This window comes from Ahaetulla prasina, chromosome 1, assembly GCF_028640845.1.
Source record: "Ahaetulla prasina isolate Xishuangbanna chromosome 1, ASM2864084v1, whole genome shotgun sequence".
Lineage (NCBI taxonomy): Eukaryota > Metazoa > Chordata > Lepidosauria > Squamata > Colubridae > Ahaetulla > Ahaetulla prasina.
Window position 1 is genome coordinate 85,329,148 of NC_080539.1, and position 144,179 is coordinate 85,473,326.

General features: G+C 41.2%; 1 protein-coding gene across 1 annotated transcript; it reads right to left on the reverse strand.

Moving 5' to 3' along the window:
• Window positions 1–5,225: 5,225 nt before the first annotated feature.
• On the reverse strand, window positions 5,226–99,027 carry PGBD5 (piggyBac transposable element derived 5). The gene is made up of 7 exons (XM_058166858.1): window positions 98,317–99,027; window positions 41,700–42,127; window positions 33,324–33,458; window positions 19,305–19,485; window positions 15,787–15,984; window positions 13,517–13,622; window positions 5,226–6,605 (listed from the first exon to the last, which is right to left on the reverse strand). Exons 1-7 carry the CDS (start codon window positions 99,008–99,010, stop codon window positions 6,410–6,412), a joined length of 1,938 nt encoding a protein of 645 aa, XP_058022841.1. The 5' UTR covers window positions 99,011–99,027; the 3' UTR covers window positions 5,226–6,409.
• Between the last annotated feature and the right edge of the window lie 45,152 nt (window positions 99,028–144,179).

Below are 144,179 nucleotides of genomic sequence, written 5' to 3' on the forward strand. Positions count from 1 at the left end.
TGTTTAGGAATGTTATTTTCTACTCTGCATTCCTCTTCCACTATAATTTTGTGACATGAAATTTTTCAAGGGAAGAGAATAAAAAAAAAAATCTCAGATCTTGTCATGTCCTGAAACAAGTCGGTATTCTGAACATCCACACTTATTCAGCTTCCTAAGTTTCACATTGTCACTCAGAAAAGAGCTATTTTCACTTCATCCAATTAATTAATATGCTGCCTGAGCTCTGTACCTCAACACTCCAGAAGAATCGGGATGCCAATCTAGTGGGTACAGAATGATACCAAAATCCAGTCTTGTAAGAAGAGTTTAAAGACCAGTGTTTTCACACTTTTAAAAAAATGTTACATGACCTGGTTTAATATCTCTGTTCTATTTCTTAAACCATGGCATAATAATTTACACAATTTTTACAAAAATTGTCACTGAGTGAAATGTTGGTTATGTGCCAGGATCCCACTGAGTGACAATAAATGTGTAGTGTCCCATGAAAGGCACTATGAGAGTGCTATGCCTGATGTTTTTTGAGTGGGTTTATGTGCCCCTTGGATAGCTCTTAGGGACGGCTCACTCTTACGTATCTGGAGATTCTCAGTCATCCAGGAAAAAGCACTCAGGTGCTTTTTCAAAAGGCAACTAGATTTTGTTTCTTCCTTGAGCAAAATGTTTATCTTCTCATCCAAGAAGCTTCTTCAGATCTGGCTGAGTGGGTGGGGAAGAGGGGGTGTCAAAGAAATATAAGCCTTCCCCCCCCATCACCACCATTCAGTCAGAACTGAAGAAGCTTCTTGGATGAGAAGTGAAACATCTTCCTCAAGGAAAAAACAAAGTCCAAATTGCCCTTTGAAAAAGCATCTTTTAAACGCTTACTGTCACAGTAATTTCCACCACTACACATGTTGTCAGGCCTGGAAGCCTTTTTTTTTTTTTGCCTCTCCAGGCCTGCCACATTTACTACTGTGGGAAACTGGAAGGAATTGTATGGAGCACAGGTGATATATAGTTTTAATAATATTCCTTTCTCAGGAAGTCAAGGTCATCTTGCCCTGCACCTGGAGGGTTGGAACTGGGAGCCATTTCCAGTCAGCACAGTGTTTAGATTGGACCATGTGATGGACATATGGGTATAGGGCAGGGTCTCAAGCTTTCCTTTGGGTGGGGAAAACCTGGAAGCTTTCAGATTCAGGTTTTCCCAGATGTGCCAATATGACATATCTAATAAAATGGAACTTTGAAGAAATTCAAGCCTCCGAGCGTTCTTTCGTTGGGGGTGTTACTTGGATCCCTGACACATGTCTTGATCTGGATGGTCTTTACAAAGATGAAGGCATAACTCAATACCCCCAGTTCAGTGTTGAATATATGACTATATCCTTAACCTGAATATTTTTATACTCTGCTGTTAGCATCAGGGTGCTATATCCTAATTTAAGCACTGACAGGAGAACTCAAGGGCAGTCTACAAATTTGTAAGAGCAATCTGTAAGCAATCTACAATTGCTGTTAAGAATCAGTGAGAGATTGGGAGGAAATTGGTATGCTTAGGGATCCTTGTATAGAAATACTAAATTTCAAAAAAAGCATAAGGAAGACTACAAGTTCACATTTTAAAAAATGAAATATTGCCAGTATTATTTTATATACCCAGCTGGACATGGTAGACAAGCCCTCCCGCTGAATATTGCTAGTCCCAGCAAAAAAATTTTAAGGAAATTGGTAAAAAAAAGTAATGAAGTCTAGCGATGACATAAGTGTTCAGAATGTTGAAACACATCTAGATCAGCCTTTCTCAAGAAGAATACTTGTCCATGCCCTTCAACTATGTTAAAGTTGAGGAAAGCTGACCTATGTTAAATCAAGCAAATCAATCAACCAATTCTATCTACGGCAAGAATTTTTCACCACAATAAATAAGTCACTAAGACTAGCTAATTCTATAAGAAACGAGTTAAATGGAATGGAATTGCTTGTTAAGGAGTGGTCCTTGTACTTAATTAAAGCATATTTGAGGTGAGTAGGAAGATTTTAATGGTCAACCAATGTGGCTGAAATCCTGCTTACCCTTCTTTGGGGAAAAAACCCCTCCTTAAACTAAGCTTTGGATAAAGAGGCATTATGCAACAAATGAAAATTTGAATAAAAAGGCATCATACTACATTGCAAGCGCTATTTGGAAGCAAAATCATGTGGTTCCCCCTTACACTGCAGAGTTGGTTCTATCCACCATACTGAAGTTGGCAGAAAACTCTACCAGGGTGAATGGCTGACTCCTATCCTGGCTCTATTTCCAGTCACCCTAAAATCCTTCCAAAGAAATGGATAACAAAGCCTAACAGAATTTACATACTGATAGCTATTTTTGGATAGTTCCAGGGGGAAAAAAGGGAGTGAGTGGAATAACACTCAGTAGATAGTCTGTAGGTGAAATGACAGCATGGCAGAAATAACAAGGTTGACAGAGTGTGTTTGTGCCATAGTTAAGTGTAAAGCTTGGTTTAGACTTGTCCACAATTGTGTGTAGATGTCAACACATATCTATTCTGTGAAGGGATTGATGGGTAAGTGTAGGTTGCAGATGGTTGCAGACGGGCCAATACGTACACTTCCCAAATCTCCACTAAATGTTGTACGGAGATGTTCATTCTGCATGTTGATTGGTTTATCCATCTATGTTTTCTGTGCTTTGAGGTTTGAGTGTCCCCTAGCCAGAATGTAATATTTACAGACATGTAAAAACTGTCTTTGAATGACAGACAGATGCATATTTTCCCTGATGTACAGTAATACAACAGTCTAAACCTGGCTTAAAGTGGGGAAAGATCGTTAAGATGTTTAAAATAATAAAATGTTCTTTGAAAGTAAAAAAGTCTTCAAAGCTGATATAAACGTAGTAAATAACTAATTTAAGTGCAACTAATTAATTAAGATGTGACTACCATATATCTCAATAGACATTTTCTAATTAATTGTTGAATACTGCCTTGCTTATTGGCAGTTGCCATTGGATAATGGCTATCAAAAGAGGGCAGTCTTAGGATCCAAGATATATTCAGTGCCTCAGTAACCAGGATAAATGGTTTTTGCCCTAGTTACTGAATTTGGGGGCTAATAGCCATGCTAGATAAGAGATGTAGGAACTGAAATCTATCATAGATGGAGAACATAAGATACTTCATTGGAAGCTGACCTAAAATTCATGATTCATTTTTATTAAGGAACAGGTAGGTCAGGAGTGGGTGAGTGGATCGATGGATTGCATACTACAGTAGATTCAAAGCTCTTCCCTATGTTTGCAGTCTTGAAACTCCTGTATAAGTTTGGCAATAAAGCAGCACAGTGGTAGCAGAGGATGATATAAACTAAAATGTTAATATTACAATATTAATTCATTAAAAATACAGGAAAATTGCCAAAAACCTAAAAGGCCCTTATATTCTGCCTTCCTAGTATAGTCTGCCTTCCTGGCTCATCTTGAGCCTCCAGAGCCTATTATATTTTCCTTTTTTTTTTTAAGTGCACCCACCAAGTATCACCTGGTGCAGTATCTGGTGCAAATAAACAAAGATTCATTGAGTTCTCTAGCCCTATTTTTTTCTAATTGAATGCAAGAGGTAGCAGGACAAAATTCCAAATGGTAAATTTGCTGTAAGCTTCACATCTGACTGTACAATCTCAGCTGCCTTAGTCTTTTTTCACGGACTGCAACTTCTGACCCAAAAATGAGCTGTCATAGAACTGTGAAAGGCTACTCTATCTCAGAGTTTTGATAGAATTGACTTGAATTTTAAGCCGGATTGCATACAAGGACAGGGAAGTCACAAAGACAGCTTTGTCTTTCGAATATTCAGTTTTGTAGGCTCCTTGTTAAAGTTCTTCATTCTTGATTAATTTTTGCTTTAAAATATTATGTCACTTCCTTTTTCATAAGCATCATGACTAGCAATTCAATAGTGCAGGAGATGACAGTGGGCACATCACAAGGTGATGTGCACATTTCTGATTCCCCATTATTAAAGAAGAAACGTAGGTACAAACCAATGCCTTACCTTTCCTCAACTTCCAACACCAAAGCAGTAGAACTCTAGCCTGGGGGATCAATTTTTCAAATTTTTATTGGAGGATTGTAAATTCTGATAGCTAAATCGCTAAGTCTGAATGGTTGTGGATACATCAGGGTTGTCTGTCATCATTAAGAGTTGTTTCCTGATGGACAGGCAATACCTATCAAGAAGCAGGTTTGTGACATGGGATCCTTCTGGACTCACAGCTTCTGCTAGAATAGAAGGTGGATGCTGTGTCCAGATGGCCTATGCCCAGCTTCAGCTAATATATCATTTGCAATTTGGCTAGAGGCACGAAGAGCTAGCTATAGTGGCTAGGCTACTGTAACAACCTCTATTGGGGACTGCCCTTAACAATACTCAGAAAATGCAATTGATTCAAACTGCACCAACTCACACACTTACCAGCTCCTGTCATTGTGAGCACCTAACACTGGTTTTGTGGCCCCTGAGCCCACCAAGACCTACAGAGGACATAAAGGTGTTTACACTGATATCATTTCTGTGGTGACCTTCCCAAATCTCTCCTTCCCGATACGTCAGGCTTTTAACTATTCAACAATTATGAAAGTAGTACTTAATTACCAAGATACTTAAACACATCTTCACATGTGTGATAACTTGCTTTCAAAGGGAATGTTCATCTCTGAATATTTAAATTGTATCACACAAAGCAATGCTACAGTCAGTGTCTGTAATTTCATTCTGTGCCATTGTTTTTCTGCCCACCATGCGACTAGTAGCAATGTGATTCTCAGCACTTTTTGTGCTAAAGTGGAGGCATGACCTGACCTTTTTTTTTTAAAGCTTTGGAACTGGTTCATAACAAAGTTTAACATGCAAATGTTTCTGATTGTCTAGTATTGCAATGATTTCCCTCCACCCCAGAAAAGTGTCTAGTTCGTCATAAAGAACAAGGCAGCAACATGGCCAAAACAATGGAATCATAATGAAGTAAATGCCTCAGGAAAAAGCTAGCTGACAAGACTGATGTTAACAGAGCAAAATAAGAAAAAAAAACCACATTGTCACACTTCATGATCAGAATTCATTCAGCAGTATTGAGATGTATATTTTAGGATCTGGGGTCTCCAACCTTGGCAACTTTGCGACTTGTGGACTTCAACTCCCAGAATTCCTCAACCAACGCATGCTGGCTGAGGTATTCTGGGAGCTGAAGTCCACAAGTCGTAATGTTGCCATGGTTGGAGACCACTGGTTTAGGTCAGTCTTCAAATAAAAGGGTACCTAGATATTTTGCAGCATCTAGAAATGTTAAATTGCTTTGGGTAAGAGTTTTTTTAAAGGACAAATGGAAATAACACACTTGGAAATATATTGTGCCTCACTCAGCAATTTCACAAATAACTCATCAACCCTCAACAAATTGTGTATGTCATTTGGTTTTAGAGTTACCAGTATATATCATTAGGTTTGGGATCTCCAATTTTACCTATAACTATTTTTGGATTTGGGGTGTATGTTTATACAGCACTATGAAAAAAAAAAAAGCACAGATCCAGCTACAGTTAAGGAGAAACCAGTTCCTCGGAGAACCTTTTATACCTTTTCTCACCTTGTATAGAAAAATTCAATGCCTGAAGAATAATACAGGATGATTGCAATTAAATCTCTTATGCTTTTGTTATGGCATAACTGAAATTAATCTTGGAGTTTAGCTGACTTCAGATAGCACAATGAACTTAGTTCGGTAAACTTTTCAGTTTTTCACTGTTCCTTTATATTAAAAAAAGCATTTTCTGTCAAAATTATACCCCCTTTTACAATCTAAAAGCATTGCAACAAAATAAAATCTTCAGTCTACTGTCTTCATCTGCCCTTGCCTAATCACTGGCTTGCAAAATAGATTTTTTATATTTTTTTAATATATATATATATTTCTCTTCTAGCAACCTCTTTTCAGCCACACAGCAGTGCATAACTTTACACATTGTGCACTGACTTTTTTTAAAAAAAAAAAAACCCACACCCAATAACATGCCCAACTGGAACTGCTGAGCCTTTCTAGTTTGAAAAGGGATAGGGAAAAGGATTTGTGTAACAACTAACACCCTGTTTGAAAAATCAGATTGAGCAATAGCTAACACAAATTCATTTCTGATACACCAGTGCCTGTGTTGCACTCGCATGTGCAGCTTTCATACAAGTGCTCTCTTGAGGGCCCTTTGAACCAAAGGCCATTGGGAAGACACCAACATACTTGTGGGCTTCCCTAGTGATTTTGTCACATGGAATAGTAAGTTATTCATCTCAGAATCCCAGAGTTTGTTCCCTTTTCTTCCCTCCATCTCCCCCCACTCCTAGCCTAAGCTGTGTAGAAGGATCCATCAATGGCCTGATGAGGGATCCTCCAATCCAAGCAGCTCCTTTACAAGTCTCTCACCAAACTGTACTCGGCTGTACTTTTTCACAGGATAGGCGTCAGACATTTTGTACAGGATGTAAGCGTTGTTTATGGCAATGCTGATGGAAAACCAGAAGACTTGTTGCCAGGTCTTGTTTGGTTTATGAGAAATGAAATACCTAGAAAGCACCAAAGAGAGAGAGAGAGAGAGAGAAAAAAATGGTGAGGTCATGAAATGAATTTTTAAAATGTGTCATAAGTCAAGGAGGAAGGGATATGTTCAAAAAGTGGTAGGATCCAAATGCAGGGTAAATTTCCATTATCTTTCAAGGTAATTATGAATGCAATAAAATGATACCCAGTGGTGAAATCCAATTTTTTTTACTACCGGTTCTGTGAGCATGGCTTGGTGCAAATGGTGTGGCATGGCCGGGGAAGGATACTCAGAATCTCCATTCCCTCTCCACTCCTGGGGGGAGGATATTGCAAAATCTCCACTCCCACCCCACTCTGGGGCCAGCCAGAGGTGGTATTTGCCAGTTCTCCGAACTGCTCAAAATTTCCACTACCAGTTCTCCAGAACCTGTCATTACCTCCTCGATTTCACCCCTGATGATACCCCACCTGTCACCTTTCAGAATCCGTTAGTACTTCAACATCCAAAGTTCTTTCAGCTGTGTATCTGTTTTGTGAATTCACGTGGTCCCAATGCTTTGTAAGCCAGTAGGCAATCTAAATTGGAGTTGGCGGGGATCCCGAAAGTTGGTTACTGATTTCATTAGGCATTCTCATATTGTAATATTGAGATCTTCCTACGTTGAATGCTTCAGGCCTTTCAAACTTTGAGGAATAAGGGAAATAAGATAGCAGCCCTGAACAGCAGCCCAGCCCATCTTTTGCATTTAAATGATGAACTCAAGTTGTACATTATATTTACTACTTCAACCTTAAAATCAGTGATTGGTTTATTCCTAGTGGATTTCTGCAATGTATTTCATAAAATTTCATAGTGTTATTTGCAGGAATCACTGTGTCCCAGATTCATATTAAGTTTTCCATTGCTCTCCAAAGCATAAGTTAAGTGCCTTTGTGCATCAATGCATTAGAGGTAGGTGCAAAATCACAACAAACCAAATGAGTAGGACCCAAGCATGACCTCCAGAAGTCCTAAAATAAACCAATGAACCAAGCCCTTTTTTGGGGTAGCCTTTGAATAGACCACAATAGATACTTTTGAAAGGTCTGATTTCCTGTTTTTAAAGTAGGCAACACTTCACAAAACAGTGCTGCTCTTTTCTTGGATGTTGATTAGTGCACAACAATTCACCATCCAATTTGGCAACTTTACTGCTCACACAAGCCAGATTAGTGTGATGCTAAAACTACCCCTGTGATTTTTGCAAAAGCAACTCACGCAAATATTACCTTAGAAACTGAATACGGCTTCAGCTTCTAAGAATTCCACCTAATAAATTTCAATGAACTCTTGTACAAGAGGCTGAATAAGCGATGCCTCAGCTTGGTTTTGCCAAGTTCTTTCCTTTTTCTGTAGAGGTTCAGCAAGCTGCCAGAACAGCTAGTCCCATCCCACTGCTCCACTTTCCAGTCTATGGTACACTCTGCTCACAACTTTTTGGGGGTATTCAGGATAGGAATGGCTATAAACCTCTCCTCCACCAGAAATTCAGTTCTACAATCTAGATAACCACAGAAATCTTCATAGACGCGGTTATTTTATTGCTTGCAAAAAGTCACATACACTCAGAAGATTTGTCTGATGCCAACACAGAAACTAAGACATATACATATATCTCAGTCGTTTAAATCTTAAATCTTTTCCTGCTGCCCTTTTTGGGTAGCAGATTCTTGGTCATTCCTTTATAAAACCTTCCAAATGGTAAGCAGCTGCTCAAATTTAACACAGCTATTCTGTCTAGTCTAAGTAGTCCAAATCCCTGCTTTGCCAGCTTTGCGGTTTTAGAGCACTACAAGTACCTTATATCATTGTAGTGTAATTGTCTGTATCTGTTTTTTGTAAACATTTTTCTCTCGATCATTACACAGGACCAAAAAAGAAGAGAAAAAGAGAATGTCTTTAACTTTTGTTTTTCCTTGGCACAAGATAGTGGTAGAGTCTCGTTTCATTTATTCCATGTTTTATTTCATTAAAATAATGGATTAAATTGTTAAAAGCGTACCTTGAACATAAATGGCCTGGATCATAGTAGTGTGATTGTTATCTCAGAATTTATCATTCCAGAAGAGTACAACAATTGACAAGCCATGCCCATTAAAAGAGTCAACCACATGTAACATAACACAATATATTTATAATCGCACATGCTATTACTTATATTTTAATATGCCACTCAGAAAAGGATACGGTTTTCTGACTCTGTAATATAAGTGGCTCCTATCAATCTATCATAATTTCTAAAAACTCCTGTAAACTATAGATAATTTAGGGGGAAAAAACTCCAATAAGAGTGTTTAGTGACCTTGGGTGAGACAATCTATTCTTTCTGCAGTTAAACTAAATACCAATATTCTTCCTTCTCCTTTCTTTCACAAAAATACATCTGTATATTGAAAATGTAGCTTCTGAATTATTTCAGTTTTCCTTTAGCTTAAAAACTTTTTATGTGGACCAATTTGGAAATAGAGTCCCATTAAGCCATTATGATTACAACATCATCAGATCAGATGGATGATCTCTTGTTCTCCATAGAGAAATTAGAGATTAATTTAATGATGTTTACTATATACAGTTTTTCATATTTGTTGAGCCAATGTTCCCACAACTGAACTTTCACCAATGGATATTCTTCATTGGAACTCAAACTTTCAGAATATAGCTGGTAAATTATCGGTCACTCTGATTGGGACTTGATAATCCAGGCTAGGGGAAACTGCCATATTATATCAAAAGTGTGGGGAAAATTATTTATGTTTGTTTCTTCTTCAAATTTCTGAATTGCTCATCTACTTTGGAAAGAAGTTTTTTTCTATGTTCCCCAGCCCACAACATTATTTATATATTGTCTAATAAGCTAAAATTAGCTTATTACAGTAGTTTGCTACAAATTTCTCCACTTTTACTGCATAAGAATTGAGACTACTAATGGTCTGTTTAAAAGTAGTTTGCTACAAATTTCCGGCCCGGTTACAGCACGGAGACGGCTTTGGTCGCGTTGGTGGATGATCTCTGGAGGGCCAGGGATAGGGGTTGTTCCTCTGCCCTGGTCCTATTAGACCTCTCAGCGGCCTTCGATACCATCGACCATGGTATCCTGCTGCGCCGGTTGGAGGGATTGGGAGTGGGAGGCACCGTTTATCGGTGGTTCTCCTCCTATCTCTCCGACCGGTCGCAGTCGGTGTTGACAGGGGGGCAGAGGTCGGCCCCGAGGCCCCTCACTTGTGGGGTGCCGCAGGGATCGATCCTCTCGCCCCTTCTGTTCAACATCTACATGAAGCCGCTGGGTGAGATCATCAGTGGGTTCGGTGTGAGGTACCAGCTGTACGCGGATGACACCCAGCTGTACTTTTCCACACCGACCACCCCAACGGTTATCAAGTGCTGTCCCGGTGCCTGGAGGCCGACGGGTCTGGATGGGGAGAAACAGGCTCAAGCTCAATCCTCCAAGACAGAGTGGCTGTGGATGCGGCATCCCGGTACAGTCAGCTAAATCGCGGCTGACCATCGGTGGCGAGTCATTGGCCCCGATGGAGAGGGTGCGCAACAAGCGTCCTCCTGGATGAGCGGCTGTCTCTAGAAGATCATTTGACGGCCGCTCCAGGAGAGCGTTTACCAGGTTCGCCTGGTGCGCCAGTTGCGCCTTTCTGGACCGGGAGGCCCTTTGCACGGTCACCACGCCTTGTGACGCCTCGCCTGGATTACTGCAACGCCTCTACATGGGGCTTCCTTGAAGGGCATCCGGAGGCTGCAGTTAGTTCAGAATGCGGCTGCGCGGGTGATAGAGGAGCCCTCGTGGCTCCCGCATAACACCCATCCTGCGCAGGCTGCACTGGCTACCTGTGGCCTTCGGGTGCGCTTCAAGGTTTTGGTGACCACCTTTAAAGCGCTCCATGGCATAGGGCGGGTTATCTGGGACCGCCTACTGCGACCAGATACCTCTCACCGACCCGTGCGCTCTCACAGAGGGACTCCTCAGGGTGCCGTCAGCTAGGCAGTGTCGGTTGGCGGCGCCCAGGAAGGGCCTTCTCTGTGGGGCTCCCACCCTCTGGAGCGAACTCCCCAGGACTCCGTCAACTTCCTGACCTTGAACCTTCCGTCGCGAGCTCAAGACACATTTATTCATCTGTGCAGGACTGGCTTAGATTTTTAAATTTAGAGGGGTTTTAAATTGATTTTAATATTTATATTTGATATTTATATCTCTATTTTTAATTATTCGGGCGCTAGAATAAGTTTTTTAAGGATTATTTTAATTTGTATATTGATATTGATGTTTTATATGCCTGTAAACCGCCCTGAGTCCCTTGGGAGATAGGGCGGTATATAAATTCGAATAATAAATAAATAAATAAATAAAAAACTGTCCTTGAGACAGGAGTTGAAGGGCAGCTGAAAAATCTATTAATAAATGAAATTTCTCTGCAACAAGCTTGAATTTTCTGGATTTGCCTGCTTCCGTTTTACAGTGCCAAAGTCCATTTCGAGAGTCAATGATCTTTGAAAAGCTGGCAATACCACTAATTTCTCAAGCCTGCCAGGAAGCAAGCTTGAAAACTGTGACCAGATTCTGCCTTTCCCTTCCTGAAATGTTTGGGAAATGTCCCATGTTTTTAGTCAGGCAGAGAATTCTTGTTTGCTCAACTCTGAGGCTTTATGCAGTGGTGGGCTGCTCTTGGCTCAGACCAGTTCGGGCGAACTAGTAGTTCCAACGATCAGCTGGCCCTGCTTCCCTATCCTGACCTATATTTCCTTTTTTCTGGCTCAGCTGATTCACCCGGCACAGCTGATTTATGCACCTCTGCTACTTACCAGGGCTGCCTTAGAAGGTAAGTAGCTGAGCTTCAAGTTGCTGTATTTTGAATGCTGCGCGCAAGAACGTTAGGTGCATATGCTCAAAGCCCAGAGGCGCACACAAAGCACGCGCTCACAGAACCAGTTGTTAAACTGGTTGCAACCCACCACTGGCTTTATGTGATTCATGTGTCACTGGTGTTTTGCAGTCCCTAGCTCTTTTTAAGGAAAAATGATCTGGTCATATCACAAGTGGTCAGGTCAAGGAAACTTTGCATAAGCCATTGAATTTTCTCTCCGCCCCCTCCTCCAAAGATATGCCAAACAGATATCCTTTTATTTGTCCCCTTGTGAATTCCATATCTTCATTGGATATACCGTCTTTAGATACAAAGCTGAGCTGAAGCTATTTCATCTGGTTGAAATAATTTTGGAATAGGCTGAAAAGAAGACATTTTGGAAATTGTAGAGCTAATACAAGCTACAATGAACCTTAAGCCAGAATGTACCCACTCAAAATCTGCTGCTTAAAGCAGCCATCTCCTTCTGTCTAATAATTGGCTGATTCTGGGAACAGGTATGTCATCTAAAAGTCTGCATGGTTTGTCTTCAAACCCAAACAGATTTAATACCAAATATCAAAATGTAAGTTTCCGCTTGTTGAAGAACAGACAGGATAGGGAGATAAAGAAACAAAGCTAAAATTTTCTCATATGCTGCAGTCTTGCTAGAAATCTCTCTGCCTTTCCAAAGCCACTACTACCCCCAGTTCATCAGAACTGAGTCCTCTTTTCTTGTTTTCAAGTAAAAAAAGAAAGGTTAAATAAACACCTCTGATTATTGAATCTCTGTGAAAATGTATTTGGGAACATAAAAGCAACTTTTTTAAAAAAGAAAAAGTAAAGAAGATTAGAGAAACCATACTGGTATAATTACGTACCTAACACAATCCATTTGTGTATGTGTGTGAATATGTTCTTTTGAGTCACCATTAATTTCTGGCAACTGCCTGAACAAATCCCTGCAGTTTTCTTGAAAAGATTTCATAAGTGGTTTGCCCTTACTTACTTCCTAGGGCTGCGAGAAAGTGACTGGCCCAAGATCCATCCAGCTGGCTTTGTGCTAGAGTTGCACTACAACTTATAGTCTTCCAGTTTCTACCCAGATGCCTTTGTCACTACACCAAAGTGGTTCTCTTTTCATGTGGAAGAACACTAAAATGTGCAATTCCCTACTTGCAGTATTGCACTGTCTAGATGCTATTTTTTCTATATTGTAATATATTTGTAAATGTAAGGATATAATTTTTATATAATTGTAACTATTGGACACAAATCTATAGCAGACTACAGAATCAAATCAATTCAATCTTTCTTGCAGTTATTAGCTAGCATAAATCCACAGAATCGTACAACTGGAAGAGGTCTGCTTGTTTACTGAGTCTAAATTCACCCCCACCCCTGTCTAAATTCAATTCAGGAATCTAAAATAAAGCATCCATGACAGAGGACCTAGAAGTATATGAATGCACAGAACAAAGAGGTAGGTATCACTTTATTTAGTAAGTGATTCCACTATCAAGTTATTCTTACTGTTGGAAAGAGTCGGAATCTCCTTTCCTGTGCTATTATCGGCCCTCTGAAATGAAAGGAAGCATATTGTAGCCTTTTTATATATGCAACTGTTTTTCAAATATTTCAGGAATTCTACCATATTCCCCTCTCTTCTTAAGGCTAATAATATTCAGTTTCCCCAAATCTTTTCTTACAACTTAAGTTTCCATTCTTGTAATGGTCTTCAGTGCTTATTTAAACTAGCTGCATTTCCTTTGAATCTTTTGAAGTACTGCAGAACTGAAGATTTGACTAGTGCAGTTGGGAAATAAGCAACTGTACATATATTATGTCCAAATACTCAAACGTTGTGAGTTTAAAAAGTTTAAAAAGAAACCTTCTGCCAAAAATGGTCAGAGATCGTTTTCAGAAAAGTTGGTAGATAATTTCTTATATCACCCTGTTGCTGTACATAATTGGGCCCTGAATTTTGTTTAAATAATTAAGAAATGTTTTGCACTTCCAACCACATAAGTTGTTGTGTACTTACTTGCTATATTTGTCATCATATTTGCAAATATAACTAAGATGAGCAGCAAAGGCTTCCACTGCCAGAGGACACGGTATCTCTCCACTCTTCCTCTTAATGATAACTCCTGTTGTAACCAAAATGCATAAAATACCATCATATCAGACTGTTGATTGAAAATACTACTGGATTTGTTGAATCAATGGGCAACAGTTCATCCCATTTTAAACGTATTATCTGATTTTAAACGTATTGAGAAAAAAGTCCTACTTCGCTCAGTATTCAAAGAACATATGGGAAGTAGGATACTGTACAGCAGGGGTATCCAATCTTGGACTTCAAGTTCCAGACAGCAAGGAGAGGATTCTGGGAGTTGAAGTCCACCAGTCTTAAAGTTGCCAAGGTTGGACATTCCTGCTACACAGCATTAATTTCCAAATGTTTAGAAAATCTCTAGAAAGTGGAGTCAAGAGGCAAAAATTACAAGAGACAGATTTGAAGAGTTCTGTAAATAGGCTAGCTTTACTAGCCTTCTTCCTTTCTTATGTTGAGATGTTTATGGAAGCAACTGAGGAAAATACATGCAGACACCTGTCTAATTCTGTTATCTAGAAACAATTTTTATTTCCTGGCTGTAAAGCACAGTATCCCTTTTAATACCCTTTGTCAGAATATTTCCAGTTGTTTGCAGAGAGGACAGTTGTTTGTTATGGGTTCTTGGTCTCCAAGGAAGTTGCTAAATGCTTGTAAGGTGGGCCATATTATAATGGCAGATTCTAAAAAGGGGCTACTCTTCATGCTGGCTGAGTTGAGCAATTTGTTGACTTTTAAATAATCATGTAGCAGATAGAGAGGAGTCTGATTTCCTTAAAGCTAAGAATTGTTGAACTCCATTGTTTTCAGTAGAAAGTTGGTAAAAGCCAGTTCAGAAACTCAGTTTAGTTCAACAGAACTGCCCTTAATTTAATATATTCTGAATTACTTTCTAACCCTTTAAAATCAACTGGACATGGCACCATGCTTAATTTTGAATGCATCTTCTCATTTAACATAACCAATTCTTATATATATATATATATATATTTGTTTTCTGAGGTTTTCACGGGTGTTTGTATATAGGTCTTTGGTTGTTCGGGTTTTCTCCCGTGTAAAATTGGAAGTGTCTTGGCGACGTTTTGACGAAGTCTCATTCGTCATCTTCAGGCTTCAGCTTCGTGCTTCTGGGAGCAATGTGTGATCGCAGCTGTTTCTTCCTTTTAACTGCTAGTGGGGGTTTGAACTGATTGGGTGGGAGCTTGGCTGTGCTCTGATTGGCTGGGGTTTTTTCTGTGCTCTGATTGGCTGGGGGTGTGTCCTGTGTTGGTGGGGGCTTGGTTGTGCTCAGTCTAGTCTGTGCTGCAGGGGGATTTGAGCTGGTGAGCTGCATAGCTGTTGTTTGGCTTTGTGGTCGTGCTACATCTTCATAGTGGGTGTCAGTCTGCTGCATGAATGGATTGGAGGGGTTTGAAATGGCTAATGTTGCAGCTGCGGTCTGGCTTCTGGTCCTTGGTCGTGCTTTATGATCAGTGTGGGTTTGGGTCTGCTTTCTGGGTGGATGTGCGGTGGTGACATCCTGTGTGGACCTTGTGAGTGTGGGTCTGGTGTCATTCCTCGTGTTAGGGACTCGTTTGTCAATAAGGGCGGGTTTCCAAATGGCTGGTAGGCGGGAGGTGTCATCAGGAGATTATTATATTAATTATATGGCTGCGTAATGACAAAGACTTAGTTTGACAAAGACTTAGTTTGTCTGCATAGGAAGAATAAAGTTCAGAATTTGGAAGAATCCCAGAAGCACGAAGCTGAAGCCTGAAGATGACGAATGAGACTTCGTCGAAACGTCGCCAAGACACTTCCAATTTTACACGGGAGAAAACCCGAACAACCAAAGACCTACATACAAACACCCATGAAAACCTCAGAAAACAAATATATATATATATATATATAAATAAATAAATAAAAACTGGAAATAACAATGTGTAAGTCCATATGAATAACAGAAAGAGAGAAATATTAACCCTTCCTCTACTAGTCTCTTAAGTAAACAGCAGAATTCCCCCCTCTCAATTTCTCAACCTATTGCTCAAAGATGATGTGGTTTAAATTTATAAAATATGTGCGCGGCATTGAAAAATGCAGTTAACTTTATTCTGTTCTAGATTCTAATCTCGATTGTCCAATTTTCTTACAGTTCACACCTTGCATAATCCCCTTCTCATAGAAAGAAGTCATCTTTAGAACAAACCACTCACCTTGTTGAATTGGAGAATAAGCATTGGTCAAAAATCTAAAGTAGCCTTTGTTGTACCAGCAGATCAAAGACATGTTTCCTTTCATTTTTATCCTGTAATGTCCTCGAGACTGGGGGGTCTCTGGGTTGTTTAGCATTGAAGAAGGCAGCCCTGTACAGTCACTTTTCCTTGTACTTAGCAATCCACAGCAATAAATGTCTATAGTTGGAAGATGATAAAACATTTGCTTTAGAATACTATCAACTTGTGGTTCTAGCATAAAAACACGAACCAAGTCGTATTTTTGTTTACCAAAATTGACCCCAAACAAATACTGCACCTCAGTCATACACTAGTTGTTGTCCTATTATCCTCCACACTTTCAAGCATTAAAATCTAAAAGACTTGATATGTAGTTTATTCATTTCAGAAGGGAATATGACATGCCCAGGATAAAATGACACAACTAATTTCCTCATTTATTTACTTATTATCCCTAGGAATTATACACAATCTTATCAATCTTCAAACTAAAAAGTGCAATTACAATAAAAACCAGAAATCTGTAGAGATTCTCAGTCATCCATGTCTGAGGTGTTTTTTTTTCCCCCCAGGAGGCAACTGGAGTTTCTTGTTTTTTCTTTGAAGACGTTTCACTTCTCATCCAAGAAGCTTCTTCAGCTCTGACAGAATAGTGGGGAATGGAAGGATTTATATTCCTTGCAGATAGCTGAAAACATTTGCATCCTTTTAGATCAGAGATGGCTAACCTTTTTGCCATTGCGTGCCAGGAAGGGGGGGTGGGGTCGCACGTGTGCCCACACCCATAATTTTATGTGCCTCGATCCCTCGCATGCGTGTGTGACCCTCCCTCCCACTCCCCCCCGGTCCTGGAACTCAATGGCTTGGTAGGCTCATTTTTGTCTCTCACCTGGCTCCAGACTCCTAGAGAGGCTCTGGAGGTTGGAGACAGCAAAAAATGTCACTTCCTGTCCAACTGGAAGTTGGGAAATGGGCCATTTCTGGCCTCTGGAGAACCTGATGGGGTGGAAAAGTCCGTTTTTGCCCTCCCCAGACTCATAGAGAAGCTTTGGAGCCGGTGAGAGAAAAAAATGGGCCTTCCCCACCACCACCCAGGCCTGTTTCCCTATTCTGGTGGGCCCAGAAGGCCCAAAAATCAGCTGGCCAGCGCGTGCATGCATGCCGGAGCTGAGCTCGCGTGCCCACTGATATGGCTACGCGTGCCACCTGTGGCACGTGTGCCATAGGTTCGCCATTACGGTTTTAGAGAGTTGTTGAAGCACTTGGAGGTCTGCAAGGAATATAAATCCTTCCATTCCCCACTATCTGTCAGAGATGAAGAAGCTTCTTGGATGAGAAGTGAAATGTCTTCAAAGGAAAAACAAGAAAATCTAGTTGCCTCCAGAACAACAAAAAAAGCACCAAGGTAATTAAAACAACACCTTTCCTTTAATTCTGACTAGTTGTAAAAAAGAATATTCATCTAATGTGGTTCATTGACTGTCTCCATTCACAGAATCAAACCCTTTATCTCACACTTAGTCTAAGAAAGAAAAAAATATGGCAGCCACCAACGTGATACCCTCTACACATTAACTGATTTCTTCTTCAACAGCCTTTGAGTAGCTATTTTCATGCCACTTGTCACTTTGAGTGACCTTGCTGCTGAAGCAAACAGCAAATGGCTTTTTTTTTCAAAACAAACAATAAAGACTTAGACTCTCTCTCTCTCTCTCCCTCCCTCCCTCCCTCCCTCCCTGTGTGTGTGTGAGAGAGAGGGGGGGAGGGGGGGAGGGAGGGAGAGAGAGAGAGAGAGAGAGACTGACTGTGTGTGAAGATTTATTGATGCCAACTTCTAATGATGTTTCCCAGAGAAGCTAAGGCAGTTGCTTTGGAAAAAATGGTGACAGAAGTAAACAAATGAGGCTGCAATTCTCTCCAGAGTTACAAGGTGTGTTGGGGGGAGCCCTGTTGATGCCAGTGGAATTGACTTTTGGATAGAAAGCATAAAATTGGTCTGAAAATGTGTTGAGGTCTGGTGTGTAGGTGCTATGAGAGAGAGAGAGAGAGAGTGGGGAGGGAGGGAGGGAGAGAGGGAGAGAGAGAGGCTCATAATCCAAACATTAGCTACAAATCCCAAAGTTTAAACTTTTTAAAAAATAATTTTATTAAAATTATAATTGCAATAGTAAAACTAATAAAAACTAAAAAAGAAAAGTAGAAAGAGTAAAAATTGAAAAGGAAATAAAAAATTAAGTTTTATATATGTGTGTGTGTGTGTGTGTGTGTGTGTGTGTGTGTGTGTAGGTCGGTCAGTCGGTCTTTGGTTATTCGGGTTTTCTCCCGCGTAAAATTGGAAGTGTCTTGTCGACATTTCAACAAAGTCCCATTCGTCATCTTCAGGCTGGTGTTTACAGCTTCGTGCTTCTAGGAGCAATATGTGAAGCAAAGCTGTAAACACCAGCCTGAAGATGACGAATGGGACTTCGTCGAAAAGTCGCCAAGACACTTCCAATTTTACGCAAGAAAACCCGAATAACCAAAGACCTACATGCAAACACATGTATGTATGTATGTATATATATATGTATAACAATCTTAATCATTAGTGAATTCAAGTAATATCATAAAACTTGATGTTGATTATTTTTTGCCCCTTCTCACAAGATTCATCCAAGCTTTGTATATCAAACTTTTTTTTTTAAATCCAGATCAGTCTTTTGGTTTACTATTTATAATTCTCTTTTGATTTTAAAAGCATCAACCATTTTTTTTTGTATGTCCAATAAACTTCATTTTCCATGTCGTTCTTGTAGCCAGTCAAAAGAGAAAAGCCAACCATTTGCTTTAAAATGAAATTTAAACATAAAGTTAGAACATAACCTGAAAGAAGGAAAAATAATATGAATATGAATGGAAATTATACAGCATGAAGGCTAGCAGAAGGCCAAACATAGGAACACCCATAAACTATCTTTCATTGATTTCATTGGTCCAGAAATGCTATATCATCCATGATTCTGCTATTCTCCCGTGCCCCAAAACTCAACAGTGAGACATGAATGATCTCCAATTTCTCATAATAACAAAGGAAATCTTCAAAAACCAATGTTTCATTGGGGCAGCCCTATCACTTGGTTGCCCGCTTGCCCGCTTGCTGCTTCTTTTAAAAAATGCTTTTGAAAGGTAAAAAAAGAGGCTCTGACGATCACATTGAGCCGCATGATCATCAGAGCCTTTTTTTATTATTTTTAAAAGCATTTTTTGTACAACCTATTCAGCTGAATAGTTTGTAAAAAAATGCTTTTAAAAGTAAAAAAAAGATCACGTGCCACAGCTGATCTCCCCCCCCCCATGCACTGTCCTACTTACCCCATGCCTCTTTTTGGTATGCACTGTGCGCGCGCACCTCACATTTGGTGTGTGGTGTGCACTACATATGCGCGCATGCAGCGCACGTGCGCAACAAACGAACCAGTAGTAAACCGGTTCAGATTTCACCACTTCTGGCAACTAACCTTGTTTTTCAAATTCTTCAAAGAGGTTGAGGCTGGTAATGCTGGGGCCAGTGAAGATGATACAATTTTTCCCTGTGACATTCTGACAAAGACTCTTGGCCACTAAGCTGTGAAGCTGAGCTTTGTTTTTCAAAGCATCCAGACCTTCGGTCGCACTGCTTTCTTTCAGATGGGCATAGATCTAATCATCAAACAAGAAATAGGGTGGGTAGGTGGACAGAGAACAGCAAGGGGGGAAAAAAGTTAATGTACAAAAAGATTTACGAGATGTTATTGACCAACCCTTTCCCTCCTGGCACCCTCCAGATACCTTGGACTTGAAGTTTTGTAATCTCCAATCTTGTTTATTTCCCAGTTGGCTATGCCTGCTGGTAGTGGGGTAAGATGAGATTTTAACTGCATAGTCCTTTCCCAATATTTTGTTAGTTTTCTTCTCTCACAAAAGAAACAACAATTCCCAATTTCATTAGAGGAAGGGTCACAATTTCACCCCTCAAGATCCCTGACAAGAAGCAAGACTTTCCAATTATTTTAGTCTAGAATCTACCAGTAGAGTCAAGAGCTTGATCTCGTCTCAAACCTGGAGCAGTTGTCAACAAATGATCAAATATACCACTCAAGCAATGAAACGAACTATATAGCCATAATCATTCAGAATGGCTCACTTGTACTGTAGTCTAACTGCAGGTTGCCATGCTGTCTGAATTAAGGATGTTTAGCCTAAAAACAGCCAGCTCAACTTCACACTGTGGTTATACCAATTTAAATTGTGATTTATTAATTTGACTTGTTTTGAGCAAAACAGCTCTAAAATTAATCACTGTCCAGGTGACTTTAGAGGTTGATTAAATGAAACCCTGATAACTTTTCTGAAGCAGAGGGAAACCTGAGAATTAGAGAGAAGTCTAATACTTATTTCCCTCGTAACATAGTTTACCATTATGCCCATGTAGCAGTAGCAATAACAATAGCAATAGCACTTAGACCACTTTATAGTGCTGTACAGTCTTCTCTAAGCGGTTTACAAAGTCAACATATGGCCCCAACTGTTATGTTCGGGAAGTAACGAGGCTGGAGACCAGGGTAGTGACAACAGCTCTTTAATATATGGTGAACCCAGCAACAGGCTGGGCGAAAACCCTCTCCTTTTATACAGTTCTGTTGGAGGCTTTGACCAATCAGCAACGTGCTGATTTCCCGCTCAAATATTTAAAGGTACAACATTAATACATAACACTCCTCCCCTCCCAGAAAACACTTTGCCTCTATTTACATAAATATTTACATGTTATTTTTCGACGTAGTCACGCAAATAACCTGGGCGTCTCCTAGTCCTTTCTGACCTGCGCGGTTCAGTTCTGGGTGGTGTTTTGAGCTGGTCGGAGGGGCTGTTTTCTCCTCCCAGCACTTTCTCTGGGCCAACGGGCTCCGGATTATTGGCCGACTCTTTTTCTTGGCCATCGGGCCTTGGATTAATTTTTTCAATTTCCCTGCTGCTTCCCTCGGGAACCTGATGGCGTCGCTGGAACTCTGGGACCTCAGCTAAGTCTTGCGCCTCCCCCGGGTCATTGTTGGCTGTGGAATCAAATTGGTATTGATCATGATATGTTTCATTTGGTTCAGTTTGGTCGGTTATTCGTTTCCTTAACTGATCTATGTGGCGCCTCCACACTCTGTTGTCGGGTAGCTCTACCACGTATGATTTTGGGCCAGTTACTTTAATTATTTGTCCTGTGAGCCAACTAGGGCCGTCCCCATAGTTTCGAGCCCACACCGGGTCGCCTATGCTCATTTCCTGGTCTTTTCTAGTTTCCCTTGTAACCCTCTGGTGTGTAATGGGATTCAAACGTCCAGTGGGCACCGGAGTTTCCGTCCCATTAGCAATTCTGCTGGGCTTTTCCGGTGGCCGTGCTTGGGGTTCTGTGCTGTATGGCTAGGAAAAGTCTATTTTTGTTTGCCAGTCACCTGGCTTGAGCCTGGACAATGCCTCCTTAGCGCTCCGGACGGAACGCTCTGCAAGGCCATTCGACGCAGGGTGAAAGGCGCGGAGAGGGCATGTCGGATGCCTTCCTCTGCCAGGTATTCTTCAAACTGGGTTGCCGTGAATTGAGGCCCATTGTCGGACACCAGAGTGTCCGGCAACCCGTGAGTTGCGAATAGGTGGCGCAGGGTTGCGACTACTGCTTCGGCCGTAGTGGACTTCATGAGTATGACCTCCAACCCTTTAGAAAGCATCCACAACTATTAGGAATGTTTGGCCGTGAAAGGGCCAGCAAAATCAATGTGGATTCTTGACCAGGGCCCTTGGGGCTTTTCCCATTCTCTGACTGGGGCCGTTGGGGGTAGAGGTCTGGATTCTTGGCAAGCCTGACATTTCCCTACCCTCTCAGCAATCTCTGCGTCCATGAGTGGCCACCATACATAGCTTCTGGCTAACCCCTTCATCCTTACGATCCCTGGGTGACCCTCGTGGAGGAGGTCCAATACCTTTCCCCTTAACTTTTCAGGAATTATTACACGATCACCCCATAACAGACACCCCCCTTGAGCTGAGAGCTCATCTGCTTTTGACAAATTCTTTGAACCTTTCGCCCGCGCAGCGGGCCACCCTCTCTGTACCCAACCGAGTACAGTCCTTAACACAATGTCCCGGTATGATGCCCGAGCCACTTCCTTAGATGTGACTGGGCCAGAGTCCAAAGAGTCAATAAGTAGGATGGGTGTCCCTGGAGTGGGGTCTTCGGTCGCCCCAGGTAGTGGGCATCGGCTTAACGCGTCTGCATGCCCCACTTCTTTTCCTGGTCGATGTTGCAGCTTGTACGAATAAGCGGCTAAGAATATAGTCCATCGGGTCAAGCGTGGCGAAAGTGCCACAGGCGTTGGGCGGTCGCCAGCCAGTATCCCTAGTAGCGGTCTGTGGTCAGTCACGATTTCAAAATTCCGCCCAAAGACATACTCGTGGAATTTTTTAACCCCTGACACAATGGCTAGTGCTGCTTTGTCTAACTGGCTGTAGTTCCTCTCTGGGAGGACATCGTTCTAGAGTAGAACGCTATAGGGGCTTCTGTGCCGTTTGAAGTCTATGGCTGAGTACAGCCCCACCCCATAAGGGAGATCCGCAAACCAACACTAGGGTAATGAGTCGTGATATTGGATGAGCAGGCTATCACTTGAGAGCAGGTTCTTTACTGCTTCAAAAGCCCTATTTTCTGACTTTCCCCAAGACCAAACAGTATTTTTCCTAAGAGCCTATGCAGCGGTTCCAAGAACGGTTGCTTTGTTCTTTAAAAGACCGCGTAAAATTAACCAATCCTAGGAATGCCTGCAGCTCTGCTTTGTTTTTGGGCGCTGGAGCCTTTCTAATTGCCTTAACCTTGCTCTCAGTAGGGTGAATTCCTTTCTTGTCTATCCGTAGCCCAAGAAATCGACGGATTCGACCCGATCTGGCATTTGTTTGTCTTGACTTTTAACCGCTGTCCGGAAAATGCTCAAGACCTTTCTTAACCGCCTCCCCAATTCCTCCATGTTTTCCCTGAAATTAGGACATCATCAAGTAGGAACTACCCTGGGAGCCCTGCAGTAGTCGTTCCATCAGGTTTTGGAACAGCCCTGGTGCCACACTGACCCCAAATTGCAATCGGGTGCACTTGAAGGCCCCCAGCGCCACAATCGCTTGGGCTTCGGCTGTGCGGGCGTCTACTGGCAGTTGTTGGTAGGCTTGGGCCAAGTCTAACTTTGCAAAGACTTGCCCTTGCCCCAAAGAGTGCAATAAGTGTTGCACCACGGAACCGGGTAAGCGCTTTTCTGTAAGGCTTTGTTAAGCGCCGCCTTGTAGTCAGCGCAAATTCTAATTGACCCGTCCGGTTTTATGGGGTGACGATTGGCGTCTCCCACTTTGCGTGATCGACTGGCACCAAGACCCTGATTAATGAGCTTATCCAGCTCCTTATCAATTTTTGGTTTTAGGGCAAAGGACTCTCCTCGCCTTAAGCCTAATGGGGGCTACCTGGGGTCTAAGTTGAAGGAAATAGGGTCCCTTGTACTTGCCCAGGCAGTCCTTGAAGACATCTTGAACTCGTTAAAGAGAATGTCTTTCAGGTTACAGTCACTTCGGTAGATGCCAGTCACTCCCATGCCCAGGGCACGAAACCAGTCTAGTCCCAACAGACTGGGCAGAGTTCCTTCGACGATCGTGATGGGCAGGGTCTTTTTATGTGGACCATACTCGACTCGGACGGAGGTGGTCCCTCGAACAGGGATGCGATTCCCCTGGTAGTCGTGCACTCGTAGCCGTTGTGCTTGCAGGTGGCGCTCATGACGGACGGCAGCGACTTCGCCAGAGTGTCCCAGGACATGATGGTGATCGCTGATCCCGTGTCTACTTCAAGCCTGCACCGTACTCCCTCTATCTTGGGCTTGGTGAAGATCTTCTTCTCCACTTTGGTCGAGGCGCGGCCTATAATGACAGTCGTTCGGTTAGACTTCGCGCCTTTCTTGTTTGAGCCAATCGCGGGCCGCCTTTCCGGTTCCGCGTTTTGATTGGCCGATTTGAATTTTCGGCGGGAAGGTTGGGCCGCTCTGCAGACCTGAGCTAAGTGCCCTTTCTTCCCACACCGCCGGCATGTTGCGTCTTTAAACCTGCAGCGTTGGCGCTGGTGCTGCCCTCCGCAGCTTCCGCACTCGTCACGGTCCTCCATGTCGCGTTTCTCGGTCCGGCAGACCCCTTCCTCATCCTCGCCCTCACCGTCGGATTCGGACTGAATCTCCTCCTGGTGTACTGGCGTTGGCTTTGCGCTCGCCTTGGATTGAAGAGGCTTTTGCAGGGTCTCTGCTGCTTTAGTAGACATTTCGTGTGCTCTGGCTTCGTCCAGAGCGTTGGCTAGTGTCAGGTTGCTCTTGGCCAGCAGCCGTCGCCGTGGCGGATGTCCTTGACCTCGGATGAGTTGCTCGAGTAGCACCTCGCCCAGGTCTCGGTATCCGCAGTCCTTGGACGCCTTCTTAAAGCGGCCATGTAGTCACCGATGGACTCGCCTCCATCTGTCTCGTTCTCAATTCAAACCGCTGCACGTATTTGGACGGCGTCGGCGCGAAATGGTTCTTCAGCAAAGTCTGCAGAGTCGGCCACGATACCGATTGTATCGGCGTTGGCTCTGCCAGGGCTTCCGCAATCTCGATGACCTCCGGCCCACAATGGCTTAAGAAGTAAGCCCGTTTGCGGTTATCAGGGATCCCCTGTAGTTCGTTGGCTTCTAGAAAGCTTTCGAAACGGGTCATATATGTTCCCCATTTCTCCTTGACCGGGTTGTACGGTGCGGGTGGCGTGTTTGCCATTTCCGCGTTTCTGCCCTGCGTTTGCTGGGTTCGGAACTATCGTGCTTCAGCTCGGTTCTGGTTCTCCTTAGCCTCGAGATCCCACCTTCGTCGCCAATGTTATGTTCGGGAAGTAACGAGGCTGGAGACCAGGGTAGTGACAACAGCTCTTTAATATATGGTGAACCCAGCAACAGGCTGGGCGAAAACCCTCTCCTTTTATACAGTTCTGTTGGAGGCTTTGACCAATCAGCAACGTGCTGATTTCCCGCTCAAATATTTAAAGGTACAACATTAATACATAACACCAACAATCTGGGTCCTCATTTTACCAACCTTGGAAGATTGGAAGGATGGAAGGATGAGTCAACCTTGAGCCCCATCAGGATTGAACTCCTAGCTGTGGGCAGAGTTAGATTGCAATACTGCATTCTAACCACCGCACCAGCACAGCTCTTTATAGCTTTTAAAAATGTATAAAAAAGTAAAATTGCAAATGTTATATAAAAATATGCCAGTCTGGAAAGAAGCATAGCTGATACAAATGTTTAGCTTTTATTTATTGTATTTCTATTGTTTTTTTTTCTCTTCAGACAGACATAACTGTTGAATCTGGGTTTATATAATATATAATATTATATATATTTATTATATAATAGGGATTGTTCAGTTCTTCAGTGCTGCTTGATTAAAAAAAAAGACAGATGGCTAATTCTCCTACAAGTCTGCCCTTGAAAAGGAAATTCACCCCAGGCTTACATTTTTCACTCTCAATGCAGAGCTAGTAAATCAATTAAGGCTTAAGAGCCAAATAGAGCTCTTATTAAGCCAAAAGAGCCAAATTCAAAATTAAGGCAGGCAACATCATCCATTAACCTACACTGAAAGATTTCTACTTAAAATGTCCACAAGTTTACAAATAGAAGAAAGAAAGAAAGAAAGAAAGAAAGAAAGAAAGAAAGAAAGAAAGAAAGAAAGAAAGAAAGGACTAGACACATCCATAAAATACTGTATTTGTTGATCATACATATCCACAGGATCAAATGTAAAAATGCAAGCCAAGAAACATGTATAAGTATCAATGACAGTCTGAAAGAAAAGTCTAAATTGCTCGTAGGTCTCACTGCCGTGCATTTAAGCAGCAGAGCATGAAACTAAAAAGATTCAGAGAAGATACATTGTCAAATATTTGAGCGTATCTCAGGCTAAAAAGCATAGTGATGTAGGGGTGAAGGCATCAAATTAGAAACCAGGAAGACTGGATTCTAGACCTACAGGAGGCACAAAGACAGCTGGGTGACCTTGGGCCAGTCATTCTCTTTTCAGCCCTAGGAAGAAGACAAGGGCAAACTACTTCTAAAAAATTTTGCCAAGAAAACTGCAGGGGCTTGTTCAGGCAATTGCCAAGAGCTCAAATTGACCCAAAGGTACCAAAACAACAATCAAACCATAAAAGCAAAAGCAAGAAAATTTGTTTATGCTTGTTCAAACACAGACAGGATAGTAACAAAATCATTTAAAACTGAAGAGGACAAAACTATATAGTCCACTCCCTTCAGCAGGTTATAATAGTATATTATAATAGACCTGTCCACTGTTTTTCTCTATTTCTTTCCCTCCATTTAGACAAGGAAGGGGCAAAACCAACAGGACAGCAAAACAAATGGAGAGAACTGAACACTTATTTAGACAGGCTCAACAGGGAGAGGTCAGGAGAAATGAAAGGTTGCATGACTTTATTACATCCCATGGAAATAGCCCAAGGCATCCTTTAGTCTTTTGTTTTCTTTTGTTCATTTTAAAAAGACCCCTGTGCACATATATGAGAACATCATATTCTCCTTCTTTTTACTGGAGAGCAAATTTAACTATAGGAAGGAAAAGAGCAACTTTCCAGAGGAAGCAATCCAGGGGTGGGGGCGGTATTCACTTATTTTCCCTACCGGTTCACAAATGTGAACTCACTTCGCTTGCACATGCCACTTCCACACACGCACACGGCCTTCTGTGCATGCGCTTTGTTCACATGGGTGCCTTCCACGCATGCTCCTGGCCTTGAAAACATTCCTAAATAGGAAGGCATAGAGCTGGGGTTTCCGCTACTGGTTTGGCCAAACCAATCTGAACCCACTGAATACCACCTCTGAAGCAATCATTGTCAATCTTGAAGCTGACTTGCCCAAAGACATTTTGAGGCTTCAGTGTTGCTACACAGGAGTTGAGAGATATGGAGGGGGGAACAGAGATAGCTGGGGTTTTGTAGCCAAAACAAAATACTTTCTCCTGGGAACCAAGGACATTCCCACAAGTGGTCAGAGAGAGGAGGAGTGAAATTACCAGGCAACTGGACAACACCTTGATTGGACCATGTGACTGATTGTTTGGGGAAGGGGAAAAACTTTTACTTTTAATTAGGTGAAAACCGCGGGAACATTCAGAGTCAGTTTTCACCAGCCTATGTCAATGTGATATATCCAATAAAACTATTCTATCAGGAATTTACCTGCTTCAGAGTTCTGTTTGCTAAGAGTGCATTACTTGGAACCCTGACAATCGTATGTTTGTAAGAAACATGAGAAGAAAGGCAAACCAAATAGAATCCTCCTGGTTCATTTTAACTCTTTGGGAAAACAAAATCAGGAATAAAAAAGGGAGTGAAGGATTTCTTGAGTGTTAAAAAACAGACTTTGACCCAGCCTTAATTTACAGCTAACAACAGAACACCGAAACAGTGGACTCAGCTAGAAAATGTCCATTTGGGAATTCTAAGTTTGATGTCTGCCAGAAAATTTGTCCTCTTTCTTACAGAGTTAACTAAATTCATATATTTGATCAAAATTAGGCCAGTTCACTTTCAAAAGCAGATCAAATGACTTTTACCTATTATCCTTCACTGTTACTCTTATTTGATGTTGAAGGCAGGGATGGGCAATGTTTTATGGCTTGAAAAGTGCCCTAGACTTTGATTTATACACTGAAGCACAACATGCCAAAAAGGAGGATAAGATGGACACAACAGGACCAAAATGAGATTTTATTTTATTTGTCATTTGCCATTTATTTAGTTAGTTAGTTAGTTAATTAGTTAGCTACCTAGCTAGTTATTTACTTAATTAGTGCCAGATTATTCATGAACTGGCAGAGACATGGTAACAAGGTCAGCCAATGAATAGGCATAGCAACTAAATCAGCCAATGGGAGCTGAAACAGTTTGGAGGCTGGGCATGGCTCAGCTCTATGCTGTGCTGAGAACTGAAACTGAAACCAGTGTGTGAACTTGTCTGCTGATCTGAGCTGCAATAAAACTTTTCTCTACTGTTGGTATTGTGTGTGTGTGTGTGTATATATATATGTATATATATGTTTTCTGAGGTTTTCGCGGGTGTTTGTATGTAGGTCTTTGGTTATTCGGGTTTTCTCCCACGTAAAATTGGAGGTGTCTTGGCGATGTTTCGACGAAGTCTCATTCGTCATCTTCAGGCTTCAGCTTCGTGCTTCTGGGAGCAATGTGTGATTGCAGCTGTTTCTTCCTTTTTAACTGCTAGTGGGGGTTTGAACTGATTGGGTGGGAGCTTGGCTGTGCTCTGATTGGATGGTGTTTTTTTGTGCTCTGATTGGATGGGGGTGTGTCCTGTTTGGGTGGGGGCTTGGTTGTGCTCAAATTAGTCTGAGTTGCAGGGGGATCTGAGCTGGTGAGCTGCACTGCTGCTGTTTGGCTTCGTGTTCGTGGTCGTGCTACATCTTCGTAGTGGGTGTCAGTCTGCTGCATGTATGCATGTATGGATTGGAGCTTCAAGGATATACAAGGGGGTTCTAAATTCCAAATTCTGAACTTTATTCTTCCTATGCAGACAAACTAAGTCTTTGTCATTACGCAGCCATATAATTAGATTCTCTTCAGACCCAAAACAGGCAACTGAAAGCTACCAGATCACAGGGATATGAATGTCTAACATGAGGGCAAGAAATGTCAGTTTCATGAAGAGATCAGTCTGAAGGTTCTGTCCTTTGATCAATGGGGATGGGGCTGCTATTAAAAAAAAGGCAAGTATTCCTCTGGCGGTGATGATATCTTAGGGCAGGGGTCTGCAAACAGCCACAGCTGGCTGAGGAACTCTGGGAGTTGAAGTCCACAAGTCTTAAAAGAGCCAAGTTTGCAGACCCCTGGCCTAGGGACAGAGGGACTCACTTCATGTGATACACAAAATCCTAATTAATAAATCATAGTTGCTATGTTCAAGTAACATATCATGTTCAAAGGAATACATCATATTATGGTTTAATGCAATGGCTTCATAGCCCAGCAGTGGTGGGTTGCTCCTGGTTCAGTCTGGTTCTTGCAAACTGGTAGTAATGGTGGCACGAGGCTCCGCCCACCTGCCCCGACATCATCACTGACGATCTGCACATGCGCAGAAGCCTGCGCGCTCCTGTTGCTAACCGGTAGTAAAGGTAAGTAGAACCCACTCCTATAGCCCAGGGGCGGGTTTCAAAACCCGTCGCTATCGGTTCACTTGTGGGCACACGCACACAATACTTCTGCACATGCGTAGAAGCATCCGGGCAGGTGGGCAAAGCATCTGGGTGGGTGGGAGGAGCCTCCCGCCACCGCTACCGGTTCACCCGATCCGGGGCAAACCGGTAGCAACCTACCACTGTGATAGCCCCAATAACTTAACTACAAATTATCCACCCCAAGTATATTTCTTTTAACACAAGGTTTTTACAAATTCCTTTTGGAGACTATGCATACATAAGGATAGCAGCAGAGATAATACATTTTCTTCTCATTTAATTCAATTATATCTCTGGTTAAGACTAATCATTCTCCCCACAGCTAAAGCTTCTTTTACAATACTGAGCAAATTATTGTTTTCTTCCTGCACAGAACAGCAGGCAGTCTCCAAATCAGTGGTTGACTTCAACTTGGCCTTTGTATAAATGCACCCAGGAGGTCGTCAACATAAAGCCAAATATGCATTTAAGTATATAGTCACTGGGGGGAAAAAAATCCCACATCTGTCATTGCAACCATGGACCTAAGGGGTTCATGCTTTGAAGTATTCATTTCAAAACTTCATAACAATCCTTTCCTACGTGACTCTTTTCTTATGTTAAGAAAGTGCTCCCAAGACGCTGATAAACAAAAGCTCTTGAGATTATTGTGAATGTTATTTGGAAGCCAACACCACTGTCAATTGCCTTCCTTTGTTCATGCTGTTGAGGTTGATGCCATGATGTGCTGAATACTATCCACATTCATTGACCTAACAGTTGGATGATATATATTCATGAGGATGGACAGAACATAAATTACCGTTCCAGCCTGGTATATTTGAAATGGCTACATTTTTTGCCAGGTTTGTTTTATCATTGATAGCCTTTGTCCTGTGCCTGTCACCATACATAGCAAAACAGCACATTGCTTAAATTTTAAAAAAAAAGTGCTTTCATAATAACTCAGTGTGGTGAAAGGAAAACACAGGCTTCCTTGTAAGTATGACATATGCTTCCTTGTAAGTATGACAATGGGTGCCTGCAAACTCAGTGCTCCCTAAGCATAAAGGCTGCTCCAAAGGAAAGGCAGATGTGAGGGGTGGAGAAGAAGCTTGAAGGAGGTGGCAGATGCCAGAGGAGGACAAAGAGAATCCTACAGAGAAAGTGCTCTGCTAGATAAGCCTGACCAGGCCTGTATAAATAATTTTCCCCACCCTTCCCTGTTGCCTGGCTAGGACTGAGCTCATTGCCCAGGCAGGAAAGAGGGCTGGTTCCTCATGTTACAAAGTCTTAACTTAGAGGGAAGAAGGAGACCAGAGACCACTCAAGTAAGGAGAGGCTGATACGCTGAGGCCAGAAGGCTTATTGAGACTATGTGAATACAGGAGAACAAGCCTCAAGCCTGGACAACAAGCCTAGCAGGACCCCAGGGTGATATGGAGCCCATCAAGCTGGGGTGCTATTCAGCAGGTTCTGACAGATTCTGGAGAACCAGTAGCGGAAATTTTGAGTAGTTCGGAGAATTGGCAAATACCACCTCTGGCTTGCCCCAGAGTGGGGTGGGAATGGGGATTTTGCAATATCCTTTTCCCAGGAGTGGGGAGGGAATGGGGATTTTGCAGTATCCTTCCCCTGCCATGCCCACCAAGCCACGCCCACAGAACCGGTAGTAAAAAAAATTGAATTCCACCACTGCCATCAAGTCATTGGTTTGATTGCTGTTGACAGTGGATTGAGAATTTATTGGATTTTTGTATTGGGTTCTTATATCTATAAACTGCCTGAAGTCACCATAAGTAACTTGGACAGCCATATAAATTTTCTTAATAAATAAAATAAATAAACAGCTACAACCAGAGCTATTTATTCCCTTGTTTAGATATTTTATTTTGAGGGTTACTTCGATTTCTTCATATGGATTACTGAGATTCGAAAAGGTCTATTTTTATTGTTGACCCCTGTCCCTGAATGCTCAAGGGACTGGATGATATAAACTTCACTGGAGAGTCCAGAGTTTGCTTTCCTGTTACTCACTAGTCAGCTCCCCATCTCTCTTCATGCTCAACCCACATAAGCATTTGCTACAAGACACAATGAACTCACATGCTTTAAGATTTCATCATACAAATAACTCAACTTATGGAATTTGCATCAGTAGCAACATAACAGATCACATTATTAATTTGAACAATGTGTGCCATAACATTGCGATACATGTAATTTCATTTGCCTCTTTTGCCCATGTAGGCATGAGAACTGCTTTATTATGCCTTTTTTTTTCAAAACTGGAGAAATTGGACTCAGTCCTGCTATCACTTCCTCTTAGCCTAAGCTATCTAAAGTAACCTTAAACATTGGGCCCCATCCAATAAAATGCAGTTCTATGGTGAGAAAAGTAAGGTCCAAAAATTAGACAGGAAACCCCAGATGCAGAGGTAGGGAATTGGCAGTATCTGGCTCAACAGTAGTAACTGTGAGAGGGATAGAGGTGCCCTAGTAGACAGTCCTTTAAACATAAGCCAACCATGTGCTGCAACCGCCAAAAAAGCCAATGCAGTCCTAGGCTGCATCAACATCAAGATCACAAGAAGTGATAGTACCACTTTTTACTGCACTAGTGAGACCTGACTTTGAATACTGCTTCCAGTTCCAGTCTTGCCTTGAGCAGAGTTTTGCCTAGAAGACCCCCAAGCTCCTTTCCTTTCCTGTCCTATGATTCTATGACTTTTATGAATAATCAAATTCTTTTGAGAATAAAATGAAAGGAATAACCTTTGGGAACCAATTTATTGTAGCTCCTAGAAAGAAGGAAACATATAAATGCAATAAACAAGTCCATTCAAAATAGCAGTCTAGAAAGCTATGGTTCATTATAAGTCAAGTCCAAACTTTCCTACAGTATGAATTTGCTACCTTTTAGCTCTCCATGTCAAATAAACATATTGATTGGTTGGTTGGTTGATTGATTATTTGATTGGTTGGTTGGTTGATTGATTGATAGACATGCCATCAACTTGTTTTCAGTTTCATGCAACCAAGTAGATAAATTTCTCTATCACAATCTATCCCAAACTGTTCTTTCAGGTCTTCCAACAGTGCACTCATCATTACTGGTAACTGAGTCCAAATATATAGGTAGCAATGGATAAAACTGATAAGTAGGATGCGCTTCCTGGAGAAATAGCAGGAGTTGTTGGCCTACCTCTTGAGTTTAGGAGAATTTTATTTACATGTATTTATATTTTTTAAAAATTATATCCTGCTCTTTGAATGCACAAGAACCCCTTAATGAGATTAAGAGAAATATTTCCATGCCTCCTGACCCAGTTAATTGAATAGAAATGTTACAACTTCCCATGGATAACGTAACGTTCACTTGGGAGAAAACTCAACAGAAAGATTGGATATCAAAGAAAATTGCCAGGATTTCAATGGAAGCAAATTGCCACACTCCATCAAATTGACATAGCCATAGCATGAACTAACACTGCTGGATGGAATTTAATAGCATCCATCATTTTGTACTTGGAAATTAGCTCCCAAAACATACATTTTGAAAGGTAGGTTGCAACCAGGGGTGAAATCCAGCAGGTTCTGACAGGTTCTGGAGAATTGGTACTGGAAATTTTGAGTAGTTCTGAGAACCAGCAAATACCACCTCTGGCTGGCCCCAGAGTGGGAGTGGGAATGGAGATTTTGCAATATCTTTCACCTGCCATGCCCACCAAGCCATGCCCACAGAAGCGGTAGTAAAAAAAAAATATGGATTTCACCAGTGGTTGCAACAGTGGCTTATGCATCCCCATGACAATGAAATCTCTTAGAACAGGGGTGTCAAACTCAGGTCATCATGGTGGTGTCACATGATGTATCGGGACTTTCCCCCCCACCTTCACTAAACCGGGTATGGGCATGGCCAGAACGTGATACATCTGGCCCCCGGGGTTGGGAGTTTGACAGCCCTGTTTTAGAACTATTCTTCCTTCAATACTTGCTATATACAGTCACCTGTTGCTAGGGAAGTTTTATTAAAAAAACCTCCTATTCAATATCTTGGGGGAAACTTCAACTGGGTATGAATCATATGTCTATCAACTTGGATCTATATTTTTTTTTCTATGTAGGATAAAAGTCTCCTGAAAGTGACAGCAGACCGCACAGCTTCTTTAAATGGTGGCTTAGAATTTAGCAATCCATTCTTCTGGCACTTACCTGGCATATAAAACCGGTTGATGAGCACTGTCGTACCCAGAGACTGAATTTCCGTTTTTTTCTCTTACGTAATTCTCGCTCTGTGCAGGTGGCAATGAAAACTGGATCTTCATCAATCAGAGGCTCATGGAGTACCTAAAGTCATAATATGCCAATGTTATTTGGACTTAGGTCAGGAAATCATTTTTAGAAATCCTCTAAAGCATGCCAAAATTGAATCAATCTCTTATACAAGTGGTCTATCCAATTTAATGGATTAGAACTGGGGGTCTCCAACCTTGCCAACTTTAAGCCTTGGCAACTTTAAGCCTGGCAACTTTAAGCCTGGCGGACTTCAACTCCCAGAATTCCCCAGCCAGCCTTGCTGGGAGTTGAATTCTGGGAGTTGAAATCCGCCAGGTTTAAAGTTGCCAAGGTTGGAGACCCCTGGATTAGAAAGTAGCCCAAATATATTGATTTTTTTTTAAAAAAATCCTCCCCTATTTTTCACCCGTCAAATATGTACTGTAACAATGGGCCTCAATTGTCATACTAAATATTCCATGAAACAAAGAAGCTAGTGAACAATGTCTAGAAAAAACATGAACCAGGTATTATAAATTATCTCAATCACAAGTCTTGTTGAAGTGTATCTCGGATTGCTGAATACATATTCTAATTAGGTAGATTAGAATGTTCCGTAGTGGTATCTCTCCATGTCATCTTAAGAACAAAAAAATTCACCATCATAAATTGCAATGTTTTCTTTGGCACTGACAAATTGTAGAATGCTTATAATAAGCTTGATTCCTCCAGAAGACTCATCTTGGTAATTGTAATTCCCATCAGAATGTTAAACTTTGCCCAAGTGCATGTTGGTTTTTGCCAATTGTGTTCTACTTCTCCTGATGATGCCAACAGCATCAAAACTATCAAATGTAGGAAACAAAAGGTTATCCAGTCAAACAACAGACTCTTTTGATAGAAGATAATATATGTAGCTCAGGATGAACTGTGGAGTCCTTAATGCTTGGTTGTTTGCAGATATTTCATTACCCAACTAGGTAACATTATCAGTGCAACAGACATGTGGGTTTTTTCTCCAGTAACTTGGCCTGCCAGTGTTGATGGCGGTGTGGGTTTTTTCCCTTGGTAGTTCCTCAATTAGGGTATGGTTTTCTGCTTATTTGCCTAGTGTTAATCTTTGCTTATCTGAGTGTTGGTCTTTTTTGTTTCCTTCTTAGCTTTTTTATGCATATGGAATGGTAAAAAGAATTGGGGATGGAGGAGGCAGGTACTATATATTAAAGAAGAGTTCTGAGGTAATGTTATTGTGGTTCTCTTTACATTAGGTAATTAGGTATAATGTAGTCTTTGTCAGAATTTTAGCACATCCTTTTAATTCCATTATGCAAATCCACACTGCCATTTGTCCTGTGTTGTTGTTTTGTTTTTGATTTTTTTGAAGAGTATTCTGAGATGACCATGGAGGGTCTCATGGAAGCAGGTACCACAAATTACAATCTGATTTTTAAATGGAAAAGGGCACAGTGACTTTTTGAATTTTTCCATTGTCAATAGCTGACTTTTATAAAGCTTTGGAGTGATCTGAATCTAGGCAATTTTCTTTTCAGATGAGTGTTTCTGTATTAGGACTGATGTTGGCCATGGGAAAAAAATAATTATGGTGGAAGGATCTAGAGATGTGTAAATTGAGCAACCTGTATGCCATTGAACACTTAAAAAGTGACGGTATTCCTTATTTTAAATAAAACGTGACTGAGTCTGTAGATGACCTGTATATCCCCCCCCAAAAGCTATGGATCATCATCAAACCATTTATTTGATTAAGAATATTTTAACCAACAAACCCAGCTATCCCAGTAAGTAAGTTAAAAGAGATCATGGCAGCTATTTTAGTCAGGATAGATTTATGTATTTATTTTAAAGTTTTATATGGCTGCCCATCATAAGCAACCATAAAACCAATAAATAAAACAGTCATAAAACAATAAAAAATAATGAAATAAAGAAACAAAATTTACATTTAAAATAATGTTGGACACTTCCAACTCGACACAAGTCATTATTAGACTATATGCTCCCAAGCAGAAGAAAATGCAGAATACTAAAATAATACTTGATAATTAAGTAGCAGCAGATCCCACTTAAAAATAATAAATAAAAGCTTATAATATAGTTGCCCTATATTATATACAACTGTATGCCTTAACCCAGTGATGAAATCCTCCACAGTTTGCCATTGGTTTGCTGCCCGTGCATGTGCGGTGTGTGGCAAATGCATGCACTGTGCATTGCGTGCGCACATGCACAGTGCCCACCAAACGCATATTTCACACGGAAAAAGGACACTTAAGTAAGTAGAACAGCGGGGGGAACAGCTGTGCTGCACGATTTAGGCAGGATTTCCTGCTTTCTAGCGAATATAAATTACATGGCACAGCTGATCATCAGAAATACTGATTCAGACGAACCAGTAGCCTTTTTATTTTTATTTATTTTTATTTATTTTTCAAATTTATATATCGCCCTATCTCCCTAAGGACTCAGGGCGGTTCATAGGCAGTTAAAATACATATAAATACAGATTAAAAACGACAATTAAAAAACTTATTCTATTGCCAAATTTAAAAATAATATAAATAATAAAAACCCCTTAAAACCCATAACTTTAAAATCTAATCCAGTCCCGCGCAGATGAATAAGTGTGTTTTAAGCTCGCGACGAAAGGTTCGGAGGTCCGGAAGTTGACGAAGTCCTGGAGGGAGTTCGTTCCAGAGGGTGGGAGCCCCCACCCTCTAGTTTTCCCCACTAGTTTGCCCGAATCGGTAGCTTTTATCATTACCAGTTCGCCCAAACCGGTGCGAACCGGTAGGATTTCACCACTGCCTTAACCCAGCTATCTATGAATGCTAGTGGACATTCATTAGGATTTAAAGTGAAAGAAAGATATGGGATAGGAAAGGTTCATTTCTACCTAAACTATAAGAGAGAGAAAGAGATAGATAGAAATTACTAGGAAGTTCCTTTTTGAGGAAGACAGAGACATATTTAGTTAACAACAGGTAGGTGAGAAAAGCAGTAGGGCATGTGAAGACTCCTTCCCCATCTACCAGGGTAGGGTCCATAGGTAGAAAGAGATGATGCCACAGGCAATGAATAATATATCCATTCTGTGTGCTACTTTTCCATATCCTAAATTGGAAACTTGGAACTCCCTCTCCCATGATACAAGCCTTCCCCACCCCTTGCAAAAAAGCTGTAGGCTATCATATAAATTAAATAAATAAATATTGAATGTTTAATTCCCGCATTGCAAAATGCTACACGTAACACAGTATTTATTCCAGCAACTGCCTTTTGTCATAAGGAAAAGCACTAAATGCCATCCTGTTTATTTTGGCTCTCTTCAGTGTTTTATACACTACTGTAAAACAATAGTCACACTTGGTACATCAGGAAATAAAATTCAATAACCAAAACACTGTCAACAGAACAAGGTGCCAAACCTAAAGGGTTCTGAATAATTCATACAAAATCAGTATTAAACCACAGCAAGAAGGCTGCTTGTCTGTATCCTTCCATTAGTCTGAAAGAGAAGCTAGCCAAGAGGCAACACCAGGTGAAAAGCTGTAGCTGTTTTCCAGGTACGGTCAATTACAGATTTGTGGAAAGTATCAGATGTTCTAAAACAGGGGTCTCCAACCTTGCTAGCTGAGGAACTCTGGGAGTTGAAGTCCACAAGTCTTAAAGGGACCAAAGTTGGAGACCCCTGTCATATACAATGCATTGGCATGTGTTATTTGAAGTCTCAGCAGAAGTCTTAGTTGCCATCATCTAGAACACGAGTGGGGAACCATGCTCGCTCAGGAATTCTGGGAGTTGAAGTCCACAGGTCATAAAGTTCCCCATTCCTGATCTAGAAGAATCCAAATGCTGAATTGATACCAGTGAAAAACGTTGACTTAATTCAGCATGTGTGTTGCATGGTATCTTACTACAATGATCTAGGTTCTGTCTTAATTATATTGATTGATTTTTATCAGTCTCAGACTCAAAGCAGAAGTTATTGAGACTTTCAGATCTGAGTTGGAGAAATTGAGATATTTGCAATAAAGGGTCATAGCAAAGTAATGTAATGTAATGTTGGCAAAGTAATGTAAAGGGTTACAATGTCTAGCGATCATCCAGATTTTTGCAGCCCAAATCTGGTAACCCTATGTGTGTTATGTTTATGCAAGTATCCAGGCAAAGTGCATAGAAGGAAGAGCTGCTGTTACCCTAATTTCTATTGGGACTACCATCATCCTGTAGTAGCTCTTTGAAGTAGCTCTTTGATACTAATAAGACTTTGCTCCTGATGGAACTTGTACTCTTTATATTGGGAGTGGGAGAGGACCTCTCAGTCCTGCATTTTAAAGAAAACTTGTATAGAATTATCAGGTGTATTGATTACATCATATTGGAAATGACATAGAGTCAGGAATGAGGCTGTTCATGGTCATCAAATTAGCACAATATTATTTAATATAGCTTTTTTTCTAATAATTTTTGTTACTTGGGAAAAGTGCTACTTGTCACAGCCCAGGCCTTAGACTTTGAATCTGATTCTTAAGAAGCTGTTCCAGTTGACCCAATGGAACATCAACCTCAGGAGAAATAAAGTCAAGAATCACATGACTGATCAAAAATAGACATTATCTGAGCAGCTGGATTAGTCAGGTGAGGATGATGTAAGACCACCCTGCTCCCATACCCAGTGAATAGAATGGAGAGCAGATCAGAGGTGTTTATTGAGGCTTCTTGCAAAGAAAGGGAGTAAATCTTATGATTAATGACAAATGGCTGCCAACTGATTCAGGAGGCAGTTCTGAACCCTGTTCCTTTGCTGGAAGCAACTTCTGATCTCTGGCTCTTGCATGACATTTGTGGGGTTTCTGCTTGGGAGATTCTGACTTCTGGACTGGCTGACAACCCTGACTCCACTCTTGGAATCTTTGGCTGATTTTGGAACTATTCTTCTGTGTGCTCCTGTTAAAACAAAACTTCAGATAAAGGTCTGACAGAGACTCTGTTTTGCTTTGCATACTTTAACTGTCATCTCTTTGACATTTAGTAAACCATGAACTACCATAGTAATTATGTGTGAGTCAGTATTTGAAACCAGAAGCAGGACTCTACTAGGTTTCTAATTTGTTGCCTCCATTGACAAGCACATCTCTCCCCCATATTCTCTTCAATGATACAAATGACTTCTTAAATGAAAACCATCTTTTTCTTATGCTGCTCCTGAATGCAAGAGGGAGTGTATGACTTTTCTTGTCTCAACGAAGTAGCTACCAAGTCTTACCACTAACTTTCAGAGCAATCATTTGAGAACAGTAGTTGCACTCTACTCTAGTTCAATTCCATCATCTCAGAGTCAGTGGCTGTACAGGATGGAGATGATGAGAACTGAAGTCCATAAATCGGGAGAAAGCATGTTGCAGAGTCTAATTCAAAGCGTATTTTTAATTTAATACGTTGGTTGTACTAGAAAAAAAGGGTATGAAGAAGGGATATCACCTGATTAGGGATTTCATAACTTCAAATTAGTTTAACAATTAATTATAAAAAGAAATAATATAGTTAGAAGACCGATGCTGAATTAGGTATTCTTGTGATTTATGGTCATCAAAATTGAAATCTGTAGCTCCCGCCAACTAATTACTTTGGTGTAGGGTTATCCTGTTTATTCTGGCTTCATCTTAATTACATTACAGGGATTAGTCAACCATCTTATAAAAATTAAACATAAGAATTTTAAACCTTAATAGGGAGGCACATTAGTAATCAAATTATGTATCTGCCTAAACTCAGGGTGGATTTGCATATGCTTCACGATGATGTGTCATTCGCAAGGCCTCCAATATGCCAGATTTTTTTCCATTTGAAGCATGAAAATGGAAGCACGAAGCCGCATTCATATCTCAAATCCATTTTATGTATATTAGAGAAGCCTTTCAAATAACATTAGCAGACAAATATCAGGCTCAAATACTAGCTTCTTCATATGTTGTCATCCAAATGACAACTGAAATCCAGTCAAGCAGGAAGACAACGGAGAAACAGGTTGAGAAGCTTAAAGTGGCCTAATTACTTTTTTTCTTAATATATCGCCTGATACTTCTTTCCTAATAACCATCAGGCAGGATAGGCGGCTTTCTTAGTTCTTTTCTATCATATAAGCACATTTGTACAAATGTACTTATACAAGCACATTTCTCGTGGGCTTCTCAAAGCCCAAAAAGCTGGCAACAGGGAATATATAGAAAAATCCAGTGATCAGAATTGTATATGTGTGCGTGTACAGGCATAAAGAATGACTCAAGAAATATTTTATTTCATTTGAGACATATGGCATGCTCAAATATGGATCCCCCCAATTTAAAGGAAACAATAAGAACTATAGGAATCAAAACCATGATGCTGAAGAAGGATACCCATCATGTGACCTCGTTTGCTCTATAAGGGAAGCCATGGAGATGTTGCATTTCATTTTTGAAGTAGGTAGAAGTGAGCAGGTCTTTAATAAAGTAATTTCTTCAGTCGAAATGAACATTTGAGTAGGCAGAGAGTCAGAGAGTCGTTAGGAAGAACCAACATCTTCATTATAGATGTAAATCTTCATTTACAGGTTGCTTTTCATTTTGGGGAGAAACCTCCTGCAGTCTGTATGGCAAGAATTGGTTCTTCCAATGACTTTCTGACTCCAACGAAGGACTCTCGGCCTACCCAAATTTTCATTTTGACTGAAGAAGTTACTTGGATGAGTAACAAAACGTCTCAGTTTTAATAAAAATAAATATTTTAATAAATATTTTAATAAAAATAAAAAAATAATTAACAATTGAACATGTCCAGAAATATTTTATAAGAAGAGTTCTCCATTCCTCAGAAAACAACAAAATAGCTTATGCCACCAGACTTGAAATCCTAGGCTTAGAAAACTTAGAACTCTGCTGCCTTTGACAAGACCTAAATTTAACTCATAGAATCATCTATTGTAATGTCCTTCCTGTTAAAGACTATTTCAGCTTTAATTGCAATAATACAAGAGCAACCAATAGATTTAAACTTAATGTTAACCGCTTTAATCTAGATTGCAGAAAATATGACTTCTGCAACAGAATCATCAGTGCTTGGAACACTTTACCTGACTCTGTGGTCTCTTCCCATAATCCCAAAAGCTTTAACCAAAAATTTTCTAATATTGACCTCACCCCATTCCTAAGAGGACCATAAGGGGCGTGCATAAGAGCACAAACGTGCCTACCATTCCTGTCCTATTGTTTTTCTTTTTCTTCTTCTTATATATATATATATGCTTATACCTCCTAATATTTACTTATATATATGTTTATATACTATATAATCTTTTGTATGATACCTATATATATTGTTGTGACAAAATAAATAAATAAAAAAAAAACTTTGGTCCAGTTGTCATGATTTAACTTTTTCAGATGTTCTGTCTCACTTCTATATCTGTACCCCTGCCTCTAACAGTTATAAAGCTGAGGAGCTAAAGAAGTATGTGAAGACCGAAGTGTGAAAACACCTTATGCCCAGCCTGGATTTCATAAATGCAGAAGGAAAATTAAGCAGTTTCATCATGTCAACTGAACCAGTGAGTGATATATCTCTAAGGCAGGGGTCTCCAACGTTGGTCCCTTTAAGACTTCTGGACTTCAACTCCCAGAGTTCCTCAGCCAGCTCTGGGAGTTGAAGTCCAGAAGTCTTAAAGGGACCAACGCTGGAAACCCTGCTCTAAGGGATGCTCTGTTGTCAAATTCATTTCTCATCTCTGTTTAAGAAGACTCAGAGAACAAAAGGAGCCACTTTGGGATTTTCCAGGCCACTGGCTGCGTTTTAGCAGATGCCTGGAACCCAAGAAGCCATTTTTTCAATGTAACCACATCACTCACCCTACACTGTAGGTTCCTGGAAAGACTCAGGAGGTGTTTCTGTGTTGCTGAGACATCTCTCCACAATGGAAACATCTCCTTGTCACCCACACCATTCCACTGCTGAACATGGATCAAGGGAAAATGGATCCCCCATAAGACCACCATCAAAACCCACCTTCACTATTTGTACACCACTGAGAAGTAGAACCATAAAAGTGCCTTAAAGCCTGAGTTTGATTGCCCTGAAAATTTGTAGATGTACCCATGAGAAACCAACATGCAAATGCTTTCCCACGTGCTCTGTTTTAATTGTGCATTCCATGCTCTTCCTTTACAGATTAGGTTTTCTTGCTGATTCATTGTATGTTTTAGAATTTTAGTGCAAGAAAGGAGTAAGATTTCTCACAACCCAGAAATCAGACCTCACCTGTGTCTGGGAAGGCTTGAAAGCAGAGTCAAAGCTATGTTGCAGAGAGTCCAGAAAGGGCTGGATTTTATAGAGGCCATGTGTAGTCTGACTCGAACGAAAGGCCACAATATGGAAGTATTTAAGAATCTTCTCAAATCTTGCCTGAGTCATGATTAATGCGATGCTCTTGTTGCTATAGAAACCACTACTCCAGATACTGAGGACCGACTCACAATGGTGAGTGCTTGTAGATATCATATATGCAAGGAAGGCCTTGATTTCTATCAGGGTGACATCCATCCAAGCCTCATCGCTGCCAAACCGTTCCTGGTATTTCTTGGCATACATGTTGGTTTGAATCACCATGTTCTTTAGCACATTATCAGGAACAAAGAGTTGGAAGAAGTCCATGGCACTGGAAGCGGGTGGCATTTTGCGAGTTGGTCCTAAAAGGAAAAAAAAACACGTAGAAATGAAGCTCATTTTTCCAAACATTTCAGAATATTCGCAATGAAGCAGAACCCTGAAACAGTGTAATTAGGCTACTTAGTCCATCTCACTCAATGAAGCACTGTTTTCTATAGTTTGTTTCTTAATTGGTACTCAGAGTTATATTATACTCATTGTTAAGAGGATAAGGCAGTTCGTGTTTACTGTCAAGATTCAAAACATCAGCCTAATTATTACTGCACTTCTACTGTAGGAAGGAAATGCTACTGATATCCAAAACTAATTTAATCAGAAGTGTACATGTAGTTATTTTTTTTTGTCAAATTATTAACTCTTTTAAGAGAAAGTCTCCTTTCCCATTAGACAAACATTGAACCAATTTCATTAAAAATGCACTTAGCTGTGATCTAACAGGTATTTATATGGAATATAAATAAGAATGATTAAGAGAACATCTTTATTAAATTGGAAATGGCTTATTGATATGCGTAAGATAATATTTCACAAAATAACCTATCATTTCTATGATGTCTATGACAACTACTAATGTACTTGTACTTAATGTAATATTTTTTTTGTCAAATTATTAACTCTTTTAAGAGAAAATCTCCTTTCCCATTAGACAAACATTGAATCAATTTCATTAAAAATGCACTTAGCTGTGATCTAACAGGTATTTATATGGAATATAAATAAGAATGATTAAGAGAACATCTTTATTAAATTGGAAATGGCTTATTGACATGCGTAAGATAATATTTCACAAAATAACCTATCATTTCTATGATGTCTATGACAACTACTAATGTACTTGTACTTAATGTAATTTTTTTTTTTTTTTGAGTAAAAGTAACCAGAATCTCTTAACCAATGGTATATTTTTGAACTGATTCAAAGAAGGAAAGAAATCAAGGGTATGGTTTTTTTTTAATTCCAGAGTTTCTGGTGAAAGAACTTTCCTGCTCTTTGACTTTCTTCTATATTTAGCTGAAATGCTGCTTGCCTGTTAAAGATCCCAAATGAGAAAAATGCCCTTAAGTCTCATTTCCAAGCAATGAATTATTTAAATTTCAATTTATAACTTGAAAATTATTATCTAATGTCATCTCTTCATTGTTTCTAACAAGGTTCACACTAAAATATCGGCTGACTTTCATACTTTTATTACCCAATATGGCTGCCTTGTTTTTTAAAAAGGTAGGTTTGCATTATTGGAAAGATATACATAAGATATTAATAAAGGTATCTTACTGAACTCCTTTCATAGACTTCCTTTATACTTTGAGAGAAAGGATCATAAAAGATAAGTAGATAAGCATCTCTAATCAGTTTTGCACAGTAAATCTTGAAGTAAGAGAAACTTGATGAAAAAGGTGGAAAAAGCAGAGTCAAGAGATCAGCTCCATGGAATCAAACAATATGAGAGTGAAAATGTTCACTCTGTTCTCTTAATAATTCTACATTTTTCTAGGCAACTAGAAAGGGTCTAGCCAGTGTCGGCTGGCGGCCCCCAGAAGCAGGGCCTTCTCTGTTGGAGCTCCGACGCTCTGGAACGAACTTCCCCCTGGCTTACGCCAAGTGCATGATCTTCGGACCTTTCGCCGTGAACTAAAAACATATTTATTTATTCAAGTGGGAATGGCATAATAGTTTTACCTTTCGCCGTGAACTAAAAACATATTTATTTATTCAAGCGGGAATGGCATAATAGTTTTACTAATAGTTTTACTATTTTAAATTGGGTTTTTATTGTTTTAGGGTTTTAAATTTTTAAATTTTAATTACGGCCTTTTTTGTAATTTGCTTTGTTTTAAATTCTGGTTTTAATTGTATATATATTGAGTTTTATCCTTGGCTGTACACCGCCCTGAGTCCTTCGGGAGAAGGGCGGTATAAAAATCTAATAAATAAATAAAATAAATAAATAAACTATAATCTGGTCATAAGGCAGTTTATTAAATTGGCTTATTTAGGCATCAGTGATTTTTACACATTTCACTTTAAGCAAAGCAATACTGAGTCTGAGCAAGTCTGAGTTCCAAAGACTTCTGGACCCATTATTTTTCTTCCTAATATCAGTGGCTTTGTATTCGGTCATTTCCACATTATTTTTCTGAAGTCCATAAGAAGCTTTGAAGAAACTTCAAATGAAGCAATTCCTTAAGATGTCTCACGAAGCAACACGGTCCTTTTTCTTTCAAAGGAGAAACGATCTCTTCTTAAAACTTTCTATCTATTGATTAGATTGGACACTATTTGCCTGAAATGGTCTAGGGCAGGGGTGTCAAACTCAAGGCCCGCGAACTGGATCCGTCCCATGGGGTGCTTAAATCTGGCTGGAAATAGCAGAGGAGTGGCCTGTGGTGCCTCCGGCCGCCAAAACGGGGCATTGGAGGGGGGTGCATGCAGCCCCCACCCCCGCCGCAACCCATTTTTATTCTCAATGTCCTCCTGCAGAACTCTGGCAGCCAAATTGTGGCACAGGGATGTGCTTGGCCCCCCTGCACCTCATTTTCTGCCTGGGGGGGCTCCCTATAGCACTATGGCGCCCAAAATCGCATGTGGGGAGGGAAGGGTGCTGCAGGAGGCATCCGTCCCATCTCCCCACACCCTGGCCAGTCCACAGATGAGAACTACAATGCTGATCCAGCCCTCGAAGAAATCCAGTTTGACACTCCTGGTAAAGGATTTCCTCCCTGAGTAGAGAGTTGGACTAGAAGACCTGCAAGGTCCCTTCCGACTGTTCTATTTTTTGTATGTACTTGAAAGATTTCCAGGCTTAGGGCCTGGGTACTTACGGGACCGCCTGCTGTTACCTCATGCCTCCCACTGACCCGTACGCTCACACAGAGAGGGACTTCTCAGGGTGCCGTCCGCCAAGCAATGTCGGCTGGCAGCCCCCAGGGGAAGATCCTTCTCTGTGGGGGCTCCTACCCTCTGGAATGAACTTCCCCCGGGTTTATGCCAAATACCTGACCTTCGGACCTTCCGCCGCGAATTGAAAACACATTTATTTATTCGCGCGGGGCTGGCTTAAATTTTATTGGTTTTAAATTTTTATTATTAATTTTTAATGGGTTTTAGTTTTATATGTTCCAAAGTTTTTAAGCCAATTATGTAATAAGTTTTTTAATTTGTATTTTAATTGTATATTGCACTGTTTGTTTTACTTTGGCTGTACACCGCCCTGAGTCCTTCGGGAGAAGGGCAGTATAAAAATCGAATAAATAATAATAATAATAATAATTATAATTTGTATCACTTACAATTGAGCTTACTTATTATGAAATAAATTCAGTTTCTTTACTTCGGAATGGGAGTATGTGGGTGGGAGAATTGGCCCTGCAGATGTTGCTGAACCACAGACTTTAACATTTGTTATCACTACCACTAATCAATGAATGATGTTCCTGGGATCTGTAGCTCAACAACATCTGGAGGGCCACAAGTTACACAAGTTCTGTGTATTGAAAAAGAGCTAATATTTATTAAATCATGGAAACACAATTTGGTAATGGAAAGCATAAAATTATTTTCCCCCATTTTTGTTTAAATGTATTTTTAATAGCTCAACGAAATGCCATTCTTTTCTGAGAAATGATTATGATGGTAATTCTTATTTGCATCACAGCTATGTTTTCTGCGTGCAAGCATTTTCAATTTATTTGCAAAGGATGTTTCTCTTGTGCAATAAAATGTGAATATGAATGATCCATTCAACCATGGATGCCACAAAATCAATGGAAGAAAACGCCCAAGGAAGACTTCCTCTTCCCTGTCCCAAAGCTCATGGAAAGGTAACCTTGGAGCAAAAATATATCTCCAAAATGTTGCCTTTGATGTCCACCAGGTTCCTTGCCCCATCTGACTTTTTTTTAAAAAAATATTTTAGTATCATCATCATCATCCATCGATTTGTAAATGCAATTAAATTGATATTAATCTGCAAAGCAAATTCCCAGCTTCTCTGCTTAGACTGGTCTCTTGCAGTGCCTTTGACTCCCAGAAAGATCCCATATTTCTGCATTGGTGGCAGAGAGAGGGAAGCAAGTTAACTCTTAGTAAATGAATGTTTTATAACTAACCAAGATCACTGTTATAACCACTTTATGAATAGGCAAGTACTGTATACCATGGTAGAAATTTTTTGAAGGTACCCACTAGATGCTCTCAGAATTTGAAATGTGATTTCAAACCCAGAAGGGTTGCCTACTTGGGCCTTAGCTCAATGTACATGGAGCATCACTTAGGAAGAAGCAGTGAGGACTGTTCCTCCTGGAAATCCAACCAATACAGAATAGAGTGGAACTTTAACAAAGCTTTGATTGATGCAAATTATATTTGTCTTCTTACCAGCACTGTCAAACTGCTGACTCATAGCCAGCTTGTGATCAACTCCAATTCTAAAATCCTTTTCACGTTTATTATCAAGCCAGGCATCAGGTCTGGATGAAGCTTTTGAATTGGGGGATTTGGTTTGAAATTCAAATCCACGGGGTTGTAGCATCTTTCATTTTCTCTGTTTTGCCACAGCACCACTGTTACTGGCCTATTCGTCAGTACTGTGGCAAAACAGAGAAAATGAAAGATGCTACAACAGTCTTCCCCAATGGTTTGTCTCTGCCTATCTGAAAGGACAGGCACAGCTGACGCTGGATCATGATTATTTGTGGAAGAACATCATCATCAACAACAACAACAAAGTTGGCAGGGACCTTGGAGGTCTTCTAGTCCAACCCCTTACTCAGGCAGGAAAACCTACACCACTTCAGACAAATGATTATCCCATATCTTCTTAAAAATTTCCAGTGTTGGAGCATTCACAACTTCTGGAGTTATTAATTAATTAAGTTATTAATTGTTTAACTGTCAGGAAATTTTGCCTTAGTTCTAAGTTGCTTCTCTCCTTGATTAGTTTCCACCCATTGCTTCTTGTCCTGCCCTCAGGTGCTTTGGAGAATAGCTTGACCTCTTCTTTGTGGCAACCCCTGAAATATTGGAACACTGCTATCATGTCACCCCTAGTCCCTCTTTTCATTAAACTAGACATACGCAATTCCTGCAAAATAAGAGGACAGCTATTGCAGATTTCCATATATGTACAGCCTAAACCATAAATAATCAAATCAACCTTTTTCCCAGGCCAATATCAAGATCAGAGTCCAACTCTGAGCAAATTCAAGTGAGAATATTTATCACAGTGGCCTGTGTCCTTTTCAGCAGAGCCTGGGTCTCCTTGAGCAGAGCATACCGGGGGAGGGGGGGCAGTGAATGCAATAAGGGTGAAGAATTAACATAGTTTTGTCATCCAAATCTTAATAGGGATTCTCAATATGGATTCTCACCAATGTTTGCTGTTCATCTTCCTCTAATGCTCTAGCACAGGGATGTCAAATTCGCGGCCTGTGGGCTGGATGCGTCACACGCTGGCACCCCCACTCCCGGTTTAGTGAAGGGGGAAAAAGTTGCAATATGTCATGTGACAACATGTCGACAAGAGTTTGACCCCTCTGCTCTAGCATCTCTTTATGTGTTTCATCTCTCAGAGCTGCTCCTATCAAGGAACATCCAAAGATTGGTAAGAGGAGAAGCCATAAAGGGGCAATACAATCTAAAGCAGGGGTGTCAAACTCATGTCGACATGTTGTCATCACGTGGTATATCGCAACTTTCCCCCCCCCTTCACTAAAATAGGGATGGGGATGGCCGGCGCATGATGCATCTTGCCTGCGGTTCACGAGTTTGACATCCCTGATCTAAAGCCTCAAACTCCTCTCAAACCTACAGAGTCCAAAAAGTGCTTGAGGAAAGCTGATCTAACAGGTGGAGTGACCCAGCCAGCCAAAAAGTAATTAGATAATGACCTGGCTACAGCAATAGATTGGACAATGTCTTCTAAAATCAGATCATGTTTGCTCTGAAACAAAACAGATATAAAATGCAGCTCCTAGTATGTAAATGTTCACCAATAATGACCTGGGACAGTTCCATAGTTGCCATGGAAGCCACAAACTCTTGAGTCACCGTTCCTCACTAAGCTGAAGTGCCCACTACCCATCTCTGAATTGGCAGAAAAACTCTACCAGCATGGGATTTGCTGTTTCCATTGTTGATCTCGATTACTTGACATCCCTCTACAATGATTCAATAAAGTTCCAGACACACAAGAGGAAATGTTAGCACTTTGCTCAGATAAAGATACTGTATATTGCAGTCAGTGGGGCTCCTTTGACACCAAAAATTGTCATCCAGCTAAAATACCAGAACCCACTGCAACACACCTGAGCATTTTGGAATTGAGCATTTTGGAATCCGCTGCCTTCAGCATGACCTGAGTATAACTCATAAAATCATCTGCTACAATGTCCTTCCTGTCGAAGACTACTTCAGCTTCAACCACAATACAAGAGTACACAATAGAACTTAAATAAACTTAAAGTCAACCACTCCAATCTTGATTGTAGAAAATATGACTTCAGTGACTTAATGCCTGGAATGCACTACCTGACTCCGTGGTCTCTTCCCAAAATCCCCAAAGCTTTAACCAAAGACTATCTACTATTGACCTCACCCCATTCCTAAGAGGTCTGTAAGGGCATGCATAAGAGCATCAGCGTGCCTACCGTTCCTGTCCTAATGTTCCCTTTGGTCGTATCCAATTCATATGGTTATTTCATGCTTATACTAATATATATTGTTGTGTCTGACAAATAAATAAATAAATAAATAAAATAAATACTCCATAAAGAATACTTAAGATAGCATTGTCAGATCAAACACAGTGGTTCTATGAAATATCTCTAAAATTAGAGAGCCACATATGCTTCTCCCTGATGCGGCTCCAATTTTTGAATTTCTTTTGGCCAAACTTGGGAAAAAAATCATGCAAGAAAAAATCATGCAAGAAAAAAATCATGCAAGAAAAAAAATCATGTGTTCAAACCATCAAACAAGGAAACTAGACATGAAAAGAAAACCATACTTCTTATAAAAGAAAACCTTGAATGCACGTACACACACACACACCACTCACTATGAAATCAGTATCAGAATTCAGGAAGGGACATGACAAGAATTTAATAATGCTGCATTCTGGATCTGATAAACAAGAGTCAGATAAACAAGACTACTGCTGTAGTTTTGCTAGTTCCAGTCTGCAGAGTGGTGGTGGGGGGAAGCGATTGGCACATTCAGTTTGCCAACTGAACTGCACTGAATGCAATGCATTATAGGCAGTTTAGAAAGCTACACGCTCACATAGCAAAACAATCAATCCAATGCTGAACTGCCTTGTTTTGCAAATGTCTTCCAAACAATAGATTATTTCACAGATTCCTTGCTACTTACTCAGTTAATCTATGTTTATGAAAAAAAAATCTGCAGCCTTTTAATTTTTTCGTATAGTGAAATATAGAAAATCACAATACCGTTGAGGGTGAGGGGAATAGTATTATATGGTTAAAAGGGGGGAGGGGGCTGAATATATTATGAGGATTGAAAGGAGGAGGAGAAGAAGAAGAGGAGGAGGAGGAGGAGGAAGAGGGGCCCTTGGAGACTTAGAAGGCCGAACTCAAGGAAGGCCACAGAAATGTTGGCCGTCCTAGGTCATTTTCCATCTATTGACCCTCAACATTCCGGCCACCTAACCTTTAGGCCCGGCAGAGGAGATACCATCTTTGAACTTGACTAGGATTGGACTTTGCCATTCTCTTATCTTGATATCTTGACCGGTCAGGATGGGGTCGCTAACCATACTGTTGTTATGCGGACATTTTCAACTGCGGACCTTCTTGCCCTGCGAGATTCCCCTCTCTCGCAGGTTTGGCCCTCCACACTATCGAGGGCCCATCCTGAGGACGGGTTTTGGAACCCCGAGAGTTGGCATGCTAAATCTAGGAGGCTTAGGGGATTTTTAACAAATTGTTTTAATCGTTTTTTTGAGGGGAGGATGGGAATTTTAAGGGGAGGATGGGATTGACGGGTCTGGTTTGGGAGGGGGATGGGTGGGGGGGAACCCGTCGGGTAGGGAGCCAAGTCCAACAAGTATTTGCGGCGGTAATCTAACAGGTCCGAAGGTGGCGGGGAGGGTTTCATTCCAGTTTATCAGGGTTGTGTTATCAATACGGTAAGTGGAAGAGGCAGATATGGCAGAAGGGGAAGGCACATCAGGTTTTGGGGGTACGCCCTCGCTATTTAAGAGCGATCACGTGCTCTGGCCCCCCAGAATTTGCCCATTCCCTGAGTGGCCAGAGTTCTTGGGACTTGGGCCTTCGGCTGATGTTATGTAATGCAAGGTCCATGGTTAACAAAGCCCCCCTGATTTCAGATCTAATTCAGGAGGGAACCACGGACGTTATGGGCATTACGGAAACCTGGTTGGGCACCGAAGGGGGGGTTCCCCTAGTAGAGATGTGCCCACCTGGTTTCCGAGCATTCCATCAGCTGAGGGCCCAAGGTAGGGGTGGCGGGATAGCGGTTATTATTAAGGAGAGTCTGGAAGCGAGGGAGACCACTGCGCCTCAGATAGCTGGGTGTGAATCCCTCTATGTGAAGTGGGGTCGTAGGACTCAGGTGGGCTTGTTGATCACGTACCTGGCTCCTTGCTGCATGACTACAGCCCTGCCCGAGCTGTTGGAGTTGCTGGCTGGGTTGGCAGTTGAAACCCCTAGACTGTTGGTCATGGGGGATTTCAATCTGCCATCAACTGGCGCGGCATCCTTGACTGCTCGAGAATTCATGGATTCCTTGACGGCCATGGACCTGACTCAATTAATTGATGGCCCTACCCACATCGGGGGTGGCACCCTAGACTTGATTTTTATCTCTGGCCAGTGGTTGAATGATCTGATTTTAAATGATTTAGCTGTCGAACCTTTATCATGGTCAGATCATTTTCTCCTTCGTCTGGACTTTCAGACCGCTACCCACCACCGCAGGGAGATGGAACCAATACGTTGGTTCCGTCCCAGGCACCTGATGGACCCAGAGAGGTTCCTGATGGAGCTTGGGCCGTTTCCCGAGAATCTGTCCCGCGGCACGACTGAACAGTCCACGGCTGGGGCTTTGGACCGTGTCGTGCCTTTGCGGCCTCTGACCCGGCGTCAGTCTCAACCAGCTCCTTGGTTTTCCAAGGAGCTGAGGGAGATGAAACGCCGGAGAAGACGCCTAAAGAGTGCCTGGAGATCCAGCCGTTCTGAGTCTGACCGGACACTAGTTAGGTCCTACAGTAGGACCTACCTAGTGGCATTGAGGGATGCGAAGCGTTCCTAAGTTTCCTCCCTCATTGCGTCAGCAGATAACCGTCCGGCCGCCCTGTTTCGGGTGACCCGCTCCCTCCTTCAACAGGAGGGGCGGGAGGACCCATTACAAGGGCATGCCGAGGAGGTTAACAGTTATCTATACGATAAAATCATTCAGCTTCAGGACGGATTGGATCAAAATTGGGTAGATCCAGGCGAGAGTTTCGAGACCCGTCTTGTTGAGACCGTTTGGGATAGTTTTGACCCTGTGACTCCCGAGGACATGGACAGGTTGCTGGGAAGGCTGAATGCCACCACATGTTTACTGGACCCGTGCCCCTCCTGGTTGGTGCTGGCCATGCAGGAGGTGACACGAGGCTAGCTCCGGGGGATTACAAATGCTTCTTTGCAGGAGGGGGTCTTTCCCGCTGCCTTGAAAGAGGCGGTGGTGAGACCTCTCCTCAAGAAGCCTTCCCTGGACCCAGCTGTTTTAGGAAATTATCGTCCAGTCTCCAATCTTCGCTTTACGGCGAAGGTTTAGAGAGTGCGGTGGCATGTCAGCTACCCCAGTACCTGGATGAAACTGTCTATCTAGACCCGTTCCAGTCCGGCTTTCGGCCCGGATACAGTACGGAGACGGCTTTGGTCGCGTTGGTGGATGATCTCTGGAGGGCCAAGGATAAGGGTTATTCCTCTGCCCTGGTCCTATTAGACCTCTCAGCGGCTTTCGATACCATCGACCATGGTATCCTGCTGCGCCAGTTGGAGGGTTTGGGAGTGGGAGGCACCGTTTATCGGTGGTTCTCCTCCTACCTCTCTGACCGGACGCAGACGGTGTTGACAGGGGGGCAGAGATCGACTCCGAGGTGCCTCATGTGTGGGGTGCCGCAGGGATCGATTCTCTCGCCTCTCCTGTTCAACATCTATATGAAGCCGCTGGGTGAGATCATCAGTGGTTTTGGGGTGAGATACCAACTGTACGCTGATGACACGCAGCTGTACTTTTCCACCCCAGGCCACCCCAACGAAGCTATCGAAGTACTGTCCCGGTGTTTGGAAGCCGTACGGGTCTGGATGGGGAGGAACAGGCTCAAGCTCAATCCCTCCAAGACGGAGTGGCTGTGGATGCCGGCACCCCGGTACAGTCAGCTGCAGTTGCGGCTGTCTGTTGGGGGCGAGTCATTGGCCCCAATAGAAAGGGTGCGCAACTTGGGCGTGCTCCTGGATGGACGGTTGTCTTTTGAAGACCATTTGACAACCGTCTCCAGGAGAGCTTTTTATCAGGTTCGCCTGATCCGCCAGTTGCGTCCCTTCCTGGACCGGATACCCTATGCACAGTCACTCATGCTCTCGTTAGTTCTCGCTTGGATTACTGCAATGCTCTCTACATGGGGCTCCCCTTGAAGAGCACCCGGAGACTCCAGTTAGTCCAGAATGCGGCTGCGCGGGTTATTGAGGGAGCAGTTCGAAGCTCCCATGTAACACCTATCCTGCGCAGACTGCACTGGCTGCCTGTTGTCTTCCGGGTGCGCTTCAAGGTGTTGGTTACTATCTTTAAAGTGCTCCATGGCTTAGGACCGGGATACCTACGGGACCGTCTACTGCCATCGTCTATCTCCCAACGACCGGTGCGTTCTCACAGAGAGGGACTCCTTAGGGTGCCGTCAGCCAAGCAATGTCAACTGGCGGCCCCCAGGGAGAGGGCCTTCTCTGTGGGAGCTCCTACCCTGTGGAATGAACTTCCCCCTGGACTTTGACAATTACCTGACCTCAGGACCTTTCGCCGCGAACTTAAAACTTATTTATTCCGTCTTGCTGGACTGGCTTGAATTTTTTAAAATTTTAAATTGATTTTATGGGTTTTTTAATTTCTGTTAATTTTATAGGGAGATATTTTATTTAAATGTGGCCAATTGAATGAGTTTTTTAAGGGTTGTTCTTAGTATTGTATGTGTAGTATTTTGTATTTTATTTTGGCTGTGCACTGCCCTGAGTCCTTCGGGAGAAGGGCGGTATACAAATTAAAATATTCATTCATTATTCCTATTCAACTTGATTAGAAGAAAAAAATATCCAAATCACCTTCATTATAAAATTGGTCACATGTAAAATTAATTAGCTTTTTTATTAAATCTAGACCATATTGCTTCAGTATCTCACCGAAGAACACAAAGACTTTTCAAAAAATAGATAATAGTCTCATATTTTGAATCCATTTCTTAATATCAGGACAATAAGTTTATTTCCATTTACATAAATGTATCATCTGCCATGCTAATAAAAGCATTGATCAGTAGATTATAGAAGTACCCAGGAGTCCTATTTTTTTAAATATATTAATAAAACTTACCCTTGTTTTTCAGTGATAATCCTAGAAATAACAATGAAAATCTGGCAAAATAACCAAAAAGAAAGACAGACAGACACATTTTTCGCCTCATGTGGATGAAGCTAATTGGGGGAAAAAGAAAATGAAATGATTCAACACTATTTTGGACTCCCAATTTAACATGGGCAAAACTATTGAAGGAAAGCAGTGAAGGCCCTTTCCAAACTTGTCCGAAAATGTAATTTTTGATATGATGGAAGAGAGAAAGAATTACAGAGATGGGTCAGTATTAACCACGGGTGGGATTCAAAAATTTTAGCAACCAGTTTGCTGCCCGGTTGCTGGGTGGGCGTGGTCATGGTGGGCGTGGCCTACTCAGTCTCTTGCACCATGGCTGTGGGGGTGTTTTCACCCTCCCCAAGCTCTGGAGGCTTTCCTCGAGCTTCAGGGAGGGCAAAACAGCCTCACCCAGGATCTGGAGGCCCTCCGGAGGCCAGCCACTCCTTGCAACTACCGGTTCGGTGAATCAGATGTAAAATTAGCATCCAGTTCACCTGAACCGGTCCAAACCGGTTGAATCCCACCCCTGGTATGAACACAATAACAGTACCTGGCTGGCCTCATTCAGATAAGTAGATTTGAGGCTGGTTCATACTTTCCTAGATCACAAGGGCTGCAGGTTAGCCTGGGAAGAAGAAATACCCAAGAAGCTGATGGCAAACTGCTTCCATTTTACTGCCACAGAAAACAGTCTTCAAAAAAGCTTCAAAAAAGAACATCTATGAATATTACTCCTAAAGGTATTTTTTAAATCTCTTCTTTCTCTTGTTTCACAGAGTATTAATGGGTTAAATACAAAAGCTTAAGAAGACAAAAGCCCATCTTTAGGATTTCTGGGATCTACAGTCTAATGAGTTGGTCAAAGTGATTATCTTTCTTACTTATAGAAATTTCAGCAATTGAAAAAGTATATGGTTAAATGGGAGGTTGGGGGGGTAACAGTAGAAAGTATGCATAATATGTTAAGGATACACTTGGCTATATTCTAACCTTCCTTTAGTAACTGTAGTTTTTGCCCCATAAAAACTGATGGGTGGTAGTAGGAAAACTCGTGGTTAATGGGCATTTGATAGTCCATTAGGCTGTTCTGTTTGGTAACCACTTCATTCACTAATAATTAAAAACATCATTTCACATCGAATTTTAAGCTAAGTAAGTACAGAATATTTCTAAAACAAACAGGCAGATAATGTGATTATAATCGTAGAAGATAAACTGAGAAATCCTCAAGATCCTTAAAGCTAAATATAGTACAGTAGAATTAAGAAAATAATTGTCTAATTGAAGTTGTCCTACGAGCAATGTACCATTGAAGAAAAAAGTTCTAAAATGTACTTGAAACCCCATCAATTTCAGCTTCTAACTGTTTTTTTTCAAAATGGGCAAAATCTCAACAGAGCAACAGAGATATCTGAATAGGAGAGTCTAAAAGCTGTGATTCACCTACAATCTAGCAGGGAATTCCTAGTCCTAGAGTTTAATGAAAGATAGGAAAGGGTAATAATACATTTTTCAGGCAATATGTTCCAGGCAATATTTTTGTGTATGCAGTCATGATTCAACTAAGAATCATTAAGCGTTGTAAACTTAATCTTGCGTAGCTTCTTCTCCAAGATTACACTACTAACCAGAGCATACAAAACATTTGCTAGACCAATTCTCGAATACAGCTCGCCTGTCTGGAACCCACACCTCATTTCGGACATTAATACAATTGAGCATATCCAGAAATATTTTACAAGAAGAGTTCTCCACTCCTCTGATCACAACAAAATACCTTCTGCCACCAGACTTGAAATCCTGGGTTTAGAAAATTTAGAACTCCTCCGCCTTCGGCATGACCTGAGTATAACTCATAAAATCATCTGCTACAATGTCCTTCCTGTTGAAGACTACTTCAGCTTCAATCGCAACAATAAACAAGCACACAATAGATTTAAATTTAAAGTGAACTGCTCCAATCTTGATTGTAGAAAATATGACTTCAGTAACAGAGTTGTTAATGCCTGGAATGCACTACCTGACTCCATGGTCTCTTCCCAAAATCTCCAAAACTTTAACCAAAGACTACCTACTGTTGACCTCACCCCATTCCTAAGAGATCTGTAAGGGGCATGCATAAGAGCACCAGCATGCCTACCGTTCCTGTCCTAATGTTCCCTTTGATTGTATCCAATTCGTATGGTTATTTCATGCTTATACTTATATATACTGTTGTGTTTGACAAATAAATAAATAAATAACTATTCGCACAATCGTTTTGTAAAAGGACACTGAACAAATGTGGTAGTTGAAACCAAGGGATACAACGTAATGATCATGTTACCATCTTAACCACCTTTTAAAAAACAGAAATATGGAAAAGGGGACACAAGAAACTGGAGTTATAGTTCTACCAACATATACAGGCTTTGATTTATATTTTTCCACATCACAGATCAAATCTTTACCCTCTGACCAGTGAATTTTAGGGGAAGAAATACCCCACACTTATTTGCAGAGTTGATTGCAAGTATAACTGGCTTCTAATGGGAGCTGTGTGTGAACCCGTTACTGACACTCAAACAGATGCTCACCTCCCACATTTTGTACTAGTGCCTTATGGTTAGCATGATGTACATGCTGTGAAGCTGGAAGCCGTGTAGTAGAGCTCCAAACAATAATAAACGGAACTATTTTAGTCAGAAAGTTCAACTGCAGTTTAACAGAAGGACAGGCAACTTGGTACCTGCCAGATTTTTTGGTTAGAACTTGCATTACCTTGCTCTGCAACTCTGTTGGTTAGGAGGGATGGGAGCTGCAGTCTAAAATGACAATCGCCAACCTTTCCAGCTTGGAGGTGGGGGAAGAGGAAATGGTTCTGTGTAACCAACTTGCACAAATGGAGCTGCACGCGTACGCTTGACTGCCACTTCCGTGTCCTAGTTCTGACTGGACCACAGCCCTGTAGTGGACCCACGGGTTGGGGCCCCCTGGTCTAAAACATCCAGAAATTATTAAGTGCATCTGGTTTAGCATTAGGAGAATGGGAAATCTCAGATTCCTAGGCTTGCTCCTCCTCTTTTACATTAGGGACTGGCAACTTATACCTCAGTTCTGGCAACTGGCAACTTATACCTTAGTTACCTGTGTTCCTTAAATTCCCTTCTGGAGCCCTAAAATTTGTGGTGCGCTTTCCTATCTTTCTACTGGTAAACATGCAGAAATTATAGGTTCTAAAAGAGGCTTATAACATGGAAAAAATGTATGAAAATACTACAGAAATCCCCTTTAAAAAACAGAAAATTGCGTCATTCAAATGTCAAATGCAACCTTTCCAACTTTGAGAAAGTTTGCCCACCTGTCTTATGTTATTGCAACGAAAGGTTAATAGGCTTTTTCTTCCATTTGAGGTAAGCTGTTGCTTTTCATGCTACCTGATTCTAACAGATAATGAATCTGAATGGTATAATACAACCATATTTACAATTGTGCAATTGCATTTTATAATCTGTGATTTATAAAAATAAGAGAACTTTAAATCACTATTGAACAAGCAGAATTATAATATAAAGCATAGTAAAATGAATCAGCAGTTATTAAATTCTACACCTCTCTGGAGAAACTGAGGGAGTAAGTGGGTTTGGGCTATTTCATTATGGTATAGCACCTAGAAGCTTTGTTATTAGATATGCAGAGATTGGAAATAATTTATTAGAAACTAAAAAAAGAGAAGTGAACAAAAGAAATATCATTACATTGGGTCTTCTCCCAATTTCCTGATCTCAATCTATGAAAGTATCACTTCCATCACTCAAGAGAAAGTACTTTTGGAAAGGCTGAATGAGAACATTTGAATTAATGGATTTATATTCTTGTTGCTTTTGAGTATTTTATTTTAAAAAAAACAAAAAAAAACGAACCCTGTCTCCCCTTGGTTATTGATATTCATGAAGTCACAAGAGTCATAGAGCAATAGCAATACCACTTAAGGCTTATATACCACTTAATAGTACTTTACAGACCTCTCTAAGTGCTTTACAGAGTCAGCCTATTGCCCCCAACAATTTGAAACCTCATTTCACTAACTTTGGAAGGATGGAAGGACGAGTCAATTTTGAGATCGAACTGCTGACAGTCAGAGAATTAGCCTGCAGTACTGCATTCTAACCACTGTGCCACCCCAGCTCTTTTATATGTTATTATTTTATTTATTTATTTTATTTAATTTATATACTGCTTTTCTCCCAAAGGACTCAGGGTGGTTTACAATCAAGATAAAAACACAACTCAACTCAGAAAAGTTAAAAAACATATAAAAACTACTTAAATTAAAAACTAAAGGAATAAAGACTATAATAAAACCCCAACAAAAACTTCATTAAGCCAGCCCTGCACGATTAAATAGAAAGATCTTTAGCTTATAGCTCAATATCATATCTAGAATGCTGAACTAGAAGTTGACCATTAGGGTGATTGTTATAATGCTGCTCACAAGATAGCTCTTCCTCCCGCTCTCTCTCCCCCCACTCCTCTCCCCCCCCTTTCCTCTCTCCCCTCTCTCCCTTTCTCTGTGTGTGGGTAGGTGGGTGGGTGGGTGGATGAGTGTGTTAATGTCCACTTGACAGGGACATTCTTCAGAAAAATGGCCCTTTGCTTCATCAGCTGTATGTGTTCAAAGACAACATCGCTCAAGATGCTTTGTTTATCGATTGATCTTTAACTTAGTGCAAAAAAAAAATCAAAAGAAAATATTTTTTAAAGGATTGGGTAGAAAGGGGGAAAGCTAGATACTTACAAGTCAGTGTCCCTTTCTAAGAAAATGGAAGGGATTAGCCTAACCTAATCTCTTTATTAAATGTTTATTAAATCTTCCTCAGTAATCCCTCAAGATTAAGTTTGCTTAATCAGAGCCAGACAAAAATATTATACAAAGGAGTCTTTTATCTCCATTCATTATTCTCAGAAAATGTTGAGTGAAGGCAAATGTTTGCCGTTTACTTGATGGTAAAAAAAAACCTCCTAGTACATGATCTTGTTTCTGGAGAAAGTAACCAGTTTTTCTCAAATTATTATTTGAGCAATATTAGCCAGATTTTTATCCTGCTCCTCTTCTAATGACCTAAAGGAAAAGAAGGACCATCTTCCCATAAAACCTTACCTTCATGCTCCATTTCCTTAAACAGGGAAGTATCTAAGGTTTCTCTGAAATGGAAGTTCTTTCCGTACCATAGATCTCTTATCTGAACATAGGTACAGATTGCATTATGTTGAAAACCAGTTATGCTTAAATATAGTTATCAAAGTACTTAAATATAACAAATCTGTAATATAATAATATTTATGCAGATTTTAAGGTAATTAATATTTAGCTAATGCCATCTTCTGTGACACTCATCAAGCAAAAATATCTGGTGAGAACTTCATGCTGTCAGGAAGGGCATTTGGCCAGGAAATGCTCAGCCCCATCCAGTCGCCTTGACTCTACTCTGAATTAAGGGTGAAATTTGAAATTTGGTGTGGAGAAAATTCCTGAGAATTCCATGAGCGGCCAAGAAAACAACCAAGCTGATCATCAACAAAATCAATCCAGAGTATTTACTTGAGGTATAAATAATCAGGCTCAAATCATGATGTTTTGGACACATTATGTGAATACCTAGCTCTCTGGAGAAGACTGTAATGTTGGGAATGGTGGAAGTAAACAGAAGAAGGGGACAATCAGTAACAAGGAGGATGGACTCAATTGCAGTGGTGACAACTGAAGGACCAGGTTAGGGACAGATCATTATGGAGAAAATCTATCTATCTGGTTGCTAAGAATCAACACCAACTACATAATCAGTCAATCAAACTTAAAGGTAAAGATAGAGATTTCCCCTGTCCAGTTGTATCCAACTCATCTCCATTACTTAACCAAGGACACTTCAGCCAGTGTTGTCTGAAGACATTTCTATGGTGATGTGGCCAGCATAACTACCATATTTTTCACTCCATAAGACACTCCTGACCATAAGATGCATCTAGGTTTAGAGGAGGAAAACAAGGGGAAAAAATCTGCCGCTGCCTCCCAGCATCCATCCAGTATTCATCTGGCTAGCATCCTTGCAGGAAACAGCCTGCCTATTCTGTATCTGCTGCCTCCTCCGGGGAACGCTGGAGCCTTCGCCTCTGTGCAGCTGATTGGCAGTTGGATTGGCCTCCTGGAATACTGCCAATTAGCTGTTCCAGGTGGCAAGAATCCCTGCTGCCATTTGCCACTGCTGCCTGTTGCCCATATTTGCTCCATAAGACACACAGAAATTTCCACTCACTTTTGGGAGGGGAAAAAAGTGTGTCTTATGAAGCAAAAAATATGGTATATGCTGAGGCACAATGCATAGAACACTGTTAACTTTCCACCGAAGTGGTACCTATTTATTTATTAATTAGATTTCTAGACCGCCCTTCTCCCGAAGGACTCAGGGCGGTTTATTTATCTACTTGTATTTGCATGCTTTCAAACTGCTAGGCAGGCAGGAGCTGGGGCAAGTAGCAGAAGCTCACCCTGTCATGTGGCACTTGGGTCTTGAACCCAGGCTGACAAACTCAGCATCTTTAACTGCTGAGCCATTGCACCTCCTTGCAATCAATTTTAGATAGTGAAATTTATTGCATTTAACAAATGTTGGGATCTAGAAATAGGGACTAAATTACTTTGATGTCTATATACAATATTTAGCGAAAAGCTAAATTTCAGTTACAGGTTAGTGAAAATTCCCATCCAAGTTTCTGAACCCTAAACCTAACCCTTTATTACAGTCATTTACTATGTATGGTTATTTTCAAAAAGACCATAGTTGGAATTACTCAGTTTCAAATTTAAGCCATTGGCATATCCACTGAGCTAATTTGATTTCTAGAGATGCTTCTCACAGAAGGTAATTTTCAAAGTTCAGTGCTGGCTCTCTGCCTATTTTCTAAAGTACAACAAATTCGTTCAGTTGGCATGCTGTCCACGCTGCCTTTGAGTTACCAGCACTGATTTGACCCAAACAAAACATTTTGCAATTACAGCATTTGTATGAATGGCACCTGGGAAGCATCACTTGTATTCAAGTTTACAGTACACAGAGTTAGATATGATGGTAGGCAAAACATGTTTCTACCAATTATCAGATAAGGACTACAAGTCTTATTTGTACTGGCCATAATAGCCAATTATAAAATGGGTGGACATGATGACTTTTGTTTTGCTCCTTGGTTTTAGATTGAATTAGTGATGTATGCAGAAAACAATCACAAAAATTGTAGAGAAATTCATTTTCAGTTCCCAAGTCTGGCCCACAGTCCTGTGATTTCCTCATGACTGTCCACTTAAATTATAACTAAGTCCAATCTGACTTAGTATTTTCATAATTAGCTGTAATCAGGTAGCTTGTAAGAGGCCAGCAGCATTGAGGAAGTTTGTTTAGAAATGGTATAAGACTTCTTTGGTGATAGAACACCATCTCTGCAAACTGCTCTCTGGTGCCTGCATTGTTCAGGAGGCATCCAAGAAAACATGTGTCACAAAATAATTGCACGGAAATCAATACTGTATTAGTGGATAATCATGGGAGTAAAATAGTTTATGAGGTAAGTCATTCTTGTGTAAAAACAGGTAAGTGGTTTTTGGTGGTGGCGCAGTGGTTAGAATGCAGTATTGTAGGCTAACTTACTGCTCACCCAATAGAGTTCGATTCTGAGCGGCTCAAGGTTGACTCAGCCTTCCATCCTTCCAAGGCCAGTAAAATGGGGACCCAGATTGTTGGGGACAATAGGCTGACTCTGTAAACCGCTTAGAGAGGGCTGTAAAGCACTGTCAAGCAGTATATAAGTGTAAGTGCTATTATATTCAGGGGTAAAATGCTACCAGATCAGACCAGATCATGCGATCCGGTAGTGATTGCGGCCAGTAGTTCGGCGATCCAGTAGCGATCATTACTTTCTGGTGTTTTTTACCTTCTTGCGTGGACTCCCGAGCCGGTAAGGAAGGTAAGAAGATTTCACCCCTGATTATATTGTTCTGAAATGACAGCATCAAAGATCAGTATTTTGAACTCTTGCCAAGATACCTGCTTATGAAGGGGGCCTGCTTATGACCCTTAGTTCTTTTCAACCTTGAGGCTGCTCTTCTTCCGATTGTCACAAATGACCTCCTCTGTCTTTCCTTGCTCAGAGGAAAAACAGGGGGACACATTAGTGACAAACAGGAAGAACTACTGTCTGCAGTCTTGGTAGGTTAATGAATGAATGCACAGAAAAATTAGGCCCACCTAAAGGCATCTTAGGGACATGGTGGCTCAGTGGCTAAGATGCTGAGCTTTTTGATCAAGAAGTTGGCAGTTCAGCGGTTCGTATTCCTAGTGCCATGTAATGGGATGAGCTCCCATTATTTCTCCCAGCTTCTGCCAACCTAGCAGTTCGAAAGTACATAAAAAGTGCAAGTAGAAAAATAGGGACCACCTTGGTAGGAAGATAACAGGGTTCCGTGCACCTTTGGTGTTTAGTCATGCTGGCCACATGACCACAGACACATCTTTGGACAGCGCTGGCTCTTCGGCTTTGAAACAGAGATGAGCACCACTTCCTAAAGTCGGGAATGACTAGCACATATGTGCGAGGGGAACCTTTACCCTTACTTTTAAAGGCATCTTGCCTGAGCAATCTCTCCACATCCAGCTGCAGAGCCACATTATATGCTTGGAAGCTGCAAATAAATTCAATTCAATGAACAGTGAAATACCTTTTAAAGCTGCAAGCTATATCTTCCTTCTACAGTACATTCCTTAGCTTAGCAATATGAATCATGTAAATGAAAAACAAAGAAGTTAACATACAAGATATGGTCTTCTGGGATTATAATTAGTTTCTAATTAATTGCATACCAGTTAAGATCCCATTGTTCCAGATGTAGAGAAACACGTCTGTACAGAAACTTTATTACACTATTGGGATCCTCTGAAGTTATTGATTTTAGGTTGGTCTTCTAATAAATCCTAAGAAGGCTTAATACTCATGATGTCTTTACTTGAGAAAATTAGTGGGGTTCCTATCATCTTAAGTACTTTCTACATTCTGTATTTTCTCAAAGTGATAGTCATGCTTATTCAACAGCTTATCCTTTTAATAAAGAACCTCCTTACCTTCAGTTCCTTCCATCACTTATTTAGACTCACTTAAATAAGTCTTTCTTTTGGGAAGCAGGTAATAAAATAAGGAATTTAAAGATCTGTCTCGCTATGCAAGTATCTAAAAAATCACAGGTTCAATATTTCAATTTCAATTTTCAAATCTTTATTGTCAGTGCACAACATATGTATTGGTTGAGCTCCCTCAGTGCACCCACTCCAACACAATACAGCTCACAGTAAAGACAGAAAATCCCTAACCCAATAAATCAAGTTAACAACCACTAGTCCTATTGCACCAGTGTGAACATGTTACACGTTGCGCCGGCCCTGCAAATCCATCAGACTACATAGTTATAATGTTATTTTGCATTCAGGAGTCTGACAGCCCACAGATAAAAACCGTTCTTCAGCCTGTTTGTATGGCTGGCTATACTTCTATATCTCCTTCCCAATGGTAGGAGGGTAAAGAAGTGATGACCAGGGTGTGAGTCATCGCAAATATCTTCAAAAATAGTTCTGAGATTTTCTTTTATTTTGAAATATGTATGTCAAACATGACTATTCTCTGCTAAATATTTTACTGGCCCCATGCTTGAACATTTAAATAGGGTTTGCCTCCACAGAAATATCCAGCAGTCCAATTCATACTTCAAACACAGTGGAGAATTGTAATGTATTTTGATAATGAATTTGGAATCCAGATTTAAATACCATTTGTTTACAGTGCTGACTTGAGCTCAGTTCTATGCATGCCCATTCAGAAGACAGATAATGGCATTTTACACTTTTTTTACAAAGGCACAATTGAGAGTGTTTTAAAAAACTGCATCCTTGTTTGGTAGTAGCAGTGCCTCAGATAGAAGGTCCATACAGAAATGGTGAGGACAGCCGGGAAGATTATAGGAAGCTTACCTCCCCTTATTCAGGATAGTGCTTATAAGCACTATGTGCTTAGAGCTTGAAGCATTGTTAGAGACCCCACGCACACATCTCACAGTCTGTTTCTGTTGCTCCCCTACGGGAGGAGGTTTCAAAGTATCTATAGCAGGACTATTAGATTCTGTAGCAGCTTTGTTCCTTATGCCATCTGTCTTATAAACTCTTTTCCCCCGGCATGTATATGTATACACTGAGCCATGGTGGTGCAGTGGTTAGAATGCAGTACTGCAGGATACTTCTGCTGACTGCTGGCTGACTGACATTTGGCAGTTATAATCTCACCAGGTTCAAGGTTGACTCAGCCTTCTATCCTTCCATGGTCGGTCAAATGAGGACTCAGACTGTTGAGGGCAATATGCTGACTCTGTAAAGCACTGTGTCTAAATGCTATTGCTATGCTATTGCTGTACATTTGAACTAGACTGCGATATTTCTTTGTGTCATATATGTTTGTGTGTATGTGGATAGATGCATTTGAGACCTGAATGCACAACATTTCTATTCTATTCTATTCTATTCTATTCTATTCTATTCTATTCTATTCTATTCTATTTCTATTCCTATTCCTATTCCTATTTCTATTTCTATTTCTATTCTATTTCTTTCAGAACACTACACTTTACAGGGGTGTGAACGTTAACTGGGTGATGAGAATAAGCAGAGTGTCAAGTCTATTGCTCTAGCAGAAGTGGGGGGAAAATAAAGAGGAAGGGGAGCTAGTGAATGTGCCCCATTCAGTTTCTTATTCTTTTTCATCACCCACCACCCACCTTCCTTATGTCCCTGTTCTCTTACCTTCTATTCAGATCCTTATTTCATCTGCATCTTTATTGGATCCTATTCTATTTTTACTGCCTTCCTTCCACTTCTCTCTTGCCCATCTGTCTTTTCTGTGCTTGCCCTATTTATTGAAATGCTGGGTGATATCCAGGATGTTGCAGGCAGAAGACAAGCTCACACAACAGATCTTTCTCTTCCCTTCCTCTGCAGCTCCTTGTATTCCATCAAACTTCTCCAGAAGGTCAAGGGGAGCACTTGAACACTTCCATACTAAAAGCACTAAAAGGATTCTAGTGTCACTCCTTTTGGGGGGCCTTCCATTCTCAGACTGAGACGGAGACTTCTTTCAATAGCCTTTTAGGAATAGAACAAAGTGCGGGTAATAGGGAAGCCTTTACATTTACTCATGAAACTGGCTCAATGCATATTTCAGCTGAGTCAGAGATTTACCATTCAATAAAATATCCTGTCAACTAGATTTTAGCTGGAAGATAACATTCATCTGTCAGGTCAATATTATTCATGATTTGTGCAGGAGTTGACTGAGATCCTTGATCTCATTATGATAATATCTTCAGTATATCTTGGATGGCTTTTACATTGCTGGTGGATATAGTGGGATGATGTATTAATGGTCTGATAATGTTTGGAGAAGTAAGAGGCACACAATTTATGCAAGGGGGGAATGGGGGGAAAGATGTACATACCTGCTGCTGTGCCATCTTCATTATTGTTAGTTTGACAGAGCTATAATCCTTCCCCGCCTTCCTCCTTCCCTCCCTCCCTCCTTCCTTCCCTCCCTTGCGTCCTCCCTTCCTATCTATATCAAGATTCTGGTTACCACCTTTAAAGCGCTCCATGGCTTAGGACCCGGGTACTTACGAGACCGCCTGCTGTTACCCTATGCCTCCCACCGACCCGTATGCTCTCACAGAGAAGATCTCCTCAGGGTGCCGTCCGCCAAACAGTGTCGGCTGGCGGCCCCCAGGAGTAGGGCCTTCTCTGTTGGAGCATCGACGCTCTGGAATGAACTTCCCCCTGGCCTACGTCAAGTGCCTGATCTTCGGACCTTCCGTCGTGAGCTAAAAACATATTTATTTATTCAAGCGGGACTGGCATAATGTTTTAATAGTTTTAATCTTAAACTGGGTTTTTATTTTTTTATTGGGTTTTTAATTGTATATGTATTGTGTTTTATTTTTGGCTGTACACCGCCCTGAGTCCTTCGGGAGAAGGGCGGTATAAAAATTTAATAAATAATAATAATAATTATTTCCAACCAATAATTATTTCCAACCAATTTATTGCCTCACAATTGCCTTTCTCACTTTATGATATGTGTAGACAACAACATGCTAGAATTACATAGAAATATGTGGAAGCCAACTCTCCTTACATTTTGGCTGCCTGCCTTGATAACTGTTTTATGAAAACTCCAGATAAGGTGTTCTTTGGCTAAAGAAATAAGTGGGTAAGATTTGTTCACCTTTCCCTAGCAGCTGTCTCATCTCTGATGACTGTGAAGTCTCTCTCCAACTCTGTGGATTCTAAGATATGACCAAGAACAATGAAATTATGAGAGGATAGCATTAAAGCAAAATATTTAGGACTGAAAAAATGAAAGGGTATATAGACAGATGACAGCCAGTTTAGTGTAGTGGTTAAGTCTCAGGCGAGAAATAGAAGAACATGAGTTCTAGTCCTGTTTTGGGCATGAAGCCAACTGGTTGACCTTGGGCCAGTCAAATTCTCTCAGCCCTAGGAAGGAGGCAATGGCAAACCACTTCTGAAAAATCTTGCCAAGAAAACTGCAGGGACTTCTCCAAAGAGACTCTGAGAATTGGACACGATTGAACAGCAAAAAACAAAAAACAAAAAACATGTAACAGATAAAGAAAGATCTAAAGTTAGATGCATTGAAATCTCCAATAAAAACGTTAGGAAAATGGAAATTAAAAATGCAACCCAAGTCTTAAAAAGCAAATATAAAAGGAGCTCAGAAAACAGTAAATAATAGTGATCTATACAGTGAAAAATGCACATCAGAAAATCGTGAGCTATGCAGCGTTTTCAATTTAAAAATGCAACCCAAGTCTTAAAAAGCAAATATAAAAGGAAGTAGGAATATAATAATAGTGATTTATACAGCGATTTTAATGCACATCAGAAAATATTGGCTTCTCTCACTAAGACCATGGAGAAAAGGATCAGAAAAGAAATAAAAATATCTTGCAAATCTGCTTGAGTGAAAATCTGCTTCTGGAATTTCAGTTATAAGCAGCTTGTGCTGAGAATTGCCCCAACTCAAAATTTACTTTGCTGCTCCTTCACAACATCCTTTCTTTTGGTTTTTCTTCTCTTCAGCAAGTTGAACAAAGGAGCTTTTCAATCAGATTTCATACAGATTCAAGACGCTGTATGTTAGCCTTTCTAGAACTAAAGGAAACCTTTATATAAAAAGCATCACAAGGAAATTGTGCTAACCAAAGGAGAGATAAAACTACACAGAGGCTTTTTATACTATCTTCTGTGTTTCTGAAGTTACTCTGCTACTGCTTTTTGGGAAAAAATATTTTTCATTTTTTTTTTCTTTTTCTGCAGCTTTTCAATGGGATGTTCAAATAATTTTTATTGGATAAGCAATTATTGATTCAGTAATGCCTAGATGTGGGCATCAGGTACCGATTGTTATCCTTAAAATGAAGCCTATTGATGTCACTTTATATTTTGCAGGACCTAAAATGGCAATGCTTATGAAATGACAATAGAAATCCCCATTTCACAGGTAGTCCTTAACTTACAAAGATTTGTTTAGTGACCGTCTGAAGTTAAAATGGCAACCAAAAAAGTAACATGACCATTTTCACATTTACAACCATTGCAGCATCCCCAAGATCATCAAAATTCAGATGCTTGACAATTGGCTTATATTTATGATGGTTGCAATATTCCAGGGTCATGTGATCACCTTTCGCAACAAGCTACAACTGTGAGGAAGCCAGATTCTCTTAACAGCTGTGTTACTAATTTAACAACCGTGGTTATTCATTTTAACAACTGTGGCAAGAAATACATAAAATGAGGCAAAACTCACTTAACAACTGTCCTGCTTAGGAATGAAAATTTTAGATTCAGTTGGGCTTGTAAATTGAGGACTGCTTGTAAATTGGAGTCTTTAAGCAACTTTTCCCTAAACTAGTAAAAATATTTATTTACTCCATTTACAGTATATAACTGCCCATCTCAATAAATGAGTACGGCTGGCTGGAGAATTCTGGGAGTTGAAGTCCACCTATCTTAAAGTTGCTTTATTATTTATTATTATTATTTTATTATTTATTAAATTTTTATACCGCCCTTCTCCCGAAGGACTCAGGGTGGTGTACAGCCAGAAATAAAACACAAGATATGTACAATTAAAACCACCATTTAAAACATAACAAATTACAAAAAGGCTGATAATTAAAATTTTAATTTTAAATTTTAAAAATATTAATAAAACCCCAATTTAAAATTCAAAACTATTATGCCAGTCCCGCTTGAATAAATAAGTGTGTTTTTAGCTCACGACGGAAGGTCCGAAGATCAGGCACTTGACGTAGGCCAGGGGGAAGTTCATTCCAGAACGTCGATGCTCCCATAGAGAAGGCCCTACTCCTGGGGGTCGCCAGCCGACACTGTTTGGCGGACGGCAACCTGAGGAGACCCTCTCTGTGAGAGCGTACGGGTCAGTGGGAGGCATAAGGTAACAGCAGGCGGTCTCGTAAGTAAGCTTTAAGAGATTATTGATCTCAGGTCACTTCCTTCTGCCTTTATATCCAATCATGCATACACAAAACACATGCTCATAACTTGTCTCTTGGTAGGATGTAGTAATATGGATGCTTTGCCTATCCATATACTATATTTCCTACAAATAGAACTCCTTTTGGTTATAGTTATAACTTACTTCATTAATCCTTGCTCGGGTTAAATTCCCACACAGAGGCAGGCTCATGCATGCACACACAGTATTCTTCCTCTTCCGATCATTTAAAATGGCATCCGGCCAGAGCTAGCATTGAAATATAGCTTTGCAAACGTTCATCAAAATGCCCTGCCATTTCTTTTCCTATACACAGGGATTCACATTTTCTTAGTATTTAATGTTAATCTAATACTATTGAAGGAAGCAAGGGGCTTGTCCACAAACCTTTGCACCGAACCTTTTAGTTCAGTGCTTCCCTTTATCCATCAAGGGAGGAAATGAGAGTAGTTCTATTCCATAATAAAAGGGCCACCATTTCTCAGTCCAAGCTGTTATTTATAGCTGCAGGATTTAAATAACAAGCCAGATGGAAATGTTCATTCTCGAAGTCATTTAGAAAAATTCACCACTGCTCCCGACTTCAGTTTCCACACTAAAGCATTGAAATTATGAGAGATATTTTTTTTTGCTCAACTAAGAAAAGAATGTAGGTTACATAAAACCTTTCCTGTGAACATAATGGATCTGTTATCCTTTTTCTGCCATCACCTGCATGTCCTTTCTCAATATGTGCTTTGTTTCCTTTTTTACAGTACCAGTTCTGAACATAATCATTTGGGACACAGTTGGCAATTAGCATCACTTCCATGTGAATTAAGGTGTGCAACCTGCTTGATGCTTTGTGGGTTTGATCAAGAAAATTTAGGAACATGATTTGTACAATTTGTTTTATGACATATGACGTACATTGTCTTTAGAAACAATAATAGTGTAACAACAATTTGCTGGTTTTCTTTAAAAAAAAATTAACTTCGTTCGGCACACTAACAATAAACATTATGATAAATAAAGTCTTTTCATTTAATGGAACTATTCTTTTAAAAAAGAGACTAAGATAACGTCTATTGCCCTAAGTTAAAATGGAATGTAATCAACACAAATTACAAATTCTGATGAAGCTAATATTCTTTTCCCCTTACAGAGTTTTGTGTTCATGAACCCAATGATTACAATTCAGTGAAGCAACAACATTGTCCTATTTTCCTTTGCCTCAGCAACTGAATTCCTGTTTAGTTCTACATCTTAAAACAAAGAACAAAGAACAGGCCTGCTACTTAAAGAATCCCATCAAAACCATATGCAGAGCACCCACGTGTAACTCTCTCTGCTCCTTCTCTGACTGCCTGATAGCAAAAGGGTGGGCTGCTCCTTGTATTTGGAACCCTAAATAATGCTAGGCACCTATTTGCAGGATCATAGAACACAGAATAATAGAGTTGGAAGGGACCTTGGACATCTTCTAGTCCAACCCCCTGCTTGAGCAGGACACCCTGTATCTGTGATGGCGAACCTATGGCACGCGTGCCAGAGCTGGCACGCAGCGCCCTTTCTGTTGGCACGCAAGCCATCACCCAGTTCAGCCCTGCCATGCATGCACCTCCCGCCGGCCAGCTGGTCTTCATGTCTCTATCCCGCATGCAGGGGAAACGGGGGGTGCAGGGGGGCTGTACGCGCATGCACGGAGGGATGGGGTGCCAGGAGGGGACACACGTGCATGTACCGGGGATGGGGGGGCATGCAGGGGGGTTGCATTTTGGAGGTTCGGGCATGCACACTTTGGGCACTCACTCCGGGAAAAGGTTAGCCATCACCAGTGGTGGGATTCAAATAATTTAACAACTGGTTCTCTGCCCTAATGACCAGCTGGGTAGGTGTAGCTTGGTGGTCATGTGACTGTGTGGGTGTGGTCAACTCAATGTCAGTCACATCGATGGGCGCTTCACCTTACTGTTACAATGTAATAAGGGTTAACCAGAGAGGCAGTTTCTGTAAGCAGGGCAATAAAGATTAGGCTAGAAACACCACCAGAATATTTCCTCCCTGCCTCCCTTACAAAAGTAGCCCTGTGAAGTGTGGGGGAAAAAGATTTCTTTCAACAACCGGTTCTCCGAACTGCTTAGAAAGTTAACAACCGGTTCTCCCGAATAGGTGCGAACTGGTTGAATCCCACCACTGGCCATCACTATCCTATACCATTTCAGATAAATGGTTGTCCAATCTTATTCTAAAGGTGTTGAAACTCTGTGATTTTGCTTCACACAAGGAGTTCAGGATGAAACTTATCCATCTGGGGATGTTCTAACTGCATCCTTTTGCCCACAATTTCCCTGCCTCTGCCCATGATGCCAGAATCTGGACTTCAGTCGTAGTCTTTTTTCACATTGTTAATAAGTATGGTAAACCAATAATGTATATATTTAATATAACAGAGACATATAATAAATACAACAGAAATAAGTGTAGCTGTTTGTGATAATTGCTATCGATCAAATGCAACCAGTGACCATCTCTTCTTCTTTTTTTCCATATTCTATATTGGATATTTTGCCATTGTCTAATGGAGTGGTTAAATAAGATATACATTAATTTGAAGAAAACCAATGAGCCAAGCCAAATTTATTTTTTCCCATGAGAAAATATCTATTACAAAAGCAGGTGGCTAATCCATCCAGCTCAGGAATACCCATTTTGAGTGGCAAAACGCCAAGCATTTGGATACAGACCAGGCCTATCTTCCAAGATCTCTACAGAAATCCTAACCACCATATGAATAGGGGAGATCTTCAGCTGGAAATGCCAACTGCAGGGTTTCATCTGTGTAAAAATCATGCACGTGTTTATAAGTGGTCTCATAAAGTGCGAATTCAGAAACAGCTTCTGAACAACTTCCTTTTATACAGTCCCTAACATATTTAGCATATTTTCTTGCATTTCCCAATAAAATGTCTGACTTGCAACATGAAGGCTAGCCCCAGTTTTAACAGCCATTTGCTAACAGAGTGCTTGCTGGTGTACTATAGATATTAAAATACTTCATATTCATTTGTCTCAGTGAACATGTAAATCAAGCATTTCAACACTGCTGCTATTATTACCACATCCTTCCTTCCCAGAAATTCTATCAGCATAAAATAGCATGTCAGAATAAAGACAATACTAATGTTTACTCCCTGAAAAGTTAGTTGACAGCAAGGGTTAGGATTGTGGAGGGCTTGTTAAATAGTTGTCGTTTTGTTTGTTTAACTTTGAAAAATATCCAATGGTTCGGTTCTGCAACCCAACAAGAAAAACACAGACTTCAGAGGATAAATAGAACTGCAGAAAAAATAATTGCTACCAACCTGCCTTCCATTGAGGACCTGTATACTGCACGAATCAAGAAGAGGGCCGTGAAAATATTTGCAGATCCCTCGCATCCTGGACATAAACAGTTTCAACTCCTACCCTCAAAACGACGCTATAGAGCACTGCACACCAGAACAATTAGACACAAGAACAGTTTTTTCCCCGAAGGCCATCACTCTGCTAAACAAATAATTCCATCAACACTGTCAGACTATTTACTGAATCTGCACTACTATTAATCATCTCATAGTTCCCATCACCAATCTCTTTCCACTTATGACTGTATGACTATAACTTGTTGCTGGCAATCCTTATGATTTATATTGATATATTGACCATCAATTGTGTTGTAAATGTTGTACCTTGAGGAACGTATCTTTTCTTTTATGTACACTGAGAGCATATGCACCAAGACAAATTCCTTGTGTGTCCAATCACACTTGGCCAATAAAATTCTATTCTATTCTATTCTATTTAGAGTGATTAATGCTTCTTTGGGACTACTGACTATCTTGAAAATGGTGGGAGGGGATCAGAGGTAGTATTAAGCTGATTTGGATCAGTCCGCCCGAACCGGTCACAGCAACTGGGGGTGACCACTATTTAGTCCTATTTAGCCATGTTTTGGAAGGCGCGCAAGCGAGTAAAGCACATGCGCGGAAGGCTGGGTGCATGTGCGGAAGGCCCCGCGTGTGCACAAAGCAAACGTGCGTGCGCGGGGCAAACCTGTGATAAGAATATGTGAAACCCACCACTGGAGGGGATCTCCTCTGAAGAAGTCATCTCTTGATAAGCCATCTTAAGCAAATATCAGGTGATCTCCGATGTTGCCTTGCAGGAAAAGTTTTGGAGAAAGTCCCACTGTGGAGGATCTTAAAGAGTTTTTAGACCTTATATCAGTGGTGAAATCCAATTTTTTTACTACTGGTTCTGTGGGCGTGGCTTGGTGGGCATGGCGTGGCTTGGTGGGCGTGGCAGGGGAAGGATACTGCAAAATCTCCATTCTCTCCCCACTCTGGGGCCAGCCAGAGGTGGTATTTGCTGGTTCTCCAAACTACTCAAAATTTCTTCTTCCAGTTCTCCAAACTGCTAAAAATTTCCGCTACCAGTTCTCCAGAACCTGCTAGATTTCACCCCTGCCTTATATAGCCAGGATTCAGGCTTGGCATAGGACAGAAATAGTAATGGTCACATTGGATGAAGGCTGCACACCCTTCTGATTCCATTAGACTTCTCACAGCCAATATTATATCTTTGTGGACTTTCTGCAAGAGTTTGGAGGGCTTGGAGTCACTGCATGACAGAGTCTGTATTCCCTTTCTAAGCAACGGTTGTAGTCAGTGTGATGGGGGGAAAGTGGTTGTGCCTAAGATTACTCCAGTACAGGATTCCACATTTGTGTTAAACACGCTGTTTAACATCTGCTTGAGTTATTTGGGGGAAATAAGGTTTAGGTAATATATTATCTATATTAAGTATTAAGATCCAATTTGGTGTAGTGGTATTGCACCAGGGTCAAAACTGGAAGACTGTGAGTTCTGGTCTAATCTAAAGCATGAAAGCTAGCTGGATGGCTTTGGTCCAGTCTCTCTCAGCCCAGTTCACTTCACAACATTGCTAAGTGGGGGGGGGGGAAGAGAAGAGGAAGGAACATTAAGTATATTCACTACCTTGAGTTATTTATAAAAATAATAAAGACAGGATTTTAAAAAAAGTCTTTTAAAAAAGCCAGCTGGGTGATCTTGGGCCAGTAACACTCTCTCAAGGAGTGTTGTGGTCCACCAGCAGCCTGCAGAGCTAGCAGCGGAGTCGGACAGTGAGGAGGCTGTGGAGGACAATGGGCCAGTCCTGGAGTCTGGGGAAAGCCTGAACAAGAGCTCTGCATTGGAGGCAGAGATGGGGCCAGGGCCGTCTGGGAGCGATGCGCGGACTCCGGAGCCTCCAGAGGCAGACAGCAGAGAGGCAGAGAAGCAGGAGGAGCCTGTTCCTAGTGCACACATGCAAAGAGCTGCCAGAAGGCAAGAGTAGCTAAAACAAAAGGACGACTCGGGAGTAAGGCCAGAAGACGATTGGCCCCTCCCATAAGGCTTAATGAGCAGCAACAGCTCTTGGGCTCTTTGTAGGAAAGCAACGTTGCTACATTGGTTTCTAGTCAGCATCTCTTGTTTCTGAACTTCATGGGGCTTTGCCAAGAAAAGCCTTTGGCAGGGTGCCAAAGAAGACAAAGACGAAGGACTTTTTCTGAAGGATTTGTTTTGGAATTAATTTGGACTAAGCTGAGAATAAAGTAATTCTCAACTGTTCTAATAAACTACGTCTGTTTAGGACTGATTGTGTCTGGTAATAACTACTTGAGCTTAGGCCACAACAAGGAGGCAATGGCAAACCACTTCCCCCTGCCCCCCCAAAAAAACGCTCGCCGAGAACTACTCCAGGCAATCACCAAGAATCAACAGTGACTCAAAGGCACATGTACACGCACTTGTACACAAACACACAAATTATCTGTATGCTGATGCTAGTCAGCTGTACACTTCCACCCATGACTAGACCAAAGATGGTATGGAAATCCTGACCCAGCACCTGGAGCTATAGAAGCCTGAATAGGTCGAAACAAAGCTCAGATTAAATCTTTGCAAGATGGAGTTACTATTTGTTGTTGACTACTCCAGTTTTGTCTCTGAACACTCACATTCCACCCAAAAGAGCAAGTCTTATGATACAAAAGTCCTTCTGGATTCATGGCTCTATTAGAACAGCAAGTGGCCAGGGAGGGAGTTGCCCAGCTCCAGCTAATGCACCATTTGCAAACCCTTCTGGACTAAGATGACCTAAGTAAGAGTACATCTGACCCATACTCAACAGGGAGCTCCTCTTGAAGACATTGCAAAAGTTTCAACTGGTTCTAAATGCAGTGATTTTCTTCATGTACAGTTGAAATATTACAAGCATTACTGTCCCATCAGCAATTTCAATCCAAAAATGATATTCAACAATAATATTCAACACTCACTCCAAAAAAGTTCATTTTAGGGGGGGAAAGGGGGTGCACACCCCTCATGAAAAAATTTACTTGGCCTATATTTGAAAACTTCACTACTATGTCCCATTTGGTCCCTGAAGCCTGAAGTAGCCATCTCTCTATCTAACCGCAGGGCTAATCTGCAAAGCCAGCAGTCTAAACGTTGAAAAGGGAGAATACCAAGGGAATGAAAAGAAAACGAAGAGACAAGAAGCAAAATGAAAAGGGCAAGCATTTCTTTCCTACCTGTTGGTGTGAGTTTGCTGGCTTGACAGAATACCATTCTGCCAGGCTGAGAGAGGCCTATTTTGGCTTGTTCCCAGGACATTACTCTAATGAGCTACACTATGTTTCAGTGAATCAGTTTTCCTCTATCGTATCTATGTTTCTATTTGGGGCATATAAAGACTACACTGTTCTTCAAGCACCTGCTCATGATTAAGTTTCTATTTTTATTGCAAGAATAGAAAGGGATGCATTATAGCCATTTGGAAATTCAGATTCCATGTCTCTTCTATTGTTTGTCCCATTTATGGTATGGTGTACTGCCTGGCCAAGAGCTCTAGAAAATGTAATACAAACCTCTTTTCTTTTCTTTTCTTTTCTTTTCTTTTCTTTTTTCTTCTCTCTCTCTCTCTCTCTCTCTCTCTCTCTCTCTGCTTTCAGTAATCAGATTATTTTGCCATAGGGTGCCAAAGCTGAAGCAATTTGATTCAATAAAATTGCCTCCTAATTATGAAATCCTTTTGCTTGAAAACCAAATTTTACTGTATATACTTGGGGGAAAGACATAGTATTTAATGGGATTTATTAATGGCTGTGATTTTCGTAGGTATTTCAGCAACAGCAATAGCACTTAGACTTACCTTGTTTTCCCCAAATTAAGACATCCCCTGATAATAAGCCCAATCGGGCTTTTGAGGATTCAAAAGGTAGGGTTTCCTGCCTGGGCAGGGGGTTGGACTAGAAGACATCCAAGGTCCCTTCCAACTCTGTTATTATTATTATTATTATTATTAAAAAAATATAAGACAGGGTCTTATTTTCGGGGAAACACGGTATATACCACTTCATAGTGCTTTACAGCCCTCTGTAAGCAGTTTACAGACTCAGCATATTTCCCCCAACAATCTGAGTCCTCATTTTACTGACCTCGGGAGGATGGAAGGCTGAGTCAACCTTGAGCTGGTCAGGACCAAATGGACCAAATTTGATATGGTAAAAGAAGATGGGTCAGATATGGACAGGACCTCTGGGGAAAAACAAACCTGACATACAGCATGCTTACTGGGGAAAAAAAAGTCATATAAAAGCAAATAGAGACTGGTAGAAGAAAATTAAAAGAGAAAACCCCTGGACTGTTGTGGAAGGGGCAGAAGTGGAGGTTGACTTATATTGTTAGTTGGGTCAAGGAACAGGGAAATATTTTAACAAATATTTAACTGTATGCTTTACCGTTTAATCTTTGCAGGTCAATTCCCCTCCATTTGTAAAAGTCTCAAAAGTTTAAAAAACCTCGTTAGATAATAGTTGGTTAAGATTAATGATGCTATTATGTTCCAAGGGATTTTGTTTTTGTTTCAGTATTCAACTGTGGTTATAGGTTGAGGACTACCTGTATACTAAACAGGTAGTGATGCTAAGTTTAAGAAAAGCTATATGAAAAACAATGCACCACCCATCCACCCTCAAACCATATCCACGTGTTTTCTTGCCAAAGCCTAGCTTTTAATTCCATGGTATTCCACAGATTAATACTTCATTCTGGGGTCATAATGATGAGTCTGTGTTTTTTATAGCTGACACAATAGCGTGAAGACATTCATCATCTTCGTTGTCATAAGGGTAACAAGAGTTGCTGATTTGTTTCAGTTCTTGACACTCTCAACTTTGTCATCGGCATGTGAGGAACCCATCTTGCACTAATCTCTTGATATTGAAGACCATCAATAACGTGACCCGCACATTCTGGTGAAATGCCAAGTTTCACAGCAATTTTCTTTTGAGTAGTCTGCCAAGTACCCTTAATCAGTTTACCAAACTTTTTCATGCAAAACTAATTGGTTGCTATCACAGGACATCCACTTTCTTCTTGATCACACAAGTCACTATCTTCCTGGTTCACTATCTTTATTTATTTATTTAGCCCAGAGATATACAGTACTCATTTTAACACAATTATTGCCATAAAACAACCCACAGATCCCAACAAGTGAATTTGAATTGGAGGGACTCTATCATCATCAAAAATTCAATCGGGGCATGTTGCTTAATGTGTACTGACAGGTATTTATTGCAGGCTACTATTTCATTAACATACCAACATTATAGCAACTTCCCATCAACTGAAGTGAAAGAAGATGCTAAACATTACTGTCAACTGTTCTGACATAACATTGGAGGCATCAGTCAACCCTTCAAGGGTTCCACATTGTGATTCATATATCTTTTTCTGCCAGGAGGCATAGACTATTATCATAAATAAATGCTTTCAATCCCAAACTGGTGGCACAGTGGTTACATGCAGTATTGCAGGCAAACTCCGCCCACAGTCTGGAGTTCAATCCTGATGGGATTCAAGGTTGACTCAGCCCTCTGTCCTTTTGAGGTCAGTAAAATGAGGACCCAGATTGTTGGGGGCAGTATGCAAATAATGCTGACATTGTGAACTGCCCAGAGAGTGCTGTAAGGTACTACTGTAAAGTACTACTAGTTAACTATATTAAGTCTAAATGCTCTTGCTATCTAAACATGCTGTCTATTAAGTAGTATCATCTTAAAGGTTCCAGGAAGTATTGCTTCTGTGTTGCTGCACCTGCCTTGCAGAATAGCATCTCCTTCAAAAATTGGATACTTCCAGTGGTTAACCTGACTTTTTCCTAGGGCTCAGGACCATGATGATATGTGAGCCAACAGGATATGTTAATGTGTGTTTTGTGAATGACTAAGCCTACTGCTATGTATATCAAGAGTGTCTCTACTAGTTTGTTGCATTTTTATCACAGATGTATTTGGGGACCATTTTTAATGTTGTAAATCGCCTAGAGTCATATGGTGCATGAGTGATCATACACATTAAAATCATCACCTTCATCATGATCATCATCATGATCATGATCATCATCATCATCATCATGTTGATCCATAAGCTGTGTTTCTTCTGGCAAGGAACTATTAAAATATAATTTCCCAGATATTTGGGATACCTAGGATATTTTTATCGAAAGAAAATAATTTTTACTTTCTGTGTGAGACCAGAAATTAAAACTCAAGTAATTTTCCCAATATCTCAACTAAATTAACCATTGAACATGATGTTAAAAAATAAATAAGCCTTGCACACATTTCAACTGAGGCAGGAGTGCTAGACAAGCAAGGTGGTGGGTGCATGAGGGGAGAGGAGGAGGTACTGTGGGGAGGTGCTCGGAAGCACAGGCTGATTCTACAGGGCATGGATGGGTAAAAAAGCAACAGGAGAGGTAATGACTTTGTACTTCCTTCTGGCTTCCCCATTAACTTGGCTTGTGGGAAGCCAGCAGGGAATGTCGGAAGTTGAAATCATGCCACAACAGCCAGGTTTTCAAGGCCCCATCATGAGTCCCCCTTGTTCAGCACTGTCATAACTTTGAACAATTGCTATTTGAGGGCTGCATGTGTCTCTTGGTCTGTTCTATATTTCCATTGTATTAAATTTCTGGAGGTGGAACATTGTGAATGGGGGAAGGGGGGAAGAGCATATTCTGTTTGAAAAGCTCCTAAAGTAATTTAAGTATTATCTGATACACTAGTAAAAGACAAAAGAACAGGAAAGCTGATGATGATGACGACAATGATAATGATTGATAGACCCACTGGCCCGCCAAACCAGTAACATTTCTGAGTTAATTGAGATAATTAATAGTCTTTCAGAGTTATACAATTTCCTCTTGCCAATTTTCATTCACAAACAAATATCTCAGAATATGGAAGATTTATTTGTCTGTCTGTCTGTCTATCAAATTTATTGGTCACCCATCTTACCACAGGGTAACTGCAGTAAGTTTTAGATGAGTTCGCTAGAATTCTCTTTGTATCTGCATGACACTGAAAGGAAGATCTGAAAAAACACAACCCGCTTTTTTCTCTTATTCCAAATTTGTTTTCTTTGTAATATTTTAATTTTGATTAGCTCTCCAAAGAAATTCAATGAGAGTGGGATCAGAATGAACGTGAGAACCTATATCTGGATGACAGCTAATAGACTACCATAATTGATTCAGTGCAATCTATCTGAAACACATCCAAAAACCTTTTTAATGGCATCCATTAAAATCTCTTTATACTGTAAATAAAAGAATTTGAGTGAACAGGTTTTTCCTCCTGCTTTCTTGACCTTGGATGCGATCCAAGGCCCCTTGGCAAGATATCATCCCTTTAGTTATGTTTCTACCCATTAAAGTTGATTATTTGAAGTCTTAAAATTATTTGCTTTGTGACAAATAAGAGCAGATGGATTTTCTGATGTAAACACAGATCTATCTTGTCTTCCATTTGAATCAGGCTGTCAACCAGAGTTGTCATCAGGCAAGGGAGAGTGAATAATTTCTCATGCGAAGCCACACTCCATAACTCTGTAATGATTTGGGATTAGGGCTGCCAGAGGAAGCCATGAAAGAGTTGTCTGTGCCAAGGGGAAAAAAGGGGAAGATGCCTACTAAGGACTGAGACATGGATCAAGCCTAATAGGATGGAAGTTACTTTGGGAAAAGAAGATCCCTTAAGTAAGCTGGTAGTGAGCTACTCAGGACCTTAACTAGTGATTTGTGCCTGGCAATGAATTAGAAGCCTGCCTCTTTAGGGACCAAGGAGGAAAGATCTTGATTAACATAGAACATAGGGCTGGAAGGAACTTCAATGATCTTCTAGTCCAACCCCTTGCTCAAGGCAGGAGAATTTACACCATCCTGGTTAAATGGTTGTCCATTCTATTTTTGAAAACCTCCATAGATGGAGCACCCACAACTCCTGGAGGCAAGTTATTTCACTGATCAATTGTTCTCACTGTCAGAAAAGGTCTCCTTACTTCTAGGTTGGGTCTCTCTTTAACAATCCACCCGTTACTTCTTGTCCTGTCCTCCTGTGCATTGGAAAATATGTCAATGCCCTCTTTTCTATGACAGCCTTTCAAATACTGGAAATGTCATATCCAATGGTGAGACTCAGAATGTTTTACTACCAGTTCTGTGGGTGTGGTGTGGCTTGGCTTGGTGGGCGTGACTTGGTGGGCATGGCAGGGGAAGGATACTGCAAAATCCCCATTCCTTCCCTCCCCACTCCTGGGGAAAGGTTACTGCAAAATTCCCATTCCCTCCCCACCCCACTAACCTGCTTTCCAGCTCCGTTCTCCTATGCAGGGCAACAAAAGAAGGCCCAGCCGATCATTTGGGACTCAAGAGGCAGAAAATAGATGGGGGCGGGGCCAGTCAGAGGTGGTATTTGCCAGTTCTCCAAACTACTCAAAATTTCTGCTACCAGTTCTCCAGAACTGGTCAGAACCTGCTAATACCACCTCTGGTCATATCCCTCCTGATCCTTCCTTTCGATAGGCTAGAGACATACCTAACTCCCTCAATCATCCAAAGTTACTGCTGTCTCAGAAATCATCTTGATCCTGTTTCCTCTAAACTAAATGATATATGATACAGGATATCACACCTCTCTCTTCTTGGATATTTTTCTTTTTCACCCAAATGTTTTTTTCCCTCTACACCAAATTCTACTCTGCTTTTTGTGGAATCAAAGAGCACTAGCTGTTCCTTTGGCTGTAAACCACTCCAAAATGCCATTTGCTGGCCTGTTTGGTTCACTCAAACACCTATCCTGCTCACGTGCTTCATTGTGTTTAATTGACAACAACCTTTCCATCAATCATATCTTCACCCTCAAGAAATAACTGTTTTCAATCAGTAATAAACAGCTCTGAAATGGAGCAGTTAGTACTGAACAGATACTGTACACAGCGTACCATTGACAATCCCATCACAAATACCAATAACAAGCTGGCTCACTCTAATTCAAAGAACAGAATTCCAATCTGTTTACAATTACATAATATATTAATTATGTCCAAATATTAGATTCAGAATCTTGATCGCTTTATTGTCACTAATCCAAGAAAAAACAATTGTTTTAGTCATAACACTTGTATTGGTATGGTTATATCCAGTTTAGATAGGTTAGGAATTCTAAAAAAACCAACTACATATTACATTATTCACAACTCTTTAAAGATTTCTCTGAAACAATTAAAAAAAAACATAGGGATGGGTAAAGGGAATCTCGAATGTACTATGGATCTAAATTGGAAATGATGTGTCAGATTCTTGCCAGAAATTACCCTTTCTAATATTTATTTCCAAAAGTATTCCTTGCAGCCAATAGGAACTGTTGGAGACTTCCTGGTTTTTTTAAATAGTTGCAACAAAACTTAGAAAAGTGTTTGTGAGTTAATATAATATTATCTATTCCAGTATCTCCCCCACCCCCATTGCAATCCTTTCGTTCAGCAGATTGTAAGGAGGGGTGAAGCAAGATGGGAAACTGCCAGCAGCCATTCTCGTGAGCAACTTTATTTTAATTTCTTTTTCAATATTGCAATATTGGCAATATCACAGAATTGAAATAACGGTTGATTGTTGAGAGAAGGAAAGAAGGAGGGGGAAAGGAATGGTAGCCCGACTGAGGAATCTGTCTGAGTAAGATAGGCCAAAGGAAGAATTGCCATGGAGGAACGTCTGGACAACCATCACCAACTAATTCAACCAAGCAGTCAAAAGTAGAAAAATTCCTGGTGTGTAAGGAACCTGTACATAAGCCAACTTCTACTTCTACCACTGTTTCTATCACTGGCGTGCTTGAATGGGACCTTTCAAACAAAATAGAAAACTAACATCTGTTAGAGCTCCCGGCTTACTTAAAATATGACCTACCTACTGCAAGTGAACTAATTCCCTCCTAGTTTCTTCATTTGCTGTGCCACTGCTCTATTTCAACTTCTATATCATACCTATAGAAGCAAGCAATAGCAATAGTGCTTATATACTGCTTCACAGTGCTTTCTGGCCCTCTCTAAGTGGTTTACAGAGTCAGCATATTGCCCCCAACAATCTGGTTCCTCATTTTACCCACCTCGGAAGGATGGAAGGCTGAGTCAACCTTGAGCCTGGTGAGATTCGATCTGCCAAACTGCAGGCAGCCAGCAGGCAACAGAAGCAGCCTGCAGTACTGCACTCTAACCACTGGGGCTCCTAAGAGTATCCAAAAAGCGAAATTGGGAAAGGCTGTTTACTCAGGGTGGCTCCACTGAATTTATGGGCAGGCAATGCTTCTTCTTACTGTTCAGTAAGCTCAAATAATTGTTTTGCTTTTTGAGCAATTTGCTTCTATCAATAAGAACTTGGACTCCTGAATAAGAATGAGTTGGAAGGTTCTGCACAAAATCTTTCTGAAAGATTTGCTGCCTTTGCTGAAACTTACAAGGAAGACTAGGACAAAAGGCCTTTTTTTGGAAACAACTTTTCAAGTATCCCAGGGCTAACAATGTGGATAAAGCTCACGGCAATGTTCAAGCTGAACAGTTTTGCCCTGCAGCAAAGTTAAATGGTGCTGTCCCTGCTTGCTCCAGTAGTTTAGCAAACTATTCTTATTTCCTCCAAGTTGGGAAGAGATCATTGTGTCTCTGATACAATTTTTCTATGCATTCAGCTAACTGCTTTGAAACGTACAGGGCAGTGGTGGGTTTCAAATTGTTTTACTACCAGTTCCGTGGGCGTGGCTTGGTGGGCATGGCAGGGAAAGGATACTGCAAAATCTCCATTCCCTCCTCACTCCAGGGGAAGGATACTACAAAATCCCCATTTCCTCCCCATCAGCTGGGACTCGGGAGGCAGAGAATAGATGGGGGCAGGGCCAGTCAGAGGGGGTATTCACCAGTTCTCCAAACTACTCAAAATTTCCACTACCGGTTCTCCAGAAGTGGTCAGAACCTGCTGAATACCACCTATGGTAGAGAGTAAACCTCGTCTTACAACCACAATGGAGCCCAAAATTTCCATTACTAAGCAAGACGGTTGTTAAGTGAGTTTTGCCCCATTTTACAACTTTTCTTGCCAGAATTATTAATCGCGGCAATTGTTAAGTTAGTAACCCAGTTGATAAGTGAATCCAGCCTCCCCATTGACTTTGCTTGTCAAAAGGTCACAAAAGGGGATCACATGACCCGGGGGAAACACTGCAAGCGTCATAAATACATGCCAGTTGCCAAGCGTCGGAATTTTCATCATGTGACCATGGGGAGGCTGCAACAGTCTTGTGAAAAATGGCCATCGGTCACTCTTTTTAATGCCGTTGCAACTTTGAATGGTCAATAAACAAATGATTGAATATGGGGAGAAATGGGGATGGGGAGAAACAGGCTCAAGCTTAATCCCTCCAAGACGGAGTGGCTGTGGATGCTGGCATCCCGATTCAGCCAGCTGCAGCCGCGGCTGGCTGTTGGAGGCGAGTTATTGGCCCCAAAGGATAGGGTGCGCAACTTAGGTGTCCTCCTGGATGATCGGCTGTCGCTTGAAGATCATTTGACGGCCGTCTCCAGGAGGGCCTTCCACCAGGTTCGCCTGGTTCGGCAGTTGCACCCCTTCCTTGATCGGGATGCCTTGTGCACGGTCACTCATGCGCTCGTTACCTCTCGCTTGGATTATTGTAATGCTCTCTACATGGGGCTCCCCTTGAAGTGCACTCGGAGGCTTCAGTTAGTCCAGAATGCAGCTGCGCGGGTGATAGAGGGAGCTACGCGTAGCTCCCACGTAACACCGCTCCTGCGCAGACTGCACTGGCTACCTGTGGCCTTTCGAGTGCACTTTAAGGTGTTGGTTACGACCTTTAAAGCGCTCCATGGCTTAGGGCAGGGCTGGGCAACTATGGCCCCTTTATGACCTATGGACTTCAACTCCCAGAATTCCTGAGCCAGCATGCTGGCTCAGGAATTCTGGGAGTTGAAGTCCATAGGTCATAAAGGGGCCATAGTTGCCCAGCCCTGGCTTAGGGCCTGGGTACTTACGGGACCGCCTGCTGTTACCACATTCCTCCCACCGACCCGTACGCTCTCACAGAAAGGGACTTCTCAGGGTGCCGTCCGCCAAACAATGCTGGCTGGCGGCCCCCAGGGGAAGGGCCTTCTCTGTGGGGGCTCCCACACTCTGGAATGAGCTTCCCCCGAGCTTACACCAAATACCTGACTTTCGGACATTCCGTCGCGAACTGAAGACACACCTTTTTATTCGCGCGGGGCTGGCTTGAATTGAATTTTAATTTTTAAATTTTGTAAATTTTATTAATTTTAAATGGGGTTTTTAGTTCATGGCATATTTTAATTTTTTCAGGCTAATTTTAAAATAAGTTTTTTAAATTGTATTTTAATTTGTACATTGTATGTTTTATCTTGCCTGTACACCGCCCTGAGTCCTTCGGGAGAAGGGCGGTATAAAAATCAAATAAATAAATAAATAAATAAATAAATAAATAAATAAATAAAATCAAGGACGACCTGTCGTTATATGTATATGAAATTAGCATGTTAAAATGAGTCCTTGTAGACTTGTAATATTTTCTGAGAATCCTGGTTTTGTTAGTTCTGTTCAGCTGGAACAGAAAGTGAAATAGGACAAAATTAATCGGTATTGATGAAATAATGTGACACCTCCACACACACCCCACTTACTTCCTATAATGGATTTGCAGCCCAATATTCCTCAGATCACCAGATTGCCCTGCCTGTCATAGCATTTGCAAAGAAGCATTGCATTCCTTCTTTTCTCTCCACTTTTGAGAGCTATTACATAGGAAGGAAGAACCTCTAAGCCAAGCCCATTTATCACACAGTCATGTTGACTGTGCATATAATCTCCCAGTAATTGGCAAAAGATTTGGTGTGGCAAACAATGCATCCCCTTCATTCATCTTCATGTGACACCACTCAAATTTCACAATAAAAAGATTAAAAAACAGTATGTACCTAGAGCTGCCTTAGGTAAATTTGGGGAAAAGATGTTACTAAATCTAGACAGTTACTAAATTTGGGGGGAAGATGTTACTAAATCTAGACAGATACCAGTTACTAAATCTAGACTAAATCTCGGAGAGATTTTGGGCTATGATCAGTCCTCAGTTTTTTGTCTCCCTCTCTCATTAATAGTATAACTCTATTATGCCTCTTACTTCTGCTTAGAAATATATAATTTCTCACCCTGTATAGAAATCCACCCTGTTAAAAACTTCCTTTATTTTTTGTATGTAAGTACACATTTTTCAAGACACTGATTTGCACCTGTCTACACAGTTGTCCCAAGAGGAAGGGGACTTCTGTTTCTGACTTTGAACTGCTTTTGAATGCTTCAAACGCTTGGACAATCTTCTCAAATAATCTTCCTTTTAAAAAAATTACCATACATACTCTACTGGGGTGAAAAATGTATCACATTTCTAAGGCTGCTCAACTCTGTAATGACTGTGAGCAGCATACAACATAAACAAATAAATCCATAACAATATAACAAATAACAAGAATGATATATGTCCCCAAACAGCAATAAAATATACAACTCTGAGTATAAAACATTCCTTTAAGAAAGGGGTCTCTAACCTTGGCCACTTTAAGACTTGGCCACTGTCTTTAAGACAGCTTTACTAGCTGAGGAACTCTGGGAGTTGAAGTCCACAAGTCTTAAAGTGTCCAAGATTGGAGACCTCTGCTTTAAGAGACCCAGTAAAAAAGTCGGTTTTGGGGACCCATCTAAACAAAGTCAGGGTAGAGATCATATAAACCTCTTGGGGTATGTTGTTCCAGAGAGCAACCACGAGAAGAGAAAGCCCACCTTCTGAACTTATAAGATGGCTTTGAGCCATGGTGGCACAGTGGATAAAATGCAGTACTGCAGGCTACTTCTGCTGCTCACCGGCTGCCAGCAGTTCGGCAGTTCAGGTCTCACCAGGCTCAAGGTTGACTCAGCCTTCCATCCTTCCGAGGTGGGTAAAATGAGGACCCAGATTGTTGGGGGTAATAGGTTGACTTTACAACCCCCTCTAAGTTGCCTACTTAGAGAGGGCTGTAAAGCACTGTGAAGCAGTACATAAGTCTAAGTGCTATTTCTATTGCTATTGTTTAACTGATGGAACCTAAAGCATGCCAACCCTGTCTGATCATGCAGGATCAGCAGAAACCACAGGAGACAGATATTCCCTGAATTAAATAAGCAGGCCCTTTGCCATAAACAGATTATTTTGTGATTATTCAGCATATAATTATATATCCTCGGTAGTACTTAACATAATTTTAAATGAACAGTTTAGAAGCAACTCTCTCAGAAAGTTCAGACGAGCAGGAGACTTGTGGAAAGAGCTCCATCTGATATACCAGTAGCACCTTTTTCTGGATCAAACACCCCTTCAGACAAATTACAAGAAGTGGTAATACCACTTTATACTGCACTGGTGAGACCACATTTGGAATATTGTGTCCAATTCTGGTCACCATGATATAAAAAAGATGCTAAGATCTTAGAAAGAATGAAGTGATGATGATAAGGGATATGGAGGTTAAACTATACAATGAATGATTGAGGGAACTGAGTATATCTAATAAAACAAAGAGAATAACTAGGGGTGATGTGATAGCAGTCTTCCAGTACTTGAAGGGCTATCACAGAGAAGAAGGGGTCAACCTATTCTTCAAAACACCTGAGGACAGGACAGGAAGTAACAGGTGGAAGATCATTAAAGAGAGATCCAACCTAACAGAATAACAGAGTTGGAAGGAACGTTGGAGGTCCTCTAGTCCAACCCCATGCTCAAGCAGGAGACCCTATATCATTTCAGACAAATGGTTGTGCCAATCTTTTCTTAAAAGTCTCCAGTGATGGAGCACCCACAGCTTCTGAAAGCAAGCCATTCCTCCGGTTAATTGTTCTCACTGTCAGGAAATTTCTCCTTAGTTTTAGGTTGCTCAGTTTTCATCCATTTATTTATTTATTTTATTTGTTCGTACTTTTATACCGCCCTATCTCCCTAGGGACTCAGGGTGGTTTACAGCCAAATAAAACATATATATATACAGAATAAAACATTAATTTAAAAAACTTATTAAATAGGCCGAATATTTAAAATAGAAATATAAATGATAAAACCCCATTAAAACCAGATTTAAAATTTAAAAATTCTAGTCCAGTCCTGCGCAGATAAATAGATGTGTCTTAAGCTCGCGGCGGAAGGTTCGAAGGTCAGGAAGTTGGCGAAGTCCTGGGGGAAGCTCGTTCCAGAGGGTGGGAGCCCCCACAGAAAAGGCCCTTCCCCTGGGTGTCGCCAGTCAGCACTGCCGAGCGCACTGCCGAGCGCACGGGTCGGTGAGAGGCAATCGGTGGCAGCAGACGGTCCCGTAAGTAGCCCGGCCCTATGCCATGGAGCGCTTTAAAGATAATTACCAAAACCTTGAAGCGCACCCGGAAGGCCACAGGCAGCCAGTGCAGTCTGCACAGGAGAGGTGTTACATGGGAGCCATGAGGGGCTCCCTCTATCACCCGCGCAGCCGCATTCTGAACTACCTGGAGTCTCCGGGTGCTCCTCAAGGGGAGCCCCATATAGAGAGCATTGCAGTATTCCAGACGAGATGTCACGAGAGCATGAGTGACCGTGCATAGGGCATCCCGGTCTAGAAAGGGGCGCAACTGGCGCACCAGGCGAACCTGGTAAAAAGCTCTCCTGGAGACGGCCATCAAATGGTCTTCAAAAGACAGCCGTCCATCCAGGAGAATGCCCAAGTTGCACACCCTCTTCATTGGGGCCAATGACTCGCCCCCAACAGTCAGCCGCGGCTGCAGCTGACTGTACCGGGATGCCGGTATCCACAGCCACTCTGTCTTGGAGGGATTGAGCTTGAGCCTGTTTCTCCCCATCCAGACCCGTACGGCTTCCAGGCACCGGGACAGCACTTCGATAGCTTCGTTGGGGTGGCCCGGTGTGGAAAAGTACAGCTGAGTATCGTCAGGGTACAGCTGGTACCTCACACTGAAACCACTGATGATCTCACCCAGCGGCTTCATATAGATGTCCATTGCTTCATGTCTTGCCTTTTGGAACCTAGCAGTAAGAAGAAATTTTCTGACAGTGAGAATTAATCAATGGAATGGCTTATCTCTGGAAGTTGTGCTTCATCACTGGAAATTTTCAAGAAGAGACTAGACAGCCATTTGTCATCTGGGATGGTACAGGATCTCCTGCTTGAGCAGGGGATTGGTTTAGAAAATCTGCAAGATCTCTTCCAACCCTCTAAGTTGGAAGCTCTAAGTTCTATGACTTTGTCATCTTGAAGTTTGACTACTGCAATGAGCTCTCAAGGGGGTGTCCTTGAATCCCAATTGGAAGCTCCAATAGATCCAGAATGTAGCATAGCAGTTGTGATAGGCTTGGCTCGGCATCCCCACATTTGACAACTTTATTTCATAAGCTGCGCTGGTTGCCAAGGTAGTTTCCAGTATAGTTCAAAGTGCTGATCATCACCTAGAAAGTCTTACATGGCCTAGGGCTGGGTGTATCAACTATTTCATGTGGCTTTTGCTTCTACCTCAGATTCAAATTCTTCTTAAGTGATCATTGTCTTGGTTGCAGCTCTTCTTAGTTTCTCGGGGTTATTCTTACTGCCCTATTATGCTGGATCAATTTTTAATCTATTCCTATTTACTTGTTGTTTTTATATTATTCTTTATTTCACGAGTCACCCAGAGTCATTGAAGTCAAACTGCATCAAAATTCAGTGAATGAATGAATCTTGCTTGTTTTTGCAGTAAAAATGTATAGCTAGATACCAAAATGACAATTAGAGACAAACAGATATGCCTAGAACATTTTTGCACTATGTAGTTCCCATCATGACATAATTTCTGCTGATGGAAGTCAAACTAATGAACCCAAATGTTCTTGAACGTGATAAATGGTGTATTTGTCTTTTCTAAATCTATTTATTATCTTTTGAGGATCCCAGTATTATTGAAGGATGGTTGCTTTGTCAAGGTCCACTTAGACTTTCTACTTTCCAGTGCTACATAACATATTTGTTTGGTTTAATAAGACTAAACTGCTGTGGTTTTGTATTTATGTATACATTGCCAAAGAACATTGAATGTCACTCTCAAACTAGACAAACCAGTTCCCATGAGACAATTTAATTCCCCGGTTGTTCCTATTGTGACTGAACTTGTAAATGAATAATGTGGAAATGAAGAGAGCGGTAGATATAAGAGATGAGACTTTTACACTGTGGAACCAAGATGTGGAATAATTTCTTGATGAGTATCCTCCTAGCAGCAAATTTTTAAAAGTTTTTAAAATAGTCTGTGTTTTCATCCAAAAAAAAATTAGCTTTACAATCCAGGGTGGGGTGGGGAGCCATCCAGGGGTAGGCTCTGGGCAGGGGTACTAATCAGCAGGTTCTGACAGGTTCTGGAGAACCGGTAGCGGAAATTTTTAGTAGTTCGGAGAACTGGCAAATACCACCTCTGGCTGGCCCCAGAGTGGGGTGGGAATGGAGATTTTGAGTATCCTTGCCACTAAGCCACACCCACAGAACCGGTAGTAAAAAAAATTGAATTCCATCACTGCTGCTGGGGTTCACAAAGGTTCAGGAGAACATCTAGGTAAGATTCTGTGCAGTTCAGAGAACCCCCAAATCCCACTCCTGGCTGCCCCCCCCCAGGAGTCCCCACATGTCCTGTTTTGGATGCAGGTAAGTGCAGGGCGCATGAGGAGGCTCACAGGGCGAAAAACGGGCCTAATACAAGTTCGGGAAGGCCAGAAATAGGCCTCCGGAGCCTCAGGAGGCCATTTTTGCCCTGCCAGAGGCTCGAGGAAAGCCTCCAGAGCCTGGGGAGGGCAAAAACGCCCTGCCTGCCGCCATGGTGCAGGAGGCCGACTAGGCCACGCTCACCATGGCCACCCCCACCCAGCAATCAGGCAGAGAACCCCTTGCTAAAATTTTTGAAGCCATCTGTCACCTCCTCCTCTCCTACCTCATTTCAGAGAGAGACAGGACTTTCAACTGAATGTTCTCACTGGATGGGTGGACTCCAACCCTGTCATAACCCAGTGCTATATTGTTATCACTTCAGTGTTTGTTTTAGAATTCTCCTAGATTTAATCATCTCATAAGTCCTCGTCATGACAAAGCCACAGAATCAGTGGTGAAATCTGAACCAGTTTATTACTGGTTTGGTGGCTGCGCATGCGCATGTGTGCTGCATGCCAAATACGTGCTGTGTTTGCGCGTGCACAGTGCGCACCACACACCAAATGCCAGGTATGCGCACACAGATGCGCAGTGCACTCATGGGGTAAGTAGAAGAGCGTGCGTGGGGAATGATCAGCTGTGGCGTGCAATCTTTTTTTTTACTTTTAAAAGCATTTTTTACAACCTATTCAGGCGAATAGGTTGTAAAAAAATGCTTTTAAAAGTAAAAAAAAAAGGTTGACGATTGTGCAGCTCAGCTGTGTTCATCAGAGCCTTTTTTTTTATTTTACTTTTTTAAAGCATTTTTACTACCGGTTCCAGAGAACCGGTAGTAAAAAAATGCTTATTTTTTAAAAAAAAAAAGTTCCGATGATCGCGCGTCACTCACCTGATCATCGGAAGTTGTTTTTTTTTTACATTTTTTACTACTTGTTCCACGAACCAGTAGCCTTTTTTACTAGTGGTTCAGGCGAACCAGACCCTCTTCAGCCGAAGAGGTTGTAGAAAATATGCTTTTAAAAGGCTCCTCTGGCGATCCCAGCTGAGTTGCCTGATCGTCAGGGGCTTTTTTTTTTCTTTTAAAGGCAAAAAAATGCTTTTAAAAGAAAACAAAAGCCTCTGACAATCAGGCAACTCATCTGGGATTGTCAGAGGAGCCTTTTAAAAGAATTTTTTCTATAGCCTCTTTGGCCGAAGAGGTTGAAGAAAAAATGCTTTTAAAAGTAAAAAAAAAAAAGTTGGCTACGCCCACCCAGTCACATTACCCCCACCACCAAGCCACACCCACAGAACCGGTAGTAACAAATTTTACATTTCACCCCTGTGTCACCTGTAGTCCTTTTTGCCACCTCTGGCACTCTTCTGGAAAGCCATCTATTGTATGGGGTGGATCTGAAGAAATGCAATGGGAGTGGCCTAATGAGAGAAGGTAAAAGAGTCCCTGAGGATTTTACTCCGCTAGTTGTTGCCTACTATAGGGGGTAGTGCTCATCTCTGTTTCAAAGCCATTGAGCCATGGTCATGTGTCCAGCATCGCATCACGGTTACCTTCCCACCTAAGTGGTACCTATTTATCTGATCTCATTGGCATGCTTTCAAACTGCTAGGTTGGCAGGAGTTGGGCTGAGGATGGAAGCACACCCTGTCACGTAGTGCTTGGGTCTCGAACCGAGGCTGCTGGCTTTCCAGCCGACAAGCCCAGCGTTTTAACCACTGACCCACTGCACCACCCCTCTGAGAAAAGGAAACTAACCAAAATGTATGCCCTCCTTGTCTGTTCACACTACCACCTACTGAATCAAAAAAACTTTTTTTTTCAGCATGAACTCACCATTAGATATAAAACACTGCATTACCTTATTTATTATATACAGTAACTTTATTATATACTATACAATATGATACTGATTTAAATAAGACATATGCTTCCTTTCCTAAAATATAGGAGCATTAAACTTGCAATTGTATAAAAGGATGAAAAAAATGTTCATTGAAGCCACTTGGAATCATGGAGCTCAGTTTTAAAATCCTTCTTTTAAACTCTTCTTTCTAAGACAAAATTAGCAGCTCATTTTAAGCATTTTTCTAGTAAGAAAATAACTAATAACATTATCATGGAGTAAATAACTCCATGGCTAACTCCTTCAATGAACTTTTTGATGATAATATATCTTTTGCTGAAACTTGTTAATGTATACTTCTGTTAGTGTGGCTTCAAATAATACCATTAAATGCCCAAAATGCTACAATGCAAAACAAAACAAATGGTAACAAATGTGTTAATGTGAAGTTGGCTGAAGGTATTTAGTACATTTTCTCCTTTAACTCTGGTCTACCAAGATTTCACTTTCCGTAAGGGTATACACAGATTTTTAGCCATTACAAGACAGCAAGGTCTCAGTTCTTTGTATTTCATATATTCCTATTGACATTTGAAGATTTGACTAGCTGGAATACCAGTAAATGTTCTTTTTCATTTTATTATCAAGGAGCAGAGCCTGGATTTATACACACACTGCGTCAAAACATGTTTTGTTTAGCTTTGACTTAGTCTGTTCTGCAATCCAAGCCTATTTTGATTTATTCAATAAAACTGTGGTTAAACAATTCACAATAAAGCAGGGATGACTATAATTGGGGTGGGGTAAGAGGCCTAGACAGCAGACATGGTCAAAACCCCCTACCCCTTTTTCTATGCATCCACATAATGTCCATATACACAGGGGTGCGGTTGCAATTCATGTCTACCATCTTGCTCTCTCTCTCTCTCTCTCACACACACACACACTTCCCCCTCCTGTAATTAAATATAATAGGTGAATTTAGTCAATATGCTTAACTGGCTCAAGGAGAGCTAACAAAAAGTTGCAGACAGGGCTGCCTTTGAATCAGTTTTGTGCCTAAGGTAGGACTCAAAGTCTCAAAGACTCAAAGTTTCTGACCTTCAGGGGAGAACCTTACAACAAACTGGCTTTCAGCATGAGGTACAAATACTTACATACAGTCAGAGAGGGAATTAAAAAAGGATCATTTGAGTACAGGATTCTTTGGGGAGAAACTAACCAATCTCAGTCTGCCAGGTAATGAAACCAGGGAAGTAAGAATTAACTTTTCTTCCTGCTGCTAGCAATAAATCCTAGAGGAATCCTGTGAAACAGGAGTTGTTCTATAGGAGCTCCTTTTTACTATTGACATAAAGTACACACCTGAAATCTCCATTATTTATTTCCCCTCAAAATTAAAAGCAAGCAGAACAGAAGGAAATAACAACCTCCCATCCATCAAGGGAAAAGATGTAGAAAATGCCAAGTTTCCATCTGGCAGGACATTGGTGGTGGTATGCTCCCAGCATACCTGGGCAAATAATTACCCCAGGTGAGTGCAAATACAACCATTAGATAATGTAGGGCTGGCCACTGTGTTTCCACCACTTATCCCCCAGACTTGTGAAGCTAAAAAGAACCACAATTGCAACACGGCATTCCTCCGGAATAGAAGTGTCCTAATACAGAAATCATTTTCATAAACTTCTAAAAACTTCTACACTATGTAGTCGTTTTTTGTTTGTTTGTTTGATTGATTTGTGGTTTGCTCATTTGTTGCGGTACTTCTAACTTGCTCTGCTTTCTATATCTGATTTAATCAGAAAAGGTGGGCCCTTCAGGTCTTTTCTCTTAAAAGATGTCATCTAACAAGATGTAAGCAGTGCACCTTCCTACTAGTAGTAGGGCCCCCTGCCCTGTGGAACAGTATCCTCCCTGAAGTCTAGCACTTCTAGTCTTCTGGAAGGCCTGAAAAAGCTGGCTTCTTCTCTTGGGATAGAAACTATACAGTCCAGAAACTATGATTGTTTATGTAGTGAGGCCACCAGGGTTTGTACTTTTTTGGGATGCTGGTTTTTGTTACTTCTTTTATTGTTCACATTGGGAGCCACCCAGAGTTATGGTACAAAAGCAAAGTGGCCATATATGTTTCATAAACAAATAAATATAAGTATAAAGAAGAAAAATATTAGTTGACCATAAACACCATTTTGCCATTCTGTGAGGCAATTGAAGAGAGGAAAACTGTGTGACTCAAGAGGTATCTAACTCAATTCCAAAGTATTTTTCAGAAAAAAACAAATATAAAATCTATCTTAAATTCATACAATCCGAAATGTTTTCCAGTTCTCAATTTTACTAAATCCATGGTTTCACCTTATGAAGAATAGAAGTAAGCATAATTAAAATCAACAGGTTATATATTTTTTTGAACATACTGAGGTTCAAAGGGCAAATTTTAATATTCCACAAGGGTTGGGCTATAACTAAATTCCAAAGGTGAGTTATGTTTCTATTGGCTTATTCATGCTCTAAGACATGAAAGCACAACACACACAAAGCCATCCAAAACCTGTGGGGGTAAACCTGTGACACTTTGATGTTGCTGAAAGAGAACTCCCAGCAGCAACAGCCAATAAGGCTAATTGTGAAGAATGCTAGGAGCTATAATTCAGCAACATCTGGAGAGCCGTAAGTTACCACTCCAATGAAAGGCTGGCTTTCATAGGACTGTACAGTACAGTTCCTGATCTGTTGCTCTACAAGCCTTGTTGCAATCACAGCGATTATGTAACCGCTGACTTTGCCTGGCTGCGATAAAGGAACCTTCTCAAAATGTCTAGACAGATTCCCATTTTGATATATACTTTAATCGGACTCCAGCCAATCCTAACGGCAATTGGGAAAACTTGTATATATAAGGTTAGCCTACATAAGCTTCATCTTATCTGAGTTAGTCTCCTCAAGCATAGATAAACAAATTCACAGTATGTTTCTTGAGCTATGCCCCATGTTTAGGCGTAAATAAATATGAAGTTCCTTGGAGCATTTTTTTAAAAAAAACATTTTGTCTAATGCATCTTAATACTAAATAGGTACAAAAAGGAAGGTGATTGAAAAGTACATCATGCTGCAGCCATCAAGAAATCTGAGGAAGCAGTTTATCTAGACCTGTCTGAGTTAGATTCCAGGCTGAAATTTAGAATAGACAGCCTCGGTTGTACTTGCCGATGATCAGTGGCAGAGCCAGGATGGGGCTGGTAACATCTATCCTTATGCTCCTTTCTCTCTCCAGCAGTTTTTGAAACCATCAACCATGTTATCCTTCTGGCTAAGCTCCAGGATTTTGAAATTGCTTTACTGCAGTTCTTTTCCTTCATTCACAGTCCGTTCCAGTTGGAGGTTGATTAAAGGGATAGTGAGATATTGCTCCCTCAATTTCTTCTTTGTGGGGTATCACAGGACTTGAACCTCATACCTCATTTACAGTTTACATGATATGGGGGGGGGGGCGGATTTGGGATTTGCTATAAGCGGTATGCTAAAGATGCCCGATTATATGTTTCTACCCCGGGCCAGCCAAGTGAAGCTGACAAAGCTCTGTCCCCATGCTTGGATATGGAAAAACTATACCTAGCTCAGTCAAGACCAAAGTAGCTGTTGCTAGTGTCATCTAGATCCAGGGAAATTCCATTTTAAACTTGGATAGGGTATCACTTATCTATGCAAGAGTGGTGCACAGTCTGGAGGGGGGTGTCTTCTTGAACTGAAAGCTCCTGCTTAAAGAGCAGGTGGCAACTATGGGCAAAAGAGTCTTTGCACACTCCCAGTTGTACTCTTCCCTGAATCAGTAGGCCCTTCAGACAGTCACTCAGGGAGTAATCTCTTCCTACACATTTATTTGAATGGGGCTGTTCTTGAAGACCCCTCAGAAGCTTCAACTGGTCCAGAATACAGAGGTGCAGACAATGATGGGCATGCCTCAGTATGCCCAAGTGATAAGTGTTTCATGAGCTGCATTGATTTCAAATTTGCTGCCAGTTGTGATTTCAAGGAGCTGGTTATGACCTGCATGACGTTGGGCCCAGTTATTTGAGGAACCATGTAACTGCAGCCAGTATGAGCCAGTAGGGCTGCACTTTCCAAATCCCTTCAGTTAAATTAAATTGCCTTTCAGGAACCAGGAAGCATGTCTACTTGTCATAATATCTGTCTTCTAGAATTAGAGTCTTTTTGAGAGCTTGGTGATTTCCACCTGGATGGTGTTCCAGATGCTTAAAAAACTGACTGCTTTCCCAGACCTGGGTTAGGGTAGCTGGAGCCCTCTGTGGAGTGTGTCTGTATATGTTTTCTGTGCTGTTGGCCAAAATTTGCATTTTTTTTCCAAATCTGGAGAGGTCATTGCCCACACTTAAATATTTTATTTTGAAAATAGCAAAGCAAAATATTACAGGCTAGAAAATAATTTTCTGGGGAAAAAATTTCCCTCCCTTCAAAATTCTAATAAATACTAGACCAGTTTGAAAAAGGCTTATTTCTAAAAAATCTATTGCCAAGTGTACCTCAGCAGGTGGCAGCACCCGGTTAAACTTGTCTAGGCATGGAAGCTAAGCAGATTTGGTCCTGGTTAGTACTAGGGCAAAACAGACTATTAAGTCTTCCAGATATATTGGCTAGATTTATGATTTTGAAAAACTTTCAGATGAAAGCAGTAGTAAATCACTTAGTTTGCTAGGAAACAACAGATGTGTCTATAAAATCACCTGGAATCAAAAGAGGCTTTATTTCACTTGTTTTTATCACCTTCTATGGTCCAAAAGGCTTTCTTATTCCATAACTAAGCAGAATGAATGTTCAGCATAATTAAGGGATAGTGCATTGTGCAAATGGCAAAACACAACAATAAAAATGTCACTCACCCAAACTATCACCTTCCAAAGACATCTAGTCTTGCACATATTGTACGATGCTGTATTTGTTAGACCCAGTTAAGAATTGTGCATAGGTTTCTAACTTTGACTTTCGTAACTTGTATCTTTGGAAGTCTCATCTAATGTAGACAATCAACAAACTATATACATTAATTCAATGATTTTTTTTTACATACAGCCCAGGTGAAAGCAACGAAGATCTGCAATTTGTGCAATAGTACAAAATGCCCGAATCTTGCATCATGTGTTCTACTTTTCATAATTATCTTTATGGCTGATTCATGCATGAATGTTTATAACTCATAGTTCATTATTCAATGACTCTTGGCTCTATATGCTTTTTTTGGAGGAAAACCAGATCATTATAGGATGATTAAAAAAGCTGGCTGTATACTATATATTATATGACCATCTTGTATCTTCCTGGCAACCAAAGAAGGAACATTCAATTGCAGAATTTAACCCCTAATTGTCAAAAGCAATGAGCAACAACTCCTTACTCTCAAACATATCCCTGCTTTACTTGCATGTTGATTCTACTAAGAAAAAGTGATTTGTCAGTTTCTGAGACTGTTTTCCAAAGGAAAACCTTTCCAAATTCTTGACAATATTAAAATGAAACCAAAGCAAACTGAAGCTAAAAAGCCACTTGCAGTTGTTTTTCTGACCCCAGCTCTCAAAGGGTTAATAACAAAAAATGAAGAATTCAGTAAACTAGAGTGCATTAGACATTCAGAGCTAGGCTGTCACAGTTATCCTGGAGATCCAAAATTCTTTACAGATGCCCAAAAGATATTCAGATGTTTACGGATGGTTACTGCCCAATTCTTTACAATTAGCTGGCATGGCTCAGCAGCTGAATACCCAGGTTCTTGCAGTAAGAAAGTCCTGATCTACCACAACAGTTCATATTACTTGGAAGATGCAGATTATTTGAAATATATGTTAGATTACAGCTAGCAGGATTGCCAGCAGCCCCGACATATGTGAGAATAACAGATCGAGGGGAGTTATGGTATACGGCTGTCCCTTTACCTATAGTGTCACATCCCAAGGCACATTTTAAAAAAAATAAATCAGGCAGCTCAGTAGCCCAGGATTTTTGCATTTCAGAATGTATGCAACCCATTATATATTTGTAATTGCTTTGAAGATGTACCCTCGAAGCAGATTTGGACACATAGATTGTTTCCTACTTCCCCATTTTATATCACTGAATTATATTCACTTTGACTTGAAACTACAGGAATAAAATTTCAGTGACTGCCATTGGCAGGAGGTCTGCCTCCTTCTTGCACCTGCACAATTTTCTCCCGTAAAGGAGTCTTGCCCTGACTCCTACAATGTAGCCTGACAAGAACTACAATTGAGGAGCCTGTTTTTCCACACAGCTGTGCTTTTCCACAAAACCCCTTCTTGACTTTTTCCACTTGCAGAAAAAGAGCAGAGGCAATACAACCACAACCAACGCAACAGAGGGTCGCCAGAACTAGCTACACTTCTGTGGAAACAAAGTGAATGCCACCCTTTTAAGGCAGCCATCCCCTCCCCCCTCCGGCTGAGCTAGACCACTCTCACCATGTGCCACCATGACTATTGAACACCCGAGCCAAGAGTGATGGTAGTTAGAGTCCAAACCATTTGGAAGGCACAGGAATGAGGGAAACTGATTTAAGGAAAGGACTGCTTCTTTATAACCCAATGGGGAGAAGAAGCAGTCTATTCCAGCATTGAGTCCGGGCGTCTTTCCTAACCCAAAGATTCTTCGCCTAAGGTGGAGTTCCGGGATGCTTTGGAAATATCGGGTTGATGGGATCGGGCGACCTCTCACTGCCTCGTTTCGTCAACCCCACTTTCTCCCATACTCCTCCAGAACAGGAGCCCTACTTCTGCAGCACACACGCACAGAGAGACCCACACATCCTGAGTCACCGGCCAAGTCATTCGGAGACGCGAGCCGATTTACCGCTGCTATCCTTGAAGGAAGGGGTCGGGGTGTTCCGCAGGCTCTGGCTCCAGCCCCTCTCGCTTTCCTCTTCCTCCTCCCGCTGCTGTTGCTCCGCGGGACCCAGGAAACTCGCCTCCAAGCCACCCTGCACTTGCTGCTGCTGCTGCTCTTTCTCCTGCTCTTCCGCTGCCGACGCCTTGGAGCTTTGGCGTCCACCAGTCCTGCCCCGATGGCTGCGTCCTCCCTCGGGGGTTTCGCCCTCCTCCTCCTCCTCTTCTTCCTCGGAGGCAGAGCGGGACTCCGCGGTGGTGCTGTAAAATGGGTTGCCGCTGCTGTCCTGGCCCGATTCCCCGAAGACATCGTCGGAAATCTGCAGGCTTTCATAGCGGCAGCGGGCTGCCTCTAGTAGGGACAGCGCCTTGAGCCGCTGCCCGCCGCCGCCGCCGCCGCCGCCGCCCTCCGCCATCATCTCCACCGGCGGCGTCAGCAGCCGCCCTCGCTCGGACGGATCCTCCGGCCGCAGGCAGCAACCCAGCAGCAGGAGCGGCTCGGTCACCGAAGTAGGCAAGCAGGCTGGGGAAACATCGGTTCCGCCACCGCTTTCTCCTCCTCCACCGCCTCCGCCACCTCGGAGCCCAGCCTCCCGCTCTCCCCGGCACAACCCGCCCCTGTGTGTGTGCAGAGCCATGGGTGGAAGCAGCCAGCTTAACATCTCTTCCAGTACCTCCTCATCTAGCCAATTACAGCTGCAGTCCTAAAACGAGAGGTGGGGTTTTATGAGGGCTCCCGATGCCCTGAGACCGCCCATTCCCCGCCTTTCAGTGGGAGGGTCTCCGCCGTTTAAAATCACAGAGTTGGTTTTGAGAAAAAAAGACGAGAGGCTGCGCAGAGTCTACTGATCCAACGCGAGAAGTTTGCAAGTGGCTAATTAACTCCGAGTCATGCGCTAAAGATGCTTGATGCCTTTCTCCACGCAGCCAGTTCCCCGGATCTCCGTGGGATCTATCTTGGGAAGAGATAGCTTAGCGTCTTTCCCCGGGTTGTTGTTTTTTAACGCTACTGGAAGGAGCTGTCCGACGCTCAGGTGCTGAAGACCACAACTCCTCCTGGAGTCCTACCGCAAGACCCTTTTAGATTACGAATTAAGGCGGTAATTACAGTAATTATAAGAAGTTGAACTCACCACCGATTATTAAAGATTTGGCACATGTTCAGGTAGGAAGACGGCAAGCAGCAGGACCCAGTAGGAGGCAAGCCTGGAGCCAGAAAGGAATTAGAAAAATTGCATGCCTTTCTGCATAAACAGCTGGGTAAGACACGCGCCTGGCAATAATAACCATCCTGTCACCTCCACTTCCTGGGGGAAAAGCATCTATAAGCAGATATGCTGCACTCAGCTATGATTTAGGGTCTTCGAGTTACTTTCGTGGTGGTGTAAACAGGAGTGTCACTAATTTACCATCAGGACAAAGAGAGTGCAGAGCATATTTTAAAGCAACAACAGCAAAAAGATTGCAAAGAAGCTGAGATCTGGAAGTGACCACAGAAGCTGAGACCTTGCCACCATTGGGGGAAATGATCATAGCCATATTCAGGAATGGCAATGACCATATCATATAGTGGTCTGTGCTTCAGAAACACAGTGCTAATGGTTAGGAACTCCTGGCCGCAATGAAGGAAGCCAAGATCTTTGGAACAGATACAGCTATTCGTCTGCAATGAATCAAAGAGCTCCCATTCCAAATTGCTCTGAATTTTCCTACAAAAAAATTACTGTGCATTAATTTAAGATTCTCTGAAAATTACCTGCATCTCTCTGTTACTACATGATAATTACACAATAAATACATAAAATTAAAATATGGGATGAGGGTTAAAGAAGATTTTAATGGGAATGACTATATTCCTTCTGAAGTTGCCTCAGCAGTACCGATACTGAATAATTCTCAAACATTTTCAAACAGCTTTGGTTATGTTGGTGGATGATCTCTGGAGGGCCCGGGACAGGGGTTGTTCCTCTGCCCTGGTCCTATTAGATCTTTCTGCGGCTTTCGATACCATCGACCATGGTATCCTTCTGCGCCGGCTGGAGGGGTTGGGAGTGGGGGGCACTGTTTTTCAGTGGTTCTCCTCCTACCTCTCTGATTGTATGCAGATGGTGTTGGCAGGGGGCAGGGTTCGACCGTGAGGAGCCTCATGTGTGGGGTGCCGCAGGGGTCGATTCTCTTGCCTCTCCTGTTCAACATCTATATGAAGCCACTAGCGGAGATCATCCGTGGGTTTGGGGTGCAATGTCATCTGTACGCTGATGATACTCAGCTGTATATTTCCACCCCTAACCACCACAACGAAGCCGTTGAAGTGATGTCCCGGTGTCTGGAAGCCGTGTGGGTCTGGATGGGGAAAAACAGGCTTCGACTCAACCCCTCCAAGACTGAGTGGCTGTGGATGCCGGCTTCCCAGTACAGTCAGCTGACTCCATCGCTGACTGTAGGGGGCGAGACATTGGCCCCCATGGAAAGGGTTCGCAATCTAGGCATTCTCCTGGATGTATGGCTGTCTTTAGAAGAACATATGACAGTCGTCGCCAGGGGAGTTTTTTATCAGGTTCGCCTGATACGCCAGTTGCACCCTTTTCTAGACCGGGATTCCTTATGCACGGTCACTCATGCCCTCGTCACTTCCCGCCTGGGCTACTGCAATGCTCTCTACATGGGGCTCCCCTTGAAGAGCACCCGGAGGCTCCAACTGGTCCAGAATGCGGCTGCGTGGGTAGTAGAGGGAGCAACTCGAGCTGCCATGTAACACCTCTCCTGCGCAAGCTGCACTGGTTGCCGGTGGTTTTCCAGGTGCAATTCAAGGTGTTGGTTACTACCTTTAAAGCGCTCCATGGCTTAGAACCGGGTTATTTACAAGACCGCCTATTGCCACCGAGTGCCTCCCATTGACTAGTGCGCTCCCATAGGGAGGGTCTCCTCGGATGCCGTCGGTCAGACAATGTCGACTGGCGACCCACAGGGGGAGGGCCTCCTCTGTGGGAGCTCCCACCCTCTGGAACGAGCTGTCTCCAGGGATTCGTCGACTCCCTGACCTTTGGACCTTTCGACGTGAGCTCAAGACATTTGTGTTCCACCGTGCAGGGCTGGCCTAATTAATTTTAAATGGGGTTTTTATCAGAGTTTTATTAGAGTTTTAATTATTCTAAGCTAAATTTGAATCAGTTTTTTAAATAATGTTTTAATTTTTTGTATTCTTGTTTTTTATCCTGCTGTAAACTGCCCTGAATCCTTCGGGAGAAAGGCGGTATAGAAGTTTATTTATTTATTTTATTTATTTATTTTATTTGTCACAACATCATATAAAAAGATTATATAGTATATAAACATATATATGAGTAAACATTAGGAGGTATAAGCATATATATATATATATATATATATATATATATATATATATATACACATTGCTCCCAGAAGCACGAAGCTGAAGCCTGAAGATGACGAATGAGACTTCGTCGAAACGTCGCCAAGACACTTCCAATTTTACGCGGGAGAAAACCTGAGCAACCAAAGACCTACATATATATATATATATGAAGAAGAAAAGAAAAAAAATAGTACAGGAACAGTAGGCACGTTTGTGCACTTATGCACGCCCCTTATGGTCCTCTTAGGAATGGGGTGAGGTCAATAGTAGAAAGTTTTTGGTTAAAGCTTTTAGGATTATGGGAAGAGACCACAGAGTCAGGTAAAGTATTCCAAGCACTGATGATTCTGTTACAGAAGTCGTATTTTCTGCAATCTAGATTAAAGCGGTTAACATTAAGTTTAAATCTGTTTGTTGCTCTTGTATTATTGCAATTAAAGCTGAAGTAGTCTTTAATAGGAAGGACATTACAATAGATGATTCTATGAGTTAAACTTAGGTCTTGTCGAAGGCGACGGAGTTCCAAGTTTTCTAAGCCTAGGATTTCAAGTCTGGTGGGATAAGGTATTTTGTTATTTACAGAGGAATGGAGAACTCTTCTTGTAAAATATTTCTGGACTCGTTCAATTGTATTGATGTCAGAGATGTGGTGAGGATTCCAAACAGGTGAGCTGTATTCTAGAATTGGTCTAGCAAATGTTTTATATGCTCTGGTTAGTAGTGTAGTGTTTTTGGAAAAGAAGTTACACAAGATTAGGTTTACAACTCTTAGAGTCTTTTTTGCTATGTAGTTACATAGATCATTTGACATGAAAACTCCAAGGTCTTTAACGGGGTGGGGGTCATCTGTAAGGTAATGTCCATCAAGTATGTACTTAGTGTTTGGGTTCTTTTTTCCAATATGTAAGGCTGAGCATTTGCTGGTTGAGATTTGGAGTTGCCAAGTTTTAGACCAAGTGGTTAGATGATCAAGGTCTTTTTGCATGATAGATGCATTGTCTGTGGTGTTAAATAGTTTGACATCATCAGCAAAGAGAACACGATTACTTGCGATATGGTCACAAAGATCATTAATGTATAGTATGAAGAGTGTTGGTCCAAGGACGCTGCCTTGAGGGACGCCACTCTTGACAGGAACAGGATTTGATAGAGCATTGCCAATTTTGACCACTTGTCTGTTAGACAGAAAAGCAGATATCCATTTGTGAAGAGATCCTGAAATAAATAAATAAATAAATAAATAAACAAACAAACAAACAAACAAACAAACAAACAAACAAACAAACTTCTACTTTTATTTTATGTTTTTACTTAGAAATTACTGAAGGTCCAAGCTACAGATCTGGTCTGCAAATCAATGCAAGGATAGTTAATGTTGTGTTATCTGGAGACAGTGGAATGGAAAAGAAAGACCTGGAGAAAATCACAAAATACAAGGCCTGCAAATAGGAAGAGAGAGCAAAAGAGAGCAACAATAGCACCAATCATGATAGGCAATCACAAAACATCTGGAGCACCACTTGAACACCATCAGCATTGACGAAATCACAAATCACTCAATCACAAATGGCAGTTTTACTTGAAACAGCTTACATGTTGCAATAGAGAGTACCTTTAACACCATCAAACAACATCTGACTATCCCAGGTCCTTGGGAAGGACTTGATAGGTGGATAAAAATGTCAAATCGTCTAAACATCTGACTGACTGTGTAACCAATCATGATAATAATGAATAATGACAACAATATATGTTGTCTCTAGCTCTTATAGGCTGAAATAAGATCTGATCTTGCTATATACAGCCATGGGTGGGTGGGTGGTCTGTGTGGGTAGGAACAGTTTCTTAAGAGGTCCCTAACAGGGCGTGCATAAGCACACCAGCGTGCCTACCATCACCATTTATATGTAATCATTCTATGTGTTTATGGCTATGTTTTGCCTATATATATTCTTTTGTTTGTGCCATTTTTTTCATGTGTCCATGTCTATGTCTATACTTACTTGTTTCCTTGTACTTGTTGATAAACAAACAAAGGTAGGTAAAATGAGGACCCAGATTGTTGGGGGAAATAAAAGTTGACTTTGTATATAATATACAAATGGATGAAGACTATTGCTTAACACAATGTAAGCCACCCTGAGTCTTCGGAGAAGGGCGGGATATAAATTCAAATTTTAAAAAAACAAAGAAACAACCTAAAAATATAGGTACTAGATATGGAGGTATTTTTCCATTCATATAAAGGGGCATCCAGAGTTTTATATCAGGCTTGACTGATGTATTTATTTATATTAGTTAGCTTGTACTTTATATTCATAGACAAAGTCTTTTCCAAGTTTGTTATGAAACAAACCTAAGAGATAGGTTCATCTATTACAGCTCCACATTTATATACTGACTAGGTCCAATTGAGACCTTTTATGAATCACTTTTTACAGTGATTTCTCTCAAACTCATTCTTATTTATTTTATGTATGTCTTACTTTTAGTATTAGAAGTTTAATTATTTTATTGTATATTTGATTAGAAGGTTTAATGCCGTAGTGCTCTGTTATTATAAAATTAAAGACGCTGTTCAGTATTTTTAATGCCAATCAAAGATTATTTCATTATTCTTTTGGCCAAACCAGGAAAAACATTTGTACATTAATTTGCTTGAAACAAACCTAATTTGTTTTGGATTGTGAGTTCATTTGTTAAGGTTGCTCAAGTCTGTATGTACTGGCATATATTGGCATATACATAAATTGGTTATCACTTTCCAACTATGTATTCCTCTTGCTTTATAAGACATACATACATGCATATACCCCCCCACACATACACACAAGTTATTGTTGATTCCAGGGGGTGAAATCCAGGAGGTTCTAACAGGTTCTGGAGAACCAGTAGCGGAAATTTTGAGTAGTTTGGAGAACCGGCAAATACCACCTCTGGCTGGCCCCAGAGTGGGGAGGGAATGGAGATTTTGCAATATCCTTTCCCCAGGAATGGGGAGGGAATGAGGATTTTGCAATATCTTTCCCTGTCATGCCCACAAAGTCACACCACGCCCACCAAGCCACACCCACAGAACTGGTAGTAAAAAAAATTGGATTTTACCACTGGTTGATTTGTACTGCAAATCATACAATTGAAATTTAATTAACTTAAACTTTAAGTCATTAAATAATAAATAAATGACTAAGCAAAATTATCAATTTAATAGTAACTTGAAAATTACATACATTTCTTAGTGCAATTTAGTTAAATCCAGATGTCTCTTAAACAAATTGATGACTGCACCCTAATAATTATTCTGCCTACATTTTAATTACAACTGTGATGTAGTGGGAAGACTCAGAAGCTTCAGTAACCCCAACAGCAATGCTGGTGGGAGCAGGATCTCCTGATACAGGCCACACTTGGAATATTGCATTCAGTTTTGGTTGCCGCAACATAAAAAAGATGTTGAGACTCTAGAAAGAGTGCAGAGAAGAGCAACAAATATGATTAGGGGGCTGGAGGCTAAAACATATGAAGAACGGTTGCTGGAATTTGGTATGACCAGTTTGATGAAAAGAAGGACTAGGGGTGACATGAGTGCAGTGTTCTAATATCTCAGGGGCTGCCACAAAGAGGAGGGAATCAAACTATTCTCCAAAGCACCTGAGGGTAGAACAAGAAGCAATGGGTGGAAACTAATCAAGGAAAGAAGCAATTTAGAATGAAGGAGACATTTCCTGACAATTAGAACAATCAATAAGTGGAAGTTGCAGAAGTTGTGAATGCTCCAACACTGGAAGATTTTAAGAAGAAATTGGACAACTGTTTGTCTGTGGTTCCTTGCCTAGGTAGGGGGTTAGACTAGAAGACCTCCAACATCCCTTCCAACTATTCTATTCTATTCTATTCTATTCTATTCTATTCTATTCTATTCTATTCTATTTGCTGGAAAGGTCAAAAGAGCATGAATGAAACTAAGGATAAACTACAACCATAATCGGTAAAATACTGATTGCTCCCTTGGGATGTGGATCAACAAGAAAAAAAAATCATGCACTCAGGGCATATGATGCAAGCAGATTACGGACAAGAAAAACAACCATGCCTAGCAATATTCGGGGAAGTTGAAGGAGGGGATGAAGATAAGAGGGATTAATAAAGATTATGAGAACATCCATGGAAAACTTACAGACTATTACAAAAGACAGGGAGGAGAGTTGTAAAGTATTTATGCACATGATAATATCTAAGAAAATCCAAGCTTAGCCTCTAACTTTCCCAGAATATTAAACACTTGCTTCCCCTTTATGTTTTCTCCTCTTGGATCAGAATTTCAGAAGGATTTTTTTGGCGCTAAAGATGTTAAACTATAACTTTTCATTTCTGCAAACAACGTACCTTTAAAACAAAACAAAAAACCCTTCTTATGTTGAAAATTCCTATTTACATATGCTTAATTATTTATTAATTTCAGTATTGATTTTATGTGTGTTTTATAATATTTTTCTTGAAAATCTTTGAATTTGAGTGTGCATTAATCACTGTACATAAAGAAGGAAATATTGAGTGGCGTAGCAGAGATTTCCATTCTAAGCCTAGTTTAGTTCAACATATTCATAAATCATTTGAACAAGGGGTTAATATACTACTGCCCGATCTGCAGATGACACAAAGAAAGAGGAAAGAGTGAACATCTTAGAAGATTCAAGAGGATCTTGCTAGGCTAAACTAATGGACAAAAAAGTAAGATGCATTTAAATAAGAACAAATGCAAAATTGTGGAAAGGATTGAGGTGTCTTGGTGGATCACAAGTTGTAAATGAACCAACAGTAAGATAGGCCTGTAAAAACAAGCGAACCAATGAATATAATCCCAGCTGGCATGAACAAAGTGTGTTATCAAAAGTCATTTTTCTTCTTGACTGGGCATAGGTTAGATTGCATTTCGAACATTGCAACCACTTCTAAGTATCATACTAGTGGAGCATGTGCAAAGTATAGCAATTAGGGCTTGGAAGGAAAACCATCTGAGGAACGAGTGGAGGCACCAGGTTTGTTTAGTCTGGAGAAAATAAAACAGTGGTGGGACATAACTGTCAATATATATTAGAAGGCTGTCTTGTAGAAGATAGAATTACTTAGAGTTGTTAAATAAAGCAGAACAAGAAAGAAAGAAACTAAAAAGGAATATTATAGGTTTTAGTTCAATGTCAAGAAAACAAATAGCAATGACAAGAGCTATTCAACTGTGAAACAGACACTTTGGGAAGTAGTGGGCTTTCCTTTTCCAGAAGTATTTAGAGGTTGGATTGGCCACCTGTCAGACATGCTAGAATAGTTGGGTTGCTGCACTGAGCAGAGGGTTGGATAAGATGATCTCCAAGATCCCATCCCACCCTTACATTTTATAATTTTATTTTGTTAGATGTTGTTTGTAGTTGATTGAATAGAAAGGTGAAATATGAATGAATGCAATAATTCATTCAGGAAAGATGATGGTGTAAAAAGTAAGAATGGGATATGATGCAACCTAAGGTCTTAGACCTTGATTCACTGTCAATCAGGAGAGCTTGGAGAAAAGTCTGATTCTAAATGACACCGGATAAAATCATAGGATGAGGGCACAACAACATTTTCAGAAATAGCCCTCCAATCTTCCATGCCTATGGACTGATTCAGATAGTCGTGTGTGTGTGTGTGTGTGTGATAGAGAGATAGTAAAATGTCCCTGTGTTAGGTTGATAGGGGGAGTGTGCATGCTCCTTCTTGCACAGTTTTATTAATCCTGTTAATGGATTAACCTTATCTTTGTGACAAATCGCTTTTTTCACGCGTTTACAAGCTAGCTTTCCTACTAATTCAACGTGTAGCTTTTAGGTTTTCCCATTTTCTTCCAATATATCAACATAATGAATACAATGATGTGCCATACAATGTAGCCAATCACATTTGTAAAGAGGGCAAATGACGTGTATTCATTTCTCACACTCTGGATGAATATTTGGATGCAAGAATGCTACATGTTTCTCTTCTTAAGCTGCTTTTCTATTATTTATACTCAAAAAAGTACTTTGGTTTAAAAAGGTATAACAATGCAGGCAGACAAATAATAAAGTTTCACTTAAATTTTACAGGGTATGATTTCAGTTCTCTATATTCTTCCCTGAAAACAAATGCCATTCAACCCGTTGAATCACTGTCTGTTTGAACTCTGAACAATTGCCTGTCAAAAGTTTGAAACACCCTGAATTTTAACAAAATAATACTTGCCAGCCAAAATGCAACCTTTAGTTTTTAAGTATACTTCCAAACACTTTTCCAGAAAAGTGTTACTATTTAAAGACTGCAAAGGCTTGCTATCATCTCATTCACTTGTCAAAGCAAAGAGATTTATCCTGCTTCCCTGGTATTCTAGCAAGTAATACCATTGTTTCTGGCTTTGTGTGCTCTCTCCAACCCATTGCTGAAATCTGCACTCTTTCAATTCTTCTATTCCTGTACTTTGAAGCAAGTAAGAACAACTTTCTTGTTCTGTAGCAGCCCTTCAGATAGTTGATGACAGCTCCTATAGCTCCCCTCAAGTTAGTTTTCTGCCTGTTACCCATGATCAGCCCCGGGGTCATCCATGGGGAATACAGTGGAGGGAAAAAAATCAAACTAGCAGCTGCAACTTTGAGACTGAAGCTTCACTTTTTTAAAATTATGTATAACAGATAAGGATCTTCAGTCATGCAGTCATCCTATCAGGGTTCTTTCCTAGAATCCTGCTTGGTATAGATCAGTGATGGCTAATCTTTTCCGGACCGAGTGCCCAAAGCGTGCACACACATGCTTGCATACCCTGCCCATGTGCCCATGGCGACCTGCACTCACCCTCCCCCAGGGGTGAAATCTAAAAATTTTCCCTACCGGTTCTGTGGGTGTGGCTTAATTGGTGGGTGTGGCTTCATGGTCAGATGGCTGGGTGGGCGTGGCCAATAACAATAAATAATAAAAATAATAAACAAAGTATAAAAAACAATAAGAGGTACCAAAAACCAACTTTCACACTTTACATACATACAACACAACACAACACAACTGACTCACACACAGTGTAAAAGCAGCTGCACTTCACACTTCACACAGCCACAAAAAGCTCAAAAACCAACTTTCACACTTTACACACACACACAACACAACACAACTGACTCACACACAATGTAAAAGCAGCTGCACTTCATACTTCACACAGCCACAAAAAGCTCAAAAACCAACTTTCACACTTTACACACACACAACACAACTGACACACACACACACACAAAATACCACATACAGCTTTCTGAGATTTTGTGTGTTTGTGTAGTTAGAGTGAAACACTACAGAAACACACCAAATCTCAAAAAGCTGCACAAATATTTTATTTTATTTTATTATTTTATTTTATTTTATTTTATTTTATTTTATTTTATTGTGGACTTCAATTCCCAGAGTTCCTTGGCCAGCAAAGCCAGACAGCATTAATCACTTAGTGATGAAATAGATTAGCTAAGTTTAGATTAGTTCTGTCTGGTGCTGAAAGCAAAACTGAGGCTTTCCGGCTGGGAAAAAAGCCAAGAGGTCATCAGTAATCAGGTAAATGCCTTAGACATTTTAGACACTCCTTAAAAGGAGTTTTTCTACATGTTTTCTATAGAAAACATTTTTTTAAGGTTCTGCTGATGAGGAACTCCGGTGAGATCCCCAGAGTAGCCTTTAAAAAAAAATTTTTTTAAGTTTAAAGGCTCTGCCGATTTCAGCTGAGGGGCGGGATCCTCAAGGCTTTTGTTTACTTTTAAAGGCATGTTTCGGTTGAAGCAAAACCTTCTTTTAAAAGTAAAAAAAAAACCCTCTGCTGATGGGGGCTCAGCAGAGGCGGGGGGGCAGGGCCAGGGATTTTTGCTACCAGTCCTCCAAACCAGCAGCTGCCATCGCTACTGGTTCGGGCGAGCCGGTCCGAACTGGGAGCATTTCACCCCTGCCCTCCCCCCATGTGTGCACAGACCCCCCATGATCCCACGGCCCCCACACTCACCCTCCCACCCATGCGTGCACGGCCCCCTGCATGTGCCCCCCACACATGCACGACAGAGACCTAGTGTTGTGACCCAGGTTCCTGGACCCAGACTCCTGGACTCGGATGATTCAGAAAATGAGGGAGAAGACCTGGCAAGCCCTGTTTCTCTTGAGCCCTCTCCCTCCCTGGCACCCACTCAAAGGGAGGGGCCGGCACGGCCTGATTCTCCCGGGCCTTCTTCTGATTTGGCAACGCCCCAAGAACAGTTTTGGAGGGACGCAAGATTACGAAGGCTTGATCGACGTGCGCAGCAGCGGAAGAGTTGGGACAAAGCCAAGTCATAATTGTCATGCAGTGACATCTGCAGAGACTATAAATAGGAGGCGGGACTTCCTGGTTTTTTGTCTCGGACAAAGCAATGAATTTGGCGCGAGCTAACTATTTCATGGAGGGAAGAATATATTCGTGAGTAATTCTGGCCTTATCTATAATTTCCTCGTTATCTCCAGAAACTTGGCAGGCCCGTGGGTAGACGTGGCCAGGACATGTATCTATGTAAATAAAAGGAAAAAAAAAGGAAGGCCTCTGACGGACTCTTTGCTGGGAGTATTGGGGGAAGGGAAACAGAACATTTTGTCCAAGACCTGACTAAAACATCTTCCACCAAAGATGGATCAGCAGCAGGTACAGCAGCAGTTAGAGCAGCTACACGCGGCTAATCAACAGCTCCAGCAGCAAGTGGCTCACTTGGCAGGCCAACTTGCTGCCAGGAATGTGCCTGCAGCCCCCCCCCCATCCTCCCACTCCTCCTCGCCGCAAGTGCCCGATAACCGTGCCGGATAAGTTTTCTGGGCAGCCTGAGATGTTCCCGACCTTCTTGGGACAGTGCCAGCTCTACATGGCTATGAGGCCAGAGGATTTCCCAGACGACCGGGCTAAGGTGGCCTTCGTGATTAACCTTCTTTCCGGCTCGGCTGCTCGATGGGCCACGCCCTCTTGCTCCAGGACAGCCCCTGCTGGCGGACCAACAGCGTTTTGGCAGCACCCACGCACCATGTATGAGGACCCCGTCAATGCTGACGGCAACCAGGCGCCTTAAGGAACTCCGTCAAGGGAAACGCCTGCAGGAGTACATCGCCGAATTTCGCCTTTTGTGCCAGGACTCTGACTGGAATGATGCAGCGCTGGTGGACGCGTTCCAGGAGGGACTCTCAGAGGAATTGCAAGACGAGCTGGCCGCGTGGGCGCGCGGACCCTCGACAACTTGGTGCCCTTTGTCTCCGCCTCGATGCCCGTCTGCAGCGACCGTCCCGTCGCACCCCGGGACCTCCGCCGACATCTGCACCCCCACTTCCTGCACCACCAGCACCCAGGGTCGCCCCACGTTTTGTAACCACTGCGGAAGAGCCCATGGAGTTGGGAGCGGCCAGACCTCGCCTAACAGCCCAGGAGCGGAACCGGAGGCGCCAAGGGGGATTGTGCCTGTACTGTGGGGAGCCCGGCCACTTCGCCGCTTCTTGCCCCAGAAAGCGGCGGGCACGACGCCGGTCCCCGAATCACAGCGTGACCAATCGAATGGAGCAGGCCCGACTGGGAAACCCTAGGTCGGGCACGTACTAAGCCCCCACTGGACGTTGCGGAAGTAGACTCTGGGCCCCCTCGGCATCTGATTCTGGACACACGGATATGGTTGGGGAACCAGTCGGACGGGCTCCAGGCGCATGCGCTGGTGGACTCAGGGGCCACAACAAACTTTATGGACCAGGCCTTTGTGACCCAGTTTGCGGTCCCCGTGGTTCCGTGGACCCTCCGATGCGGTAGAGACAATTGATGGACGAGAACTGGTGTCCGGCCCCATTAAATTCGCCACCCAGCCTTTGCGCCTGGCTATTGGGGACCATGAGGAGGCGATCCAGTTTTATGTCACGGCGGACCTTCATTTCCCTTGGTTCTTGGGTTGGCCTGGCTTCGGACCCACGATCCTCAGGTGGCCTGGTCGCGAACGCCATCTCTTTCCCGAGTCTGCAGTGCGTCGATCACATCCGCCACACCTGTGCCGCCAGAACGCCCCACCGCTGCCATCACCTTGCCTCCTGAGCTGACGGACTTCGCCGACGTGTTCAGCGAGAAGGAGGCGGACCGACTACCCCGCATCGGCCCCACGATTGCCCGTGGACCTTCTGCCCAACGCACCACTGCCTGTGGGACGCCTGTATTCCATGTCGGAGCCCGAGTTGGCCGCCTCAGGGACTTCCTGGACAAAACCTGGCCCGAGGGTTCATCCGCCTTCAAAGTCCCTCTCTCGGCCCCGGTCCTCTTTGTGAAGAAGAAGACAGGGACTTGCGCCTATGCTGTGATTACCGCCGCCAAACGCCATTACGGTGCGGAATCGCTACCCCTGCCGCTCATCCCGGAGCTACTGGAAAGGTTGCGGAGGCCACGATCTTCACCAAGCTCGATCTCCGGGGCCTACAACCTGGTGCGGATACGAGAAGGAGACGAATGGAAGACGGCATTCGCACCGATACGGACACTACGAATACACTGTCATGCCATTTGGGTTGACCAATGCTCCCGCCGTTTTCAGCACTTCATGAACGACGTGTTCCGAGACATGTTGGATCGGTTCGTGGTTATCTACCTGACGACATCCTGATTTACTCCGGTCCAGGGAAAGCCACCTTCGACACGCCAGTCTGGTTCTGCAACGCTATGGAGCAACAACTCAATGCGAAGCTGGAGAAATGCGTCTTCTTCCGGACTTCCATAGAATTCCTCGGCATATCATCTCGCCCGAGGGCATAGCCATGGACCCATGTAAAGTAGAAGCTTTGTAGCTGGGAAGCCCTCATCGGGTGAAGGATGTTCAGCGCCTACTGGGCTTCGCCAACTACTACCGGACCTTCATCCCGGGCTTCGCCACACTGACAGCTCCACTTACCCAGCTCCTCAGGAAGAAGGTTGCATTCCGGTGGGGTCCCCCGCAGCAAGAAGCATTCACAGCCCTCAAGAAAGCCTTCGTCACGGAACCCGTCCTGAGGCATCCCGACCCGCTCCGGCCTTTTGTGGTGGAAACGGACGCGGCCAATGTGGCTCTGGGAGCGGTGCTGCTACAGGCTCCGACGAATGGTGGCACACTTTTTCCCTGCGCTTACTACTCCCGGAAACTCAACCCTTCCGAGCGCAACTACACTATCTGGGAAAAAGAGTTGCTGGCTATCAAGGCTGCATTCGAGGCTTGGCGACACCATCTGGAGGGGGCCCGACATCAGGTGGAGGTCCGAACGGACCATCGGAATCTCGAGCACCTCACCACAGCTCGGAAGTTGAACCAGCGGTGGGCGTTGTTTTTTGCCCGGTTCAACTTCCGCGTGACCTACATTCCCAGCGGTCACAACCGGAGGGCGGATGCCCTGTCCCGCAAGCCAGAGTACCTCTGCGCCAAGGACCCCCTTCCTCCACGGACAGTGCTGCCGGCAGAAGCCTTGGCCGCAGCACGGGAGCCAGTGGACTTGCGGGCCCAGGTGCGAGAGGCGCAGCGCCAGGACGCCTGGTCGCAGCAAAGGAGAGCGGAGGTGGGCCCCACGTCTCCTTGGACCTTGGAGGAGGACTTACTCAAGTTTCGGGGGCGATTATATGTGCCCACAGGACCACTCCGAGCCCTCGTCATGACCCAGTGCCACGACAACCCTGCAGCAGGACATTTTGGGTTCTTCAAGACCTTCCACCTGGTGACACGGACCTTTTGGTGGCCCCGAGTGCGGCATGATATACATGCCTACGTGACATCCTGCGTACCGTGCCGGCAAGTGTTTCTCTTCTTAAGCTGCTTTTCTATTATTTATACTCAAAAAGTACTTTGGTTTAAAAGGTATAACAATGCAGGCAGACAAATAATAAAGTTTCACTTAAATTTTACAGGGTATGATTTCAGTTCTCTATATTCTTCCCTGAAAACAAATGCCATTCAACCCGTTGAATCACTGTCTGTTTGAACTCTGAACAATTGCCTGTCAAAAGTTTGAAACACCCTGAATTTTAACAAAATAATACTTGCCAGCCAAAATGCAACCTTTAGTTTTTAAGTATACTTCCAAACACTTTTCCAGAAAAGTGTTACTATTTAAAGACTGCAAAGGCTTGCTATCATCTCATTCACTTGTCAAAGCAAAGAGATTTATCCTGCTTCCCTGGTATTCTAGCAGGTAATACCATTGTTTCTGGCTTTGTGTGCTCTCTCCAACCCATCGCTGAAATCTGCACTCTTTCAATTCTTCTATTCCTGTACTTTGAAGCAAGTAAGAACAACTTTCTTGTTCTGTAGCAGCCCTTCAGATAGTTGATGACAGCTCCTATAGCTCCCCTCAAGTTAGTTTTCTGCCTGTTACCCATGATCAGCCCTGGGGTCATCCATGGGGAATACAGTGGAGGAAAAAAAAATCAAACTAGCAGCTGCAACTTTGAGACTGAAGCTTCACTTTTTTAAAATTATGTATAACAGATAAGGATCTTCAGTCATGCAGTCATCCTATCAGGGTTCTTTCCTAGAATCCTGCTTGGTATAGATCAGTGATGGCTAATCTTTTCCGGACCGAGTGCCCAAAGCGCGCACACACATGCTTGCATACCCTGCCCATGTGCCCATGGCGATCTGCACTCACCCTCCCCCAGGGGTGAAATCTAAAAATTTTCCCTACCGGTTCTGTGGGTGTGGCTTAATTGGTGGGTATGGCTTCGTGGTCAGATGGCTGGGTGGGCGTGGCCAATAACAATAAATAATAAAAATAATAAACAAAGTATAAAAAACAATAAGAGGTACCAAAAACCAACTTTCACACTTTACACACACACAACACAACACAACTGACTCACACACAGTGTAAAAGCAGCTGCACTTCACACTTCACACAGCCACAAAAAGCTCAAAAACCAACTTTCACACTTTACACACACACAACACAACACAACTGACTCACACACAATGTAAAAGCAGCTGCACTTCACACTTCACACAGCCACAAAAAGCTCAAAAACCAACTTTCACACTTTACACACACAACACAACTGACACACACACAGACACACACACAAATACGACATACAGCTTTCTGAGATTTTGTGTGTTTGTGTAGTTAGAGTGAAACACTACAGAAACACACCAAATCTCAGAAAGCTGCACAAATATTTTATTTTATTATTTTATTTTATTTTATTTTATTTTATTTTATTGTGGACTTCAATTCCCAGAGTTCCTGAGCCAGCAAAGCCAGACAGCATTAATCACTTAGTTATGAAATAGATTAGCTAAGTTTAGATTAGTTCTGTCTGGTGCTGAAAGCAAAACTGAGGCTTTCCGGCTGGGAAAAAAGCCATGAGGTCATCAGTAATCAGGTAAATGCCTTAGACATTTTAGACACTCCTTAAAAGGAGTTTTTCTACATGTTTTCTATAGAAAACATTTTTTTAAGGTTCTGCTGATGAGGAACTCCGGTGAGATCCCCAGAGTAGCCTTTAAAAAAATTTTTTTTAAGTTTAAAGGCTCTGCCGATTTCAGCTGAGGGACGGGATCCTCAAGGCTTTTGTTTACTTTTAAAGGCATGTTTCGGTTGAAGCAAAACCTTCTTTTAAAAGTAAAAAAAAAACCTCTGCTGATGGGGGCTCAGCAGAGGCGGGGGGGGCAGGGCCAGGGATTTTTGCTACCAGTCCTCCGAACCAGCAGCTGCCATCGCTATTGGTTCGGGCGAGCCGGTCCGAACTGGGAGCATTTCACCCCTGCCCTCCCCCCATGTGTGCACGGACCCCCCATGATCCCACGGCCCCCACACTCACCCTCCCACCCATGCATGCACGGCCCCCTGCATGTGCCCCCCACACATGCACGACAGAGACCTGATGATTAGCTGGCCGGCAGGAGGTGCACGTGCCCATAGAGAGGGCACTGCATGCCACCTGTGGCACGAGTGTCATCGGTTCACCATTACGGGTATAGATTCTTCATCATGTTACACATTCTTTTCAGAACACACTCAATGTTGTTAATATCAATCTTAAAATATACAGGCAAAACTGGTTCTAGTGCCCTAAATATCATCTCATCAAAACAAGAAGAGATTGGAAGCCTACACAGAGAGGGATGTTATTCATTTATTTATAGTAGTTTTGCTTTCTGTAAATGTGCCCCTCCCATGGAAGAAGGGGTACAAAATACATTTTAAATAATCAAATCAATAACATATATGTTTTCTAAAACATAAAATTATCTTAAAACCGTGGTCGGGGGAAAATGCAGTGTGGAATAAATGGAACTATTTTCAAGGATTCTAATATCTATTCATTCCTGAAAAGAATTAGCAGCAGATCTGAAGGATCTATTTATGCTTTCTATTTACATACCGGTAGATACAGATTCACATTTCTAGTGTACCATCTCAGAAGGAAGAGAGGGAAGGAGGGAGGAAGGAAGGATTACATAGACAGCAATCAAAAGCACTTGAGTAAGAGCAGCTGCATTTAGAAGACTGACTGGTGACTCTTGTCACCAGATGCTCTTTATATAGTATGAGTGGTATAAAAATATTTAGTTGGAAGCCAGTATGATGAAAATTGGTACTTTAATCAATTCAATAGAAGGCGAGTCTTGGATTTCAACCTAGAAGAGGGAGACCTAAATTTAAACATACAAACCTGAGCTAAGGAAGTTGTTAAGGAATGCCAAGATCATCAATATACTTTGACCTAATGCCCCATCATCTGTAATGGTTTGTTGGGAATGACCTTGGGAGACAGGGAGAAGTGCCACAGTCAGGAGACAGTCAGATAAGAGGCAGCTTAGACAGCAGAAGGGTGTGGCTAGCATCTCAGAAGGGACTCTTCCTAGGCTGCAAAAGGCAACTGGGGGAAAATGTACTCGTACGTTTCTGTTAATATAACCATACAACAAAGTAGAATTAGTCCATCTAGTTTTGCTTCCTGTCTGGACTTCCTCACGAGGCTGATATCACCTGAGATCAGTGGTGGTATTCAGCCAGTTCTATCTGGTTCAGGTGAACTGGTAGCTGCGACTGCAGGAGGCTCCGCCCACTGCCCGGATGTCATCACATCACGTTTTTGATGCTTGCGCATGCGTGGAAGGCCCTAGGCATCTGCTTGCATTTGCAAACCAGTAGTGAAGGTAAGTGAATACCACCCCTGCCTGAGATCATGTGACTGCTAGGGCCGAAATATATTGTTCATCCTGATTTATCTCAGCAGCTATCTAAAGCATTGGCCCCCAACTTTGTGGGTGCCAGGGACCAGTTCCATGGTGGACGTTTTTTCCGCAGATGGGGGGGGAATCACATGTTGCTTGGACCCCCTGTGTGCATGGATGGGGCTTCTCTTGCTTGTGTAGACCAGGGGTTGGGGCAGAGGTGGGTTTCAGCAGATTCTGACCAGTTCTGGAGAACCGGTAGCGGAAATTTTGAATAGTACAGAGATCCGGTAGTAAAAATTCTGACTGGCCCCACCCCCATCTATTCCCTGCCTCCCAAGTCCCAGCTGATCGGGAAGAAATGGGGATTTTACAGTATCCTTCCCCTGCCATACCCACAAAGCCATACCCACAAAGCCACACCCACAGAACCGGTAGTAAAAAAATTTGAAACCCATCACTGGGTTGGGGACATCTGATCTAAAGAATAATTTGGAAAGCAGCTAAACATAAAGGCTCCCTTAAATTTGACTCCTGGTAATCACATGGACACTGACTTCTATACAAAAATAGTCTGCAGAGCCTTCTTAGATTTGACCCTGTTTAGCTTTCTGAAATCAGTCACCGTTAATTAGGCACCAGGTGTTTTTCCTCAATTTCCCAGCCCTAAATTAGAATCTTGGGATTCCCTGGTGACTCTCATCGAAGCACTAACTATTTAGCCTGATACTGCTTTTAAGGATCAACTAAGGTTGATTTGGAAAGCAAAATGATTATTTCTCAAAGAAGCCCGAGAATTGGGATGGGGGCTATACTGAATCCCAGGGGCTGTAATAACAGTATATCTGGAGGTCACCTCAGAGAATAGGCAGAGTTTCATCACTGTCAGCTTTGGTTTCCCACTCCTCTTATGAACTGAGACTTGGCTCCTTATAGTATGACTTACCATGTCATTTTCTGAGCTTGGTGATGATAGCCAAATTAGGTCACTTCCAGGTTTGGCTCTGATTATGCTACAGATTATCTCTCATCACACAGTAATTAATCATAGAATTTTCACACGTCCATCACATGATTCCCAGGCAAAGAATGTGATGCTGACAAGCCTCAATATACCATAGACACCTTCCAGCAGGCTCCCTGTCCTAAATTGCTCTTTCTTTCTCTCTCTCTCTCTCTTTTTAAAAAAAAATCAGATTTTTTAATAATTTTAGGAATAAAATAAATTCAATTTTAAAATAAACCAATGGGGATCTAAAACAATGCCATTCTGGGTGCAGCTATGGGATAACCCAACAAAATGCAACAAGAATGCAGCCTGGATGATGATGATGATGATGATAATAATAATTATTATTATTATTATTACTATTACTATTATTATTATTATTATTATTATTATTATTATTATTATTATTATTATTATTATTATTATTATTATTATTATTATTATTATTATTATTATTTAATTTGTATACCGCCCTACTCCCGAAGGACTCAGGGTGGTTAACAGCCAAGTAAAATGACAATAAATAAACACAATACAAGTAAAACAATAATTAAAAAACTTATTCAAGTTTGGCCCCAAATTAAGATACATTTAAAACCATAAAACCCAATTAAAATTAAAAAACCAATAATAAAATCTAAAAATTCTATGCCAGTCCTGCGCGGAAAAATAGGTACGTCTTCAGTTCGCGGCGGAAGGTCCGAAGGTCAGGAAGTTGTCGAAGTCCAGGGGGAAGTTCGTTCCAGAGGGTAGGAGCCCCCACAGAGAAGGCCCTTCCCCTGGGGGCCGCCAGCCGACATTGTTTGGCTGACGGCACCCTGAGGAGTCTCTCTCTGTGAGAGCGCACGGGTCGGTGGGAGGCAAACGGCGGCAGTAGGCGGTCCCGTAAATAGCCCAGTCCTAGGATAAAGGAGGTATATAAGAATAAAAAAGAAAATAAACTGAAAGAACCTGTTGTAACAGCAGAAATGATGGAGAAAAGAACAAGGAAGATCAAGAATTGCTGAGCAGCAGATGAAAATGAATTGCATGGCTTTTGTTTGAACCATCTACATCAACTCATTGCCAAGCAATTTAATAATTCATTGCAGGGAGGTGAAGATTGGTTAAAATCTGGTAAAGTTTGCCTGATAATGAACAATCCAACAAAAACGGGTGACACCAGGCAACTACGAGTCCGTTACCTGCTTACCAACATCTTTCAAATTGTCAGTTGGTAGCCAATGCAGTTCAACAGCATATAGTTCAAAACAAACTCTTTCCATCTAAGCAGAAGGGAAACCACCCAAGCAGCAAAAAGACAAAAGATCAGCCCCGAACTGAAAACATGATTTTGGAAAACTGCAAGAGAAAGAAGATGAACTTGGAAGAGCTTGGATTGATTATAAGAAAGCATTTGATTCCCTGCGACATGATTGGATAATCAAGTGTCTAGAAATAACAGCAGTCAGTAGAAACATCAGAAGCCTTGTGTAAAGATCAAGGGCACGATGGAAGGGACAGTTGCTGGTCAATGGTCAATAGACTGGGAGAGGTTAATATCAAGAGAGAACTCTTTCAATGAAATCGCTAATACCGCTACTGTATGCCACTGCACTGATTCTCCTGTCAACATTACTGTCCAAGTCAGGCCATGGCTATTCCCACATCAAAAGCTTACCAGCTGGGCTATCCTGCCTCGTTTACATGGATGATCTGAAGCTGTGAGGAAATAACACCATCTGAAATAGAATCCCTGTTCAACACTGGCCAAGATATTACAAGGAAGATTGGATTGTACAAAAGCCAACCTTACCATCAACTTGGGAAAAGTAGTAAAAACTGAAGGAATCAAGATGGCCTATGGAAATAATAACCAAGTCTGGAAAAAGAAGATCAGTACAAATACCTGGGCCTCTTTCAAGCTGACAAGATCAAGCATACTGAAGCCAAGAAAATGGTTAGGAATGAATACATCACAAGAGTGAAGAAGATCTTGAAGTCCAAATTTAATGGAGTAAATATCATCAATTAACACCTGGGCAATTCCAGTCATTAGATACACAGCTGGACTGGACCCAAGCAGAACTAAAAACCCTGGATAGGAAAGAGAGAAACATAATGTCAATGAATCATGGCCTTCATTCACACATTGACAGACTACTTACCAAGGAGCACAAATATGTATGAAATGTTGCAAGTACACTAAAAGTTTTTTTAAAAAAGGATGGGGGAGGGGGAATTGGAAGAATATCTGAATGACAATGAAGAAGATGCAAGCTTGTACACTGTGAAGGCTTACTGAATATCAGAGAGACCAAATTGGCTTACACAATTGATCAAATGAAGAATAGAAAACGGGACGTGGGAAGGCAATTACATGGTCAGTACACAAAATGCTCGCAGGTAAAGCAGATAACAAGACTTAATGCGTGGATAAAAATGCCAAATCTAATTTAAATATCTGGCTGACTGTGCAACCTAACATAATCATTTTTATTTACCAAATGATACAAAGGAATTTAAAAAAAAAACAAATATGGTAGGTAGCTATAGCCCAAGCAATTACTGGTATAGACTTTCATTGCTAGTGTCTGTTGGACTTCTGTTTTTAGTGACATAAATTTCCTGATAGCAATTATAACCAGCATTTTCAGAGGCAAAGTGATCAGCTACACCATGGAGATCACGTTTCAATTTACAATTTAATTTAATTTATTTTAATTTAAATAATAATTTAATTAAAATTAAAATTAAAGAAATTAAAATTTAATTTAATTTTAATTTCACAAGCAAGTGAACTGGCTTTCTGTCTTTATAGCATTATAGTCATCTGCCTAGGCCCTAAAAAGATGAGTCTCTTCTTACTTCCCTGTTTTCAACAACTTCCATAATGTGGAGCCAAAAAAGTAATTTCAACATTAATATTCTACAACTTCTCCTTCTGACTTTTTATTTGATTTTTGCAAAATATTTTTTTAAAATAATCTTTATTCAACCTTTTTTATTTTAAAAGCACATTTCCATTTTTACAGCTTTCAAATGTCGGTAACACTTCAAGTTTCGTAACTCCAATTTATGGCCTATTATTTTATACATTATGTACACTTTTAAATATATAATATCATTTACTATAATCTATTTTTGTTCTTCATTAACATCAATTATATGTGTATGCATGTGTGTGTGTGTGTGTGTGTGTGTGTGTGTGTGTGCAGGTTTTGGTATGTTCGGGTCTTTTCCCGTGTAAGGTTGAAAGTATTTAGGCAACGTTTTGATGAGGTCTCACTCATCATCTTCAGGCTGGTGTTTTTGGCTTTGTTCTTATGTGAGCAAATATATATATATATATTTACATATATACACTGTATATATTTACATATTCTTTTATCCTCTAACAAGTTTTATCATATTTATAAATATATATAATTTTCAATTTAACGTACTTTCTATATCATCTTTATGTATTAATTTTACTTCTCGCTTCAAGCCATTGATACCACATATTCCAACTTTTGTAATACTCTGATTCCTCTTTATCTTTAAGCTCCATGGTTAATTTATCCATTTCTGCACAATCAAGGACTTTTTTTATTATCATTGCATTTGATGGCATGTTTTCCTGTTTCCAGTTCTGGGAAAATGTAATTCTTGCTGCTGTTGTAATATGAAGTATAATATACTGAGTCCTTTAACTTACAACTCTGGCTTCATCTCAATTTTTTGTTCTGTAATTTCTTCTAACCATTTTTTAATTTTCATCCAATATTTCTGGGCTTTCGGGCAGGTCCACCACATGTGATAGAATGTCCCTTGTTGGTAGTTACATCTCCAACACTTTAGCTATCTATTGGGATACATTTTTGGCTAACCTTGCCAGTGGTAAATACCAATGATAAAACATTTTATAGATATTCTCTTTAGATGATGCCGACATTGTTAATTTAAATCTCTCCCATATTTTTTCCCAATGTTCCAAATCTATGTTATATCTAAAATTTTTGGTCCAGGATATCATTGTTTCTTTCACAGTTTCCTCCTCCATTTTAAATCTTAAAAGACAATTGTAAGTTTTAGAAATCATTTCTTCCTCTGTCCCTAATAATATTTTATCCAATTCTTGTTGTCCTCTTTGAAAGCCGTAATTTTCTAAATCTTTTTTATATTGTGTTTGAATTTGTAAATATGGCCACCAACCTATTACTAGTCCTTGGGATTTTAAGTGTTGATTAGATTTTAATACTCCTTGTCCATCCAATAACTCATTATATGTCACCACTTCGTTCCAGTCTAAGATGTAGGGATATATCATGGCTTCCATAGTTAATAACCACCTCAGAATTTTTATATAACGGTTTCTTTTTATTTCCCCCCCAGATGTCTAGTAATGCGTCTCTTATCTGGTGTCTTTGAAAGTATGCATGCAATTTATTTTTCCCCTCCCAGATGAATGCATGCCAGCCAAGCTGTATATCATGGCCTTCTATTGTTAATATCGTCTTGTTTTTAAGAATTATCCATTCCTTGAGCCATGCTACAGCTGCTGCTTGATGATAAAGTTCTTAATCTGGGAATCCAAAACCTCCTTTACTTCTATTATCTTGTAAGAGTTTAAGTTTAAGCCAAATAAATTTTAAAATTGTTTTGTTTAATTCTACAAAAATAAATAAATTCCCAGGTTTTATTGGTACTGTTTGGAATAAAAATAAGATTTGAGGTAAAATATTCATCTTTATTGTTGCAATTCTCCTAATTAAAGATAGCTGCAGTTTCACCACCTTTTCCAAATCTTTTTGTATTTGTTGTAATAGTTTTGTGTAGTTATCCTCTTTTATCGAAGAACACTAGATAGGAACACTTTTATTTGCAAAATAATAGACAAATGTTTGCAATGTGTGTACAGAAGATATGCAATGCAGAAGGGGCGGAACACTTTTTTATTTTAATTCTTTTGTTTCCTTTTTTTGTGAAGAGGAGCGAAGAAATGTTTGTTTTGGCACAAACCAGGCCAGCTTGAAAGAATGGCAAGCAAGCACTAATTGGCTAATACTTGTTGATACTCACTTAAAAAACAACAACAACAGCTGACTCTCAGGTCAGTTTAAAGAATGTTTGTCTGGATATTGCCCATCTTGCTCAAGCTAACATGCAACCATCATGCATAATAGCTATTAATAGCCATATTCTCCATGAATTTGACTAATCTCCTATCACAGGCATCCAGCTTGATGGCCCTCATTAATCTTGTGGTGTAGAATTCCATAAATTACTTAAACACTGCATAAAATAGTACATTCTTTTCTCCCTCACAAATCTTAGGGCATATAGTATTTTAAGAAAAACAGCCAATAATTGTCCTCTCTGCTTTCTTTGCACCATGCAATATTTTATGCCCTTGAATTATATACTCTCTTGCCTGCTTTCTTCTATTGGATTTATATGTACATGCACACATATACACACATATGGGAGGGGGAGGGAGAGGGAGGGAGAGAGAGAGAGAGAGAGAGACAGACAGACAGACACCAGCCTATTCCCTTTTGGGGTGTTGGAAGAAATGTCCATCTGGGTTCAGTTCCAAATGAGGAAAAAGACACTGGAAACATGGAGACTGCTTGGAAAGATGGTTTAATGGTAGACAAAACCACATGGTTTGAGTTCCTGAACAGAAAAGGGACGAGATACTGAGCGTACCTTGGTTTTAGGCTTTCTCTGAGCTTTGAACTTCCTGGGGCACAGGAAGAGTATCCAGATTGGTTGTCAGATCCCCAGGGGGTGGGTCTTAGGTAGCCTTGCTGGCTGATGTAATCTTCCCAGGTGCCATGTGGGGAGTTTCTGTTGCTAGATGGGTCCTATTGTGTTGCAGATGATGGTCCATTGACAAAGGGGGAGGGTTGGGTTTCTGCCTCTGGCCCATTGACAAAGATGAGGGGAGACAGGAAGCTGCAGGGAGCTGCTTTGTCTTTAAAACATGTTTCTCCTTTTCTCAATTAGGGAAATACAATATTCTGCCTTTTTAATATTTTCTAAAATATTTCATTCTTCTAGGAGAGGGGTGGGTGCTAACTTCCTACGGAGGTAAGCACCACCTTAAAGCGCAGAAAAGAAGTAAGAAAGTACGCAAAATAAAGATCTAAGACCTGTAGCTAAATCTGTTTTACACCAAACCCATTCATTATACTTCTTCATATTATTTTGTCCTTGCAAATCATCCTTAATTGCTGCATATCCACTCAAGTGTCTCCCGTGAATACTCTGTTCTGGCCCCCTGTGCTGTGTGGACGGAGAGAAAAGAAGTTCAGATGGAAATTAAAAAAAGGGCCAAGGCAGGAAGATTGGGAAGTCTCTTCCACTACTGGATTTGTCCCTTTCTATTGTTAACCTAAGCTCCACCTATATTTGAAATATACACCTTCTCTGGATGAAATTCTCTGATGAGTTCATGGACATGCCGGTGCATTTTTTATCTCAGCAATATAGAAGTGGTTTGCCAGCATTTTCTTTGGTCCCACTCCTTCAGATCAGAACTCTCCTTCAGTTCCGTTTTTTTCCAGCCAAACAAGTTCTGACCCAGCCCAGACAACTGAGCCACACACAATTCAGCGGTGGGCTTCACATTATGTTACTACCGGTTTGCCGTGCATACACACGCTCCCTTCATGCGCATGCGTGCCCGGTTCGCACGTGCACCTGCCTTCCACATATGCACCCGGCCTTCCGTGTATGTGCTTTGCTCATGCGTGCGCCTTCCGCGCATATGCCTGGCCTCAAAAATGTGCCTAAATAGGATGGCACAGAGCTGGGGCACCCCACCCCACCCACGATTTCTGCTACCGGTTCGGGTGAACCGGTATGAACCAGCTGAATACAGTTACCTGTCACTTCTCCACTTCTTATCCCAAGGAATGGGGCCCTGGATTTTTTTTAAAAAAGGGGGGGTCCATTTATGGCCAAATATGAGTCCTAGGAGTGCTGTTGAAAGCAAACACTGGGCTCGATAGGGGGAGGGGAGGAGGAGAAAGCCTGACCTAATATAGGCAGGTTCCTAATGGACCCGGAAGTGTCACTCAATGCATTACACCAGGGCTCACCAAACTTGGCAACTTTAAGACTAGTGGACTTCAATTCTCAGAATTTGGGAATTGAAGTCCACAAATCTTAACGTCGACATGTTTGGAGGTCCCTGCATTATGCAAATGACTGTTTGCTGCAGTATATGCTAAAATCATGCTTCCTCCAAACAATCTGGTTTCAGAAAAAAATTATCCTGTAATCTACAACTTCTACACTGCAAAAACATATGGACTACAAATCTTGATCAGGGCAAAGCAATAGATGCAATTTACATAGACTTTTGTAAAGCCTTTGTTCAGTGGTACACAACAAACTACTTCTAAAACTAATTGTGGAGAAAGTTTATATTTAGCATTTCTTTTGTGCTCTTCCTGTATCTTAGGCTTTACAATAACACTAAATCCATTGTCTTTTTTAAAAACAAAAATTACAGTGATATTTTTTTAGGAAATATACCCAGATCCCTTGACACTTGTCTTCAAATAGTGCTTACCTCTATGTAAAGAATAATGCCTGAATTATCTTTCACTTGGAATGAAACACCCTTGCAAACAGCCTTTAAGCATATTAACAGCAAGCTTAATTTGATATCATTATTCTGTTTGAACCTCTTATTATATTTTATTATATTTCCAATCACTTTTTAGTTATCAGATACAATTCATTTTATTAAACTGTATTTCTGAATTAAGTCTTCCCAGAATTGTTATGATGTGAGAAAGAATAATATTCAGATTTCTTTATATTGCCTAAAATAATAATCCTCCCATTTTTGACAGTTCGCAGAATTCAGATCCAATAATATTTCTTTTTCTTGAAATACACACAAACGTGGAAAGCCAAAAAAAAAAATTCCTTTTATAAAATGACTGTCTTCAAAATGTCTTCTCAAATGTATTTCTTTCAAGATTTAAAAGCTTGCAAAGCTTCTTGAACTGTTCAGTGTGGCATAGAGAACCTTAGCTCTAAATAAACTGCCATTGATTCCACCCTGGAAAAGGACAGCTAAAGGCAGCAAATAAATTGAAATACCTTGTTGTCCTACTTATCTGAGTGGGGGAAAAGTTCCTTAGAGAATGGTAGATAAATACATTTACAGAAAGAAAAGTCCTATCACGGTTTCTCTCATGATCATGTGTAATTTACTGCAAGTGTCAAGGCTGAAGAGAAGGAATCTACAGAACCTAGATCTCCCCATTCAAAACCTAACATTCTATGCCAATTTTGGTCAATCTAGACCAGTGGTTCTCAACCTTTTCTTCACCACGGTCTCCTTTTAACACCTTTTGTGGTCACATACCATCAAGACTTAACTCAAGATTTAAATCATAACATTTCTTCAAGACCTTGAAGACCCCCTGTGATGACTGACATCAGGGTGTCCATGGACCACAGGTTGAGAACCACTGGACTATGCTGGCTGCAAATGATGGCATTTCTTTCCCAATATATATATGGCTTCCAATGCATATTAAGGCTATCCTTGACACTGCTGGATCTGATTTTTTCATAATGCACACAGCATACCTACTCCACAATCTACTGTAGGATCTTAACTGCACCTCTCCTTCAGTGTATTGTTTTTTCTAGAACTTTTTGAAGAATAATTGAAGTACTAACTGGGTACAATTTCCATACATTATTGAATTGTTTAGTCATAGCAGATGGTCACATCTACCCATTATTGACAGATCAAACTCTTATTCTATCTTCTACAATTCCACTTTTATACATTGATATTAGACTACATAGTCAATTTGGTGTAGAAACCAGGAGATTGTGAGACTTAGGCAAAAAGCCAGCTGACTGACTTTGCGCCAGTCACACTTCCTCAGCCCTAGGAAGCAGGTAATGGGAAACCACTTTCAAAATCTTGCCAAGAAAACTGCAGGGATTTGTCCAGGCAGTCATCAGGAGTTAAGACTGAGTTAAAAGTATATATGTGTACATACACACACATACAATGGAATTCGCTCTAATCTTAATTGTAGGAAATATGACTTTTGCAATAGAGTTGTAAATGTCTAGAACAATCTACCTGATCCTGTTGTTAGTCTCTCTAATCCCCATACCTTTTACCTTAAGCTGTCTACCGTGGATCTTTCATGTTTCTTCAGAGGTCCCTAAGGGGGCGTGCATAAGCGCACCAGCGTGCCTACCGTCCCCGTCCTACTGTTTCCAATTATATGTAATCATTCTATGTGTTCATGGCTATGTTTTACCAATTTATATCCTTTTTTTGTGCCAAATTTTTTTCATGTGTCCATGTCTGTGTCTACTCTGTTACTTGTTTTCTTATTAGTTGACAAATAAAATAAACAAATAAACAAACAAATAAATACACACAGAGAAGTGGAGGGGGAGAGAGAGAAATATAGCGGAGAATTTTACCCAGTAAAACTTGGGCAAAAGATATTGTGCTAACAATGTCGAAATCTGTGTGAAGAAATGAAAAGAGCTTCCAACACAGATTCTATCCAGGTTAGAGATGGATATCCTCCACTTGGCAAAATTCTGTGTCTTGTTTCATACCAATATCAAATCTTTATCTAAAGAACTCTTATTTTTTGTGCTTTTACTGGCTCAGGTAAAGTATTTATATTTAGCCATTTCTGACTTCTTCTGTTTGATGATATGGTATTAAGGGGACCAGGGACAGGTTTCAAAACCCGTCACTACTGGTTCACTCATGGGCACGTGCACACTTGTGGGTGCATTCAATGCTTCTGCGAATGTACAAAAGCTTCTGCGCGTGCACAGAAGCATCCTGACGGCATGGGCAGAGCTTCCTGCCGCTGCCACGACCAGTTCACCTGATCCGGGGCAAACTGGTAGCAACCCATCACTGAAGGGGACCTAGCCCTATAGTAAAGCTGAACTCAAATACTTTGGCCACCAAATGAGGAGAGGACTCATTGGAAAAGGCCCTGATGTTGGGAAAGATTGAAGGCAAAAAGAGAAGGGGAAAGCAGAGGATGAGATGGTTAGACAATGTCATCAATGCAATGAACATGAACAGTGGATGATGTGGGGGGGGCTGGCATGCTATGGTTATTGGGTCGTGAAGACTCAGAGTGACTGAACAACTAAGCCTTACAAAGGCTTCTCCTTTCAGTCATTCTGCTCCAAGAATCAATGTTCTGCGGAAAAATCATTCAAGATCTTAGTTTTTGGTTTTCTGGCTGTTAAAATCCCAGTTCTCACCAATTTATTTAAACTGCTTGCTTCAGTAATGTCTTCCTGGTGGAATTTGGAAGTGCCACAGATGCCTGGAAGTACTGTTTTAGAAATACATAACTTTGATCTTTGGAAGTGGAGATGAGAGGATGGGTGAGCTTTCAAGTGAAAGCAGACAAATGCCAGCAAACAGATCACAGAACAAATGAAACCCAGCAACTCATCCATATAGGAAATTACATCATCACGTTGCTTTGTTATACAGTGAGAGAGTGTTCATCAGGGTCAACTGAAAGGGAAGCATCCACTCAGACAATTGCTACATTAATTTCCCTTGGCACCCAGACAACTCTGGCAGGTTTAGAGTCGCACTCCATATCCAGGGGCAAAAGGCCACATGGCCCATCAGGTGGAGTGCTAACAGACCCATTATTCTTTTTAAAAAAAATATTCTTGAGGGATCCTGAGAGATACACTTGAGAAAAAGTGGTGTAATGCAAACCACTAAATGCAAATAACCTGAGGTAAAAGTACTTACTTTGTTAGTGTTAAGGAACACCAAACAGAAAGAGACTTTGTTCATCTTATTGCTCTCTATTCCATTCCCCCGTATTTTATCTTTATTAAATAAAAAACTAGCTGAGAAACGTTGCCCTTTTTTATCTGTTCAACTGTTATCTAATAGCAAGGGAAAGATAGGGAGCACAGCCATTACTCATTACTCAGTGGTCCTGTTGTAGTCATCAATTTTATTGTTTTCACTCACTCACACACACATTAGGGCAGGGGTCTCCAACTTTGGTCCCTTTAAGACTTGTGGACTTCAACTCCCAGAGTCCCTCAGCCAGCTTTGCTAGCTGAGGAATTCTGGGAATTTAAGTCCACAAGTCTTAAAGGGATGAAGGTTGGAGACCCCTGCATTAGGGATGATTGGAAGACTAGCATAGCATAGTAAATATGCCTTTTAGATGATAAAAGGGATAAAAAATGTGCAAAAAGTTAAATAGTTTCAATAGCACCACATCATGGGCATACAGTTTATAGGCTTATGGCTAAATAATCTCACAAGAGGTAAACAAAATCAAATTGTATTTTTTTTTAAAAAAGAAGAAGAAGAAAAACCCCAAATATTTAAGTTCAAATGTTTATTTTAAATGTTAATAGTGGATAAATAATATTCATAAATAGTATTGTGTGGACTTAATTTCTATTTATTTATTTATTTGATTTCTGTAGCCACCCATATCAATTAATGACTCTGGGTGGCTCATAATTTTTTAAAAATAGATACAACAATTAAAACAATAAAAACATTTTAAAATATAAAATATAAAAAACATCCGAAATAAATATACACAGTAGGCAATGTACTTGGCCAGTTAAAATAAAGCAGGAAACTGAGCCCCTTAGCACATTCATGCTAATTAAAAGTATGTTACATCTTCAGAGTGATTTGGTTGCTTTAGGTGAGCCAGGTTTTGGGCACAATGATATTGAAGCACAAATAATCAACACTGTTCAGATCATGATGATCACGTGGCAAGAGAAAATTACAAAGGAAAATGCTCCAGGCACATCATAAGATGATTACTCTTTGCTATAAATGGAGCAATCCCAGCTGGACATCTGGAAGACGTCTGATGAACAGATTCCAAATTAAAACAAACGTAATATTACAGTAAAAATAAGATCTTCATGGACATGCTTGAGATATGATTAAAAGGCTGAAGTACATATAATTCTTGAACATGCAAGAGAAATAAAACTAATAAGTGCATATGTCACTCTATTGAAGTAGAACGTATCTTTTCTTTTATGTACACTGAGAGCATATGCACCAAGACAAATTCCTTGTGTGTCCAATCACACTTGGCCAATAAAAAATTCTATTCTATTCTATTCTATTCTATTCTATTCTATTCTATTCTATTCTATTCTATTCTATTCAAATTATTTCTGCTTTTTTTTACCACCAATCTGTCTTTTCCTGTAAATGCCAGACTTCAATCTGAGTCTGTTGGGGAACAATGCTAGCTCTGTGCCTGCCTCAGTCTTGTTTCTCCAGTTGGGCATCATTGATCAAAATGACTTTTTTTTTGTTTTGTTCTTTCAACAAAAAGAGGAATTGGGGCATCTGACTCTTTGTATATAACAAAGCATATTTTTCCAACTTTTCACCAAAGAAAGGGAAAAATATATCTGGAGAAGAACTAAATATTGTAGACCACTACATATACCTTGGCCAACAGATCTCAGTGGAAGGTGATACAATAAAGGATATTGAACAGTATGGTTAAATGTGGTTGGGAGGCATTCGGCAAACTAAGCATCATTTTCATGAACAAATTTCCCTCTTTGCCTGAAGAGAAAAGTTTTTCATCAGTGTGTGCTATCTTCTCTAACATATACCAGTGAATAGAACAGAACAGAATATAATTTTTTATTGGTGTGATTGGACACAAAAGGAATTTGTCTTGGTGCATATGCTCTCAGTGTACATAAAAGAAAAGATACCTTCATCAAGAATCATAAAAACACTTAATGAAAAATGCACACTAACCTTGCAATCAATACAAAAGCTATGAATGGCATAAAGAGCTATGGAAAGATACATGCTTGGTATCACAAGACAAGATAGAAAGACCTGCACATGGATTAAAGAACAAAGAAAAGTATACAATATCATCAAGAGAGTAAAAGAATTACAGTGGAAACAGGCTGGTCACATAGCAAGAAGAAATGATGGCAGGTAGACCAAGGCAGTCATAGAATGGATCCCACTTGATAAAAAGCGTCCGTGAAAGAGACCTAAAACAAGATGGATCGATGACATCAGCAAATATTGTGGGCCCAATTGGCAACAGAAAGCTCAGGACGGTATCGGTTGGAAACATGCGGAAGAGGCCTACTCTTGCAGTGGATACACAGTGGCTAAAAATGATGATGATGATGATAATGATGATGATAATTTTTCCAACTGAGGGGATATGCATTATGAATTCCTGCAATTTGCACGAGACAATGATTGTGCTTTTTGAGATCTACTGGCTGGCAAAGGAACAATTTTGACAACACACATATCCAAATTCCTTGTGCCTGATTATCCTTCAGGTTTTCAAATGCCAACGTGGCCGAGGCCAACCGCCATCTCTCATTTATTACAATGGTTAAAACCTTTGGGTTAGAAAAATTCAACACTAAAAATTGACATCTATCTTAGCCTCTTCATAAACTTCCATCAACAATAAATTCTGTTTTTTCTCCATTAGCACTAAATGTGGTAGTCTCTTAGAGTTATTTCAAGTTTCAAATCTGATAGAAACCACATTTGCTAAAATATTCCTATTGACTGGGAAACGTTTAGCATATATAGTTATACCGATCGGGCTGCTGACCATGTATCTCTTGTAAAGGATTCAGTAATCTGTAAAGAATGAGAGGAGGGGGAACCCATGATCCATATTTCATTTCCTCTTTGAGATTAAAATGTAGCTAGCAAAGTAAACAGTCTTCGTTTCTTAGTTATTTCAAGCTAAGGTGATATGAAAGGCTACTTAAGATAAATGCAATATTGCTATTCCGCGTTCACAATTCTAATATGATTTAATTTTCAGGAGGGGGCAGGGAGCAGGGAGGAGAAGACCTTAACCTTAAGATCTTGGATCTTAATCTCCTTGAATTCAGCCATGGAATTGCCAGTACTATTTGTGCATTATGTAGTGTTCTCGTCATAAAATCTGAAATCCTGAAAAATCAGAGAAGTCTGCAATATATCCAGATAACATATAAATACTGTATAACTCTATATCTATCTTTATCTATATTTCAACCTTCACATAAACATTTAGAAGATTAAAAACAAGGGCAGCAGGCATAATTCTCCTACCTTCTTTTTATTTGTGGGGGGGGGGAAAGTAAAAGGACTCATATCGACAATAACCAAATGTAGAAGTTAGAGTTGTGCATGTGTATCTGTGTACCAAGCCTAATCAGATTTCTGGCTTCAGTTTATGAATGCATATTAAATGCTAAAGCCTGGATAGGTAGTAGTTGGTAGCAAAAACTTTTGGGTAATTTTTGCTGTCAGCATGCAGTTGCTAGGAGATTTGCAGTCCACATCTAATTCATAGCAATGTATTCTCTATATATTATAATTTTGGAGGTTGGACTGAATGACAGGAAATGAAGTACATCAGTCCTTTTGCATTTCCTTTGAAATTCTCAGGTCTTTCATAGAGCCACCTGACCAGATAGCCAGACAATGACTCAAATATGAAAAGGCATCTATTTGGCTCCAATTATGCTGGCAAAGTCAATAGGGAGCTTTTTCATAAAGCAGCTTTGGGACATAAAAAATTGACTTTTACTAGAATCCAATTCAATAAGCGCCACTATGTAAAAACAAACAGAATAGCGGAGGTACATTATACTAAAAAAAAATGGATTAATATCATATCAGATTAATAAAGACTTAGAATCAGACATGACATGACCTGTATTGGAAGCTGAAGGAATTACAGTGATTAAATTGAAAGTAAGCCACAATGCTGCCTGGCTGCGTTATTAAAGTGGAATGAAGCAGCTGGAGCTACAACACGTATGACTACATAGCAAAAGGCAGAAGCAAATTATATGAAAACAAAAGGGAAGAGGAAAGAAGGACTTAGGTGTCGCTATCAGCTCTTGTTTCAACTTGAGGAAAATGCAGATAAATAGTTTAAAAAAGCTTTGGTCCCTGACTTTGGGGTGGAATCCTGCACACTATGTGACAACACAGTTCCCACATCAGACAAAAAGCCTTGTCACATTTTGAAGTGATACAAATCACCATCAAAACAACCATCCACCTCCCAAGGAAAAAGACATTCAGGTCAGAGTGTGAAATTACCTATGATTATTTCCCCACTGGCCGTTTACTGTTTTTTCTTCCTCATCCAAGCATTGTTGTGTCAGGAATCGGGACAGGCTTTAAATTTCAGACACAGCTAAGAAGATATTCTAAGTCAGCAGCCCCCAATCATTTGGGCACCAGGGACCGGTTCTGTGGAGAGAGGTTTTCTGTGGACCAGAGGGGGTGTGGTTTTGTGTGTTGCCTGCATCCTGCAGATGAGGCTTTGCTTGTTTGCGCAGCCCAGTTTCTGGCATGCTGCGGCCCAGTGCCCGTCCACAGACTGGGGGTTGGGGACCCCTATTCTAAGTCACTAATAGAGAAATGAGCTATAGCATTGAAGAAATATGGCTGTCATTTCTAGGAATAAACACACAGTATTTTCCTCAAGTTGGTGAAAATTAAGTGTATGAACACAGATGTTAGTGCTTTTATCTCCCGGAATCAGACCAAGAATTTCTTACCTGTGGTCCTTTCAACATTCCAAATTTTATTTATTTCTTGTTAGAATTATATCCATCCTTTTGTTGGTATGAATCCTGGCACTGGGTTCTCATTATTAAAGTTCAGCCGTATTTTTATTTTTTGAAATTAAAGATGGGAATGAAATGCCTTTGGAGCAAAGTTCTCCCATCCCTGCTTTTAAACTCCACAAACCCGTGGAAAAAGAGCCTGACATAGTCTTGAAAAAGATGGTTCTCAGTGTTGCAAAAATTTGAGAAGTTAAGGTTGGAGAAACTTACCCACTCAAAACTGACCGCTTGGTTGTTTCCTACTTCCATGTTAGCCATTCATTCAAAGTTTCTCCACTCCTACTATAAGAATTATTTCTCTATATCTACAACTGTATCTATAATTGATCTATTTTCTTAATTATAAATACAGTTGCTGTTAAAAATATGGTAAATTGTCAGTGGAGCTTGGTGCGCTTTGCATTTTATAAATTAGCAAGTGAAAAAAATAATAATCCCTGGATAATAAAAATTCTGTTCCACAGACAGCTATGTTCTGTAGCATGCATAAGTTAAGCAAACTGACACTGCATGATTACCAGTTTTGCAGAATTCATTTTGTTAAACCCAAACACAGCTGCTTTTATGGAAAGAAAAGTACATGGGGAGCTCTAAAAAGAGAGCTCCAATATAATCTGAGAGCTCAAGGGAAAAATGTACTCTACCTTTAGTAACTGCTGGGTCTGCTCCTTAGGGAACCTTACTACACTGTTATTATGGGTTTGCACTTGGCTGCCCTGCAAAGAAGAATGGGGGAAAAAAATATCTTGCTTGAGCATGATGCAACTCATGAACTAAGAGAAACAATTAAAACCGATAAGTGGAAATTAGCTCTGGAAAGCCATTCACTACAATATAACACAATTCCGTCTTCATGAAACAAATGGAACAGTCATTCATAGAGAGTAAAGAATTTGCCTGGCTGTCTGCAAGGATGCAGCGGTAGCAAAGAAACATCCAGATATTATATAGCGGAGAGCAAGACGATCTCAAACATAATACCTGATGCTATTGAATTTTGTAGATTTCTGTATATCAGGGGTGTCAAACTCAAGGCCCAGGGATCCGGCCCAGGGGGTGCTTAGATCTGGCCTGCGGGGCTGCCCTGGAAACAGCAAAGGACCGGCCCGTGCTGCATCTGCCAGCAAAAACGGAGCTCAGGTGTCAGCCTCCACTCCAAACTTCGTATCTCTTTGTACTCCTTATATTCAGTTGTTAGATAGAAGGGGATTGTATTTCAGTTGATAGATATAATGGGATTGTATTTCTAATGTAAATAGCTATTGGATTCTAGTTAAGAAGAGAGGGGCCTTTAAGAGTGTCGGTCTGACATAATTAAGGTGGGAGGAGAGATTAATGTTTTGAATTCACAGGAATGTTTGGGCGCGAACGCTAACAGACATTGCATTCCTGATTTGATTGACAACCAGAGACCTGCGGAAGAAGATTACCACAGGACCCCGGAAGGAGCTGGCATTGGACCAGACTTGATGACCTTTTGGGACAAAGGAGGGAGGAATGGGGTGATACAGATTGTCAGCCATATTCTGTCTCAGATTCAACTTAAACCCTGCTGCAATCCAGATGTAATTAGTAAAAGTACTTGTCTTTATTTGCAAATGAAGTCAAGGTGTTTTCTTTCCTAGTTATAATCAGAGGCAGCCTTGTGCAGCCCTCCCGGGCTCCATTTTCCCTGGCAGAGGGTTGCAGGAGACCATCACAGTTGGAAATGGAGCTCAGGAGCCCCTTTTCTCTGGCAGAGTGCTTGGCCCACAAAAGGTGCCCCCAACATGAGGGATGTCGAGCTGGCCACGCCCACCCTGGCCACGCCCATCAAGGTCAAACACACCTCTGATGCGGACCTCAATGAAATTGAGTTTGACACCCCTGTTATATTTGAAGGGTATTCTAAATTTGTTTTCCCATAATCAGCAAAATGTCTTGGGGTTTCATTCTTTATTGAGGTGCCGATAAATTGTCACCGACTTCTTTAATATACGGTGGCAACTTGTTCCTGAGTTAGATGGGGTTGCACTCCTATCTAATGGAGCAGCTTGAATCAAAGTTGCAATTACAGATTCAATGATACTAGTTGAAGATTATCCTGAATTGTGTTAACTTCCCAAAGTGATCCAATTTCTGAAACTTTCCTGGTCAGATTTCTGTCAGGCCATAAACATAGTGCCAGCCTTAAAAATGGTTGAGAAGTTCCAATTATTACAGCATTCAAGTGCTAAAATTCTGGTTCTTTCTTTATTCGTGTCAGAAACACCTACAAAGTACAGACATTCAACACAGAGCGAATAAAATAAGTACAAAATAGGTCACAGAAATATAACACATATAAAATGTATGATAGAATAAATAGAATTGAAACTAAATGACATTTACCTACTACTGGGTTATTTCGACAGCATATTCTCTCACCAGCATGAGGTCTCCCTCTGTACATGTTGAAAGACATCATATGCACCATAGCAAAATTCTAATGGAACCATATCATTATTAAATAAGTTCCACTGGCACAAAACCATTCTCTACAAACTTTAATTTCAAGGCATTTCTAAGGTAAAAGGTGTCCTTGAGGTCAGCTTTATTACTGGTTCTGCAGGAACACAACCATATAATTCATAGATCCTAGAGCACCGAGGAACCATCAGAGGACTGAAAAAAAGCTGACATGGTTCCCATCTTAAAAAGAAAAGAAAAAAACAGATCCAGGAAACCACAGTCTGATTAATCTGACATCAATACCTGGGAAGATCTTGGAAAAGATAATCAAGCAACAGATCTGCGAACATCTAAAAGCAAGAAAAGTTATAACCGGAAGGCAACATACATTTGTCAAAACCTGATCATGTCAAACAAATTTTATTTCATTGTTTGACAAAGGGACTAAATTAGTGGACTAGAGAAATGCAGCGAACATAATATACTTGGATTTCAGTAAGGCATTTGACAAAATAGACTAAAAATATGTGGGATAGACATATTTACGCTAAACTCATCAAATTTATATATGACACTAAACTGGCAGGAAGAGCCAACACCCTAGCAGATAGACTCAAGATCCAGATGGATCTTGAAGACTTGAACACTGGGCCATATCTAACAAAATGAAATTCAAAGTAGATAAAAGTAAGGTTTTATACATATAGTTAAGAAAAACCAAATGTACGGTTACAGATTAGGTGAAACCTGGCTCAATAGCAGTAACTGGGAGAGGTAACTTGGAATCCTAGTGGACAATCACTAAATATGAGACAGCAGTGCATGGCAGCAGTCAAAAAAGCCAATCTAGGATTGCATTAACAGAAGGAAAAAACAAGATCACATGAAGTATTTGTACTGCTTTATAAAGCCTGACCACACTTAGAATACTGCATCCAGTTTTGGTCATCATATTATAAAAAAGATGTAGAGACTCTGGAAAGAGCAACAAAGTTGATTAGGGGGACTGAGGCTAAAACATATGAAGAACGGTTGCAGGAATTGGGTTGGTCTAGTAAAAAGAAGGAATAGGGGTGACATGATAGCAATATTCCAGCATTTGAGGGGCTGCCACAAAGAAGAGGGGGTCAGCCTATTTTCCAAAGCACCAGAAGACAAGACAAGAAACAATGGATGGAAACTAATCAAGGAGAGAAACAACTTGGAACTAAGCAGAAATTTCCTAACGGTAAGAACAATTAACCAATGGAACAACTTGCTTTCAGAAGTTGTGGGTATTCCATCACTGGAAACATTTAAGAAGAGACTGGACAGCCACTTACCTAGAATAGCATAGGGTCTCCTGCTTGAGCAGGGAGATTAGACTAGAAGACCTCTAAGGAAAGGGTGAAATCTACTTACCTTCCCTACTGGTTTGGAAGTGCGCGCGCTGCGCAGGCACCATCATTACATCCAATTGTTGACCCTCTGTGCATGCGCAAAACCTTCTGCGAATGCACAGAGGTTCAAAAATGGGTTTTAACCAGGAAGTAATGATATCCGGTTGGGTGGGCAGAGCCTTGCGCTGCCACCTCTACCGATTCACCGAACCATGCGCTGCTGTCGCAACCAGTTCACATGAGCCGGACAGAACCGGCAGGATTTCACCACTGTTCTAAGGTCTCTTCCAACTGTTATTCTGTTGTTTTCTTGGCAACACTATAGAAATGGTTTGCCATTGCCATTTTCCGGTATGTTTTTTCAACTTCCTAGTCTAGTCTTCTTCCTACTTTTATATTTCCAATAGCATGAGAGTTAGGGATAAAATGCACTTACCTTCCCTACTGGATCATAAAGGTGAGCATGCGCACACATGCTGTTCTGTCCCCCCTCGCCTCAGTCCGAGCGATGACTTAATTAGCCAGCACTATCAGCTCTGGCAGCAAACTAGTGAGCGTCTGCCAAGTGTCTCTGTTATCTCTCTTGATGAGTCAACCAGGAACAAACAGTACTTCAGCTTTAGTTTAAGCAGTTGATTTGCTTGCTACAAAGAGGTATAGCAGCCCTTGCTGCTTTTATATCCTGTGGGATGTGGCTCCATGACTCAGCACTTCCTAGGCCTGCCCCACCCCTGCTTCTGTTGTTCCCGCCTCTCCTGCTTACGAAACCTAGGGTCCAGCCAGGCCTGATTGCCATCAGCTGGATCTGGAGGTGTGGCCTGGGAGGGGGAAGAGTCAGGGGACGGAGGCCTCATTATCTCTTCCACCTGGCCTGCCTCTGGCTCCTGGAGCTGAGCCAGGGAAACCGGTGCTCCTGAGGTAAGTCCTAATGGCCCTTCCCCCTCACTTTCCAAGTGACTTTCTGGCAGGGGGCCCGGCTCGGGGGGCGCAGACACAACACATGTGCTCGCCTCTTCTGCACATGCATAGAGGGTCAAAAATGGGACATAATGACGTCCCAGTAAGTGGGCGAAGCCTGCCGCTGCTGGCCTACAGGCTCACATGAGCTGGATAGATCCGGCCAGATTTCACCGCTGATGAAAGTTGAAGAAGCACCTTTTCCATTATCACCATAGCCATTCATTGGGCTTCTTGTGAAATTAGGTCTGCTTCTAGGAATTGGAGACACATCTGGGAGTGAAGAGCAAAGCTCTTAAGAACTTCGAACAATTTCTATAGGGAGCACATTGCAATAACCACAGACCAGCACACCATAAATCAGATAATACAATAACTCTGAAGACTTTGAATGCATTCAGCATGTGCTGATTGCCACTGTGAGTAGTCAAGCAGATGTCAGTCATTAAAAGTTGTCTTGCAGGGACATAGATCTCAGCTGTTTGGACCAGGCTATTAAGGCTTAAAAAGGGATTCTGACAGATTTAAATAGCCTGACATGTTTGATGCTGGTGTCCTCAATTTTCGAGGTAAGATGGAATCTTTTGAAAATAACATTTGGGGGTGGTGGTGGTAAGATTATCTTAACTACATTACAATGTGTGTTCTTGGAGAATCACCATGTCCCCATTTGAAAAAAGATGGCAACACCATTCTTGTAATGTTTGAAGTCTGTTTGAAGTCTGCTAACCATCATAAATGGGTGATGCTCCTGTTACCGAGAGATAAATGTAGACATTTGAGTAAAGGTTGGGTCATGATTCATCCTTGTTTTACCCCTTTTGGGACTGGTATTGTGGCAGTGAATAGAGAGTAGCTTAGGCTGCTAAATTGATCTTGTATGATGTTATCCTCATGCTACTTCATAATAGACACTGGTCAATGGACGACACAGTCAATTTCTTCCATAGCCTACATCTGGGAAATTAGCTGAATGCTGCCTTCAGATCTATGAAGAACATGTTATGGCAATAACTAAAATGTTGGGAGAGCAGAATGGACCAAAAATGACCCTAGAGAAAAATGCATACCTGTTCTAGAGTAAGCAACCTAAAAAAAATAGGAAGGAAGCCAATTTTGAAATAGTAACCTAACTGTTGGTTAATAGGTCAATGAAAAGACAGCTGAGCTGACATCTGATGGACACTGACAAAATGCAGCTGGAAAAGGTTAAAAGGAAAACTCCCTAGTGGATTGGTCAGAAGAAACCCAATTTGTACATCTAACTGTCATATACAAAACATTCCTATCTCCTCCAGTCCCTTGGCCAGAATGCAGCACAGCACGTATGTGCATGCGCCATGCTTAAGCAATTGCAATTTCATGATTTAAGAGACTGTTGGTGTGCTATGCGTTCCTTTGAGCATTTCATCCCTCTGTGAGATTTCAAAGTTCACATCTGGAATAACATAAAATCTGTTCCATGGATATGAAATCTACCTTTCAGCTAACTGAAAATCACAAAGCTGGTTGGCAAATTCTGTAACACATTCTGTGTGCGTAAATGGGTTTGACAGAACTGGGGCCTCTGGTGATTCTGAAGGGATTAAGTTAAACTGAGAAGTTTAACAACCTCACTGTGAGTTCAGAATTCGTGTCCTTCTCCACGAGCTTTATGATTGGCTTCACACTTTACTTGTTTTGGTGGCAGACGAAAGCCTTTCTCTCTGTCCTGGGATTTAAAATTTTAACTGTGGGCAGGGACTGGCTGGTTGAAATAGTGTCTATGTTTAACAGCTATTGCAAAACAATATTTTGGGGTTTTTGCTGTTTTCATTTTATGTAGTAATAAGTGTTATAATGAGAGAGGGGGAGAATCGTTTCCTTTCCTAGATGACGATAATTACTGCCTTTAGAATTCAGCAAAACAAGTCTTGTTTTCTCTTTTGCTTCATAATTTCATTAGCTGCAAATTAACAATAGCATTATGTTCTGCTGGAGAGCTCGTTGAAATGAGTGCAGTCCTTCACATCCTATTGAAGTCTACTGAATCAAAAAGACAATCATTAGCCATTATTGGGAGGAAGCCAGGGTCCTATTACACCACCATATTCCTACACTTAGTAGTACTAGGCTTTTTTTTTGGATACCCGTTCATGTTGATGTCAATGGGCATTTGCCAGGTTTCTGCAGCTCAGTTGTATCACTAGCAGGCTCTTGTGTTCAAATCTTCTCTAGATAATCTCTGTGCATAGTCCAGAAGTGATTGGATTCAGCATGAGTGGATTCCCCTTTAAAAGAGGCCTGGCAGTGTTGTCTCGGTGTTTGGAGGTCGTACGGGTCTGGATGGGGAGAAACAGACTCAAACTCAACCCCTCCAAGACTGAGTGGCTGTGGATGCGGGCATCCCGGTACAGTCAGCTGCAACCGCGGCTGACTGTTGGGGGCGAATCATTGGCCCCGATGGAGAGGGTGCACAATTTGGGTGTTCTCCTGGATGGACGGTTGTCCTTTGAAGATCATTTGGCGACCATCTCCAGGAGAGCTTTTTACCAGGTCCGCCTGGTCCGCCAGTTGCGCCCCTTTCTAGACCGGGATGCCTTATGCACGGTCACTCACGCCCTCGTCACTTCTCGCCTGTACTACTGCAATGCTCTCTACATGGGGCTCCCCTTGAGGTGCACCCAGAGATTTCAGTTGGTTCAGAATGCAGCCGCACGGGTGATAGAGGGAGCCACTCGTGGCTCCCATATAACACCGATCCTGCGCAGGCTGCACTGGCTATCTGTGGTTTTCCGAGTGCACTTCAAGGTGCTGGTTACCACCTTTAAAGCGCTCCATGGCATAGGACTGGGATATCTTCGGGACCGCCTTCTGCTACCACATGCCTCCCACCGGCCGGTACGCTTCCATAGAGAGGGTCTTCTCAGGGTGCCGTCAGCCAAACAGTGTAGGCTGGCGACCCCCAGGGGGAGAGCCTTCTCTGTGGGGGCACCTACCCTCTGGAATGAGCTTCCCCCAGGACTTCGACAACTTCCTGACTTCCGGACCTTTCGCCGCGAGCTGAAGACGTATCTATTCTTCCGAGCAGGACTGGCTTAAATAGGGTTTTTTAAATATGGATTTTATTGGGGTTTATTTTATATTTTGTATTGTATTTTAAATTTTAGGCCATATTGAATAAGTTTTTTAAAGAGTGTTTTTATTGTAATATATGGTATTATTTTATCTGCCTGTTCACCGCCCTGAGAAGGGCGGTATAAAAATTAAATAATAATAATAATAATAATAATTATTATTATTATTATTATTATTATTATTATTATTATTATTATTATTATTATTATTATTATTATTATTATTATTATTATTATTTTTAGATATAATCAGATAGTCTTGGCCCTACCAGCTATGTCAGACAACATATCCTCTTCAGAGAGTGGCATCTCTTTTTCCAATCATCCTGAATCTCCTGGCAATTTCCCATGGTTGAAGGACAGTCCAAGATTAATAATAATAATAACAACAACAACAACAACAACAACAACAACAACAACAGCAATAACAGAATTGGAAGGGACCTTGGAGGCCTTCTAGTCCAACCCCCTGCCCAGACAGGAAACCCTATACCATCTCAGACAGATGGTTATCCAACATTTTCTTTAAAATTTCCAGTGTTGGAGCATTCACAACTTCTGCAGGCAAGTTGTTCCACCGATTAATTGTTCTAACTGTCAGGAAATTTCTCCTTAGTTCTAAGTTGCTTCTTTCCTTGATCAGTTTCCAACCATTGCTTCTTGTTCTACCCTCAGGTGCTTTGGAGAACCCGACTCCCTCTTCTTTGTGGAAACCCCTGAAATATTGGAACACTTCTATCATGTCTCACCTAGTCCTTCTTTTTATTAAACTAGACATACCCAGTTCCTGCAACCGTTCTTCATATGTTTTAGCCTCCAGTTCCCTAATCATCTTTGTTGCTCTTCTCTGCACTCTTTCTAGAGTCTCAACATCTTTTTTACATCGACCAAAACTGAATGCAGTATTCCAAATGTGGCCTTACCAAGGCATTAGAAAATGGCACTAACACTTCACGTGATCTTGATTCTATTCCTCTGTTTATGCAGCCCAGAACTGTGTTGGCTTTTTTAGCAGCTGCTGCACACTGCTGGCTCATATCTAAATGGTTGTCCACTAGGACTCCAAGATCCCTCTCACAGGTACTACTATTGAGCAAGGTACCACATATACGGTACCTGTGCATATATATATTTTTTGCCTAAATGTAGAAAGTCCCAGAGCATGTCCTGTAACCTCAAATTCATTTACAACCCACAAGTAGCATGAATATTACACCATCATCAGGGTCAAAGTAAAATTCAACCACCCATTTGCTTCTTTGCATGGAATATACTGGAGTGCCATATTGCCTCTTGTATCACACAGTGAAACATTTTGAGATACATCTGCATATTTCTCTCCCCAACCCTTCCCTAAATATCTTATTTACATTCATGGCATTAATATATGAACTTGGAAGAAATTTCTAACTTTAAAAGATATTTAAAGCAAAACAATATAGATTCAGCTGAGCGGATTTGGCAAAACACGGTGTCCTCCTGTATAATGTGTAGACTCTTGTTACTTCCTTTTCAATGAGTAGAATAGAATAGAATTTTATTGGCCAAGTGTGATTGGACACACAAGGAATTTGTCTTGGTGCAAATGCTCTCAGTGTACATAAAAGAAAAGATACGTTCATCAAGGTACAACATTTACAACACAATTGATGGTCAATATATCAATATAAGTCATAAGGATTACCAGCAACAAGTTATAGTCATACAGTCATACAGTCATCGTAAATTTGGCAATTAAATATTTGTACTATTATTTATATGCTTCACATATTTTGGGACCATAGCTCTTTGTAAGTATAGGTTTTTTTCCCCTTCTGGGTCTGAGATCCTGAGAATAGCTTTAATTCAATAGATCTAGGGGTGAAATCCAGCAGGTTCTAACAGGTTTTGGAGAACTGGTAGAAGAAATTTTGAGCAGTTCGGAGAATCAGCAAATACCACCACTGGCTGGCCCCAGAGTGGGGAGAGAACAGGGATTTTGCAGTATCCTTCCCCTGGAGTGGGGTGGGAATGGAGATTTTGCAGTATCCTTCCTCTGCCACGCCCACCAAGCCACACCATGCACACCAAGCCATGCCCACAGAATCTGTAATAAAAAAATTTGGATTTCACCACTGAATAGATTCATTTTGTCCTCAAGCACTGAGTGAATAAGATATCTAAAGGGCATTAAATTGTGCATGTCAGAACATTCTGCAAACTTCCCCAACGTCTAACTTTGTGTTCTTAAAACCCCATTAACTCAGAGAATTTCATGTGAGTGCAATACAAATGATAGCAAAACACATATGTACACTTTTCAGACTTGGTGGGTTGAGGGTTATTACCGTATATACTCGAGTATAAGCCGAGTTTTTCAGCACGTTTTTTGTGCTGAAAAACGTCCCCTCGGCTTATACTCTATCTGACTTATACTCGAGTTTTTTTTTCTTTTCTTCTTCCTATATATATATATATATGCTTATACTCGAGTTTTTTTTTCTTTTTTCACATTTTACCGGACGGCAAAGCCCTGCGGTGCAGTGAGAGGCGGGCGGGAGCCGCCAGCCTTCTCGGCTGAGGGAGGAGGTTTCCCCAACCGTGGTGCCTCATTCCACCTCGACATACTGAGTCCCCAGTTTACCCCAGTTTTTGGGGTAAAATTGGGGACCTCGGCTTATACTCGATATATCGGCTTATACTCGAGTTTTTTTTTCTT

Excerpts from the sequence above, each read along its gene's own strand:
- PGBD5 (XM_058166858.1), bottom strand. The coding sequence starts at position 99,010 with ATGTTAAGCTGGCTGCTTCCACCCATGGCTCTGCACACACACAGGGGC. Across the intron at positions 42,128-98,316 it reads TTCCTTCAAGGATAGCAGCG|GACCAACTCGCAAAATGCCA; the intron begins GTAAATCGGCTC and ends TTTTCCTTTTAG. Across the intron at positions 15,985-19,304 it reads TGAAGAATTTGAAAAACAAG|ACATTTATTGCTGTGGATTG; the intron begins GTTAGTTGCCAG and ends TTCCAACTATAG.